Below are 144,179 nucleotides of genomic sequence, written 5' to 3'. Positions count from 1 at the left end.
TCAAGGAGCAGATCATGGCAGAAGCTCATGCGGCCCCTTATTCAGTTCATCCCGGCAGTACAAAGATGTACCGGGACTTGAAGAAAAATTACTGGTGGGATGGAATGAAGAGGGATATTGCCTTATATGTTGAGAAATGTCACACATGCCGTCAAGTGAAGGCCGAGCATCAAAGACCCGCTGGTATGCTCCAACCCCTCCCTATTCCTGAGTGGAAATGGAATGAAATCACGATGGATTTTGTAGTGGGTTTGCCGAGAACGCCTAGTGGGAAAAATTCTGTTTGGGTGATTGTTGACCGGTTAACGAAGAGTGCTCATTTTCTGCCTGTTAATAACACCGACTCCTTGGGTAAGTTGACACGCTTGTACGTGAAATAAATAGTGCGGCTGCACGGCATACCAAAGAGTATAGTATCGGATCGAGACCCAAGGTTCACGTCGCAGTTCTGGAAGAGTTTGTAGGCAGCTTTGGGTATTAAGTTGAAGTTCAGTACTGCTTACCACCCACAGACAGACGGCCAATCGGAACGCACCATTCAGACCCTTGAAGACATGTTGCGAGCGTGTGTCATGGAATTTCAAGGGAGTTAGGAAAACCATTTGCCACTCATAGAGTTTGCATATAATAACAGCTTCCATGCGACCATTCAGATGGCCCCCTATGAAGCTCTTTATGGGAGGAAGTGCAGATCGCCTTTGTGTTGGGATGAAGTCGGGGAGAGTGAGATTACTGGACCCGAAATAATTCAAGAGATGCAAAGCCAAGTCCGGATCATCAGAGATAAAATGGCGGCAGCTCAAAGTCGCCAGAAAAGCTACGCTAATACCAGGAGGAGAGAGTTATCTTTTGAAGTTGGTGATTGAGTTTATCTCAAAGTCTCTCCCATGAGAGGTGTTAAGCGTTTTGGTAAGAAGAGGAAACTGGATCCGAGGTATGTCGGCCCTTTTCAGATTCTGGAGAAGGTAGGGTCCGTCGCCTATAGAGTTGCTTTGCCAGAGTATTTTGGGGATATTCATGATGTCTTCCACGTATCGTCCTTGAAGAAAAGCTTTGGACAACAAGAGCCACGCTTTGTCGACCCAGAGGGTATTCAGTTGCAACTGGATCTCACTTATGAGGTTGTTCCGTCGCAGATCATAGATTGGAAGGAGCAACAGTTGAGGTCCAAAACGATACATTTGGTTAAGGTGGCATGGGGAGATCCGTTAGCTCAAGACTTCTCTTGGGAGCGAATAGCGGACATGAGGGAACAATACCCGTACTTGTTTGAGTAATGAAAATACGTATCTTAATCTTGGTCACAGATGGTTTATGTGATTTTATGTGGCTTGATTTAAGTTAGTAGTTGATCTTACAAATTTCGAGAACGAAATTTGTTTTAAGGGGGGGAGGATGTGATGACCCGCTTTTACGTGTATTTTCACTGAAGGGTTGTTTTTAATTTAATTAATATATTAGTTTATTTATTTTAAATTAATGTGTTTTAATTGGTTTTTAATTTATTTGAGGTGGTGTTTAAATTATTTTACTCGTTTTACGGTTTTTAATATCGTTTTCGGCGGATCTGTTTTTGGTTACCAGAGTGAGGATTGGACCTCATTTCTTTTCTTTTCTCTTTTTCTTTTCCCTTTTCTTTTCTTTCTTTTTCTTTCTTTTTCCTTCTTTTTCTTCCTTTTCTTTCTCTTTCTTCTTCCTCCTCTCCCGCGTACGCAGCAGCCCTTTTTTTTTTTCCTTCCGTCACCGCCTGTTTGTCAGCCCCGTTCTCCGCCGTCCGGCCACCTTTTAGTGCACCATCACCACCATTCTCTTTCCCTTCCACCAGAGATCATCTCCACCAATTCTCAGAGCCATCGGACCAGCCGTTAGCCTTCGAGAGCCGCCGGAAGTCGCTGCACCTGCTCTTTTTTGCCCCTTTCGCAGCCCAGAACCGCCGCTCGCCGGTGGCGTGGCCTACACCACCCACCCAGTTTTCTTCCCCTCTCACCGGTGAACATCTCCACCAAGTTTCACCTCCATCCGAGCCACCGTTAGCCGCCACGAGCTCCTCCAAGCCATACGGTTTTTCACTGTTTTCGGCGCCGTCGCACCACCTCCGGCCACCATCTTTTCACAGCTTCTTCCCCTACCTCTTGCCGACCTAAACCACCTATTTCCGGCCTCGATCCGTTGCCGGAGCAGCTCCCACGATCTCAACTCCGTTCAGCCCCTTTTTTGCCTTCGACCGCCATTTCCACCACCACCCACGGCCAAAACTCATTTTCCTTAACTTCATAAATATCTCAAGGCCATTCCCTATCAATCTCGAGCCTTGGTTTGTCCTCGTTCAAAAAGTGGGTATTTTACAACCCACAGCTACAGTGAATTTTCACTGTTACGTTGCTTTCCTTCCGCTGTTTGCAACGCCGCAAGCTTTCTAAAAATACCGTATAGCGCAGTAAGTATTTTTCAAACCCTACTTTTAGATTTAAATATATTTTACCCTTTCAATAAATTATTGTTGTTGGTTGGCTGATTCCAGACTGAGTCCGAGGAGTTCAGGGGTCGGATGGATTGAGGACGAAGTGCTTAGTTTTGGTTGTTTGTGATTGCTTGATTTTATTTGAGCCATGAGGCGTGAGTTGCATTTTGGGTATATGTGCATTTTGTTTATTTAAGAAAATCTTGTTTTATTGGCGTAAATGGTTTTTGGGTGCGTGTGTTACACGAGCCCAAGCTGGGATGGGTTATTATCTCGGTGGAGCTCCTCTGGTCACTCGGGAGTGGATAAAACTGAGTGACATCCCCTGGGTCGTCGCAGGGCGACGATCGGATCGCACGATACGGTAACGCTGTCGTGTCGACTCCGTGGTACCTAGAGTGGCGGGGACTAGAGGATGGCCTGGCCAGGTACGCGCGGGGCGCGAGTCTGGGCATCGCTCGTTTAGGTGTCACATGCGTAGTCGTTACCTACGGTGTGGCACAGAGCCAGGGTGTGCGGGTGATCCCTAGGGGAGATCATGGTGCATGCATAACCGGATTGTTTTTATGGTTTTCGGATGTGGGCCATTTTCTGAAAAAATGGCGATGTTGGTTTTCGAGGCTTTTGATCCATTTTCTAGGAAAATGGTGGTTTGGGCCATTATCTAGGATAATGGCGAGACTTAGTTTTAAGGATATGTTTTTGTGGGCCAAATGGGTTTTTGGCGTGCGTGTAAAAAAAAATCATATTTTATGGCGCATATGTATTGGGTTTTATTTCATGCATATTGTTTGAGTTTTATATGTTTTTATCTAGTGGTGTTTGGAGTTTACTTACCTGCGGCACCATTTTTGGTACTATAGATTTTGTTGCAGAGATCGAGAATGAGGAGGAGGAGGCTGAGCCCAAGGATGCGGCTCCGCCGGGGTGCTGATGTCATGTTTTGTATTTAGTTTAAAATTATATTTGGGTCTTGTAATATTTATTTATGTATGTTTTGAATAGCTTTGTATTAAACAAGAAAAATTCTGGTACTTAGTTATTGACTTGCTTTTCGCTGCGTATTTCTCGTGCACATTCGTCGCTTTTTCACACACTTGGCACACGTCGATAGGATGATGACCCGTGATGTCATCATCTGGACGTCTCGATTTTCCCGTGTTCATGCATGGAGATTTGGGGGCGTCACAGTTAGAATACAAAATATAGTTCCCTTAGAGACTGTAAAATGTAAAGAAATGTAAAAGAGATGCTTAGGAAGGAGAAAACCTAACAGAACAAAAGACGAAAATGTCTCAAGTCTTCTGGAAGAAGGAAAAATAAATCAAATTAAATTAATTGTCCATCTGTACAGTAGTTATTTATAATACATGAATAAAAACCTATACATATGACTATCACATGATATACAATAAAGAAAGGAAATGAAAGAAAAAAAATATTAAGTCCTGATAGAGACCAATCTTCTTTCAATTGTAGAAAAATCTACAAAAGATACCGAAGATTGAACTTCCCTCTCACAACAAGTTGAAATCTAAAACTTCTTTTCAACAAGATCAAGCACAGCTGCACAAACAAAGTCTTCAGCCCGTGACATACCAAAGTTGACCCAAGCAACAAATAAAGCTTTTAGGAAAATTGCGCTGATAAAAGGCAGAATTTGGATGGATGTTTGAAGAGGCTTGGAAGAGTTTGGAGAAGCTGCCAGGAGGCCACCTAGCTCGAGGTTTGAGAAGCTTGACATCTTGTATTCGGCGGGCCCAAGTTGAAGACCTTCTGATCGATGCTGCATGTAACTTTCAGAATCTTTGGAGGACATTGACTCGTTCTTGGCAAGGACGTGAAAAGTCCTGAATAAAGTGTGAGCGAACGGAGCATCTATCAGGGAGAACAGTGGGTTGGGTTTTGAAATTTGAATGAACGGATTAATTAGCCGCGGGTGGGTGGAAATAAAACTTACCATATCAAACAATCATCACGTATCATCAATTACATTCTTTTACATTTATTCTGAAACATCAAACATGTAATCATGTTCATATAGGCAAAAACAAGCAACATCGGTTTTGATACCAATATTAAATAATATTAATTTGAATTACTTCAAGAAGTGAAGTTCTCACAAGACCGAAAATTTACTTGTCTTACAATTTATGTTACTTTGTTATTTATACTTTTACGTCGCTTAGGTAGCTATTAGAGTCTTTTAGATAACCCAACGCTTTAAAATCAAGAAATCTAGATGATTTCTCTTAGAAATTGTAGAGAGAAAAAAAATTCTCTTTTTGATGTAGACTTTTTTAACACATAATTTAATGTACGTAAACCCTTATTTAAAAAATTTTCACATAGGAAGTTAATTAATTTTCCTAAAATTATGACAGTGGTGGAGAGTTAATTAATAACTTCTCAATCACCTAGACACAACATGCGTCATGAGGGGTCATATACCCACTGCCAACAGTATACTTGCAATCATAAATTTTATTGAACGCCCCAAATTGTTAATAGGTGCATGATTATTGGGAATGAAATCCAGACATCTACACAGGACCAAATCATTTTTGAGAACTCATGAAATTTAAAAATAAAAATAAAAAATGAAAGACTACAAATATAATTACTAGTAAGTTTTGTTATTTTCTTTGCAAAAGTAACCTTAAGGGTACTTCGTCTTAGGGGCGAGTCATATAAATGGAATCATCTTGTTACCATCATACTAGAAAATTTTTATTTGAATTATTCGAAATTTACTTACAAAAAGTCCTCATTAAGGATCTATACACTCCTTAATCGAAACTTTTTCCCGAACACTCAATGCCCTCGGCACCACACACTTCATTTCAGCTCATATCAGCATGACATCATGCTTAAATTTTCAGAACAAGTGAGGATTAGACAGGGACCTGAGGCTGAGAAATGCAAGTCACTTGCAAACTGTTACCAGACACATCATGATACCCGTCCCTTATCTAATGACTTCAAATCCGAAAGGAAATGTTTTTAGACGTAAGCCACAAAGTTTTTCAGAAAATTGCCATGATAAAAAGTAGAATTTGGATGAATGTTTGAAACTTTGAAGTGCTTTGGACTAGTTTGTAGAAGCTTCTGGGAGGCACCCTTGCTCGAGGTTTGAGAAGCTTGACATGTTAAATTCGACGGGCGCAAGTTGAAGACTTTCTGATCCATGCTGTACCTTTCAGAATCTTTTGAGGACATGATTCGTTCTTGGAAAGGAAGTGAAAGTCCTGAATTGAATATATCAAAAGGGTGAACGACCGGAACATCTATCACGGAGAACAGTGGGTTGGGATTTGAAATTTGAATGAACGGATTGATTAGTCGGTGGGTTGAAAGGAAATATACGATATGATACAATTCAACCTTTGAACAGTGATGGTGTACGTTAGTGGGATGTTATGTCAGCGACTAGGACATTTGACAAACACATGACACGCTAGATTCGAAACTAATTACTTCTGGAAAACGTCAAGAAAAAAGAAAAGTCAGAGAACAGATAGCAGAGTAGAATGTTCAGTGCTCACGCAAATGGAGAGAAAATTTCAGCGAAACGAGTACATTTATTGAATCTGGACCTGTACACGGTTCAAGTCGGTATACGCGCGCGTCTGTCTATATATATAGGAACAAACGTACCTCTGTGCCCCAAAGTAAGAAACAAAACTCCGGGAAAGTTCCGGCTGCATGGCAGAGCGAGATCATCAAGAAGAAGAAACGGAAACGTTGAGGAAGAGGAACGCGGAGCTGGAGAGGGAGCTCCGGAAGAGCATGGAGAGAGAGGAGGAGATGAGGAAGGAGTTACAGAAGGCGTGGAAGAGGCTGAGAGTGGCGGAGGAAGGGGAGGAGAGACTCTCCTCGCAGCTCGGCGAGCTCGAGGCCGAGGCCGTCTTGCAGGCTCGCGCCTACCACGCTCGCATCCTCTCCCTCACGGACCAACTCTCTCACTCCCACCACCATGGACCAACACCCACATAAATATATAGTTGGTTTTTTTTGTACAGATCTTTGTTGTTCATGGGTGTGATTATTAGGTATGTTTGATTGCTTCGATCCATACAAGGTTTGGAATTTCTGTTCCCATCATCTGTTTCTTCTTCTTTTTCCTTTCGTCTGTTGATTTGTTCTTCGTTTGTTTCAATTTTATGAAGAAAAAAAGTGCTCCTTTTTGTACACTTTGCTTTCCTTAAAATTCTTGCATGATTAAATGAATAATCAAAAGGGTCTGCAGTTTATGTTTTTAGCATAAGAAAGTCACTGGAGACTATAATTATTCATTATTAAATTAATAGAAGTGGATGTTAAATTCTTGTGGCAACTAGCTACTTACGTCAATATCGATGACTCATTGTTGAATATTTAATTAAATAAAATAGAATATAAAATAAGAAGAGAATTGCTACGTGCAACCGGCAAATAGAGTCTCCGTATAATCGGCATCTGACATGATGTTTTTTACAAGAAAAAATATAATTGTACACTAATCTGTACATTAATATGATGTAATTAGTCAAAAAGTAAATTTTATTAAAAATAATATTAATTTAAATTTTAAATATGAATAAATCAGTATTAATATACAGATTAATGTGTAACTGTATTTATATATAGTAAAACTTTTTTCTTAATTAGAAAGAAGAAAAAAGGGGTACTGTTTTACTAATTTTTTCATCGCAGAAGATTAAAATTTCAATTTTCGAGCAAATCTCCTCTCTCCCTCCTCAAATTCCTCTCTCTCCCTCCCTCAATATTCTCGATTTGCAAACCAAACAACAGTGATATTTCCTTTCTTCCTTTCTCAGTTTGCAAACCCACGCAGTTTAGAAGTTATGTCTTCAATATTTTTTCTTCACAAAACCGTTTGATTTTCATAGATTTTTTTTTAATTCTAAAATAGTGGCAGTCTCCTCTGTAAAATTTGTTGAAGATTCACTTCGCTAGCTTTTCAAGAGGCAAGTCTGCTAACTTGACTTGAATGTGAAAATAAAAATATTATTGTGACTTCATGGAAAAGACAAAAAGTTAAGACTCAGACATTCGGAGATGGAGAGAGATGGAGGGAGGGGGAGGGATGGAGAAGACGAAGACCAAGTTTTGGGATCTAAAGGGTGGGTACGGGTTTATTAACACACTGAAAAATGCTGGTTGCACACGTCGAAGGGGACACGGGGTCGTGTACCTTTGAGGGAATCGGCTGACGTGGCAACATATTAAAAAAATACAAAAAACACAAAATGAGGGGGAATTAAAATGAAATGAGAGGGAAAGGAAATGAAACTCACTGGTGCCGTCTACAAGCTCGACGACGAGCACTCCCCCACGCCGTCTCATTGTCCCTGCCCAGCAACCACAACTGCATTTTCCTCGCTCATTTGCCAACCTAACGACGAAGCCACTGCACCACCCTAGCGCTGGAAGCACCACCCTTGTGAAATAGCCAAACCGTGAGCCCAAAGCCCTGATGAAGATTGAATATGGACAGAATCTTTGTTGCTTACAAAACAAATGTATATTCACACTAATTGATATATATAGATAAATATACAGGTTTTATTCTAAGTACTGCCCAAGCTCCTCCTTGCCGTTACTACCCTGCACCAAGAACCACCAACCACCGCCTAGGGCCTCCACCTCACGCCGTTACTCGATGCTGCAGTCGACTGAAACATACTCTGTTTTTCTATTCCGAAATAGAGCATTCTGCCAACCACCACGGAAGCCCAATCCTCCACCACCCTCTCGGCTGCTCCATGTCGTGTTGTGCCGCCGCATATCCTCCATCCCGTAGTCTCTATCCCCGGAGGGACAGGTACGCGGGGGTTAAGAGACAGAAAGTGCTGTCTGGGAGAGAGAGAGAGAGAGCCGATGGTCGTCGTGGTGTAGCAACATTTTAATTTTTATGTGTCTCAGGGGCAGCATTTCCATTTGGGCTTTTATTGAGCTTTGAAGGAGAACACCCATCCCAATTTCTGTTTTTGGTGAAAACTTGGCTTTCTGCTGGTTTTGTTAAAAGGCTATAGCTTTCTTGCAAGTTCATGTCGGTTTCATGGTGAGCATGTGATCTGAAAGATTCTTTTCTTCTAAGTATCACAACCTTTTAGTTGGGGCAATTTCAAGAATATTAAGTTCTTTGAAAAGCTATAAATGCAAAGTATTTGGTTTATTTGGTTTGTGGGGAGCTGCATTGCGAAGGGAGGGTTGCTCTGTTCTGTGGGTTGATGAAGGGAATGGAGGTTGCTCTGTTCTGTGGGTAGATGAAGGGAAGGGAGGGAGAAAGCAAAGATGCGATCGTTAGATATATGAAACGCACCGTTTCATTTGTACACGTGGACGTCGGGTACGCAGAGATTCCCCCAGCCGTGTGCAAGTAGACTTTTTCTTTTTTTATTGACGAGTGGTGTGAAAAATGAAATCCCAGGACAAAGTTGAAGCAAACGGAGGTAGACTGCGAGTTCCTGAAGAGGTGCTGCGAGAATCTGACGGAAGAAAACAGACGTTTGCAGAAGGAAGTGCAGGAGCTGAGAGCTCTAAAACTCTCGCCTCAGTTCTACATGCAAATGACCCCACCCACAACCCTCACCATGTGCCCCTCATGTGAGTGTGTCGCCGTTCCGGTTTCCTCCTCATCATCCGCCGGCGACAGTACCCATGCTCGACCCCACCAGATGGGCCGTGAAGGTCGTCGAGTTCCCATCAACCCGTGGGCTACCCCGACAACACGTGGTCTCGCCGTCGCACACCGGCCGTTCGATACAGTACTCCAACCAAGATCGTGATTACAGCTCTCAGCGATTCCGCAACAGGTACCCAACGACGGGTACCTGCAGCAGTTCTGTTTTAAAATTTTCAATAAGAAAAAATTTATTTAATTATTTTTATTATATTCTGAAATCTTACTTATTATAAAAAAGAGTATCATTCTTACATTGATTACAAACATGCCTAAAAATTTCTTAACGCGCAACATGTGGAAACTACAAGAAAGATATATTATAAAATAATATTACATATAATTGTAAAATATGCAAACGTCTTTTAGTCTTTTTAAAAAATAGTGAGTCACTATTAAAAAATTAATTTTCTTTTCATCTCATATTTGTTTTTTCTTTTTAAATGATTGCATAGTATTTACTTATCTATAACTACAAATATCATTTAGAGTCACACATAAAACAATATCAATCTTCTCAACTATATTTTATTTATTTTACTTTGATAAAAAAAAAAAAAATCAACTCATCGTATTATATAATTAACAATCCTCTCTCGTGTTCCAAGCTACTATTTGTTAATTATATATATAGAGAGAGAGAGACACACACACGTCATAACTTGTATCACAATCTAATAGGTTTATAATATTTGCATCCATCCATTATATGGGAAATCCAACTCGTTCGTGTATATACTAACAAGTAGTGTTTTTCCTATTTTAAATTATGACATGATACAAATAAAATACAATAAAATAAAATGCATGAATATATCATCATGATCCTCAAGTTTGCTCAAATATTTGTGTTGACGGCAAAAACAATCATCTCTTTGAATTTTGGTCAATGCTAGTAGGGTTAAAATTATTAAATACTATATTGTTTATCTAATCCTAACTTGCAAATCTATTGTTAAGTTATAATACCATCAAATTGCAAGAAGTACTAGCGCCAATTGAAGAAGCAATCCTCTCCTAGTTGTAGGGTGAGGTTTTTTCTCTCTCTTGAAGAGTCTTGTATCTTAAGATAGCCTCCTAGTTTGAAGAGGAAATGGAAGAAGAATTAGCAATGCAATGGGAGGCACTCAGCCTCACTGAAAAGGAGCAAGGAGTGGTTGTCATCTCACAAAACTCAAAGGAAAGAATGGTGCAACAAGGACAACATTGTCTGCTGGCAATGATCATTGCCGAGAGGCCTGTCAACAAGGAGGCCTCCAAAAACACACTGTCAAAAGTTTGGAAGTGCACAAGCTGGATGCAATTTTCTGAGGTAGGGAGCAACCAATATCTAGTAGAATTTCATCTAGAACAGAATCTGGAATAGGTGTTACAAGGAAGGCCATGGTCTTTCGATAGATGGCTGGTGTGCTTACATACTTTTGATGGAAAGAAGTCAATCAAGGAGATCCCTTTCTCCATGGAGACTTTCTGGGTGCAGGCACACAATATACCCTTTGCAAGCATGAATACTAATGTTGGCCAACAAATACGTAACAGTATTGGAAAATGCTTAGAAGTGCAAGCAGATGCCAGAGAAATATTCTGAGGAGAATTCATACGTATGAAGGTGGAACTGGATATCACAAAGCCTATACAAAAAGGGTTGTTTCTTACGATTGAAGTGGGAAGAAGTCATGGATTGTTTTGAAATATGAAAGACTACCTAATCTATGTTTTAGGTGTGGTTGCATAAAGCACAATGCTCAAGGCTATTTTGTTACCAAAACAAGAAATGATAAGATACAATATGGAGCATGGTTATGAGCTCCAGCAACCAGGTCTGCAGATGGTGAGAAGAAAAAATATGGAACAAACAGCAGCAGCCATGACCATGGTGAACAGCCATGGAAGACAGATAAGGAGGTCAGGGATGACTCTCTTACCAAGGACTTTGACAACTCACCAACCATGCAGACAACTCAGCAACTTGAGGAGGAAACAAGAAGCCCCTTTTCACTCCATCACCTGCAAAAAGTACAATCTTTCTTGTTAAGGAAACAATGAGGCTACCAATGAATAATATCACTACTGAATATGTAAACCAAAATGAATCGTGCCTGATGAGAAAAAGCAACAAGCTAGACCACCCCAAAAATGACATGCAAACCTGACAACAAAACAAGCCTTAGACAGGCCCAATGGGCCAAGGCCACACCGATGGGCTTAAGGACCAAGTCTCATCCCTAACCCTTTTTGTCTTTGATCAGATGCAAGTATTGCAGGAACTTAAGAAGAAGACTACATGGAAGAGGAAGGCCCGTGACAAAAGCTTGGGCACCCCCACTACTGATGCAATCAGCAACAAAGAAAACATGAAGCAAGGCTCAAGGAAAAGGCAAAACTAGAATGACTCACATTCTGTCATGTTACACGGCAAGAAAATCAAACTAGAGAGGGTAGAACCAAAGCAGGAAAATGATGAAGAAATAGCGGTGGCTGGAACCCAGCCCCACTAGAAGTGATGAGTTGTTTAAGTTGGAATTGTCGAGAGCTTGAGAACCCTCGAACAGTGAATAACCTGCACTTCTTAGTGCAATCTAAGTCTCCCACTTTTGTTTTCTTAATGGAAACAAAAAGCAGAAGATCTAGAGTTGAAACTGTTAAAATATTTTTACAGTATGAAAACAGCTTCGTTGTTGATGCAATGGGTGCAAAAGGTGGCCTAGCCTTCCTATGGAAGCAAGACACAAAGGCAGAGGTGATCTCCTACACCAACTTACACATATCTTTACAAGTCTCAAATAGGCATGCACATGACAAATGGATTCTAACTGACTTTTATGGCAACCCTATCACAGAAGCCAGAAGGTGTAGCTGGGACATTTTGGAAATTCTGAATCCTAGTGCAAACTTAGGCTAGCTATGTGTTGGAGACTTTAATGAAATACTCCAATTTGATGAGAAGAAAAGAGGACCTACAAGACCACAAAAACAGATAGATAGATTCCAAGATGCAATTAACAAGTGTAGTCTCTTTGATATGGGATATATTGGCAACAAATTCACTTGGAACAATGGGAGACAAGGGCCAGCTTTCATTAAAGAAAGGTTGGACAGAGCCTTTTGCAATGGAAGATGGTCAGATCAAAATAATGATGCAAGGGTTCACATACTCCCAACTCTCAATTCTGACAATAGTCCATTATGGATCACCTATGACCAACTACCAAGACCAGGCCCCTCGGTCACAAAGCCCTTCAGGTTTGAAGCCAAGTGGCTTCTAAATGATGAGTGCTATTAGCAAGTGGAAACCTCATGGAAAACTCCCAGAATTACTAGAGGAAAGATGGAATACATGACAGCAGGACTTCGGTTTTGTAAGAAACAATTGACCCAGTGGAGTGGAAAAATGTTTGGAAACACAAGAAGAGAGATAAAAGGCAAAGTGGATGCATTGGCTCAGCTCCAAAACAGAAACTTAGGGGAACTAACTGAGCAAATAAGACACCTACAGAGAGAGATAGATACAGCCCTCGAAGTGAAAAACATAAAGTGGAAGTAAAGGGCCAAGAAAAAATGGTTGAAGGAGGGAGACAGAAATACAAAGTTCTTCCATCAAGCTGCCACACAGAGAAGGAAAACAAACCTCATTAGAAGAATACTTGACACCCAAGACCAAATGATAGACTCAACAGAAGGGATCAATGGACTCTTTCAAGACTATTACACTAAGCTATTCACCTCCTCAAGTCTCAATTTAGAAACTGAATGTGTGTTTTCTTTGGAAGCTAAAGTAACAAATTTACATAATGTGCAGTTAACCAAAGCTTACAATAGATAGGAAGAAGAAGAGGCAATTTTTCATATGGAAGGAATGAGCTCACCCGGACCAGATGGCTTCCCTGCCATTTTCTACCAAATACCAAAGAAGAAGGAATCTTTAAGGGTAACAGATTTTAGACCCATCTCTTTATGCAATGTAATCTATAAGATCATATCCAAGATGATTGCCAATAGATTAAAGAAAATCCTACCATGTATTATCTCACCATCTCAATTAGCTTTCATACCTTCTAGGCTAATTTCTAATAACATAGTGGTGGCTTTTGAGGCACTACATACTATGAAGTGTAAAATGATAGGAAAGAAGGTTGTATGGCATTTAAACTCGATATGAGCAAGACTTATGATCGAGTTGAGTGGAGTTTCCCCAGAGCACTCCTCTACAAGATGGGTTTCTGCAGGAAATGGGTAGAAATGGTGATGAAGTGTGTAGAGACCGTCAAGTACTCTCTTCTTGTGAATGGAACAGCTCAACCTCAATTCTCTCTAACTCGAGGTATAAGGCAGGGTGACCCTCTAACACCCTACCTTTTTATCATATGTGCAGAGGCCTTGAGTAATTTAATAACTAAAGCTAAGGAAAACAGGCAACTACATGGTATACCAATAGCCAGAGGCCAATTGAAAGTTTCCCACCTCTTTTTTGCGAATGATAGCCTGGTTTTTTACAAGGCCAAAGCTGAAGAATGGGCCAGGCTAATTAGACTGCTGAAATGCTATGAAATGGCCTCGGGACAAAGGCTGAACATTGAGAAAACATCAATAATTTTTAGCAAAAACACGGCAAAAGCTACTCGGGATTATATCACATCAATTGCAGGGGTGAGAACAGCAATGCCATATGAGAGATACTTGGGATTACCCTCAATGGTTGGTCGACACAAGATTAAAACTTTCAAGGCAATTCTCGACAACATTAAACAGAAGTTGAATAGCAAGTTTACCAAACCCCTCACTTTGGTAGGGAAAAAAATCTACCTAAAAGCAATTGTACAAGCACTGCCAACCTACACGATGAGTGTGTTCAAATTGCCTCTAAGCCTCCTACAAGCAATCAACAGTGCAATGGCAAACTACTGGTGGGGTCAACAAGAAAAAGGAAACAAAATCCACTGGCTATCATGGAAGAAGATGGGGCAATCGAAAAATGATGGAGGACTAGGATTTAGAGATCTAGAAATTTTCAACAAAGCTCTACTCTCAAAGCAATGTTGGAGAATTTTTCAGGATCCCAACTCACTGGCAGCACAGGTGATAAAAGCAAAGTATTTTCCTAAATCCTCCTTTCTACTAGCCAAGATTGGCTCAAAACCATCCTATGTGTGGAGGAGTCTACTAGCTACTAGACATGTAGTTGAAATAAAGTCCTACTGGAGAATTGGCACAAGAGAGAAGACTCAAGTGTGGACAGATAAATGGATCCTTGAGCCTACACCTACCAAGCCTACGAGCAACCAGAAACTCCTTGAAGCAAATGCAACTGTTTCTAAACTCATTGACCCTCACAACAAGTGCTGGAAATCTGAGCTAGTTAAGGAAATTTTTTACCAAGAGAAAGCTGCTCTAATTCTTAAAACACCAATAAGCACTCTCATAACAGAAGACAAGCTAATTTGGCATGGAACAAAAGGAGGTCTCTTCTCAGTTCGAAGTGCTTATCATCTGGAAAAAACAAAGGAGGTGGCTGCCAAGGGTCAAGCATTATCGAGCACTAATGCCAGCATAATATGGAATGGAATTTGGAACCTAAAAGTCACCCCTACTGAGAGAATGTTTCTCTAGCATGCATGCAAAGAAGCCCTCCCAACCCAATCCAATCTCTACAAAAAGAAAGTTGTACCAAATCCCTTGTGCCCTATATGCCAGAGCGAGGAAGAGAACTCAGCACATGCCTTATGGTCATGTAAAGCTGCCAGAGATGTGTGGGGCCAATGCTCGAAAAGATTACAAAAGTGCACACTATCTCACACCCCCATGTTATACCTCCTAGAAAGTCTTTTCCAGATTCTCAATGAAGAGGAACTCAAAGAATTCACAGTAGTGGCAAGGAAATTGTGGCTAAGAAGGAATGCATTCATCTTCAATCAAGAGTTCTGGCCGCCAAATATAATTCTCAAAGAAGTGAAAGACAGAGCTCAATTGGAGCAAGGGGAACAAGGAGTGGCAAATCAGCAAGACCACATGAAGGAAAAATAGTTTCTCTTAAAACTAAATGGAGGCCACCACCTCAGGATTGGTTTAAAGTAAACTGGGATGGGCTATAAACAAAGCACAAGGTATTGTTGGGATTGGGGTGGTCATAAGGGACTGTCAAGGCATGGTTACAACAACACTAAGGCAAAGGAAGTGTAACAGCCCGTTAGAAATTTAACGGTGAAATTTCTATTGGCTTTAAGAATCTCGTGAAAACCCGATAAGTTTTCACTAATCTATTAATCGTATAGTTGATGTTATTACTCACTGTGGTATCAGAAGTATGTTTTTGATTATTGGAGATAGTTAGAAAGTTTTAATAGGACACATGGAAAGATTTTAGCCACCTTACTCTTTCAAGTATACTCTCCACTTTTGGAAAATAGTCTAAGCTGATTTTGTGAATATTATTGAATAAAAAAATATATATATCTTGAGGTAATTTTCGTGAATATTATTGGGTAAAAATATCTTAAGTTGATTTTTATAGATATTATTAGATAAAAATATCTTAAGTTGATTTTTGTAGATATTATTGGATAAAAATATCTTGAGATGATCTTTTATAGATATTTTGAATAGGAAAAACCTACACTCAACTCTCAACTCCAGCTTTATCATCTTCCTTATCTCGTCCATAAGTATCTCCAGCCATCACCCACGAACTTATCTTCATTTACACGTTCCTTTAAAAGAATATCAAACACTTTCTCTCGGACAGCTTTTAGGAGTTCTTTTGCACGCCCATTTCGAAACTTTTGTAAGTATTTTTTCATAAAGTTTTCTTCATATAAGTTGTTTATTTTTTAGTCTAGTTTACATGGATATCTTATTTATCCCATTTGAAAATCATTTAGTCAGTCAAATATTATATAAACTATAAAAAGGTCATTCTGGGAGATAAACTGGAGAATATGTTATAGTTTGGAGTTTTTGACCAAGCTAATGGATAGATATTGGTCCAAAATTTTTATGGAGTATTGTTAACATGTATATATGACTATTGGTTGAGGATTTTTACATGATTAAAGGTTTTGATGAAAGATTTTCTTAGATTTAGAAACTTAGAAACTGGAAAAGGAAAAACAGTTTCTGTTTTGAGAAAGTTTAACTCTTTGGTAATCTAAACCTATTCCAATGATTTTGATAATTTTATTGGAGGATCCTAAACATCTTATATACATGTTATATTATTATTTTGAAGATATTTGATGTTATTTTCAAAAATATGAAATTTTATGCAAAGAAATATTCAGATAAGCCAAAGTGTGGATGCTTTTGGCTAAATTTATGTTTTGGTTAATTTCTAACCATATGATCTTGAATTAGAAGCTTATATATATTTTAGGACATCTTTTTAAACTATGTGATGGTTTGGTTTGAAGATCACATATTTATAAGTCATAGATCAAAAGGTTGATCAAAACAAGTTAGAAACAAAAATCAATGGAAATAGCATATGAGAATTTCGGCCTTATGGAGTTTTAATAGTTGTGATTAGTTTTAAATTTTTCTAAATTGATATTTGAATTGAGGATAAAATTTACATGAGGTATGTAAATTTTGGTGTAAATTTTGGTGACTTTTGGAGTTAGTATGCAAAATCCTTAAGTTATGGGTAAAACGGTCATTTTCCTATATGCAGAGAGTAAAATGAAAATTTTACTCTTTAAGTTAGTATTTTTCATATTTTAATTTATTAGTGATTTAATGCTAACTTTTGAAATCACTAATTACAGTTCCTCGTGATCGCGCTTAAGGTTTTATAAGAAACGCGGAGATCGAGGTAAGTTAGTTTTTAACTTACTAGCAGTCTACTATGTATGTGTGTTAAGTAAAGGAACTACAGTGTATATATATGTGTGTTATCATATATGTCATGTCATGCCAAGTTATAACATAATTGTCTGTTATATAGAATTTATTCTGTTATCGATTTTTATCTATTACATAATATATTCTGTCATGTATGTGAAAACTGTTACATAATATATTCTGTCATGTATTGTTATACATTACAAGTACGTCATGTTAAGTATGCCATCTATTACAAGTATGTCAAGTCATGTAATATTCACTGTTGCAAGTATCTCATATTAAATATGTTGTCTATTATATGCCATGTTACGAAATGTTTCTATCTCAAGTTGGTCATGTCTTTCAAGTTATGTTCAAGTCACATTATGTTATGTTAGGGTTTCAGTCTTTTCGTATTCCAGTCATGTTTCATCTTGAGTTACATGTAGTTTCGTGTGGTCCACAACAACTGTGGCACACGAAGTATGGGGTCACAACAATTGTAACGCATACACTACGTGAGACACAGAAATTGTGACACGTAAAATACATGGGGCCACAACAACTGTGGAGTATGTATTTAACTGTATTGTGACACGTAGAATACACGGGGCCACAACAACTGTGGAGTATGTATTTAACTGCATTATGACGTGTAAAATGCATGGGGCCACAACAACTGTGGAGTATGTATTTTTCATGTTAAGTCAAGTTTCAAATCAAGTTTATGTCAAGTCAAGTTCAGTTCACGTTTCAATTTAAGTTATGTCAATTATGCTATATTGTAGGTCAAGATATGTTTCAATTACTTATGAATTTGATTATGCATTCATGCTTTTACTGTCATCCATGCATCATTAGCCTGTGTGAAAGTTTGTTTTGTTAACTTACTGAGATTTGTAATCAAATCTCACTGTGGTAGTTCTAACTACCATTCTCCCAAATGGTAGATCTTGTTACAGGACCTGAAAGGAGGATCAGGAGCTGACCAACTAAATACAGTCGACTGAACGACGGTGCGTCGTTAATGTTAATATAGTAGTTAAATTACTACTTGTACGATGGAGTTGCATCTCCAGTACTTTTGAATCATAACTATTTTGGACTAGTGCTGTGATCTTAGTTATTTAATGGATCTTTACATATGAAGTATATTTTAAGTATTTGAGATATTTTCAGTTTGGTGCATAGTATTGCTAAAGAAAAAAAAAATTATCCGCTGCGAATATTGCATAATATTATATGCATGTTAGGAATATTGCATCTTATATGTCATGAACGGGGGCAGGTAACCTTGTATTGCATGTCTCGACGCTTCAAATGTCCGTTCGATCCCAAACGGAATTTGGGGGTGTCACAGGAAGTCTCTCTTCACAGATCCATTTCTGGCCAAATCCTATGGAGCTCTAACTGCTGTTCAATTTGCATGGGACCTGGGGTTATCAAAAGTAGTATTGGAAGGTGATTCACTCCAAGCCATACAAGTGTTGAAGAAAGACCAGGAGGCGTGGTGTAGTTCCAGCATGTTCCTCTTTGAAGCTAAATTAGGTCTTACTAAGTTTGCAAGGTGGGAAGTCTCTTATGTTAGGAGAGATGGTAATACTATAGCTCACCTACTTGCAAAAAATGCTCTATCCATTTCAGATTGTGTTATCACTATGAAGGAATACCTTTAATGTATTTTACGTTCATTGGAATGAAAGGTTCTAAAGGTTGTTGCCTTAAAAAAAAAAAAAAAAATACCATCAAATTGGTTCGACCTTTTAAATGAATCAATCAATATTTGGTTTTTTCAGATTAAAAAAACAAGGCTTTGAGGAATTTCTCTATTTAAAAGATACACGAGGGAAACAATCAACCCATTGATATTGAAAAAAAAAATTATATGGAAAATGGAAAAATATAACTAATAAAATAGACTGAAGATATAAAATGATCTAATAAAAATACACTTTACCCGTTTCTAATTACTTAGCACTTGACGATGAAATTTTCATAAGCTACACATTATAACTTTGTAATAAGTTGAGAATATAAAATACTATTCTCATACGTCACCAAACCAGGATTTGGGTGTTGAAAAGAGTTGTGAATAGTAGTAAAAAGTAGACAAAAATAATAATAAAGTAATAATAGTAGTAAGAAATGTTGAAAGTACCTAAAATATTCTTAATATTCAAACATAGAAAACTCGAGTAACGCGAAACAAACAACAAAATTATAGTGAGTAGCTAAACATTTGTCCTAATTGTTTGGTTTTTAATCCCCCAAGTTTGTTATATTTTCAAATCTCAAACCATTATATTCATATAACATGTGGAGGCTCACCTCTCTATGAAAACAAAAACCACAGGATCATATGCCTCTAATTAGAAGTGGTTCCTTTGGAATGTGAATGGTGGATGAAGGATCAGATTGCTTAATGCTTAAGCATGAAGGTAGGAGCTGTAAAGTCTAACCAGCTCTCAGATAAACGTGCACGCAATATCTTTAAAATTGTTGTCGACCGTAATTGCTCTGTTCAAACCATTTTGAGTACTTTTCTTTTTTTCTCAGCCTTTGACTTTTCTATGGGAATTCGAACAAAATACAGAATTTGATCTACACGAAATTCAACCGACCTAAACATTGTAACTGGAATCGAGACAATATTTGGAAGTTGGATGATGCTACAGCCACTGGTTGCTCTAGCTAGGTTTTATTAAAAGGAAAAAAAAAAAATTAATCATTTTTTAATATTTTTAAATATTTTTAAAAAATATTAAATAATTTTTTCACAAAAAAAAAAAGTTCAATAGTGGCCCCCAACAAGAGTCACCAGAGATGACCAAAGCATTTCCTTTTGAAAGTTCCTGAAATATAAGATCAAAAAATCTTGAATATTGAAATGAGAGTAATATTTTAAAATTAATTATATATATAATTTTAAAGTGTATAAATTTTACATAATATTTTATAGAAAATAGAAGTCTATTACAAAAAATTTAATTTTTTTTTTTTCATCTGGATCTGAAATTTCATCCTATTTTTTATATAAAGTAGTCTGCAAAGCTTACATGCTTTAAAATCATATAAAGTATGAAAATATGAGATTTATTTAGATTTAAATAATTCTAAGGGCACGTGTTATACGTGGAATGAATATTCAAGTTGAGAAAGAATTGCTATTATTATTATTATTCGTTAATTTAACACTGCAATAAAGCACGTATCATGCATTCCCTAGAAGCACTAGTGACTTTTCCACGCTTTTTTTTTTTAATTATTATTATTTTTTATTTTTATCAGCCCATGTGTACATCAAAGTTAACAGCTAAACAAGCCAATATAGTCAAAATATTAAATTTAAAATAATCAAAACAAATCGTACGTTTTTTAGGATTTAAGATGTCTAGCTTAATTACGAAGTTGAGTTGATATGATATGTTTTGTTGAAAGTTAAATAAAATATTATTATAATATAATTTTTTAATATTAATTTTATTTTGAGATTTAAAAAAGTTAGATTATTATTATATTTTGTGAAAAAATTTAAAAAAAATTATAATAATTTTATAAGATGAGATAATATGAGATGAGAAGTTATAGACAGAGAGCCTCTCTCATGCGAAAGCTCCCATTTGAAGGTGTGGAGGCGATCTTTTGTGCTTTCTTTCCAACACAACAACAAGAGGGTTAGCTCTCTAATCCCGCAAACCCTTTCTTGGGCAGTTTTTGTGTGGAGGAGGAATTCCATTTAGACTTTCTCTACGATGGGACACACACTTAAGAGGAGTGGAGATTGAGACCTCGTTTGGATGTTGAAATGAAATCAAATAAAATGTGATGAAAAATTTATACATAATAATAAAATGGTTTGAGTTAACATATTTTATAAGATTTTGAGAAAATAAAGAGATAAAATTGAATAAAAATATTATAAAGTTAAAATATTGTTATGATATTATTTTTTATTTTAGGATTTGAAAAGTTGAATTATTTTTTTATATTTTACTTGAAAACTGGGAAAAGTTGTAATGATTTGATAACAGTTAGATGAAAAAATTGAAATTTTAAAATTGAAAAATGTTTATGTTTATAATATTTAGATATTGAGATGAAACCACATTGTCATCCAGATGAAGCTAAATCTTTATTATCATGATAAGAGAGTTGATTGTCTATTTCATTCTTATCATTGTCTCTTATCATTGCCAGGTTGTCTTTTAAAATTAAAAAAAAAAAAAAACTTTAACAAATTATAAATATTATTTTATATATATATATATATTTTTTTTTGAAAGGAACAACTACTTGTATTAATTCAAAACTGTATCAATACAAAGTTTGTCATTCAAAACCAAAGAATTAATGCCCGCAGGCCCCTCTTCCATCCAAACTATCTCCTCCCTTACAAGTAAACCCATTTTTGCTAATGTATGAGCTACTCTATTGTTTTTCCTATTTGTATACTGTATTGACCATTGCCTTCTGTTGAATAAAATCTTTTGTATATCCTCCACTACCTGTCCATGCCATTCCCAGCACCCTGTATTCTTATTTACAGCTTGTATAATACCCAAGGCGTCTCCCTCAAAGATGACATTTAACCACTGCAAATCAGCACAAAGTTGTAGGGCTCTCCACAGCACCTGGATCTCAGCTGCAGCAGGGGTAAAAGTCCCTGCAATAGAGTTACACAAAGATAGTAACAGCTCCCCATTTTCATCCCTCACCACTATCTCCATACCCATCCTTTTCGATTCAGGATTGAGACTTGCATCCCAATTCACTTTTACCCAGCCCACTCTCGGTTTCCTCCACCTCCCCATATCCCTTTGCACATTACGCCCCTCTCTTCTATTTCTCAGCTCCATATTTGCCTCCCCCATCCTTGACAAACAATCATGAGCTTGTTTATACAAGGCAGAAGGCCCTTGAAACTTCCCTTCGAAAACAAACCTGTTTCTTCTGCTCCATATATTCCTCATGACAGTAGCTACTAAATCTAGCTCACCAGTTTCCAGTTTCTCAGACAAATTTATCCATGTTTCCATGAAATTCCCCTCCATTCTAGCCCATTTCTGAACTGGACTTTCACTGTCAGCCCAAACATCTGCTGCTGCCCCACAACTCCACAGAACATGGTTAACTGTTTCTACTTCCAGGCCACATATACCACAGAGAGGATCGTACAAAACTTTTCTTTTGCACAGGTTTTGTCTTGTAGGTAGACAATTCAAGATTGCCTTCCATATAAACATTTTAACAACTTCAGTTGTATTAAGCTTCCATATTTTTTGCCAACACACTTTCATAGAGTTCATATCAGATGGACCCCCTTCATTTCTGTACTTCCTACACCTTTCCAAATGATATCCACTCCTCACACTATATAGACCATCCTTGGTATAGGCCCATATTCTCTTATCAGGGGCATTGGAGTGACTGATTGGTAACCCACATATAATATCTGCTTCCTCTTGCATAAAGGTATCCCTAACCAGCTTTTCATCCCACCCCCCATTTTTAATCAATTCTTTTACTTTTGCCTCTGCCCCAAGACCTTTTCTTGATGACTGGATGCAGAATTGAGATGGCCTTGGTATCCATTTTTCTCCCCATATCTTAACCTCTTCACCATTTCCCACCCTCCAGACTAAGCCTTCTTTTAAAAGATCAAGAGACCCCCACAAGCTTCTCCATATTTTGGACGGCCCATATCCTAATTTTGCATTCAGCAAATTGTCATGCTTGAAATATTTATCTTTGAGCACTCGAGCAGCCACTGAATTAGGCATCATCAGGATCCTCCAGCACTGTTTTACTAACAGGGCAGTATTAAAACTATTCAGCTCTCTAAATCCCAGACCCCCTTCCCCTTTTGCCATACCCATCTTCGCCCAACTCCTCCAATGAATCCTCCTGTCATTCTGTTGAAAGCCCCACCAGAATTTAGCCATTAGGCCTGCAATCTCTTTACATAACCTCACTGGTAGTCTAAAGACATTCATATGATAGGTTGGCACAGCTTGGATGACAGCTTTCAGTAGCACTTCCTTCCCTGAAGGGGATAGAAAGTGATTCTTCCAGTTGTTTATTTTGTTCCACACCCTATCTTTTATACCTCTAAAGGTATTGTACTGTGATCTCCCCACCATAACTGGTAATCCCAAGTATTTTTCACAACTTGATTGAATTCCCACCCCCACATCCTCCCTTATCCTTCTTCTTATATCTTCTCTTGTGTTTGAGCTGAAGAATAGTGAGGTTTTCTGTCTGTTTAAACACTGCCCCGAGGCCCTCTCATAAAGCTGTAATAGATCCTTGATCTTCAGCCACTCCTGCCAAGAAGCTTGTCCAAAAACCAAACAATCATCAGCAAACAATAAATGAGTAACCCTTATACCCCCTTTAGCTACTGCTACTCCCTTCAGCTCCCCCCTACTTTCAGCCCTATTAATAAGGGTACTTAATCCCTCTGCACAAAGGAGGAAAAGGTATGGAGATAGGGGATCTCCTTGCCTTAAACCTCCCGATGGTACAAAGGAATTCCCAGGCTTCCCATTTACCACAATGGCATACTTAACAGTTTGAACACATTGCATAATCAGACCCACCCACCTTTCATCAAAACCCATTTTTATCATCACCTCCCTTAGAAACCCCCACTCAACTCTATCATAGGCTTTCGAAATATCCAGTTTTAAAGCCATACTCCCCTTATTTCCTCTTTGTTTTGTTTTCATTGAGTGGAGTATCTCATAGGCAGCAATAACGTTGTCTGTAATGAGTCTACCTGAAACAAAGGCACTCTGATTTGCTGAAATGATATGATCCATTACCCCCTTTAATCTATTTGCTATCACCTTTGCAATGATTTTGTAAGACACATTGCAAAGGCTAATAGGCCTGAAGTCTCCAACATGTTTTGGTTCTTTTACTTTCGGAATAAGTACCACATTGGTTTGATTGAGGGCATTAACCGTACCTTTCCCTTTTAAAACATTCATCACTGCCTCAGTCACTTCTTCCCCCACCACACTCCAAAATGCTTGATAAAAGGAAGCCCCAAATCCATCAGGGCCAAGCGCTTTCAAAGGCCCAATCTGTTTCATGGCAGCCTCCACCTCCTCTTTATTGAACTCTTTCAACAGCTGTGAATTCATCTCAGGGGTTACCCTTTTGTCCATCGAAGATAGACAGCATTCCATAGATTCCTTTGATGGGACAGAAGATTGGTATACCTTTTGGTAATGGTTGTAAAAAGCCTCTTCAATTTCCTCTTGTTTTTCCCATAAAAAACCCTCTCCATCATACACTTGATTTATCTGATTCCTTTTCCTTCTTTGAGTGGCACATGCATGAAAGAACTTAGTGTTTTTGTCACCAAGTTTATACCATTCTATTTTTGCCCTTTGTCTCCATTTCAAATCCTCTTGTGAGAGTAAGACCCCTACTTCTTTTTGAAGCCTTTTAATCCTATCCTCATTATCCTGCCCCTCACTGTCCTGCAACTCTCTTATCTCTTTTGAATATCTATCAATATCTTTTCCCCTCTCCTTCTCTTTCCTTTTTGCCCACTCTGTTAACCTCCCACTGCAGGAAATGAGTAACCCTTGTATCTTACTAATAGGATCAGAAACATTTTTTTCTAGAGTCCACCCCCTTTTCACAACCTCTTCACACTCTTCATTCTTCACCCATGACGCTTCAAAGTTAAATCTTCTACTTCTTTTAACAAAAGTATAGGAGGAATCCCATGCTGTCATCAGTATAGGTTTATGGTCTGAACATAGAGCAGTGAGCCCCACCACTTTCGTTTTTTTGAACATACTCCTCCATTCATGATTTCCTAAAAACATGTCTAACCTCTCCTTTGTAAAGGTATGGTCCTCATGTTTATTACTCCATGTGAAAGGGCATCCCATAATCCCTAGGTCAGTTAGCTGTTTTTCCTCCACTACTTCCCTAAACTGACCCATACTCTTCTCATCTCTCATTTTACCCCCCACTTTTTCAGATTGAACCAAAATTTCATTAAAATCCCCAGCCACACACCAAGCCTCTCCTTTTTGTGGAGCCAAAGAGGCAAGGAGCTCCCAAGACAGGTTTCTTTGTGTGAATATTATTCAATATGTTTTTCTCTAAAAATATGAATATTTATTCCTTATTTTAGGACTAATTATTCGCAACAATAATAAAGTAACCAAACATTAGCATTTGTAGTTTAGAATTTCATAATTTGTATTATCATTTTACTGTGCTTAGCATATTCAACTTGAATTTCAAAGTTCTAACTATTGGTGGGGTTAGAGTTCAAAAAAGTAATTCTAAATTCAGTCTTATTGTATAAGTTCCAGTCATTTCTCAAATTCTATTTAATTTAAAATCAATAATTGAGATTTATCGAAATCCACCTTGTAAATTACGTATAAATTTCAAAGGATTTTTGTTCATTCATCTTTTCCTTGTGTCAAGATGTTATTCACGCCTTTCGAAAAGTGATATTAAATATGAATTATCTTACGTACAATCAATTTTATATATTTTTTATATATTTTATTAATATAATTAATTAAAATAATTATTTCATATTAAAAAATTGACACAATTAATCATATTAGTGAAGTGTATAAAAAGTATATAAAAGTAATTATATATAGATTTTTTGATTAAATTATGTAGAATAAGGGATGATTGGGTTTGAGTTTGTTATCTTTCCCCATTTTATGAGGTGTGGATTTAATCGTATATGCTTAAAATTGTCTAACTCTCAAACAATTCCAATTTCGCAGTCAATCAGAAACAAAGAGGGTGACCTTTTAAATTATCATGGTTTAAGAATAGGACCTTAGATTTGGGCTGTATCTATTATTAGCTAATAAGTTGAAAAACAAACACATATCTAATTAGATGATTAGATATGAGAATTAATGCTAGTTTACGAAAATAAAATTTACATATTGTCGTGTCTATATATAATAAAGGATGGTGCTAGCGTGCCATCCAGCTTCAAACATTGAACATATCTATTAGTATAAATTTTACTTTTTATTTTTTACATTTAACATATTTAAATATTTTTTAAAAATAAAAAAATATTCTAATACATTAAAAGCCACTTCCTAAACTATTAAGCAAAGAAAATTTTTTTTAAAAATAAATAGATGAGCAATCAAAATAAGGAGACATATTAGTATTTTTCATATAATATTTTAGATCTTGCTTTATAATAAAAAGAGATTTTCATTTTATGTGCCACAATAAACTACATCAAAAAATTTATTATGTGAAATCTCTATGTGAATCAAACATTTTTCAACAAATATTGAGATAATGGGCGTTGAGTTTTGTAAAAATAAATAATAACTTGATAAAAAGTCAATTGAAAGTCACCATTAAAATTTATGAATTTCATGTAAAAAATTGTATAACTTATGTTTTAAAGAAAATTGGAATGTTACACGTAATTTTGAAAAAAGAGAGACAATACTCGATTATCTTATTGAAAGATTTTACAAAACTATACTAAACTCCTATTTTAATGTGGTATTATCGATTGAGGTTTGATTTTTTTCTTCAAAGGAATAAAAGATGATATGAGGGTGATTAAAAATGTCATATTTTATATAATTAAATTAAAATAAGATAAAAAATATAGCACATGTGAGATAATTATTAAATTCAATATTAGAAATGAGTTCAAGGATATTTAAGCATTTTAGGATTACAAATATGTATAAATGTGGTTTGAATTGTAAACCAAGGAGAAATGATATCGGCAGCCTTAGACTCCGTTTAAATGTTGAGTTAATTTTAATTTTTTATAAATAGTAGTGAATTAAGATGGTGAAGTGAGTTTTGTAGGCCTCACGACTCACCTAAGATGAGTTTAGATATATTTGGATGTTAATATTAGTTTAGATGCGTTAATGAGAAGTTGAAAAAAGTTGTAGATCTCATGTATAAATAAGTTTTGAATTAAAATGAGTTTAATGATTTGAGATTTAGATGCTTAAATGTTAAACTTAACTTAAAATTATACTAAACTTAATTATTTTAAAGTATTTAGATATCAAACTAAGTTTAAAATTATATTGAATTTAGTTAATCTCAATTTATTCTAAAATTGAAACAAGGCGAGTGTATAAATTTGTGTAGTTTCTTTTTCAAAAAATAAATTCAAGAAACATATAAAAAATTTATTTTTTTTAATAATTAACCATATTTTTATTGAAAAAAAATGCATAAAACTTACGCATATAGCATTATTCTTTAAGACTATAACCTATATCATCTTAAATGCTTCTCAAAATTCGAATTATTATTTATTGATTATGATTTTGTAATTGATAATTAATTATCAATTGTGTAGTTAAAAAAAAGGGGAAACGACGTTACGGGGTAGCGCAAAGTCAGCAACACTCGCCCGCAAACAATATTTAATAATTAATTATTTCTTAATAAAGTTTTTTTATAAGTAAAAATGGAGAAATATTTCAAGACAGCTGTGTCTCTGACTCTGACAAGTTCTCCGTCTCTCTCTTTCTTTCTTTGCATCCACACACCAGAGAGAGAGAGAGAGAGAGAGAGAGAGAAACTTGAGAAGGAAAACCGGAGGAGACGTAGCCACAGGTGAGAAAGTAAAGGTGAGAAAGTAAGGTAGAGATTCGATCTCAAACGAATCCCAATTTCGCATTTTTTGATATTTTCGGTGCCCCCATGAAGGTCATCTCATCTGCATGATCCTCTACTTTCCGTTCATTTTCGATTTCACTGTTTCTATTTCCCTGCCCTGAAGTCTCGTTGTTGCCTGAATCGTGGTTATGAATTTCTGGTAGTTTTCCTTTTGCTTAGACTTACATTTCTTGGTGTCTAAATTCTCTTCAAGCTTCTAAATTGACTCTTTTTATTGAAATTCATGTGAGTTTTCCGGGGTAGATTTAGGATTCAATTTTCCGTTATGCTCGTCAGGCATTCTTTATCTTCTGCATTAGAATCGTAACCCTTATTCTCCTTAGATCTGTATTTTCCAACCCCGTTTTACATGTATTTCAAAGTCTGTTTTTGTGTTGGATTTAATTCGCTTTGTGGATATTTGTTTGCAGGTTTTGGGTCTCCTTTAGGCGAGCAAAACAGTGCTCAGAGTGATTTTGAATCAGAGGAATAGAAGAAAGGGTGGTAGGAGCAATGGACTATGAAAGCAACAGTTGGATATGGGAAGGGGTATACTACTACCCACACCTCTTTGGCGGTCTGATGCTCACGGCGGCCTTGCTCGGCTTGTCCACCAGCTATTTTGCTGGGGTTGGCGTACCTTCGTTGCCCTTTTTCTGGTCTGATTTCGGGATTTTCTACAATAAGAAATGTGAAAAGAAGCGCATTCGGGTTTACATGGACGGGTGCTTTGATCTTATGCATTATGGCCACGCGAATGCGCTGCGGCAAGCCAAGGCTTTGGGGGATGAATTGGTGGTGGGTCTTGTGAGTGATGAGGAGATAATCGCCAATAAAGGCCCGCCTGTTTTATCCATGGTAGAAAGGTATGCAGGCGTATGCGTTTATTTTTTTCTTTCATTGTAGTTTAGCATTAAATTTATTGACCGACATCTACGTAAAGCGATGATCATTTTTCTTCTATTGTAGTTTAGCATTAAATTTATTGACCGGCAGCTACGTAAGCGATGATCATTTTGGCAAACAGTTTTTTTATGGCTCTATTGATAATTTGATGAGTCAATGATTCTCAGAATACAGTTAGAACTCCCCTACAGAAATCTCAACCCCGTTGTGATCTGTGACATAGGAGTGTGTCTCTGTGTTTTTTTTTTGTCTAGAAATTTGTTGGCTCTATTACACCCCTATTAGCCTCCTTGATCTGTGATATATATGTGCCTTCTGGGAACGACTTCCGACTGTTCTGGGCACTCAAAAGGATTTTCTGTGAGTATAGGTGTTAATGATCTCTAGGTCTATCATGCCTTTTAATCTGGCTTATGATAAGTAAGCATTGGGCTCACCATTCTTGGATCTTTACAAATGTTTTCCATGTTCTTCAGTATCCTATAAGACAGTTTCTGGAGATTTTATGAGTTGAGGGACTATTTAGATTCTATAGGCCGACTGGTTGTAAGTTAACTAAGGGCTTATTTTTCTATTTGGACTGTTTTCCATTTCCAGGCTGGCCCTTGTTAGTGGGTTGAAATGGGTGGATGAAGTTATATCAAATGCTCCCTATGAAATTACCGAGCAATTCATGAATAGTCTCTTTAATGAGCATAAGATTGACTACATTATTCATGGTGATGATCCTTGCCTGCTTCCGGATGGAACTGATGCTTATGCGTTGGCAAAGAAAGCTGGCCGCTACAAGCAGATCAAACGCACTGAAGGGGTCTCCAGCACAGACATTGTAGGTACTATGATTCTCTCGATTTTTCTCTTGAGTTATTTCAAGAAGTTAATTTTATTGGACAAAAAATGAGGCATTTTTTACTTTTTACTTCAACATGACTATTGTAAGTGGTTGGTCAAATGAGTTTGAACTTATGCAAGTATGAGGACATGTCTGGAGGAAGTTTCGTTAAAGAGACTCTTTTTTCTCTAACCACACTACTAACTGATTTAAAAGGTTTACTTCAGCACCAGCTTCACTAGTTTTGTGCCTGTATGATCATTACTTCACTTTTCTAGATTTTTCATATTAAACTAGTTATATTATTTTGTTCTAAGTCTGCATATATTATTTGAATGTAGGTAGAATACTCTCTTCCGTGAGTGATACAAAAGTTCATCAGGACTGTAACAGTACTTCTTTACATGGAGAGCCTCAAAAAGAAAGTGAATCTAAGGTTGCCCACATATCACAATTTCTGCCGACATCTCGAAGGATTGTACAATTCTCAAATGGCAAGGTATTTGTTAGTGGGGTTGGGCTCTCATTGATTGTCCTGCAAAGACTGTCTAGTATGACTGCCTCTTGCTCAACCAAAAATAAAAAGGAGAGAAAACATAAGCAGGAATGCTTTTGGAATGCAACAGTTTAATTATCCATATTTTGTAGCCTCTTTCTGACTCGAACGACAGTCAACCATATATCTAATTTCTTAGACTAAGATGTTCTTGGGATTAATAGTCTAATACATTGAGATATGATCTATTTGCTATGTGTTCTAACATAAATACCTTAACACTTCTACGGAGCTATCTGAGTTAGTTATAGAATAGAGAGTTCATTGAAGACGAGAGGCATCAATGACGCATTGATGTGTTTGTGTGCGTGTGAACTGAGGGCTGAGAGGTGGATCTTTTCTCCAATCATATAAACATGTTTTTTCTTTTCTCAGGGACCTGCCCCAAATGCTCGTATTGTGTACATTGATGGGGCATTTGATCTCTTTCATGCCGGTCACGTTGAGGTAAAATGCTCATGTACTCTTCTGGTATCTCTTTGTTTCAGTCTTCTGCTTCTGCCTTTTATTACTTGGTTGTGGCATCTTTGCAATTTGTCTATAAATCTGAGCGGAGATATTATTAATAAGAGGTGACAATTTGGTATCTTCTTTGGCAATGCTTAAGAGTTGTGGATAATTCTCACTTTGGTATTATCCTGTGATGGCCTTTCTACCTCATTATTGGGAATTGTCTTCAGACCCTAGCATGTCACGTAGCTAAGCTCTGTTTTGGCATAGCTCTGGTTTGCACCTGTAAGCATGCTATATAATGTCATCGAGTTTCTACCTGCCTTTGGCACCATCAAACTTGATATGGCTATAAATTAGTTAGAGATTTTGCAGTGCATTTAAATGTTGCGTGATTGAATATTGTGACATTTTCTCCCTGTTCTTTTTGAAAATATAATTAATTTGTTATGACAAGCTTCTTATCATTTTTCAGATCCTCAAGATTGCTAGGCAACTTGGAGATTTTCTACTTGTTGGTATTCACACAGATCAGACTGTGAGGTAGATCTATTGGTTCTTAATGCATGATTGGATTTAAGTTCAGAATCATTTCCCCATTTCCCCATGCTTTTGAAGTTTGGAAACTGTAAATTAGATTACTATCTACACCACCTTATGTTACTGGAAAAGTGTTAATAACTATGTTAAGTTGTTTCATGCAGTGAACACAGGGGGAATCAGTATCCAATTATGCATTTACACGAACGTAGTCTTAGTGTGCTGGCTTGCCGTTACGTTGATGAGGTTATCATTGGTGCGCCTTGGGAAGTTACAAATGATATGGTGTGTGATTCCTATCTGATTGATTTTTCTAAGTGGGTATCAGATCATCTTTGCTTTGCATATTATAATGAACTTCTCTGGGTGCATCCCTTGCATGCTGAATTGATGTTACTGGCAATAAGCATACTATTAAACAAGCCCTCACACATTTGTAGAACTTCACAACATTTAACCTGGACCATAATGTCTATAATCACAGAAATATGTGTGTATCTACGGTATCTATATCCATGCTCCACAGAAAACAGTGTATATGCATTTTATTGAAACTAGTCATTGAATGTTAAGTTCAGTGTCCAAGATGAGATAAAATGCTGGACATGGCTCCTTGAAGGAACGTTGAAGAGTAATGTGGATTTTGGTGCCTGAATTGTGCATGTATCATTGGCAAGAAAGATTTCCTCCTTGTATGGACCAGGAGTAAATTTAGTACTTGGCCATACCGGAGAATCAAAATTCATATGCTGCTGATTTCTATCATTAAATGATTATTGCAGCATTGAATACTGTTTCTTTTCCTCTCAGGAGTTATGGGCTCATTGCAATTTTTGAACTGTGTTATCTTTCTGATACATCACTCTTTATCATCATTATCATCTAAGATGCGTTTTCTTGGGATGAGCAGATTACAACTTTCAACATCTCTTTGGTTGTGCATGGGACAGTTGCTGAGAACTCCTTGTTGACTGTAAGTTGGTGGATGCCTTTTTGTTTTTCAGTAAAGTCAAATATGTTCAATTATTATTGCCCATTTTATATGTTTAGTGAGGTTGATGATTATCTTGTATTTTTCAGGCTGAAAGTGATCCTTATAAGGTTCCCAAGAGCATGGGAATTTTCCGGTTGCTTGAAAGTCCCAAAGATATAACCACGACTTCAGTAGCCCAAAGGATAGTTGCCAATCATGATGCTTACACGGTATGCTTATTCTCTTGCTTTGTTGCGTGTATGCACGAAAAGTTTCTTAGATTTTAGTTTCCCATCTGAAAATACAAATCAGTAAGTTATGCATGCAGTCGGGAACATGTTAATGAACTGATTTGACTAATCTTTCATCTAATATGGGACATAAATGAGACCTTTGTTCGTTCACATGCAGAATGGTAGGAAGGAGTGGGGGAGTCTTGGCATTTTTTTGTCCTTTTGTGTTGATATATATCTTGGCCAATCCTTACAAATAATTGATGATGGCCTTTTTCATAACACCGTTTTTCTCATTTTTTATTTTGTAACTAGTCTGTTAGTCTTCATAATGTTGCATTTTGCATGGGCCCTTTTTGTTCAATGCTAGGTGCACACAAAAGTTTTTGGTTGACTTTCCCGTGTCGTTTTGTGTTTTCAAGTTTCACTTATTAAAAGAAATGCTTTTTAATGGTGTTGTTATCTTATCTTCAATGCAGAAACGCAATGCAAAGAAGGCTGCTAGTGAGAAGAAATACTATGTAGAGAAAAAGTATGTATCAGGAGATTAGCTGCATGGCAGATTTGATCCTGCAGCCTAGTTCTATACAGTTCATCATCCACATTTATCCCCCTCATAGAGTTACCTATTGCTGTTCGATACATAGAGAAGTCCCATACATTTGCTTGAGGGACCGGAGAAGGAACGAGGGGAGAATACATGCACGAGAGACTTGGAAGAATTATTTTTCTTTTCTTTCTTCACATTTCTTGTGTTAGTCTGAATTTTTCTTTTCTTTTCTTCCCGAACTTTATTTTACTCTTAATTGAAATAGGGATTCAAATTCTAAATTGTATGCCAAACTGATCTAGTCTAGCTCCTTTTGTAAACATTGCTTTCACATAGCCCTTCCCTTTATTTATATAATTTTTTGGTCCATGGCATTTTTAGTTTTTGGTGGGTGTATTACTTTATTTATGCAAAAATAATGTGTTGGAATGTTCTACTTGTATCCAGATATGTAAAAACTTTGCCAAGAAGTTAAAAAAACTGTTAGGTGGGCTCCAAGCTGTGCTGATTGTGTATCAGCAATAAGCCAAGATGCCTGCGGTACAGGGACAATGTTTGGAGGGATTAACAATGTCCAAGTTCTTGTTTTCTCAGTCAGAATAAACAAGGAATTGAAAAGACTTGTGAATTGTATTCCATTTAGAGACACTTCAGGCCGGATGGGTGTGAACACACCGGCCAATAAAAAAATGCCACGTAGTCATTCTAAGAAGAGCACCCAAACCCTCTCCCTCTCCCTCCCCCATTTGCATTCAACAGATGCCATTTTGAAGCCCTCTCATTTCTCTCCCTCTCGAGTCCCCTTGATCTGTGAAAAAAAATGTCTTATCTCGGCGCTTATTTCTAACTTGACCCCCAATTATGCATGACTCAAACAAGCTAGCACTCATAATGCCCAGACAAAATCATCTCCTGTCTCCATATCGTTTATGTCACCATTTGCTTCTAGTTCATCAAAATTCATCTTGCCTCCAACAATATTCGCACCAACTTTGGGCCCAAACCTAGGTTCCTAGCCTTTTGAATTATTTAAAGTATTTCTTCAATATTTTGGGATGACTCACTTTTGCCATTATCATAATGCAAGCTGCCGCTTTCATTTTCATCTTGCATGAACTTTACTGGCAAGTCCTTCAAGAACCAGGGTGGATTCATAATTTATGGGATGGTTATTCTCTGCACAAAATAAAGGATTTTTCTGAAATTAACCTAAAGAGTTTTTCTAAAATTACTTGGATCTTGAGAATCTTCAAAGGGATAAGATCCAACCAGCATCACTTTTTTTCACATATCAAGGGACTCGAGAGGGAGAGAAAGGAGATGGCTCGAAATGGCATCTGTTGAACGCAAATTAGGGAGGGATCGAGAGAGAGGGCGAGGGTTTGGGTGCAAGGGTGCTCTTCTTAAAATGGCTACATGGCATTTTTTTTTTTTATTTAGCTAGTTTAAAAAAATCTTTTTACACCCATCCCGCCTCAAGTGTTTCTCTTCCATTTAAACACTCTTTAATTCTACACTACCAAAATGACGAACACTACTTTGAGTAATGAGATGGAAGAAATGTAGTAGGCATTTTTATTTGTAAGAAATGCTGTTTAATCAAGGGTAGGATCAGGAGTTGGATTGGAATCCTCGTGAACATGCCGACTGTAGAGATTTATTAAGTTAATGAGAAGGTTTCTGGTTCAAGCTATGATATTTCCTGTCTCATCGATTGTAAGTAGGCCCTGGCCAAGCGTCGGTTCCATGACTATGAGCAATGTTTCCCTTTTTGACAGAAAATAGCAAAAAAAGAAAAAAAACATGCGAGTTTTCTATACGTCGGCATTAGCATCCAAGAGAAACTCACTGACACTCCCACTTGAGTAGGCTGTGTTGTTTTTCAAGAAAGTTGTGCCATACGAAATGGAAAATGATGGAAAATGTACTTCTATACGATGACCAAAACTTGTTGACCAATCAATGCTCACCAGTACGCCAAAACTCAGGGCTTTTCCTTGTAGACTTCACTCAATGTGACAATAACCTCCTTTGGATGCTGATTTCCTACAAATTTCTGTCCTAATCAAGATCGACAGAGCATATAAACCCTGAACTGATCTGAGCATGAACTGTTTGAGCCGCATGAATCAGAGATCCTGCTGCCATTTACAACAGATTTATCAATCTTACTATATGTTATGGCCACGAGCAACCAGGCAATCCTTTACTAGTATCTTATAAGTAAAGATGTTCTATGTCTGTCAGGTTAACAAATTAATCTGCTCAGAACCACATTAATTTCAAGGTTAATTCAAAGAGAATGCAAAGTGCAACCCAAGTATGAGGAAAAAACGCAAGAATTTACATATAGGTTGCACATTATAGCACTATTTTTCTACAACACTAATTTCTTACAGCGTGTTCCCCCCAAATCCAAAATGCCTTCAGTTGAAGGGAAAAAGCCAACCAAGAGCGTTTCCACCAAGCAAAACTATCAAAGAAGGGGGCTCCATTCTCGGTCCCCAAATCCCATCTACTACACATATCTTTAATTCAGCTCTTTCCTCCATTACAACCATGAAATAAAATACCAATATGGAGGTCCATCTCTAACTATATACTTCATTACCGGAACCATGTAATGGGCGTGGATGTGTTTTGAGGAAGCTGTGGTATCAAGCAGTGCTGTTGCTGCCACTGATTTAAGCCCTCGCTTCCAGCTATTCCACCATAAACGTCTTGTACACTTGGGTGGCCTTGCTCTACGATTGCATTTTGGCTGTTGTTATTGTTGTCTTCTTCGATATCCATCGCCACTGCCATTCCTTCAGCCTCCGCCGTTAATGGGGGAACGGCGGTGGCCGGCGCAAGAGGATGTTGAGAGGGAACCCAAGGAACAACGGCCAAACACCCATTATTTTTTTCTTTCATAGACTGTTCCTCGACCGATTTTATGTTACCGTACTGGCTCGACCCAAATAATTGATCTGCCAAACGTGCAAAAACTCTTAAGAGACATTTTCACGAGCATAACAACTAAAAGAAACTCTTGTCCTAGTCTGGAAAAGGGAACATTTTGATATATCAGCATTTACGACCTATTTTTAGCAATAAGCCAAGTGTTTTGACTTCTGAAACAAACCACAATTAATATCCTGTACTGAATAATCAAAACCCAATTGAAACGAGACGCGCCCTTAGAATTTGTAAGTTGTAACCAATCTCCAATATCCTTCATTAATTTTTTGCTGGATCAGTGAATTTTCATTATTTTGTGAAGAATCAGTGTAAAAACTCGGTAGATATAATAATAGAAGGTAAATGAATGATGGGTGCTTACTCTTAAAGCCAGACATGATGTGAGAATCAACAGAGAAAGAAAGATTCGAAGACGATGAATGTAAAAGAGGAGTATTCACAGGCTTGAAGAGAACAATAGCCTTCTCATCATTGGACGGAAATTCCAATTCCAAACCGTCACGAAGTCGTCCAACTACATCCTGGGCCTGAGGAATCTCCGCCTCCTCTTCCTCCATAATCGGCGGCAACTCCGCATCCTAAACGTGAATCGAACTTTGGTATATAGCAAGCGAGAGAGAGAGAAACGAATAAGTAGAAAAACGAAGAAAATGTACCAGGCGGCGAATCTTTCGAGCGGGGGAAGAGAGAGAAAAGTCGGAGAATTCGTCGTTGAATTCGTCGAGCTCAAGGTCCTTCCTCTTCAGGTTCATCTTCATCTTCGATGTTTTCATGTATGCAGCCATTTTGTTTGGAAGAAACAGAAGGCTACAAAACAAGAGCACGCGGAGGCAGAGAGAGAGAGAGAGAGGGAGCTTAGAATGCTGTGTGTGGGTTTGTCTATACGCCTGACTCCATAGTCTAGACTCTAGACCCCTCCAGAACCTTTAAATTTATTTATTGAATAATATATCATTACCTCTCCAATTTAGTAAGCTTTTTACTAAAAGATTAAAAATATCATAATTACATATCCTTCTTGTGTAATTTAAAAAATTAAAAATAAAAAATAAATCCAATCAATCAATATATTTGTATAATTAAATTTATTTTATTTTAAATTATACAAAAAGTCTATATTATAATATTTTTAATTTAAATTCAAAAAATAAAAAATAATTAAATAGTAAAATAATAATAAATAAAGTGATATTTTTATCCTTATTTATTTATTTAGATCTCCAACTTTACTATTTTTTTGGTATCCTCAAACTGTCAAACAAGTGGGTGACCGACGTACACTTTTTTTTTTTTTTTGAAAGTGACGTACACTTAATAAGTCCACATCGATTGGTATGGACGCGACAAAAATAAATAATATTTTGCAAGACAATCGTTTTCAACTATACATATTTTTAGAGATGTTTTTATTTTTAAATATTATTAAAATATAAAATAATTTCTAATTTTTTAATTAATGATTACTTAATCATTTTAATTTTTTAAATTTTTAAATGAAATATAAAAAATAATATTAATTTTTTTAATTTTTAAATAAAAATTATATTTAAAAAATTATATTTAATTTTATAATTTTTTTATTTTTTATTTTTTTTTTAAAAAATTTTAATAAAATATTTTAATTCAAACTATTTTATTATTATTATTTTATTATTAGTTTTGTTATAATACAGCCAATAAATTGAAAGGTTATGATCTATTTTGTCATTTTAATTAGAGAGAAATGATATTTCCAGTCATAGACCAGATAAATATCGCATACTCATTTTAAAAAAAGTGAGTAAATAGAATTCACATTAAATTTTATAATTATAAACCTCACTAATTTTCAAAAAGAGTAAACATCATTTATACAATGTCAATCCATGATCGTATGTAGCGATACGATAAAAGTTCTCATTTCCTCTGTATTCATGTTTTTTAATTAGAGAAACCAAGAACATAACAAAATAATAGCATTAAGGTTTGGTTTGTGCCTATGTGTGGGCCCTACACAAATATGGTTTTTTTTTTGTGTTTTGTGTTTTTGGTGGGGGGGGGGGGGTGGAGACGAACTAGAAGATATGAGATCATAGAATCTGGTTGGCGTAATTTGTGATGGCATGGGGTTGTAACTTTGTGTTTGTGACGGGAGTTTTGCTTCTCATCATTTCTACACTACACCATTTATTTTTATCTTTTTTTTTTTAATTTTCTTTTGTTTGATTCTTTTTTTACGATGCATAGGAATGATAAGTAACAAAACTTTATTTTGCGTGATAAATCCTAATAATCAGATATTAATAAAGGTACACATTAGAATATGTTGTAATTAAGAATGCACTTCATAGAAACTTAAAAGTGCACATCACAGCGTGTGATAATTCAAGGTATACAACTTATTTAACTTCTAAAACAATCTTAAATAAATAAGTTCTATCCGAGAATGTATCTAGGATGATGAGACCAGTCACGTTGAGGGTTCAAAAAGTGAAACGTCTCTTTGTGAAAGTGGGCATGGTTTCACATCTTTTAAAGGAAAAATAAAGTCATGGTTTCAAGGTGCTAGCTCTGGAATTATGATTGCCAAGCTTCAGTAGTGGTAGTTTTAAGTGTTCATTTGTGTACTCCCACATTATCTAAGAAAGTGTGGTCTTTGTATTGTTGATCGGTGTTCTATGTGCAATAAAGATGGTGAATTAGTTAATCACTTGTTTAGTGTTCCTCCATTGTGAGGTGGCTAAAAGTTTGTGCAATGCCATTTTTGGAAGGATGGGTATTTCTTAGGTGATGCCAAAGCATGTGGTGAATTTACTAGCTTGTTGGAGGTATTCTGGGTGGAGTCAACCTTTTGCAGCCATTTGGAAAATGATTTCTTTGTGCTTGATGTGATGTCTATGGCTAGAAAGGAACGGAAGATGTTTTGAAGACAGAATGATCGTTAGATGAAATTAGGGAATTTTTCTTTAAAACACTATGTCTTTGGGCTAATGCTAATGTAATGAACAGTGATGATATGTTAAGAGTTTTTCTAGTTTTTTCTATCTTTTTAGTCTCTATATGTAGGTATTTCCTCTTGTATACTTCTTGTGTACTTGGGTTATGCCTATTTATGATAATAAAACTCTTACCTAGGAAACTGCTGCATTTTCTTCCCTGAACTCTATTTTTTTTTTTTTAAATATTTACACCCTAAATTTTTTACATACACCCTCCATTATGATATGAACTGTTCAAATCGATAAAAATAAGACCCGTAACAAAATCTTAACAGTCAGGACTTAGTCCAGAGTGCAGATTGCCAAAATTTAATAGTTTTAAGATGCAAAGTGGCAGTTTCAATGGTACAAGGTACAACTTGGAAAAATACAAAACTAATAATTCACAAGGTGCAAAATGTGAGTTCCCCTAAAATCATTACGTGGATGATGTTTCTGCCTAGCATCCAAAACTAACTAGATGATGCTTCAATCATTCACAACTGATTTAGCTTCATTTTTCACTTTGAGCTCTCTCTCTCTCTCTCTCTCTCTCTCTCTCTCTCTCTCTCTCTCTCTCTCTCTCTCTCTCTCATAATGGAGATGATTTCCAATAACATAAAATCCACACCTTTTTATACGAGGCCAAAATTACAATCTCACCTCGACTGCTATAATACAAATTCCCTTCTTCGATATTATTTCGATTATTCTTTTTTTAAAAGTTGTTTCCTCTCCTTTTTCTTCATTTAAATGCAATTTATATGACAATACCATATCTGTTTAGGTTCTACGATCTGCTAACAGATCCAAGACTATATGATACAAGGAATTGAATATATACTAGACTGACTTTGAGGCAATTTATTTTCATGGTAGTTGGGTTTTGAGCCACATATTTCCTTTGAGCTAAGCATTTTCTTCTGGAAAGAGCAAGAGAATGATGGAAGAATAGTTAAGCATGGGGTAAAGGTTTGCGTCAAGGAAGTGAGCGTACTGCTGAACTGCAACCTCTCTTTCGGGAACGTCACTGGAAAGGAAGTCATATGGTGCAGGCTTGCTAGTATCCACCAAGGGCTCCCATCTGAATCCAGGTCGCTCGGGCAATGTAATCATAACAGGTAGATGACTGGCATTGAAAGCAATGTAGATTTCTCCCTTCACTGAGTCAATCTGGGTTCAAGTTCATGCCTTATCAGGATACATTCTAGTTGAATAAAGTGTTGTCATTGGAAGTCAATAGGCAAGACACAATGACATGGCAAATTGGGGTCAAATTTCAGTTAAATCACACGAGATTGACGACATATGACCACCAAAGTCATTTCTCGGTGCCCCTATATCTCCAGCAATTCGAAAAAGTAACAAATAAAAATAAGAAACAAAACACTCTCTGTCTACATTTAGCCTATCTACTGAGGTATATAGTGTGTGGAAGTAGAAAGGCGAGATATCATCTAGCAATGAAAAGTGAAATAAGCCAGCACTTAGGCATACAAAATTCCCAATGGCATATGATTGGAAAGGCAAAGCTAAAGAACTACGGAAACAGAAAAGGAATTGTTTTACTAATCATCATCTAGATGAGCTTATGATATGACATAATATTAATACTTGGGGAAAATCTAATTTCTACCCTCAAACTCCAAGGCGTTTTATGCTTTGCACTCAAAACTACCAAAACTGACACACTACATCCTCAAACTATTAAAAGTTGTAATGTGCACGCTCTGCTAAGATTCAGTCCTCAAATTGAATCAAACACCTATTTTACAACCATCTCAATGGCCAAAATTGGAAAGGTGTATTATTTATCAGTTTTGGTAACTTGAGAGTGCGATGTGCCAATTTGATAGTTTGAGGTGAAAAATATAGAACACCATATAGAGGGCCACAGAGGACTCAACAGTTGCCATAGGCAATCGGCAGCATAGATTTAACAATAGGGGAGAGAGAGAGAGATGGGAAGAGTGAAACTAAAAGTGAGATAGGGAAGGAGGGGCAGCTGCAAAGACCAAGCAAAGAAAAAGATTACGACGCAAAGTAAAAGGCTAAGGCTAACAACGTGTTCTCGGGGATAAAACAGTAAAAATGTAAATCTAAAACCTATTCTTAAGTAGAATTTTAGAATTTACTTAAAAGTATGTGAAGGGACTGGTTTGGTTCAGTCTTGGTGAACCGGCCCCCTTAAACTGAGAAGCAACTTGAACCTGTCAAGTTTGAAAAAATATACACTGAGGACCTGAGACAAGAAGTAAAAAACTGGCCTGAAATGATCAGTTTCGATCAGTTTAATTCAGCCATTCGAACACCCCTAGCCATTTTAATTCAGAACAAGTAACAATGTGGTCATTTTGAACAGCCCTAACCATTTGTAACCTGGAGAAATTCAGCCACAGAAGCATCCTTGCAAGAACTTATACCATACGGTTCTGGGTAGTTTTCTTCAGGGCCTGATCTTCACCCCACACATCATGCCAAACCCTAATTTCAGACTTATCTCCCACCTCACATTTGACAGTCCTTGAAAATTCTATCCATCCTCAGTGAATGCTTTTCCACACCCCTACTCCAAAAGGTACATTTATATGAACCTGCAGGAATGAAATCCCTTGAACCCACAATCAATGAGTGTTGGGCTCTTGCTAGCTTCATCCCAAGTGAATTGCACCCATACTTGCATAGCTTCCTTGACCTTTTTAGCTCTTGATCTTGTGATTGCCCTATCTGGAACTCGCAAAGGATTTTTAAAACTTGGTCCACCTTGGTGCCCATCACACCTTGACTGCATTATAGCACCATCCGCCCCACATTTTCCCATACTTAAATTCCACCACCAACCTTCTCTCGCCTTTGCATCTTTTGGAAATTTTACTAATTCATGCTACCCTACCCTTACACTAGGTGCCCCCTTTGCATACCTCTGGTGCACTTGGGTTGTGACCCAACCTCTACTTTAATAAAATGAAATATCTTTGCTTATAGCAAAAATGAAGCCATCTTCTGATTTATATCCACTTTGGTATATTAAGCCCGGTTGTGGAAAATATGACTTTAGTTTTAATTCAATGGAGGTAGTCATGCGTGGTAATTGGATTTAAATTATGATCCGTTCAGTACACTCAATACCCCACAGGAGAAAGCACTATGATGACCAATATGACATGGATGCTGACTAGAAAACATACCAGTGTAAAGGCCACAAATCGGCTGGTTTCAGACCAATCTGGAACACCAGGAGCATGACCATGCCACTGCAGCCTCTTTGCTGTTGGAAAGTCATCCAAGCCAAGTGACTCACATTCACTGCAAGATCATTTCTCACATGGATTTAGCAAGATAAGAAAAAGATAATCAATGACAATAAAAGAAGTAATTCAAAGATCTAAAGCAGAAGTTACCGGCGGAATTTGGTCATATGGCAGCAAAATCTAAAAAAGTCTGTCAAAGACTCTTCCTTCTTGTCCCATCGCATGTAATTGACCTGCAACATGGGTGAAAATCAGTGAATGGCTTCAAAAGGATTTGATAAAAAAGCAGAGAAACGCGAGCTGTAGATCACATAGCTATCATGGCAGTATGTGTTGTTGTTTCCACCCTTCGTGTGACCATATTCATCACCCATAGAAATCATTGGAACTCCCTAAATAGATAAAAAGTTATGGTCAGAAAACGGCTTAAAAGCTAATGCAGAGAGCTAATGTATTAGAAATAGACATCATTTTCAGCATCATTTGTGGGGAGTTTTGGCGCAAAACTTACAACTAGCGAATGCAGAAGGCACATTTCTTTCTAATACAGTAAAAAAGATAATTGGGCGATATGTTAGAACTTTCCATGTTGTGCGAACCTGAATTTTATATCAAACAAACTCTTAGAAAGGTTTAAAGCATTGTTGCATTCCTATTCCATCATACTCTTACATGGGGAAATTTTAAGCACCTTTTTACAGACTTTCTTTTCTTTCTTTTTTTTTTTTCAATTTTTTATTATATTTATTTGTAATTATTATTTGATATTTTATTCAAACACCATATAATGAGTCTGATGCAACGCACAGAGGTCACCGGATTTGCAACACTAGAAGAAAGAGCAATTTGTGTTTGTACCCACAAGCTACCTGATGCAATAATTGAAATATTCAACCATGTTCTCCAGAGAGTTTTGCAGGATGTATTAAGCACAGTGCAGATTTCAAATATATATATATTCACACACACACAATTGTGCATGTACGTGTTAGGGTTCTTAGGGCTGTTGATCCAAATTTCGGTACGCCTGCTACTACCTAGCTCCCTGCAGACAGAATTAGCCTCGTATCCCTGAGGAGGATGCCTCTTATGCCTAAATCTGTTCTTCCCCGTAGCGTGTGTGTGGTGGGTGTGTTCTATTAAGGAAAATCCATGTTGCGGTTTACCTCCTTTTTCCTATATATATATATATATATAGCAGGGGATGATGGCATGGCTTTCCCTCTTCTTGGGCCTTTAACCTAGTGACCTGGTGGTGGCAATGTTTTGAATACCGTACCGGATGTCGTACCGGTCAAGGCACTGGAACGAAATATTTCGGTACCAGTACCGTTTTGTGTACCGTTTCGGGATAGTCGATATATAAATAAATTATATATATAAATTATATTTCAAAATAATAGTCTATATATAAATAAATTATACATATGTATATATAAATTATAAATAGTTTGGTACGAATTGGAGGTCAAAAGCTTAAAAAAATGAAAAAAAAAAAAAAAAAAAGATTATGGCCGAAATACCGGCCGGTACAGGCCGAAATACAGGCCAGTACCGGCCGGTATTTCAGCTGGTACGAAACAGGTACCATACATGTACCGGCCTAGTGACCGGTACGGAATGTACCAGCCGGTACGGTATGGTACCAAAAACTATGGGTGGGGGCCTGTGTCCCAAGGGGGTACTAGGAGTGCATTTAATGCAGTAACCTTGCCCTGAGCCTCTGACCCTTGTGGCCTAACATGGGCATGTCCCTTGAGAGGGCACTTCGGTGCATTTAATGCAGTAACCCTCTTCCTAAGCATTGGGTGACAGCTCAGGTCTGACTTGACTACCAATCGAGTCTGCAGGGCGTGCCCATCCCGACTGGGTTAGCTACCACGGATTGTGCCCTACTGGGATGTGGCCAAATGGTCACGTCCTTGGGTCACCCCTTGCTGGGCCAATTCTAACCATTGTAGGAATCCTTCAGGTCCATCTGACGGGCCTGGAAGATAAGCCCAAAGGTCCCTTCTTGATCTTGCAACTGTTTGAGCACATTTACTCCCAACAAGGGGCATACACATACTAAAAACTATCATAGTGAATGTTAAAGAGAAACTCAGGGTCAATAAAAAGGTTATGAGAAATAGATGGATCCACTTGAAAAGAAAGTTGAAATGCAATGGAATCAACTGTGTATGGGATACAACCAATAATATGTAACGTAATGTTTTCCAGCACAGGAAAATTGGTGAAGAATAGGCAGTAGTTAAGTGATCCAACAACCATATCATGAATTGTTTATCCAACCTTTTCCAAAGATGTAACACCCTAGTCCCACATTGGGAAAAAGAATAACTCAAATGGAATGGGAAAATTAGAAAGGTAGTCATGAGTCTTAAGTCCCACATTGACTAATCATTAAGTGAAATTGGGTTTTATAAGTATTTCTAGGGAAGCTTCAGATCGACTATTCTTTTTTTTTTTTTTTTTTTTGATAATTAAAAAGATTTTATTAAACCATGTGATTGATTAGGCAAGGTCCAAGTACACAAGAAGTATACAAGAGATGAACCTAATTACAAGCTAAGAGCTGCGAAAAACAACATAAAAGTCATTAAAACTTGTCCCATTCAATACAATAGATGAAGCCCAAAGCAACAATGTACGGAAGGAAAAGTCCCTAAACCCTTCTGGATAGCATTCCCTATTATCAAAACAATGAACATTCCTCTAATTCCAAGTACACCACATTAAACATAGAGGCACCATATTCCAAACAGCCACGACATGACGATTGCCCCAAATTCCTCTCCAACACGACAAAAAATCTATCAGCCTCCTAGGCATTACCCAAGCAATACCGAGCCTAGTGAAGATTTCATCCTAAAGCCACTTCACAATGAAGGAGGAGATGATCCGCTGATTCACCATTACTTTTGCACATGAAACACCAATCTATTATATAGAGGCCACGCTTTCTCAGCTTGTCAGTAGTCAATATTTTCCCATGGGATGCCAGCCAGCCAAAGAAAGCAACCTTGAGGGGAACATTACTCCTCCAAATGCACTTCCAAGGGAAGGCAATGGAAGAATGGGTCGACATAACCTTTTGTTTTTATAAGTAAATGGTTAAAATATATTAAAACAAATAGGCATAGCCCAAGTACACGGGGTATACAAGAGATAACACCTATTTAGGAGGAAACGTTGAGACGGGTTGACATAACCTTATAATAGGATCTGACTGAGAAGTTCTTATTCCCCGTATGTGTCCATAGCAACTTGTCCTCCCCTCTGGCCTTTAAATTCAACGTGTAAAATTCAGCAATATTCCCAATCCTGGACAGCTCTAATAAACCTCACAAACCATTGAAAAGAATCAGCAGAAATGTCCATGTTGTCAGCCACTGAGGCATCCTTATCCAACACAATCCTATAAAGAGAGGGGAAAGTGTGCTTCAAGGCAACATCACCACACCAAATATCATACCAGAATCAGATTCATGTTCCCATTCCCACCTCAAATCTGAAGTTACTGAAGAATCTTCCCAACCATTACGGATAAATTTCCAAACACACATGCCAAAAGCTCCTCTTATTTCATTAGAGCACTAACCTCCCCAAATACTCCCATAGTTAACATCAATAACGTTCCTCCAAAGAGCATCCCCTTCCCGATGATACCGCCATAACCATTTTCCTAATAGCGCATTATTGAAGGTTCTCAATTTTATAACCCCCAACCCATCACAAGGGGCACATAATTTATCCCACTTAATCAAATGGAATTTTTTCTCATCCTCAAAACCTCCCCACAAGAAATCATGAAAAATCTTCTCCAGTCTATTCGCTACCCCTGCAGGCAAAGGAAATAAAGATAGAAAGTATGTTGGGAGATTGGATAACATGCTCTTGATTAAGATGATTCTACTGCCTTTAGACAAGTAAATTCTCTTCCAACCCACCAATCTGCATTCAATCTTCTCAACAATCCCATCCCACATTGCCTTGGATTTATGAGGAGCCCCCAAAGGAAGACCAAGATGCTTCAAGGGCAAGAATGACACCTTGCAGCCCAAGATGGCAGCCAATTCGTTTAAATTATTAAACAAGCGAGCAGGAACCATTTCAGATTTTGATAGATTCACCTTAAGACCGGAGACAGCTTCAAAGCAAAGTAAGACAGCTTCAGATTGACTATTATATTTGGGGTTATAGTGGCTAGCGCTTTCCCTAGGTCGTTATGTATGTTATCAGAACCATCTACTAAGGTCAACCTTGTGATATTAGAGTACTGAGTGGCATGAAACTAATGAGGACGTCAGAAATTTAAGAGGGGGAGTGCATAACACCTCAGCCCCACATTGGAAAAAGGAGTAACTCACATAGATTGGGTAAGTTATAAAGGTAGTCATGGGTATTAAGTTCCACATTGGCTATATACTAGGTGAAATTAAGCTTTAGAAGTGGTTTTAGGATATTGATCAATCCTTTTGGGGCTATGGCACAAATGTGGCTAGCGCTTTCCTCAGCTTGCTTCAGTATGTCAAAACTTCAGCACATGATACTGAACTTCAAAACATTATGGCTTCATTAGTACCCCTATGTTTAAAAAATTTTATCATCATTACTATTATATTATATTATAGATATACATATATTAGTTTTTTTTTTTATAAGTAAGAAGATATTTTATTAATATATACATACATTAGTAAACCCCTTTCTCTTATATGGGGATTTGAATTTACATTAAAAACCTTCCAAGCACCAACTTTTCTCTTATATATGCAGATTTGCTCCATAGAGACCTAGATAAAATAAGTCTTTTTTTTTTTTTTTTATAAGTAATAAACTTTATTGATCGAATGCAACTAGGCAAAGCCCATGTGTACAGGAAGTATACAAAAGAGACACCTAATACACTCTAGCAAGCTGAAAGGAAATAAAAAATTCATGAACATCCCCTCCCTTTAGTACAATAGCAGAAAACCATTGGACCAAAGAAAATACAAAAAGTTCCAGATTTCCCCCACTGTTCTCTCCTTGTTGTTGTAGCATCTCTCATTTCTTTCCATCCAAAGGCACCACAGTAAACATAAAAGAATCATCCTCCACAACCATATTTTATTAACCGTGATTTGGTCTGTAACTACGGTTTTCCTCTCCCATAAAAGTAATCATGTAGTGACAGGTGAGCATTATTTACTTAGGATACACGTTGGAATCTGTACAAATAATAAGACAGAAAAAAATGTATAGAGAGAGCGATGTTCTAAGGACTAAACTTTAAGAAACTGTAGCAGACTAGCAGGCAACAAAAAGTAGGTCTCCCAGAGAAGCTTTTCAAGAAAATAGAATCAACTAACACATTCTGCTCAGGAATAGATATTTTAAAGTACAAAATAAATTAAGCCTTACTTGAGAAACCATGAGGCAGACGAAGAAATTACGCATTTGTCTTTTCCTCAATTTCTTCACAGAAATGCTCGCAAACTCCCCCTCCTAGATGATTGTTGCCAGTAACAGAATGAGAAATTAATTATAGTGAACCATCTCAGAAATCATTCAAAAGATATTGATACAAGTAAATGTACAAATGTTGATTATACATTAGCATATATATTCAGTCGCCTCAAGCTTTGGGCCTTCAAAAAATACCATAAGGGAAAGTTGGAAACCTTGTACGTCATATACAAATATCAGATAGATGGCATTCATGTACCAGAATATATCACTGAGTAACACTAAGCAGCAAGCAAACCCAAATGCAAGAATCAGAGCCTTGGTGTTTAGTAACATCTACCTGTCCACAATTCCAGCTATTATTATGATTCTCTCCATCGTTGTTATCTTCCCCATTAGACAAGTTATGTTTGTTGTTATATGTCACTAAATCAGCCAAAGTAAAACCATCATGTGCACATACAAAGTTGACACTGTTCCATGGCTTCCTTCCTCCTTCCTGGTTCAAGGAAATAGTAAGGGAGGTTGCTTAAGAAAAATATTCAGCAGAAGAACACATATTCCAGCATATGGTTTTACCACATTTCAGTTGAAGGAAAAAAACTGGAAATCACTCCAAAACAATGATTTATTAAGTCAAAATTCAAACAATAACATCAAGATGGGGCATTGTAATTTGTAGTTTTAAGAACAGAGAGGATTATTATAGCCGACACCATGACTTTTGCAACAATAGAATGAAAGAAAAGATAACAACAGCATTACCTGGTATAAATTAGGACTCCCACATAGGCATTGAGCAAAAGCCCCAGAAAAGGCATCGGTACCCTTGATAAACTGTCGCACTGTGTCACGATACTGAAATGGACAATAATGTATCAAAAACTCCTACTCTCACACAATATTGGAGAATAAAGGTAAATGGATGCAAACAATCAAGACTGACTGATATGCAATTACTAACTGCACCATGTATAATTGTCAACGGCCCGGCAGGAAAGGAGCCGCAGAAGGTTAAAAAGCTGGAAGATAAAAAGTAGAATTGAGATTATACAGTCAATACCCAGGTAGGCTTCAAGAACGATAGCCCAATTGTCCATCTTTAAGCTATCAATGGACCAAACTCAGATCTATTAATTTTGGAAAATTAGATTAATTTTAAAAAAGATTGAGGGGATGCTCGGGAAATGAGATGAGATAAAAATTTTGTGAATAGTAATAAGATAGTTTGTGAATAGTAGTAAGATAGTTTGTGAATAGTAGTGAGATAGCTTGAGTTAAGTATTTATTGGGTTTTGGGAAATGAGAGAAAAAATTGAATAAAAAATATTATAAAATTAAAATATTATTAGAATATAATTTTTTAATATAGTTTGTTTTGGAATTTGAAAAAGTTGAATTGTTAACCCCTAGGGGTTGGCTCAAGAGGTAAAGTCATTGGGCTTGAGGGTATGCTCTCCCCAGGTCTAAGATTCAAATACCGTTGGGTGCAAATAATCTCTCATCGGACTAAGAGATTTTTCCCTTGAATTAACCGAGATACACTTGCGGGCAAGTCCTAGTCAAGGGCCTGTGTACCCCCAAGATTAGTCGGGACATTGTTCCCGGATATCCAGTGCCAATAAAAAAAAAAATTTGAATTGCTTTTGTTTTTTTATTTGAAAGTTTGGAAAGTTGTAATTATTAGTTTGAAAAAATTGTAATGATTAGTTTAAAGGGGTTTATATTTGAATGATGTTTGGGAAAAAAATTAGATGGGATGAGATGATCCAAACATCCCTTGAGAAGCCAGGATGATTGAAAATCTGGCACAGATTATAAAGCCTTTGAGAAGATGAAGTGTTTGGAAGGTGTTGAAGGCAGCTATGTCTAATCTAAGCATTATTCTGGTCAGGATTCCAAATATGAACACTAAATGTGGAGATTTCACAAGCCCTACACCTAAAGATACGCCTGCAGAGGGGAAGGATTTGTGAGAAGCAATAAACTTATATAGATCTTCAAATAAATTCAAATAGATGCAGGATGAAATTCTCAGGTTCTTGTTCACATGCTCAATCCAACAAAAGTTATTTATTTTGTTGTAGCTAATGGAAGCGAGAGATTATTTTTGTACTAATTGACAACCAGAGAACAAGTTAGAAATCTTCATTTATTTATGTGGAGTGAATAAAACTGAAAAAAACAAAAAAAAAAATCTATTAGATGCAAGTTACCTTCCATCTAGGTATTCACAAGCATAGGATTATGGACCAGGTAGTTATTTATAATGAGAGGAAAACCAGATGGAGCAAAATGGGATGCTTAAATATCTAGTTTGTCATGGTAGACTGTGTTATTCTTTATCTTCCAGTCCTAACAAATGCACTGGGATGGTGAATACAGCAGTTCAATAATGTGCTCTGACCTTCCCATTCCATTCTGACCAAATACCCCAGTGAGGAAATGTGCCAACTTGGTACAGGCCACCGGTATCCCATGCTTCAGCAATAAGCTATTTGAAATAGGAAAAGAATTAAGTTTAGATGTAATCGGTTTTGAAAAAATATTGGCAAAATTACAGACGTATAACTTTTTTTACAGGTAATCAAGAAGTTTTATTCATAAGAGAAGGCAAAGCCCAGGTACAAAGGATGTATACATGAAAAATTACAGACAAGAATAACTGCCAATCAATACTTGAAAGAAAGTTAGATGCAGGTGCTACATACATTATATCCAAGCAAAAGTCCAGAAGTCAGAGAAACAACAAATGCTAGATACTGAAAACTAGGTTTAGTAATTTGTTTATTGATAGGTAACTAGGTTTAGTAATTATAACAAGAAAAAGAACACAGATCATTTTAAGATGATGCATGGAAGCAATGAAATTCCAGAAGAAATTGGTACATCTGATCATCTTAAATGATCAGGGAATGGTGGTGGTGGCAATGACCAGTGCTCTGTGTGTTTGTGTGAGCGCATTAATGTGCAAATTCGAGCATGTGCAACGAAATGAATAGATCACAGTTTCTGGAAAAATTTTCCGATTCAAGATAATTCTAACTAGTACAAAAGCTTTTCAAGCAAACAAAACATTACTTGACATGTGTTTTTTTATGAGTAATAAGTAAATTCTTGGACATTTTTAAGCATAACAGATATTGTAATGCTTGCAAACCCAACTTAATAAACAGAAAAATCTCTGCAATCAGAGCTTCTAACCTTATTTTTCCTCCCCCACAGTAGACCTTGACTAATATCGGTTAATTCGTTAAATAATCAGTGCTTGCATCTACAAAGGAATCTAAGCCAAGCCATACAGGCAGATTATTTAGAACTTCTCTATGCCTTTAAAGACCCAAAAGATATATGTGAATTCATTCCTCTTCATCGGGCATATGGAGGCTGAAGCAGTATTTGTCTTGTTAGTTGAGTTTAAACAGGTTAAATCATTTTCACGTAGATGTCTGCAGATCTTTTTTTTATATAAATAAATATGTACGTTGACTTTTATCAGAGAAAGCCTTGAAGAAAGAGATCAGATTTGCATGGGAGAATAAGAAGGAATCTACAGTAAAAACCTTTACTCCACGAAGTATTGGATCGTTACTTATCATGTCAAGCAATGGAGGGCTGCTGAGAGGAGAGCCAGTCGTCAGCAAGTCACCTTCTATTGGTTTACCATACACATTAAGTGCGTCCCAGAGACTGCCAACAAGAAGGAAAGGAGATAAAAGGTGAGAAAAGAATTAATCTCCACTATGAACTCAACTAGGTCAAAAAGAATTTGGACACTAGTTTTAATAGATAACCTGCTACCCCTGGTCATAATAGATGCGAGATCAAAGCGAAATCCATCAACATGCATTTCTGTAACCCAATATCTGTCACAGAAAACAGATAATTCCATGTACAGTAAAGATGATGGATCAAAATTCTAAAATAAATAAAAGCAAGAACTTTCAAAACTGTAGACTATGAGAAAACTACTGATGGAAGTTAAGAAGTGAAGTGTATTACCTGAGGAGATAGAAGAGAGGGAATCAAACCAATAAAATTAAGAAGACAAAGCATGAGACTTGAATATATAAAAAATAGCAAAAGAATCAATATGAAAATGTGGCTGACTCGTTGTAAAGGCTCTTCTTTGTAGTGATTCAAAAATCCTCTCTCGTGGACTTGTTTAGTGAGGAAAGATAGAATTAGAGAGTTCACCACAGAAAGGGTGACTGACTCCTCTATTTCTAATGTTAATTCTATCGTAGAAGTCCAATATTACTCACTAATCTTTCTTGATACTACCCCTCAACTGAATGAAAGTGTCTATCATGCCTAGATTGTTAGGATAAATATCAAAACAATTCTCTTTCTTAACCATGGCCAAAATATCTCCCAACTGATCACATGACTTAACAAAGGACGTAGAAATGTACATCCTTATTACCACCACATCTCGCTCAATATGAAACTCGAACTCAATGTGTCTGGTTTGCTGGAATACTTCATTATGGTGAGACTGCCACCAGGTTAGGACAAAATCACAGAGCATCTTCATGAACATTTTCTTAAAAAATCCCAACTCTTTCAAAGAGATCTCACCCAAACTTCTCAATGTATCACAAACTGAGATGTTTATCTTTTATTACAACCAATATAGTTTCACTCGCATGCATTTGTGAACAAAAAATAAGTATGTACATATGGATATATAACCAATAGAAGTTGCTATGGTATCATAAAAACTACCATCTACAACATTTCAAATAAGAATTTGCTGAGATATTTTCTGGCTAAAACAGGAAACTTGAGGAAATAACCTATGATTAGGTCTGTTACAAACCATTCTGAATGTACCTTAAGCAGTCCACTATAAATTGACGAACAACAGGATTGTTGCAATTGAATGTGTTACCACATCCAGAATAATTATAGAACTCGCCCTGTAAAACCATTAAAGAAAATATAGTTCATGGTGAGTAATTTGAAGGGATATTAAAAGAGAAAGGTAGGATTAGAGAAATGTAATAGAGCTTTCAAATAGTTTTAAGCCCACGCTAGGTTAAAACTTAATGGGCCTTCAAGGCCTACTGGCACCCTTTTTACATCAATACTGTATTGAGCATTAGATGTCCAAATACCAAACAACATAACTCATGTTGGTGGGTGCTTAAATTATTTTATTGGAACAAAATGGAACAGAAGTAAATAACTGGTTGTTTGCTTCAGATTAACTGCCAAGTAGCTAAGAGATTCATGCATAATTTCATATGCATGGCAATAAAAACAAAAAAAACAAAAAACAAAAGAAGAAAAATGTGTATAAGTGCTTAATGCATAGAAAATTAAAAAAAGGGAAGGGGGGGTGAGGAAGAAGATATTTTATAACTAATAAAAAAAAATAGTGATAAGAACGATAGGCATGGCCCAACTACACTGGACATATACAAGATAAAGTACTTAATTAAGAAATAGAAGAGGACATAAGGAAATCCCAGAAGCTTGTTCCATTAAAATATTTAGCAATTGCCCAAAGGAACAAAGTATTAAAGAAGGAAGAACAAAGAAGAATAAAGTAAGAGTTGGGATATTGATCAAAACAGAATGGTTAGAATAGACAGAATCAAACCAATATGGACAATATTTGATGGAAAAAAAAAAAAACTCCATGTCAACTTTAGACAATAGAAGGTACAAAATGGGAGCTTCATCTTCTAGTTTCACATCAAAATGGATCATACGTGAATATACTAATTTTCTTAAGGGAAAAAAAAAAAAAAAAGACTTTCAACTTACCAAACCGTCCAATTTAAGAAAACCAATAGGGTAAATTCCACTCGATAGGAAACATATCATCTTTCTTTTTTCTTTTCTATTTTTTTTGAACCACTTTTTTTTTTATCAGTATACAAATGTTTATTGATCAAAAGAGTAGAACACAACAACAGCAACAAGTTTTTATTGTTCAACCACTTTCTACCACACGTATCATAAATAGACACACAAGCATAAGATAAGCCCTGCGTTTCTATCTGAATTTCGCAAGCATAAGTCAGTTTTTTTTCTCCAATCAATGACGATAAAACCCGAGATAAATTGGCCTAGATCTCCACTTTTAGTCGTAAATAATCATAATGATTGTGACACATTAGATCATCAGAATTGCAGGGATTTGTAGTCTGTCATCAAATTATGATAAATGGTGTTGTGTATGTAAGAAGAATGAGGAAATAGTGGACCACTTGTTTATTAAATTGTGATGTACAGAGTGCCTTAGGGCAAGCTCGCTTCAGCCTTTTTGGGTTGGATTGGGTCATGCCTTGACAGGTGGTTGATCGTTTAGGTGTTGGAAATGTAGGTTTGGCTGCCAACATAGTGAAAATTTCTGGAAAACGATCCCTATCTGCTTATGTGCTCTTGGAGGAAATGGAATGATAAGAGTTTTTTAGGATTGTGAGGAGAATGTGGAGCCTGAGGATTTCCTTTTTAGGTCCCCCTATCAGTGGATGGCAACACATTCATGTATCTCCAGTTTTAGCTTTCAGGATTTCTTAGACCTATTTTCTCTTTCTACTCAATAATAAAACAAATATTAGATTTTCATGCTTTTTTCAAAAGAAAAGAACAAAAAAAAAAAAAAAAAAAAAAAAAGAGGAGGATAAAATAGAGCTGTGTGTACCATTGTCATTCTTCACGAGTTGTCATTTTTAGGAATAGAAGAAACAAATAATAACAATTTCAAGAGAAATACCTTAGGTGCAAGCATGTAATAGACACTGTTATCAACACCTCTGAAAGACAAAATGGGGCCATTTTCATTCCCTTCAGCTGTGTGATTGAAAACAACATCCATGAAGACCTGCTTAAGTAGCATTAGAATTTCAAATTTTCGTTTTTTTCTTAAAGGCTAAATGCTAAAATGTATTGCAAAAAGTTGCCACCTCGATTCCTCGTCTATGTGCTTCTCTAACAAGAAGCTTGAATTCATTTATAGCATCCCGCCCACAGTTATGCATACCAGCAGATGAATATCTTATCATTGGTGAAAAGTAATTGACAGTTGAATACCCCCAAAAGTTCACCCTGGACAGTAAATAATATTGCATTACGCATAATACAACTAAAATGTGCCAATATGTTGTTTCCCAAATCATTAAAGTTCATAATTTCCAAGAGACAAAAATCTTTTCTTTAGACCTCATTTTGATGGAAGGAAATTAAGATACTGCAAATCAGTAATTCTTTCCAATGCCACATTGACACTATTTTTTTTTAGGTTAACAGTTTCAGTTAAAAGCAAAAGCCTAGATTTCCAAGCCATCCAAAGTTAAGGTCCGGTCCTGTGGTGTAGCCACCAGTCTGAACAATGGTCAACAGAGCACCCTAGGACTTGTTTACACCCTCAGTCAGGCATTACAATATCATGGTGGATTTCAGATCCAACCCAAAGTACATAACAGAAGTTACACGGGGTCGACAAACCCAGGCATGTTGGGGGACAGGGGGGAAAGTCTCAAACCCCCCCACCTGCCCCAAAAAAAAAAATAAAAAATAAAAAAATAAAAGGCCACATGCCCACTTGTTCTAGACATCTTTCAGCAGCTAGCTACAAACACTAACAAATAAAATATTTCATACCCACCCCAAGAAAGAGTTTTTAGTAACAGATAGAAACATCATTTTCATAAATTAAAAAAAGAAAAGGGTAGAAACATCATACTTGTAATCTCCCAAGACAGAATTGTAGCCGAAATACTCCAATTCATTAAACTCTTGACATGGCATTAACTCTAGACAATTGACACCAAGTTCCTGCAAGATAAATAGCACCTCTGGACATCAGTAATTAATGATTTTTTTTTTTTAAATATCCATGGGTGTCCGGCTTGCGCGCACCTCGACTAATCCCATAGGAACCTGAAGTTAACGGCCAGGTAAACCTCCAGTGGCCCTGAGACGACTCGAACTAGTAATTAACAAGGTATGATTATACACTTCTTATAATGACTTCAGCAGAATCATTGCAGTGGTTACAGTTGGTATTCAACTTATACAAATTAGAGAAATGCTTGGTCTACAAAGAAATCCTACGCAAGCAAACTTACAAACTGACGTGGCCTGATATAGTATGTCAAATGGTAACTTATTGAGTAGATCTAACATCTCACATCGAGCCACATCAGTTTATTAGTTTGTTTCTGTAAAACCTCTTTGTAGATTATTCATCAAAAAAACCTATTTGTAGATGTAGCAAGTCTCATAAATTTAGTACATAAGATTACATATTTATTTACCTTTTAGTTGTCTGATTCCCATCCTCTTAGTAACCTAACGTTTCAAGGATTTTGGTGTTAGTGCATCCATTCATTGTTTCCCTTCATTTTATGCTTAATGACATAAGACCACCATTTTCTAATTGATGGGATGTGTTAAATCACAACTTGTCTGAAAAGATTAAACTGGTGGAAAGAAGTGACTTTAATTATTTAATTTATATTCTAATACCCTCCTTAATGTATGGGCCTGCCTCCCCTTTAATAAAGGCCCACCGTGTGGAATATTTAATTGAAATGGGGGATGACGTGTGAAGTCAAGGTTTGAACTCGTGATCTCTACTTTGATAGTATTTTAAATCACTACTTACCCCAAAAGCTTAAACTGATAGTATGAGGTGTAATTATCATTTAATTTATATTGTAACAACATGCTACATTTTCCTCCTGCTCAAAGCAGAGTCTGAAGCACCAGATAAGGTCTCACCATCAACAAGGACCACATTTTAAGCCTTACAAGACAAAAGAGCTCCTCCCTCCCAACAGAAAAGGGAAAGAAATCTCTGAAAAACAAAGATTATTACATTGGTTACGATCATATACCTAAGTTCCTTGTGGGGCATTGTCTGGTTTAGCATCTTACTCTCTATCCACCACAGGATTTGGATCTCAATGAAAACTTATCGGGCCAAAATCCTCATAAAGACTTCATTTACCAGTAGCTGGTAATTGATAAATATAATTTCCCTTTTTAGTTTGGTCTTTGTAGAAAGAACATGTAACAAGGTTGCAAAATAAGATTGTAATATATTTTGAACCTTTTAAGTACATATACTATTCACCTCATTTAATAAAGTTCCCTGATCTGCCTTCCATTTTCACTTTTAGTTTTCTGAATTATACCTTTAAGTGGTCAAGCTTCTCCACAACACCAAGATATGTACCAGGGAATTCAGTCCCACTGGATTCATGCCTTGAAAATCCTCGGACATGCAATTCATATATGATAAGATCCCTCTGTGGATATTTCAGAGGCAAATCTCCTTCCCAGTCAAACTGAAAGCAATAAATGGAAGAAAAATAATTAACTTCAGTGCAAAGAAATTAACGACATAAATTTAAAGAGGAAACAAATAAAGGAATTTTATATCAGGTGACTATTGCAGTATTCCAGTAAGTCTTTTACAGGAATGCTACTTTCCCTAAGAAAGTTCCTTACAGTACTAAGAAAGTTCTTTACAGTAAGAAGAACAAAAACACTATGGCTTTAATCGAAGGAAGAAAAATCCAGGTTTAAGGTTTCTTCCCATAATTAAATAAGGTAAGAACAGAAAATATTTATTTTATTTTTCAATTAGTAACTCATATTATATTAAAAGTGCAGAAGGGCACAACCAAAATATAAGGAAGTACACAAAAGGATACACCCAACAAGAATGGAGAGAGAGAGAGAGAGAGAGAGAGAGAGAGAGAGAGAGAGTGTGTGTGTGTGTGTAACACCCTGCTCCCCAGGTTTTAGAATAAAGTCACTTTTAAAAATTTTTAAGAGACGGAGTGCTACTACTGAACGCGTTTGGATGTTTAGTTGAGTTGAGTTGAGTTGAGATGAAAGTTGAAAGTTAAATAAAATCTTGTTAGAATATTATTTTTTAATATTATTATTATTTTGGGATTTGAAAAGGTTGAATTGTTTATTATATTTTGTGTTGGAATTTGAAAAAGTTGTAATGATTAGATGAGATGAGTTGGGATGAGTTTGGGATCCAAACTGGGTTGTTTTAAAAATATTTTCTTATATTCTAAAGGAAGCGTCAGGTACAAAGATTCCATAAATAAAATAATTCTTTATTAAAATACTGAGATCATAAAAAAGAATACGCGGAAGCATTTATTAAAATTTCTCAAAACCCATGCCATAAAAATCATAACTTAAAATGACTGCACATGATCTAGGCCACTTTCACGCCTTCCTCAAGGCTGGACTAAATCTCATCCTGCATCTCTAGCTTCATAAGTATTTTGACTTGGGGTGGTTTAAAAACATAAAAACAAACTAAAATGAGTCAATGACTCAATAAGAAATCCATCATAATGTAAACATACTTAAAATAAGATTTTTCATAAAATATTTCATGCCGAGAACTTAAGATCATGACTAATCATACTGATGCTTATGCTATGCATGACTGGTTTATCTGAATTAACTGACTAATCTTATTTATTTGACTGATCTAATTGGCCAATACTTAACCCTGTGTGCGAGATTGTGCACTAACTTCCCTTGCTGCAGTAGAGGAAGTCAATTGCGCAGTACTCTGGCATACTACGGTGGACCACACTTGAGTTCATGGCTTGCACACCCACCCTAAAACTGCATTGGTACCATGCATCTAAATGGTCATCTGATTAACTCTTCTGAACTTATCCTACACTTGATCTTATGAAAGCTTACGTATCTTATGTAATGTGAGATGCATGAAATGCATAATCATACGTAACAATAATGACATATTTGCAAATATCATGACATCCATGGTCCATAAACACTGGTTTCGAAAGAACTGGCTTTAATAATAATATATATAACGAGCTAAAGTTTAAAATCAAGCTACTTACCTTATAATGTTGTTTTCTAAAATTTCCGACACAAAAGCGATCATGGTGCTAAACTGGGAGGTTTATAGTTTTTTCCAAATAACACGCGGAATGGAGATATTTATAGAGAGATTTGAGAGAAGGTGACGACCAGTTTGAGTTAGACTCAGTTAAAGAGTTTTAAAGTGAAGATGATTTGTAGAGTTGTATTCTTGTTGGAATAGGATGCCGACGAGTTAGAGTTCGAGTTTGACTCGGTTACGATCATTCAAGAATAAAGTTTAAATTTAAAAACATGATCCAGTAGTTCATTCAATGTAGGATTGACAGTGACTGAGACTGCGTAGGAGACTTCAATCAGTGATTCAGTGATGATTTTAAATTGAAATACATTTCTAATGGCCAATCTTTAAATTCTAAAATGAGTCTAACTTGTTCAATAAATAATAAATGAGATTTAACCTAGTTATTAAGCCTTATTAAAACTCCTAATCAACTTCAATAATTTATCACTCGTAAGCTTATCCAATATGGCCCATTAATTACAATTTAGGCCAATAAGAATTTTCAATTTTCCGACCTTAGAATTATTGGGCCAGGTTGTTACAGAGACACACACACAGAGAGCAAAAAACCTTGAATTCTAATAGGTTGGAGAATCTCGAGCTATCATGAGCAACCACACAAATGTAGAGATTGTTGAAGACTACGTCCTTTACCCTGATACTATGCTCTCACAGTCTTTAGAAAAATAGGCATTGCCTTCTTGTCAAATACACCAAATTAAGCACATTGGGACCATCCTTCGAGCGTCTGAATTTCTGTGACTTCCACAAGGATTCCACCAACAAGCCAACACCACCCACCCCCCCCCCCCCCAAAAAAAAAAACCTTCTAGGGCATGACCCACTCAATCCTAAAAGTGCTGAATTTGTTGTCCATAAATCCGGAGAAAAAATTTTAATATAATTAGCACACGCCTCATTAGTGTCTAGTTTGTAGTCTCTGACACCCCCCCCCCCTTTCCTTTCCTTTTCTCCTCTCCCCCACACCCCCTTCCCCAACTCCAACACCGCAAAACCGTTCCCAATATCCCCGATGTAAGATATATATGGTGAGACAGGTTTCCCATAAAAATTTAAGCAGTTGGTAAATAATCAAAACAATGTATATCTACCCTAGACTAAAGCAAGACTCAGATATAGTCCCTGTGAAGTCGAACAAGCTGTTTCCAATATGTGGAACTTCAAAAGAATATTACCAAAAAGAAAATTCCCTGAGACTTGACTATAAGACGTTTTGCAGGGACCCACCCTGTGCCAAACTGATTTAAAGGATTTCAAACATTAGCTTGGTCAAGATGAAAGGTGTGTGTGTGTGTGTGTGTGTGTGTGTGTGTGTGTGTGTGTGTGAGAGAGAGAGAGAGAGAGAGAGAGAGAGAGAGAGAGAGAGAGAGAGAGAGAGAATTAAGTCTTCTCACATGCTCATCAATCAAAGATTTGGACCTTTCCGATGCATAAACTCTAACTTAACTTGCATCAATCCCATCTAATTAGAGTTGGTTGCAAAGAGAGTAAAATCTACCAAAAAATTTGAAAATAATAATAAAAGACCACCACAGTTATGAAGTAAATGTAGCTGTAGTACCTCATCATCAAAAGAAGGTATCATGCAGGCCATTTGTGGCCAGCAATTACCATCAGTTCCCAAAGCACCAAACTCCCCTCTGCTTAGAATTGCCTAAACAAATAACAAAGAAATCAGAGTCTATTGCATTTTAGAGGCAAAACCTGGGTTTGATTTACTTTTTAACAGAAGGCCTGAATAAATTAAATTATTTAGTCATAGAAAGCAAAGAACAAGCTTAACTTCGAGTCAAAGGATTTGAATATTCTATCCATAGCCAAAAGCAGGAAAAAACACACACACACACACACAAAGCCTAACAATCTAAGTAACTAGTGCAGGCCATTACTTTTGCATAAGGGTCCAACAGTATCCGAGACGAATCATAGTAATTCCCGTCTTTTGGGGAGAACTCTCCGTCAAATTTGTAGCCATAAAGCATATCGATAAAATCTCCTTTTAAAAATACATGCCAAACATCGCCAGTCTTATTAGTCTGTGGATCAAGAGGGATCTGCTCAGTCAATTTACTCTGCATTAAGTAAACAACAATAATTAGTTATACATGCTCCACAAACTACAAGGCTTAAAAATAATATCAATCATGTCTTTAAAAGTATGGTACATCCTTTTATAAGAAAACTGCTCAAGCAAACCTCAAAACTCAAGATAGAAATCTGCTAACCACAACATGCAACACTCTCCTTTACGGCTATTAGTTTTTCAAGATCACCACAATCCAGAATTTTTATAAGTAAGACGGACATCCATAACTACTTTTGTTCCTTAATGATAATGTCTCTAGGAAATATTGTAATTCATATGTGGGAAGAGTACAGATGAAGCCTATTTTTCTCCTCATAAATACCAGTGAGTCCTGAACTTCATTTATCTGTTTTTTTCTTTTTTTAATAAGCGATTCCTAAAATGTTTTTGAGAACTAGCACGTAATATTTTCAAAGTGTCATTCCAAATAATTTCAACCAAGGAAATTAATTTTTAAAGTCCTATTTTTTTAGGGGAAAGTAGCTTATAGTTTTTTATATTCTTGGAGTTTCAAAAAGAGTCTAGAAAGTTTGGGAAATTTAGTTTCATTAATATAATTGATATTTAATGTCTTCCTGGTGCACCCATAACTCCGATATAATGGAGATTTATGTAGTTGCATATCCAACTCTATGAAGTACCTTTCAGCAGAGTGTCAAAATATTAGCATCTCACTTCTCTTAAAATGATCACGATAGAGTTCTATTTAACACACAAGAACACATGCACCCACCCAGGGAGGAAAAAAGCCACAAGAGTCCCGTTGCTTAGAACACCATGACATATTTTCGGGCCCATTACTTACAAGACCATAAAATATTTTCGGCAGTACATACTATGCAAAATCAGCATTTCGTCCTTATCGATCAGCGCTTTCCGATTTGTCGTAAATAAAGTAGCAAAGACAGCCGAATGCTAGTTTTCCTCACAATAATAAATTTCCCTCGAGAGAATTATGGTTTGTAATTTTTCATATTATTGGGAGTGTCTTGATAAGTATCAAAAATATAGAGCCTATACATTGAAAATCTTTTATATGATTGGAAGGTATGTACTAGATATGTTCATTTCGGAAAAAAATAGTCAGACAACCACCTTGGAAACTACCGCTTGTCCACCATTAAAAATTGCTAATCTGAGCCTTATAGTGGAGCATCAAAATACTTTCGCAGTAGGAGTACTATAAATTCAGTACAATTATAATACGATTCAATCACAGAATAAATTACTCCAATTGCAGGTCCAGATTTCTTTATCTGGTACATTGCAATGTGGAAGGTTTTCACCAACAAAACAGCATCACCAACTGAGTGAGGAAGCCAGATAATAAAAAATAAGAAAAAGAAAGATGAAACTTACGTCCTGTAAATCGGAGAGACTGATCAGGCAGAGAGTGGCGCAGACGGCATTGGCAGAATAGATGGCGAAGTTGACCCCGCCATCACGAGCCGTAGCCCCAAACGGCGCCGGATAGCCTTGGGACACTCGGAAACGCCCGAGCATGGGCTTCTCGGTCACCACGGCAGTAGCAGTCCCAGCCTCGGGCCCACCACCTTCTCTAGCACTCACAACCAACGAAGATTTGCTCCTTCTCGAATGACGGCCACGTGTATCCAAATTGAGAGCGCTTTTCTTCAGCTTTGGAAATGTTCTCTTGGGATTGGTTAACAGTTGAGGCTCTCGAGGACGAAGCTTAGTGGCGCATGGGAAGCGTGAAGTATATGGAGCTAACTCCATTTGCTCGTTCACCGAGAGAGAAAGAAACACTCAGAGATTCATGAAGAAATATCGAGAGAGAGGTAGGATCAGTGGCGTGGCTCTGATCTGAAGTCTATGTAGTTGGTTTCGAGAGAGGTGTTTTGTATATTTTTTTGCAATCTGTATCCTCCTTGGCGCTATATAGAGGCGGGCTGGGACACTTCTTGGTTCTTCCTCATATCCCTATCCTATTTCGGGCCATGCTTGTGACCGGCTTTTACTCCCAGGTTGGTGCTAGTCCACAGAGAGACGTCACCGAGAGAGTCACCCGAATATGTAATTTTTTTTAATTTTTTAATTTTAAATACTTTTTTAAACTTATTAAAAATTTTGAAAAAATAAATAAAAATCCTAAATTCATTCCAAAATATTGTAAAAAAAAAAAAAAAGACTGAATAGGTGGCCACATCACCACCATACGTGGAATAGGCATTTCCCTTATTCAAATCCAACGCGTCCAAAAATTTATATTTGTAAAGTTTTACTATGTATAAGTAAAGTCGTATATTAATCTGTATATTAATACTAATTTCTTTATATTTAAAATTTAAATTAATATTATTTTTAATAAAATTTACTTTTTGATCAATCATATTAGATTGGTTTCATATTAAATTGGTATACATATTAATAAATAGTTGTGCTTGTAATTAAATTTTTTCATATTTGTATGCCGATGCAGTGCAGAAGATACAGTCTTGTAGCACGTCACGTGTGCGAAATAGTTCTATGTTGGTTAATATTATAAAATTTTGTTTATAAAAAAGCTTTTTTAAAATAAAATAAAAAAATCAAAGCATAGGAAACCTTTATTAAGAAAAATCAAAACAATCCATCATTACAATATTTCTCATTCAAAATCTGCATGAGTACCTTCCTCTGTCCACATCATCTCTTCTGAATGAGAAAGAGCTAGAAGCTTTGCGAATTTATGAGGTACACTAGTAGATTCTCTATCACTCTATGTATGAAAGTAACACTCCAACTTGGTCTTCTAGAGGGTATACTTCTTGCATCATCAATCACAGTACCATATCCTGTGCAAATTTACTCGTTAGAGTTTGTTGCCTTAACTACCATATATGGGAATTAACTTCCAAAACCACTCCTGCTCAAACCATTGTCATTCGCAATGCAAGAGCTTCAGCTATGATTGGTTTCATGAGGTGATTAATGTTTGAGCATAAAGAGGCCAAGATGATCCCTGTTGCATCTCTGATTATAACTTCAATTCCCACTTTCTTTGACTAGATATCCTCAGCAGCATCCCAGTTTGCTTTTAATACCATATCGTTTGGCTTTTTCCAGTCGATCATGTGTCTCTCAGTACTACTCGAAATTTTGTTCTCTTGTTGATGACTCAGAGCTGAGATAAATTCATCCAATCCTTGTTTTGCAGCTTGAAATACCCTTCTCGATACCTTAAACTTGTTTTAAAAAATTAGAGAATTTTTTCTTATCCATATCATTCTCATTGTATATGCCACCAACTTTACCTCATTAGCCTTCATACACACATTCAATTTCTTCCATAAATCCAAGAGATTTACCTTTGTTGGACCACTTTTGAACTGGACTATCAGGTTCAACCCAAACATCAATTGCTGCAGGACAACTCCACAGTGCAAGGACAATAGATTCTATTTCTCTTTCACATACTAGACACATGTTATTATCAGTGATGTTCTTCCTAAAAGAATTATATATAGTTGGAAGTAAGTCATGCCCAACCTTCTATCTGAAATGCTTCACCATACCTTATACCCTTAAATCCGAGATCAACTACCATCTACCTTCTATTTCAAAAAATTTGAGAGCTTCCCTTTCAGCAGTCTCACTCGTGTGCTCTAGGTGATAAGCACTCTTGACAGAGAACTTCCCATTATTAAAAGGGACCCATATCAATTTGTCCTCAGCAACCAGTCTACTAAGATAAATGTTATGTATGATTTCAGCCTGTTCTTTACTAAAAGTATTATTAATCAAAATTTCATTCCATCGATCAGTCCTTTACTTAATAAGCTCATTCACATTTATATCTCTGTCTAGATTTTCAACAAGGAATTGAACTCAATAGAAAGTGGGTATGGGCAACCATTTATCCTTCCAAATTTTAATGTTGTTACCATTCTCAACCCTAAAAAACAATCCTTCTATAACCAGGTTTCGAGATGAACACAAACTCCTCCAAATCAATGATGGTCCATTACCCAGATTTGCATTTAACAACTTCCCATGCTTAAAATATTTCTCCTTCATTATTTTGCAACCAGCGAGAGACAATTGTTCAACATCCTTCAATACTATATTGCAAGTGCTTTGTTGAAACTTTCAATGTCACTAAATCCTAAGCGCTCATCTTTTTCGATTCCCTCATCTTAGAGCAACTCCTCCACTAAACTCTATTCTCATTATGCTTATGGCCCCACCAGAATCTCAACATCATGGAGCTAATCTCTTTTCACAACCATCTTGGTAACTTGGAAGCATTCATAGGGAATGTTGGTATTGCCTGTGTCATAGCATTTATCAAGATTTTTTTTCCTACATGAGATAGAAACTTGTTCTTCCAGCTACTAAGTTTTATTCAAATCCTCTCATTTAGATGCCTAAAAGTGTTATACTTGGATCTATCCATCATAGATGGTAAGCTCAAGTACCTTTCATAACTACCACAAGTTGACACACCAGCTACTTGGAGCTAAAAAAATTGTGGTTTTCAACTTGTTTAAATATTGACCCGAGACTTTCTTATACTTATTTAAGAGCCCTTGAATCGTCGACCATTCAATAAGATTAGCCCTTCCAAAAATGGCATGATCATCTACAAATAGTAAATGATTAACCCTTATGCCACCTTTTGAAACTGCTACCCCTTGTGTCTCCACATCTTTCGGATGAGCCACCTCTATGAAAAGTAGTGTTATACCTATGAATGAATGCACAATGTTACGTATTGAGTGGCAATTCTATTTTATTTATATTTTTTAATTTAAATTTCAAATTTAGAAATTTTCAACATTTTCTATAGTTGACATATCAACATGTATGATTATGTAAGTAAAATTGTGAATACAGATATCATTTTCCTTTATGGGATTAGGACATGGATGGAATATAATGAACTATAGTTCAATTTTGAGCACGAGCTCGGTCTCGAGAAAGAACAAAAAAAAAATTTCATTCATTTTTCTATATTCTTAAATTTTTTTTTAAAAAAATTCACAACATTACTAAAAAACACTTCCTTAATCACTAAATAAAAATAGATAAATAAATTTGTTGGGGCCCAACTCTGGGGAGAGATAACACTTCTTTTTAATTTTATTTACATTTTAAAATTTGAATATTATTATGCCAATATATTTATGTGCGCTTTCTACTGACTTATAAATAAAGATAAGAAAAATGATAATATAACTCTCAAATATACCTATCAAATATATAAACTCATATATTTAAATATTTTTTAAATGATTAAAAAAGTGACTATCAGTAAAATTATATTATATTTTTTATTTTTTTATAATTAAATATGTTTAAAAAATACTTTAAAAAAAAAAAGAAGCCATTTACATTGATATGCATATTTAGGGTGCACATTGCAACGTACCCTAACATTGTCCTACTACCCGTGCTATTAAAAACAATATCATCTGGACATACTTAAATTAAAAATTAACCACATGAGTAACAAAACAACAAAATTTTAAAAATAAATACAATCGTAAAGTGTATAAATACTGTATAATTGTTTTGAAAAAAATTAATTTTATTATTAAAAAATTAATTTCTTTTTATATATATCTCATATTTTCTCACTTTTTAAAATATGATTGCACTATATTTCCATACTGAACAGAAAGTTTGAATACAATAGAGATTAAATTGAGTTAGTTTTCATCTAAATGAATAATTTAAGAAATAAAAAATAAAAAATGTAACTTATTGACCAATATAATTAAAAATGATAAAATTTAAGACCGATCATAGCATTAATCATCATGGAATAAATAATATTTTTTTATTTAAAAATAGGTAAAATATCATCGGATTTTATCTCAAGATTATTTCTTTGATATTATCTTAAAATTAGTGATTGTCTCAAAAATTAAATTGATGTGTGTAATCAAATTTGTTGATTTTCTTAAATTGATAATTTTTAATTGAAAATCTCAAAACCTTTAAACACTTAAAATAATTAAAAGTAAAAAAAAAAAAAAAAAAAAAAAAAAAAAAAAAAAAAAACTCACTCTGGTCATCAGTATGATTAGGGAATCCCACCTTAGTTTGACACTTTGCCAAACAATTGCATTTCGAGATCTTTTTTTTTTTATTTTTTTATTTTATTTTTATTTTTATGTTATTTGTGGGAAGTGAAAGAGATTTCAACAATACTTATTGTTATTAATCACGTTAGACACAGTCATCGGTGTAAACTCTACGCATTTTTTTAAAAATAATTTTTTCATGCAATTTTTAAATTTATCTATTATTTTCAATTAGAATGCACAATATTTACAGAATTTATACACATCATTTCACATCTTAATTTGCACCCATGGAACAAAAACTAAGTGTCAAAGCTAAAAGACAGCATCAAAAGAGCCTCAAAGAAAAACAAAGAGAAAAGTGCAAAGGACTAGTACTTCCAATCAATTAATAAGGTTACACGTAATATTTAAAATATCCAGTATAGTTAATAGAATATGTAAGTGCAATACTGTTACAGGTACTCGGCGATGTGTATCCGTTGCAGAATCGGTTGACGTGGCATACAGCCGATATATTAATAAAAAAAAAAAAAAAAAGCAGAATTTGTTTTTGTTTTAGGAGATTTGAAACCCATTTCTTTTTTCAAAAATCCAGAACCTCTGATATACTCCACGAGCGCCAAAACTTATTTTGAGACCACACTAACGTCGCCGTTGCCGTCGATTCTAGAAAGGCACTACATTGTTCAGGTATTCTGTTTTCTGTTTAATCTTCTTCCTGCAAGCAAGATTATTAACTTGGTTTAACTATTTTTTTGCATAACTTCCGGAAATCGTTAAGTATATAGTCCTGGTGGTGCTGTTCATGTGAGCAAGAACAATGTAGTGGGTCTGTTGCAGTTCTGAAAATCTTTAAGTAAAGTTTAGATATCGATTTTCGTGTGGGCAAAAACAATATAGTGGGTCTGTTACAAGTTTGTTTGTTTGCAAGAACAATGTAGGTACCGATTTTCTGTTTTGCCACCGAAAATCCCTCTTCAATAAATCCAATTTTTGAATTTTAATTCCAAATTGAGCAATAGTGACAGGTTTGGAAGTAAGATGAGATACAAAATCATCTCATCATTAATATTTTTTTCAAATTTTCATACAAAATATAATAAATAATTTAATTTTTATAAATTTTAATTCAACTTTTTTAAGTTTAAAATAATAATAATATTAAAAAATAATATTTTAAACTTTTATCTCAAATTCAAAATTCTTATCGTACTTCCAAACCTATCTACTACTCTTCATACTCAACGACACTTAGAATAATTTAGACTATCTATAAAATATGATAGTAAAATGATTTGTAAATTGAAGTGAAATGTTTAAGTTAAGATCTTTTTATTGAATTTCAGAAAAAAGAGAAATAAAAAGTTAAATAAAACTATTATAAAGTTAAAAATTGTTTAAATATTATTTTTAATATTATTTTTATTTTGAAATTTTTGAAAAAATGGTATTGTTTTTATGTTTTATTTGAGAGTTTGAAAAAATTATAGTGTTTAGATAATAATTAGATTAAAAAAATTCAAAATTAAAAATTAAAAAATATTTTTTGTTTAAGCAATATTTGAGGAAGAAATTTCTAAGAATATGTTAAATATTTGTGTTAAAAAGATGACCTTATCTCTTTACTCAATGCCTTACATATTAAAAAATGAGTTTTTGTTTGCCCAAAACTGATCACATTGATTCCTAATCAATATTCTAAAACCTAATCGATTCAGCCGTTAGATGTCATAAAGAATTTGCTCCTTTCGATTCGGGAACGCGGTTTGAACACCAAATCATGTGAAGAACCGATTTACAACCTTACGTCGATCATCACAACGAACTACAGTTCTATTTTTTTTTTCTTTTTTTCTGGGTTACATAATTCATGTTGTTCTAACTTTCTGTGGATGACAAAAAACAAAAAATTACAAATTTTCACATCAATTAGAATAAAAAAAATATTTATAATTGTAATAAATCTCATTTTTATGCCCCCATTACAAATGAATTTTCAAAGATGGGGGGAAGATCAAACCTTTAACCAATTAAGGAGAGGGGAAGAATTTCCATTGCAGAAACTTTATCATATAACAAAGCAAAAGTTTTCATAATATCAACGTAATATTGTTTTGATGCCACAAAAGCATTGAAAAGAACATCAAAAACACCGAGGAAAAGTTCCAACATTCATCTCATTGAAACCCATCAAAATCGACATTAAAACTAAATGATGGGCTCAAGGATGGCTCCAACCAACAACCTCCACAAGTAATAGGAGAGCATCAAATTCTCTACCATCATATACAGTTCAATAACAAGAGAAAAAGAAGGAAAAACGTACGAAATAAAGCATTAATCGGGAAACAAGCGTTGTCAGACCCTCGCTTTCTGTAGCAGGGGAGTGGCCATGCGGAATGAACTTGACGTTGCTTCGTTGTAAGATTCAGAACCTATTTCTGAGATCAGCTTCAAGAAATCATCCAAACCAAGCCCGCGGAATCCACTCTCATCGGTCTCCAAAAGTTTCAGCATTTCTCCGAAAAACCCAACCTCGCAGGGCAGAACCAAACCGCCGGTTCTCTGAAACCCGAACTCTTCCTCGGCTTTCTTCAGCAGACCTACGAACACTGGTAGGTTCAGGAACCGAGTGGGAATCACGAACCGTTCGCGTTCCGGGCCTACATAAAGCACCATAAGACCGGGTGGGATGCGCTGACCGGAATCGGAGTAGGAAGAGGGACGCGAATCGGTCCGGCGCCGGAGGTTCATGTGCTTCCACCGCAGCATGGCTTGTTTGAGCCGCACGATTTGGCGGATTTTCGCTACCCGTTTCGTGGAGATCGCCATGAGACTCGCACCGAGAGCGAGAGAGCCTCTACCAACTTGTACGATAAATTTAAAGAGAAATTTTAAAACTGAGGGTAGGAGGGCACGTATACGAGGAGCTCATTATTCTACGTAGACTAAATTACCCCCTACAAGTTTCTATGTTTCTAAATAATTGTACGGTGCCGTTTGCACGTTGAAATGAAAAGAAAATTAAATAAAATATTATTAAAATATTTATTATTATTATTATTTTATGATTTAAAAAAATTAAATTATTTATTATATTTTATATAAAAATTTAAAAAAATTATAATAATAATATAAGATAAAATATTTTCATCATCGAAATTGAACCTTACATGAAACTTTTACACCGTAAATTATTTATGTGTGTTACATTTTTTATTTATGTAAAAATTTAAAAAATTTATAATAATAAAATAAGGTGAGATAAAACCGTTTCTGTAGCTTAGCATATATTTATTTGATTGGCATCTAACTCTTAACAACTTGCCACGTGGTATTATGTACTTTTTATGAAAATAATAAAGTTTTTTGTGGATAATTTTATATTAATTTATAGAAAATATTATTTTTTTAATCTTAAATTTAGTATATATGCCGTTTTCAATTTTCATCCCTAAAATTTAAGAAAGTATAATTTTGTTTCTAACTTTTTAAGCTATTTTTAAACTGTGGAAATGTCATTCTTGCTTATATTACACATAAATTAAAAGTATACCTTACCAACAAAAAATTGACGTGATATGATTATAATGTAGAGTGACATTTACACATAATTAATAAAAGAACTGATATTGTTACTTGTTATGTTTTAATTTCCCAATTGAGGCCCTATGGATTACAGCATTTTGACAATAACTCAATGTCTTTTAGAGTAATTTTAGATACAATACGAGACATATAAACTCTATGCAAATATTTAGAAAATAATTTAAGTCATATGAAAAAATATAATTTTTTTTTATGTTTTCAAATGACTTGCACAAATTATTTTCTAGCTTTTTAAGAAAGAAAATATATATTCGTAATTCATTCTCTCATCATTTTATAATATAAATAAATATTACATTATAAAATAATGAGTAGTATTATTCTATCTCGGATCTTTATTATAAATCTAATTATTTAAATTCTCATCGTGAATTTCTCGAACATCATTAAATATTAAATTAATATTATAAAATCAATTTTATAGAATTTAGGAAAAAAGTCTAGAATCTGAATCCTGAAAATATAAGGTTGAACAACAAATAAATATAAATTACCCAAAAATGAACGAACTTTAACAGCTAACTTTTTGAATTAAATATAGTCGACTTGTCGTTTTAATTGTTTTTTTCACCTTCCAGTTGTTGAATGCGTCTATTTTGGTCAACAATTCCTCCGTGAAACTTCATCATTAGCCACCGTTCCAAATTCAAATTTCCATAAATTAAGAGGATGATGATGATGACGAGGATGAGGATGACGGGTCAAATGACATTTTAACCGCTTTTGGCGCTGCTGCACCAACCACCCAATCGTTTTTACCACATTTTCTCTCTGTCATTCTCTGTTTTACTTGAATTATAATATATCTGTGTCTCTCCCCAACCTGTTTCGCTCTCTCTCTCTCTCTCTCTCTCTCTCTCTCTCTCTCTCGCAGCCATAAGAAAGAAGATCTATCTTTTACATTATAACAAGTTCGGTTTCGGAAAACTCGATCTGATTGGCAATTACAGGATTGCATTCCGGAAAATGGGTGCGTTGTCTTGGCCATCTGAAGAAGAGGTAGCTCTTGATCTATAAGCTTCATATTCGCCACCATTTTGGTTTCTCTCTTATTGGGTTGTCGCAATAATATGCTGGTTTTGCTTTATTCTGCTTTCTTCATTTTCGTGCTGATATCACAATTTCATTGCTGTTTGGAAGATGTTGCACTTCTCTGATACAATTTACTAGCTTGAATATCAATGCAGATAGTGTTGTTAACATTTTTAAAGCCATTAGAGATTCGGTCTTGGAAGTGTGAAAACTACTATAAAACTGTTAACTAAACAAGACCGTTGAAACTTTAAATGTGGGTTCTATATCGATGATATTAGTATGGCTTTCGTTGGCAGTGGGTGCATCTCATCTCCCGGCATGACCCACATTCCTGCGAGCACATATAAATACACATTTGCATTTGGTCACTGGTTATTGATTTTGTGATGTTGTTTGGATTTATCATGAATATCTTATAGGCTAAGGATATGTTTTTACATGCTGCAGTTAAATGGAATTAGAAAGATTGTTTCAGAAATGGCCGGGAGAGGTGTTGAGGAAGTTCGAGTTGCGATCTCTCCTTATCGGATTTGTCCATTGGGAGCTCACATTGATCATCAGGTTAGCTTTGATGTTTTATGCATGTGAAATTAATATTGATCTCAACGGCTTTAGGAATTTCTATCACAGATAACAAACTACATTTTGAGCTGTTTTTCATTTTGTCGACTTCAATTTTTATAGCTTCTTTCAGTTCCAATATTTATTTTGGCCTCCGTTTACAGGGTGGGACCGTTACAGCTATGACAATTGATAAGGGAATACTTTTGGGGTTTGTTCCTTCTGGTGACACTCGGGTAAGGATATACTCTTTTTATGGCTAACATCAACAATAAGGTGAGGGATGTTTGGAAATTTCTGCAGTGCATTTGTATTTACATGAAATTTAGCCATGTAGTATGGGTCGTCCTTATTGCAACAAGCGAAAATAGCCAATGTCAATTGCAACTAGCCACATGTTGGGAATCTAGGCCACTGATTGTAAGAGTGAGAGGGTAACAAGCCAGGGCCTTGTAAGTATTGAAGGATCTGAAACAGTTGCTAAAAGAGGAGAGGTTTGTGAAAAGAGTACAAGAATAGCTCAAGGCCTTTCCAGCTATGTGTCAGCCAGAAGTAGATCACTTTGATCAAAAACCTAAAAACTTGGAGAAAGGAGGCTTATGGTGCTTTAGGTTTTAGCAAGAGCAAGTTTCTGACTGTTTTTTGTAATTAGTCAAGGAATAGGACAATCCATATTTGAGCTTAGAGGAGTGCTACAGCCACAAAGGGATTAGATAAAAGTAATCCACATTTAAGGGTGGAGATTATTTTTGTGTAATTCCTTTGTAGCTAGGGTATTTTCCCTTGAGCTTATACTCCAAAAGGAATAGTCAATGTTACAATTGGTGCCTACTAGAATCATTATAAAGCGCAAGAACTTCATCCCAAGTAATAGGGTATCTCATTATTACACTCTTATACTTAATCTGAATGTATAACAACCTCCCCCCTTAAATCCTATAATCTTTATGTCACTTTATCGTATGTAGCATGACTTATGTATTACAATGTAACAATCCAAGGAAAAGCTCAAAGCTTATCTGAGCTTATAGTTTAAAAAGACTAGTCAATATTACAATGGGAGCCCTTTAGAACTGTTATAAACCCAATAACTTCTCCACCCAGGTAATGTGGGGTCCCATTTACCACATTCTTATACTAAATTCGGGGTATTAATCTTTATAACTGGATATGAAGAAAATGTCGTCTTGAGAGGAGCGATTTAGTAGGGAAGAGCTTAAATCAAAATTAGAATGGCTGTCCAAGATGGAAGATACTTCTTGGTGACAATAATCAAAGGAAGTGTGGCTTAAGAAGGGAGTTAGGCATGTTCGTTGTATACTACCGGTGCCCTTAGGCGATGCCTTTTTATCAATAAAATTTTACTTTTACTTGTAAAAAAAAAAAAAAAAAAAAAAAAAAAAACGAAGAAGAAGAAGAAGGGAATGATGGTGCTAAACTCTTCGACCGGAAAACTTGCATAAAAGAGTTAATTTTGTAGGATCAGAGGTTGATGACATTTTTTCTCTGAAGGCAGAAGTAAAAGACGAGAGTGTTGGGTTCTATTGTAATCTGTGTAAAGGGTTAGTTGATTGGAGGGCCAGGGTTGATGGCTTGTGCCTCTACACTATTGGTCAAGAGTATAGAGGGTGGCTGGAGACAGTTTTTAAGAATTGATATTAGGGGCTTTTAAGGATATAATGGGGGAGAACATACCTGGACCAGATGGTTTTACTTTGGTGTTCTTTCACCATTGTTGGCCAGTGCTAAAGCAAGACATAATGGGCTTCTTTCAAGAAGTCCATGACACGTTTAGGTTTGAAAATTATTTTAACATACCATTTGTCACTCTTGTACCTATTAACATAGAAACACGGACTTTTGGTCAATCATATTGGTTGGTAGTGTGTATAAACTTCTGGCCATTGGCCAATGTTCGTGAAGTTGGTTTCAGACTACCAGAATGCTTTGAGGAGGGGAGACCGATGTTGACTCAATAACTATTGCTAATGAATATTTGGAAAGAATGACTAGATGTTGCAAGTTCCATTGAAGAATTTGATATTGAGAGGTCCTACAATAATGTGAATTGGTATTGTTTAATTAATATGCTAGATAGATCTGGTTGGTGAGAAATGAAAAAAAGTAGACATTCTCTTACATTTTCTACTGTGTAAGTTTTCAGTTTGGATTACTAGATGCCCCTTTGGCTTCTTTAGAACGTTTAAAGGATTAAGGTAGGGGGATCTGCTTTCTTCTTTACATTCATCTTACTTGCGGAGATCCTTGATAAAATATTGAATGGAGCCGCCAAACGTAGGCATCTATCTGGATTTCAAGTTGGACGTTTTCTGGAGAGGAGATGACCTTTGGAGGGGTAATATTGGGATTAGAGTTGGGGTTCTGGGCCAGTGGTTTACAACTTGGTGATAGGCTTCATGGATGCAGTATTTGGAAAAGTAATAGGGTAGATGTTTGTGGTACTTTTTTTTTTATAGGTAATAAGAAAGCTTTATTAATAAAAGATGGGCATAGTCCTGGTACACAGGAGGTATACATGAACATACACCTAATTAAGTACTAGAAACAGAAATAAGAAAATCATGGAAGCTTAGGCCATTAAAATCTAGAGCAATAGCCCACAGAAATAAGGTCTTCCAGAAGAAACTCCTAAACTCTTCCGAGGATCGTTCATGATCCTAGAAAATTCTCTCGTTCCTCTCTCTCCAAATACACCAACAAATACAGATTGGAGCCATCCTCCATAAGGCAGCAATTTGCTGAGTCCCAGTAATTCCTTTCCAACTTGCTATTACGTCCTCCACCCTACCTGGCATTACCCATGCTAATCCCATTTTGTTGAAGAAGTAGTTCCATATCTCGCTTGCGAACTTGCAATGTAGAAGAAGGTGGTCAACTGTCTCACTATTATTTCTACACAAACAACACCATTCCACAATTGTGAGGCCACTTCTTCTAAGATTATCAGTGGTCAAAATCTTCCCTAGTGCTACTGTCCACACAAAAAAAGCAGCCTTGGTGGGAGCTTTACTTCTCCAGATATTCTTCCACGGAAACTTGGGCCTTTGTTGTATGGTATTGGCTGCGTAGAAGGACCGTACTGAGAATTTCCCCTTTTTATTAGGACACCATACCATCTCGTCTTCATTTCTGGCAGCAATGGGCACACTATACAGTAGATTCATAAATTCCATCAAGTCGTTTACTTCCCAATCATTTGCATCCCTGATAAGGCTAATATTCCACTCCTGTGTGTCTTGATTAATCACCCTCAAATCAGCCACTCTAGCTACTTTTTCCCTTGCAATAGCAAAGATTGTGGGATAGGCATCTTTTAGAGTCATATCTCCCACCCACCTATCCATCCAAAATCTGATCCTACTACCATCCCCCAAGCACAACCGGGTATTACATTGGAAAGAGCCCCATCCCTTCCTAATATACTTCCAAAGCCCCACTCCATAAGTCCCCCTTCCCTCTTTTGAACACCAACCCCCATATTCGCTGCCAAACTTTATGTCAATCACTCCTTTCCATAAAGCTTCTCTCTCAAAATTATACCGCCACAACCATTTGCCCAAAAGAGCCAAATTAAAAGCCCTTAAATCCCGAACCCCCAACCCACCATCTCTCAATGGAGTACATATCTTATCCCATCCCACCAAATGAAACTTAAACTCATCTCCTATCCCCTCCCATAAGAATTCTCGCTGAAGTTTCTCCAGTCTTTTTGCAATGCTAGCTGGGAGTGGAAATAAGGATAGGTAGTATGTAGGAAGGTTAGATAGAGTGCTTTTAATCAAAGTAATCCACCCCCCGTTTGAAAGATAGACCTTCTTCCACTCCCAGCCAAAAAAAGTTTTAGCCAAAAAATGGTAGGAAGGATTCATTTAGCCAAAAAAAGTTGGACCCTTAATGTTGTCGAGCTTTCTATACTCGTATGTGTGGGTGTTGGGTTTTAGTGGTGAGCATGTCTCTTCTTTTGTAGATTGAAGTTTTCTTTTATAAGTTTTGGTGACTTTTTAAATCCTTTATTGAAGGACATGGATGAACAGAGTGCATCTACAACCCTCATATTTCATACATAATTTGTGGTGTTTTGTATGGATTTGATCCATTTCACATCAAAATTTCATCATTTTGGATTACAAGTTTATACGTGTGGAGAACCTATAAATCGGTGCCTTTGAAAGATAAAGCAGTTAAGCCTCATTTATTGCTAACTATGAAAGATAGAAACTGAAACTTGTTCAAATTTCTTATGAAATAGAAGGCCTCTTTCCGTATCTGAGTATAATCTAAATTTTCCAATTGGTTCACCTTGTTACAGTCTGTTTTTAAGATCTCTTTATTGAATGAAATTCTTGGGAGATGACTTATATTTTTGGAAATTTAAAAGTCCAATAAACTTTCACATGTATCTGCTTTGACTGTTGTAGGTTGTACTACGTTCAGGACAGTTTAAACGAGAAGTTAGGTTCAGGTGTGGGAATTATTTTTATAATCACCTTGTTATTGTTTCTATTGCTTTTTCTAATACATTAGTCCACTGTTCCTGATAAATATATTAATATCATCTTTTCGGTGCACATTTCCATTGTAAATTTTGATTTTGAACATATTAAGCCTATGTAAATGGCAACATTCACTACTACAAGAAATGTAGATCCATATTGAGGACGAAATTAATGGTTGACACATTAATGTTTGCTTCTTCTTATGTGATGTAGGATCACTTTTTAACAACACCCACGTACAATAACTTTGATTTTTCTTTTGAAGTTTCTTGCGATAATTGATAGTGGGCTATGTGAAGGTATATATTGGACTTCTACAATGAATTTAAGCTTTAAGGGATTGGTAGGGGTCTGGTTGTGGGTCTAAATTTAAAGAGAAATAGGAGGAGAAAGAAGAGAAGAGCTTTGGAATCTCAAGAAGGCCTTCAAGGAGTCTTATCCAGGAGTCAAACACATAATATGCTTTAATTAAGCAGAGTTCTCCCTGTAGTTGCATTTAAATTCTTGCATGTAGAAATGGAAGAGAGTCCTAGAATTTACATCCCAATACAATCTGGAAAACTAAGAACTCCTGATTAGAAATGGAAAAGACTTTAATTTTACAAGACTTGAAGTACAAGAGTAAACAACCTAATATGTAAAATTACTTGATACCGCTAAAACTGGAATTCCCATATTTTGAAAGAAAAACCCAAAACACTAAAACTAGATTAATTGAATATTCACTAACATATCTACAATAGATTGTGATCCTTTTTATTTTTTGTTTGACATATTTTATATAATGTGGCTAATAATTAATTTGGTTCGTTTTTTGTTCTGCACTCTATAGAGTTGATGAAACTCAAAACCCAAGACAAATCATTCAGCAGAATGGTGCGGTACATTCAAATGATTCTTCATCATTACAAGAAGAATGTGGATGGGGAAATTATGCTAGGGGAGCCGTATACTCACTAAAGAGTAGAGGAAATGAGCTTCCCCAGGTTAGAATTGTTTCATTTGGCTTATTTGAACTTATTATTCGTTGTTCTACCACAAGCTTGAGCTTTACAGTACTTTTACTTTCAAAACTTTTATGATAATGAGAATAGGTGGAATGAAATAGGATACCAGTGCACATTACGGCCTTTACATTTGCTTAGGGATATGTGTAATTATTCTACTAGAAGGCATGGAGAAACTAATTGACAAGTAAGCCTCTTGTTCAGGGTTATTTATTGATATGGAATTGAGCGAAAGTGCAATTCGGAGATAAATTACCATTTAGTTCCTTCTGTATGAAAAATTTTCATGTTAAACTCAGTAAGTATTGGGTAATTAGAGTCAAGTTAGGGTAGAGATTCTTCTGTGAAGGCTATGGATTATATAGTCCAACTGCATACAGAATTGGAATATACGTACAGAAATGATTTTGGTTTTTTCAACAGTTGCAATGATATTAACTTATTTTCAACCGGGAGATGAAGGGTAATAATATATTTCGCTAGTTCAAAAGAGATACCATGTCTAAAAGGCAAATTTAAGCATTAAAGAAAAGTGACTCCACCTCCTATAGAATTCTCCAGTTTGGATCCATCCAAATGGATACGTCTGTCAAATTATAAACTGTGACTTTAGGAGGATACCTATATTGGTCCCAATCTTCCAAAAGATATTTGAGGGAAGAAGGCATAGCATAGGAACTCTTGCACAGAAAGGAAGATAGAAAATATTTTTGGGCTTCAAAAAACTTAGAAATGTTAAGGAACCTACTGAAATTGACTCAATTAAGCTCAAATAAGTCGTAACCTCAGCTAATTTGGGTCAGTAATCAAACGCTTTTATGCCCCTCACCCATTTCTAGGGCCATATCTTTAGGTACTTAACTGATGATCATGTCTCTTTTCTTATAGATCTTAGCCATGTTATTATTATTTTTGTAATTTTTGGCATTCTCTGTTCTTCCTGCTCTTTCACATTAAGATGATCACCCTTTCTTACTGGTGCCTACACAGGCCTTGGTTGGTCATGTCCAAACCATTCAAACATTCCTCCTTTTTTTTATGGATAAATTCGTTCTTTATGGATATGTTTATCTCTGCTGTACTGAACCATCATACTGCTATACCCATTTTATGGAGATGTTTATTGATTTTCCAATATTATGAAACGTAAGCTTAGCTAGCCCTTTTTGCATTCTATTAGTTCAACTATTAATTTTATAGGCATCCTACAATCACAATGTAAGCCAATATACCTCTCTTTTTAATGAAATACTCTCCTCAATTTCTCTAGCAAAATGTAAACAGACCCATGACACCAAAAATTCTCACTCTTTGGTATCTCTACGGCATAGTCTCACCATCCCTTCATTGCAACTCTTGGTTTACGAAATCCCTATTCCATCTGTTTGGAATGGTCAACCATATAGAAACAAGATTATCAAGCAGACAAGACTGAGAAAGCAACTCTACGTGGGCTCCAATTTTATCCTGACCCTTACCCTTGTCCCATCCAAGTGACACAAACAGATTTGGCTTTGGAAAAACCTCTCCCATATCATCTTTTCAGGCCCTAGCCAAAAGCTATATGAACTTGTATCTGAAACTCTAATGAAACCACCACCAGAACTTGAAAGATTTTTGAGAGACAAAGGTGACTACACTATTTGTTGGTCAGGTTCCTTGAAAAACTTTTTCAGTCCAACTGTCCAAGTAACATGCTGTTTCATATCTCCTAAGGTTGTGCTGTTTATGGAGTTCATATCTCATATAGTTTGTTGCTATTGTTGCAGGGTATCATAGGGTACATATGTGGAACTGAGGGTCTTGACAGTTCAGGTGTCAGCTCTTCTGCTGCAGTAAGTTTGTATTACTTTTTAATTTCCTTTGTTCTAGTTGCCTTATCTTTTCTGGATTTCTTAGGTGGTGGGGGGAGGGAATTAGGGCTTATGATTTAGGAAATCAAGTTTGGGGGAGGGAATTAGGGCTTATGATTTAGGAAATCAAGTTTAGATTTGATTTTTATCACGTTAATCAGGATACTGTAGCTGATTATGCTAGAACTTTGTTTACCTTGGTGTGCTTCTGTGGTGTATGAGTTCCTTAGTTGAATGGGATAACCTCTGCCTTCGTGTTTGCATTGGAAGTTGATGAAGATGACTTGCAGCCAAAAGCTAAAGGCAGAAGGGGTTGTTGAGGTCTCTATTCTAACATTGTTGATTTAACCCAGGAGCTTAAGCTGATAGAAGGTGGCTACAGTAGATTTCAAACCAATGTATGTGGCACCTTTCTTCATACATGGCCTTACCTTAAACAAAATGCAGGTGTTGTGCATGCAATGATGATGTAGAACAAGTGACTGGCGCAGCTAGTGATTATATAGGAATTATGAGCAAATCACCTGGTCATTGCTGCCATAATCTTTAGTTTTGTGTCCTGTTTCCATTCCTAGTTGAAGGGGTGTTTTTTTTTTTTTTTAATCCTGGAATGAACACTAGACCTTGGAGATTAAAGATAGAATTTGTCCCTCACAGAAGGTTGTAGGCCCCTTTATATTTGATCAACTCTTGAATAATAAAAGCTACAGATCTCTCAATAATACATAACTCCCTTGAAAAAACGTATGATCAACAAGTCGATATTTCAAAGTATCCACTAAATGTGCTGGATGAATTTTTTCATGGGAGCCTGGGTACACATGTCCAAGGGAATAATAAGGGTGAGACTTGATGCATTTAGGCGTTGAAGTGAAACTACATGGTATGATTTACTTAATATGTGATTTTCTTTACTGAAAACTTTACTTAAAAAAGAAAAGAAACTGTTCAACGAAAGCTTTACTTTTTTTTTCGCTAGTATGCATAAGAGCTTGCTGTTGTATATAGCTATTTTAAGGCTTTATTGTCTTTGAGGAGCACCTTTTCTTTTTGCTCTCATATGTTAATATATATATAGTTACGTGTTTGACAGGTTGGCATAGCTTACCTGTTGGCGTTTGAAAGTGCAAATAATATAACAGTCTCTCCTACAGAAAATATTGAATACGATCGGTAGGTTCTTAAACATCTGAATATGGTTTCAATTGTACATTTCCTAGTCCTTGAATTACAACCAAAGATCACATATGCTATTCCTATGAATGCAATTGATTGGACTTTGAGGTTAATTTTTGGAGGAGCGGGGGCAGAAAGAGAGACCTGTTGCAGACTCTCTGATTATTAGTTCCCCCTTTTATCTGAAGCCAACTGCTCATCTAAAACGAGGTTTTGGAAAGACTGCTGACAATGAACTTTTTATCAGGGAAAATATAAGTTTAAAAAAATAGAAGGCAATTCCTATTTAGGATAAACATATAAATTCTATTGCCCTTGGGCTTTTGCTTTGAGGTTTATATAGGGGGTTGCAGTTATGGTAGGTCATGCAAAAATCTTATGAGTAAAAGATTTACCAATAAATCAATAACTTTCGTCCATCTCCACTACAGTCTAGGAGCTCATGGCATTAAACAAGCCCCAGGAAAGATATGACTAGAATTCTTGTTGGGAAAAAACTAATTTAAGAGAAAAATGTCCAACAATTAAACGAATTTTAAACCTTTTTTGGGTGATAATGGGAGATGAAAAGTACTTTTATCTATTTTTTTCATTCATATACGAAATTCAATCCTCACTTTCTGCACTTACATAATATCTTGACAACTCTCTAAATGATGTGAAGTTCCTATGCTTTCAGTCAAAAGTCCTTTTAACAGATATAAATTAAACTAAGAGAATCAAATATTGTTCCAATAAAATATCGATGATCTTAAAATTGCTTTAAATTACAATTGGGTCTGTAAGGTACTTTAAATATGAAATTGGCTAATTAAAAATGCATTACTTCTCTTGGAAGGATAGGAATGAAGAAGCTGCACATATTTTCTCTTAGGGATTGAGAAATGAGAAGTTATCGTATTGCTTTGAGGAAAAAAAAAAAAAAATTGTTGAGGAACAGTGTCATGCATCTCCTGGTATTTAGATGCCACCATTAGAATAAGATCCCATTTGTTTAATCGTACTAGACCTTTCTAAAGTCTGATTTTGTACAAATGCAGGCTTATCGAAAATGGATATTTGGGTCTGAGAAATGGCATATTGGATCAATCAGCCATATTGCTATCGCACCATGGTTGTCTAACATGCATGGACTGCAAGGTATAATGCAAATATGTTCTAAAAAGCCCTTGATTATCTCATAAACGACAGATGGATGTTTTAGGTGCTGAGTTTAATTCTATATCTGATTTTGACCTCCTCCTGGTTTGTCTTACATGCCATGACGTGTATTATGAATTCTTTTTGGGTGCACTTTGCCTTATGTGTTTGTTTTGTTTCTCTTGAATGCAATTATTTTTATTTTTTCTCTAAGTTTTCTTAAATGTGATTCATTCTTTATCTTTTTTGCATAACTCTGGAAGCCATTATCATATTCATGTATTGATCCCATGAAGCCTACATATTGTTATCTCCGAAGCGTAATTGCTAGTTCACTCGGAGGGCTATTGATGAAATTCAACTGCTTTATTGAGGCGTATAAGTGGATTGTGGGGGAGGGTATGGGGACATGTTGTATGAGCATCAGACCGAGATGCTTAAGTTAGTTGGTGGATAGGCTGAACTGGAACATCGAACTGTAATTACTAATTACTCCCATATGCATCCCACTGTCAATTGACCCTAGAAACATCCAATGCTACTGTTCTACTTAGTTAAATATCACATTATTATGCCTCTCCACATTGCTTGAGCTTTTAATTACCGGTTTTGTTAGACTTGTTCTAATTTTGTTGGGGAAGTACAATCTTCTTGCAATACCTTTCTAGAACCCCAAATCTTGGGGTTCTATTGTGGGAAATATTGTGATAAAGATACTTGGACAATGGAAGCTGTCCAATGAGAGTGGGAAGGTTATAGAAGCTTCCATCCTAGTGTTGCAAGAAGGGCCCTATTTACACTTGCCTGCAGCAAAGACCCTGCCACAGTGCTTAGGAGTACAAGGGTATCCCATGATTGGAGTTATATAACATTTTGTTCATAGATGAATACACCTATTCTTATTAAGGGTTAAGAGTCCATGGGTTCGAGCTACTAAGCCCATCTTCTTAAACGAAAATGTAAAGCCTAACAACATGTGAAATGCATAACAAGACCCACGGACCACAAGAACAGAGCATATCTAAAATCTCTGAAATTACAGCAATTTAAATTAATTTAAGTTAAAATAAAACCATCTCCTTGTTTCTTGCATAACCCAATCAGTACACAGATTTATGACTAAGCTCGTGGTCAACCGAAGGGGGTCATTTTCTTTGCCAAATGCCATTTCTTATTAATTCTTCTCCATCCCTTCTTTTATATTTTTAATTTTATCCTAACTCTGTATTTCTTGTTAAAAAAAAACTAATTTTATTATACAAGATATTCTTTATTTAAGTTTTGACATTCTCAGTTAGGGCTAATTGTGTGTGTGGGTGTGTTTCTGGGCGAATATAATATCCTAACCATCTCCAATTTATACTTTAAGATTCATTGATGAATGTTTCCATTAATGCGTTGTGTGTCCCATAACTCATTTCACACACACATACACGCACTCTCACATGGTTGTTTAGTGACTTGTCTGCATCTCAAAGCATGATATCGTTTCCATAATGGTGAAATACTTTTGTTCTCAATTTGACATGGGTTCAGATTTATCTGAGCTATTTCTTTTAAAAGTTGACCTTCAGCTCTTGGATTCTGATTCGGTTCTGAAATATAAGAGATATTCTCTTAGTCATATATTTGTTAGCATTATGCTGTCTGGTGAATCTTTCCTGGCATTTGTAGAGCAAAGAATATAAGCTAGTACACCCACCGAAGCTGCAGAAGACATACAAATTATTGCTGGCATTTTCAGGCTTGAAGCATGCTTTGACTAACAACCCTGGCTATAATTGCCGAGTTGCAGAGTGTCAAGAGGCCGCAAGAATTCTTCTGCAGTAAGTTCCATTTTCTTCATTTTTTTTTTTTTTTTGACAGGCTACTTTGAGTATTCTTTATTTGTTTTAGATCTGCTTAAGATGCGTGGTCATCTTACGGTTATAACACCTTTGTGCTTAGGTTCTGAAACTGGATTTCATGACTGCCAGTTGAGTTACTTTGATTGAAATTTTAACCATAAACAGACATTTAGAGGGAATTTTCATGAAAGGGAGCAGCCCATGGTAATGTTTGGTGCAGGACATAAAAAGTAACTGTTATCGAAGAAGCTGAAAATGTAGAAGTAAGGCAAGGGTAAAGTAAAATGAGCACGATAAGGACTGTTAGTGCTTGGTATAGAAAGGAGATAAGAATACCCATGCTATTCAACCATTACATCTAGAAAAAACAAAAATCTGTTTTTAAGTATACAAGACCCAGACTACAATGTATTTTCTATAAGGTCCTTATAACCTCATAATATCACTCCTTCCCTTGGAGGTATTTGGCATGTTAAGGAGCTTTCAAGAGCAGCTTTTTTTCCTTGGCAACCTCCTTAGGGAAGATCCTCACCATGATAACTTAAGGGAAGATTGTTTTACTGTGACAGATTGATGTTGTATGTGCAGAAAGAGTGGGAAATCTGTAGCCACCTTTTGCCCCCTTTGAGATTGAAGTGCCCTATGCACAAAAGGATAGTAGACCCTTGCCAATTGGAGCAAGTTATATGGCAGTCCAAAAATTGCATCGGTTTGGAAGATGGTTCCTTCTGTCTTGTGGTATATTTGAATGAATGAATGATAAAAATTTTGAAGATCCCAAGCAGACAACAGAGGAGCTTAAAACTCTCTTTTTCAATACTCTTCCTTTGGGCAGCTTCCATGGATTTCATAGGGCCTACTTTTCGTGATTTTCTTGTCTCTATTTCTATTTCTAATTCCCTGTTCTTGTATTTTACTTATTGTGTAGCTATGCATTTTTGTTTTTTGATTAAATCTTGGATGACATAAAAAATGTTTTCTTCATTCCACAGTGCCTCTGGGAACCAGGGAAAAGAGCCTCTCCTGTCAAATGGTAAGTATTTGAATCACATCCTTCTCAAGTTTTGAAATTAATTTCTTAGCTGCTTTGTGGAAGGAATGATCTTTTGTTCATTTTTTTTCTTAATGTAAACAGTTAAACCCGAAGCTTATGAAGCTCACAAGGTAACCACATCTATATCAGAAGTTTGGTTTTTAACAGATATACAAAATACAGCTATGATTATGAGTAACCTTCATTCTTTTTTATTTTTCTTTCTTTAGGGGAATTAACCTAAAGAACATTAGCCCCTCACATTTGTATTGTGAAGTAAATATAACTCATGTATCTGTGCTATGAGGTTGAACCTATGATCTCATCCCTCCACTCTTGATGCAAAGACAATTGGCAACCAATGCTGGAGTTTGTTACAAAGATGTTGATTGTTGTTTAGAAAGGAAGAGAACTTTTGCACTGTCTTTGTTAGATCTACTTGCATCTAAGAGAGCTCAAAGTAGTTTAAAATGGACAAAAAGAAATTAGACGCATTTGATGTGTTCGTGTATTGGACCTGAAGCAAGATTTAAGACTTCACAACAGAAAATAATGATCAATATCCACATATGTTACCCTTTGCCAACAGGTTAATGCAGAGGTTCTCTGCTGTCCAGTTAAGGTTGTGCATGTGAGGTCAAATATTCCTACATTTTGACAGTTGCAAGATAGCCAATAAAGGTTGTGCAGTTGACTGTTGTCACATGTGAAAATCTTGAAGGGTCAACAATTTCATTAGGGAAGTTCATTTGTAGGGGGACTTCTTCAGCCTGCTCCATTCGTTCTCTTTCATTCCATCATCACAGTCTTTGCAAAGTTCTCAGAAGTGGAAACAGGAGTCTGAACTTAACATTAAAAACTCACCTATTTAGTTTTTTTGGGGTTTTTTTATTTTGTTTTGTTTTAAAAATGTTCTCCTACATGATATTGACTCCCTGTTTTATCATAATGTAACTGACGAGTCTGGTTTACTTCACCTTATCATAGTTTTTATACACTAAGCTTGTAATTTGTTTCTAATCTCTTTCTCATTCACTAGTGCCAATTAGAATCCAATCTAGCTAAAAGAGCAGAGCATTATTTCTCAGAGAATATGCGGGTAGCTAAAGGTATAATCCATTAAATGTGACCCCAATTTTTTTAAGTGACAGTCCTTTGTTCCATCGATTTGTGATGTCTTTGAGTTTTCAAGTAAGTTAATTGAGAGAATGATTATGTCAGGACTTGAAGCTTGGGCTTCGGGCAATCTGGAAGATTTTGGAAAGCTCATTGCAGCGTCGGGTTTGAGTTCTATAAAAAACTATGAATGTGGTATAATCTAATATCCTTTCTTCATAGCTGCTGTTCGTAATTGTCTTTCCCACCACACCCCCTTTCTCTTCTGCCACTGTTGTGAGAGAAGTTAAAATGTATAGACACGCATATGATGATGGGAATTATCAGAATAATCAATGACTATAAACTTTTGTGATTGTTAAGGTTCTGAACCACTGATTCAACTGTATGAGATCCTGTTGAGGGCTCCCGGCGTATATGGAGCACGGTTTAGTGGGGCTGGATTTAGGGGTTGCTGTCTTGCAATTGTAGATGCTGATCGTGCAGATGAAGCTGCCTCATTTGTCAGGGAGGAGTATTTCAAGCTCCAACCAAAGTTGGCTTGCCAAAGAAAACCCCACAAAGGGGTTTTGATTTGTGATGCAGGAGATTGTGCACGTGTAATCTGACAAGCAACCACTCGTCCGTCTGTTCTTTGTTGAGTTTGCAATGTATTTTACTGACATGTGTAATGTGGTGCATATGGCTGGAAAGGAATGGAAGATGTTTTGAAGATAAAAGAGTATTCTTTCGAAGATCTTCGTTATTTTTTCTTTTCTAGTTTGAGTTTGTGGGCTAGGATCTTTGTAAGAAATGATGATAATGTATTGAATCCGTTTCTGTCGTAGTTTCCTACTTTCTAGTGTACAGTAAATATTTCTTTTGTATACTTTCTACGTACTTGAGCTATGCCTATGCTTGGTAATAAAATTCTTATTATCTTATTATCTATCAAAAATATTTTTTTACTGACGCTGTTTTCTTTATTGAATCTGTTGTATTGCATCTCCCATTGTTTCATTCACTAAAGAAAATAAAAGAACACTTTGTGTTGGAAATATTGTTTATCACTTTGCTCCCTACCCCAATCTCTTTATCACTTTTGTACCCGAGTCATCAGGGATCACCTACCTTGATAGGCCAGATCCGGCTCGGTTATTGATAGAATGAATATATCCGCCATTTCTTATTGATGCTCCTTTATAAGTCCCACTCCACTTCAAGCATGCCCAGATGACCATTCTTTTCACTCCGCAAAAATGAAGAATTTTGCTTATGTTTGAGGGAAATAACAAGCTTCCTGGTTTTGGCAAGAAATTACAGCACTTATGCATGTATTCATGCAACGAGAACTAGCTAATTTCTTCCTGCTAGAGTACTCCAGTTCGGTTTCTTTATTCATTTTTCTCGTCTTCCCCTGTGTCCACCCTCTTTGGTCCGTCTCAGTTACTCCATGATTCTCTCTCTGATCGGTTATTGGGCTTTGAAAGTCTCAAAGCAGAGAAGTACTACCTCATTTAAGCCCAAGAACTTTGGTATAAATGTCAAGGGTATGGCTATAAACTAATCAGTGAATGGAATTTGACATTTTATCTGAATACAAGGTCTGATATTGACCTCTTTTATCTCCACTACACATCAAGACAAAAGAAGAGTGAAACGTAATCATCCATCTGACCTTGCATTTTTTTATCCTTCCATATAAATTAGTTTAAAAGCGAAAAAAGAAATACCTACACGTTGTATTTCACAAGAGATATTATATACAATCACTTTTACGTATTCTTTACATTTTAATGGTGTAATTGAATAAAATAATTATTTTAAATTAAAAAAATGAAGCAACCAATCAGATTAATAGAATGCATAAAAAATATAAAAAAATAACTATACATAAATTTTTTATTATTTTTAAAAATCGTTTAGAAAAATGGAAACTCTCCATTTTGTCAATAGTTTAAATAGCATGATGAATCTCTCACTAGTTCTACTTTCTATATACCTATATCTTGCATCTATATAATTCCTTCGATATATCTATTTCCTTTAAGATTTCCAACAGATTTTATTTTAGGACCCTTTTTTTTTAAAGAAAAAAAAATTAGTTCTTGCATGTAATGGAAAATAGGAAAATGAACAGAACAAATGGTAATCCATTTTGGTTGTCAGGGAAAGAAACTTCTTCAAAAACACATTTTTTGGGAAAAGAAAATATCGGATGACTAGTAAACTACATTTTCAATGCTTGTTTTTCGTCTGCACATTCCCAATACAAGAACCGTCCATCTAAAAAGGCAAAGGATGATTGGTGGGAATGGACATATCCACATCTCAAACCTACGACTCAAGATAGTAGCGTATCCGTCTTGCCAATAGTCTTATCTTGTTTACTTCTGGGAGGTGGCAACTTCGGTAGCACCCAGCCCGGCGAACCACTGAGCCATAAACCTTCACCAGTTTCTTTGTGCTTAAAGTCGGGAGATTTTGCATTCCTCTATGAATACCAGTCCAGAGGCATGAGACAAAATAGTGGGAAATTGAAACAATAAGAGGATAATCTGAATCTAGAGGGGTTACCTTATTCGATCTATTGTCCCACCATTTATCTGGGTTTTCCACTAGGTCCTTCCATGAATTATCACCTAAATCAAGCAGGAGGAGATATGATGTCATATACAAGACCCATAAATAAGAAATGTGAAAAAATAATTCACTTCAAATACCCAAGTTGAGAACCTTGAAGTTCTAGAATTCATACAAAACATGACAGTTTAATAAACTGAAGGCTGTAGAATTTTGAAGTTTCAGAACTCATACAAGATCATAGATTAGACACAAAACAACAGTGTCAGAGAATCAATTCAGTCACCACAGTCTAACATGGAAGCTATTTTATTTCCTGCCGCATTGGGCAGGTAGTCGAGGCGAAACCCACCACGTCCAATTGTGTTTTCTATGCACAATAGAGGTATAGTAAACAATAAACCTTTTCCATGCGAGCCTTTTTGCTGTTTCAATTTTAGATTTTTAACGTCAAACTCCACACCCTCAAGTTCTGACAAAACCCATGCCGGCGCTCCGTTAAGCCAGAGTGCACGATCACCAACCTTACACTTAAAATCTGGAAATTTTGGATTCACCTGTTAAAAAGAAACAAGTAAGCAATACATTCACCATTACAATAAGTTAGACAGAGAAGACACCCAAAGAGAGGGGTTATTACCGAACCAGTGAGCTTACTATTACGGAAATCCCACCATTGCTTTGGATTATCAAGAAGTTCTCTCCAAGGATTCAATTCAGAATCCACCCTTTTCTTCAAACCAGCTGAAAATGCATTTATGCCCACTTTTTTTTATTAAAATCTAGAATAAATCAGTAAAACACTAAATATTAGAAACAATCAAGTCATCCAAGTACTATAATGAAATGTTTCAACTCATATGGTAAGTACTTTTCCAGCTTTTCAACGGAGCTTTGCATTCAAATGTTATCGTCTCAAGCTGCTTTTGGACCCATTCAGGAATTGAGTCGTCAATCTGGAGTAACTCGCCATTGCTCTTTCGTTCAAATGCTGCACCTTCTGGATTCTCCTATAAACAAATTACAAGTAAATCAGTACACAAAGCAAGAGATCATCAATAGCAACTAATAGAGGGAAAACTATAAGCCACATAAAAACAAATATATATATATATAGAGAGAGAGAGAGAGAGAGAGAGAGAGAGAGAGAGATGACAAGAGCAACTCCTCTAACCTCTTTCAACCTGATGTCCCACCATTCATGTGGCTTAGCAAGGAGATCCTTCCATGATTGGTTAATATCATCTTCATCTTCATCTTCGTCTTCATCTTTCACACTTGCTACAGTGAAAAGGAGATCTCACTAAACTCTTGAGGTTATAAAAGGCAAGCAGTGAATTTTTATGTTTTGATGATGTTGGCATCATTAAAATGAAGGAAAATCAACCAGAGTAAGGGGGTCACACACACACACACACAGATCAATTAAGAAATAAATGTCACAGGGTCCCATTATCTAAGAAACATGTCACAACTGCACTGAACAAACCCTTGCCCACTTCTCACTGCACGCAAGCTTCAACATCGCACATCACTCTTGTGGAATGCCCCTTTCCCAGTTTGAACAACACTTAGGGACTCGCGTGCAGTGTGTGGCTTAAGCAGAAGTGGCCTCAAGTATCTCAAGGTCCATTTACTAATATGTGACTAAGTTACCTAACGTGCAAAAGGACTTATGACAATAAGAAATACGAAGTGAGTTCAATTCAACACGTTGCAGGCATCCAAGTTATTATTAACGTGAGAAGCATGCATCATGGGGCTAAGAACCACACATATGAACTTACCAGAATCTTGTAAGGATCTCTTTTGTTCTTGAGGTGCCAAGCTTCTTTTCATTTGAGAATATCCTTGGATAAAGTTAAGGCTATGTACCATAACCTGATACAGTCAAGCATTATATATCAGATCCAAATCAAACAGATAATGCAAACAGTAAAAACAACGCTAAGCTTCCAGAGGATAAACCAGATCAAAAATAGCTTCTCTCTAGTACATGTGCTGAAATTAATAGCATCACTCTAACAAAGATCTATCAGAGGAGAATTGCCCAAAAATGGTAGAAGGTTTGAGATTGAAGTTAAGAGGAAAAAAAAAAAATAAAGTTTGGGTGGCTGTCAGGCGGTGAACAGGACCTGTGAATTATACATGTAACCTAACATTTAGTTACTTAGGTTTAAACTCGGAATTGACATGTTTAACTCAATAAGAATGTTTAACTCGATCCAATCATAAGATTTGCATGCAATCTAAGATGATTTTGAGGGAACATACGATTTGTTTCGGTGACAAATGAATTATGAGTCAAATTTGTAACCAGTAACATAAAAGTTCACTAAAACTAAAAATAACACGAATCTCAAAGAAGGCCGCATTTCTTAGCTGAGAAGTGTGCAAGTTCTCCGCAAAGGTCCAACTAGATCATACCTGTATGCTGGATTGACCCGAATTTTCAATCAAATGAGGTGGATCTGCACTCAGTTGTCCAGCTACATGAACACAATCTTTTTCTTTCAAATGGCAAGCAGCAATATGAGCTAAATCACCCTCAAAAATTATTGGTATCCTGATTTACAAGAAAAAAAATGAAGGAGACATTCTTGCCTAAGTCAGCAAAATAATAGCATAAAAAAACTTAAAACACAATCTATAAAATAAAGTGATTAAATAAATAAGTAATATCAACCCTAAAAAAATGAGAATAAGACATCGCCACGACTACATAGCATAGTTCCAGAAAAAACCTTTTGAGGCATTTTGGATTATTAACAAGTAACTATACTAATAAGTAGCTTTGTTACAAACTCAAAGAGGGCTAACTTTGTTATAAACATAAACAAAGCATTGTAACTTAACGAAATTTCCTGCCAGTATCTATTCCCTAAAAGCACTACAAAATACATTCCAAAAAGCATGCAAAATAATTTAAAAATTCAGGGCATGAAAACTGAGAAAGATCTCAAATAGTGGGTACCAAAGAGGAGGGGAGTTAGAAGCTTGATTCTGGGTGATAACGGTACCAGCCCAATACTTTCCATCACGAGAAGCTTCGAACTGAACAGGTATATGGACGTAACCGATCAGGTTGACTGAGTTGGCAACTTTGGCCTGGAACGGGATCTCGCTTGGCCTAGCCCATTCCGAGTCCGCAACGACCTCATGAGGCGGCGGTTTTCCCCTGGGTTTGGGTTTTCCGGAGGCGGTGCTGCGCCCAAGAAAATTGTCCTTTTGAAGCTTATACTTAGTTTTAGGGCTGGTTGTAGTAGTATCGGCGGCGGCGGCGGCGTAAGATTGCACAAAGAGCGTAGAAGGATAAAGAAAACGGAGGCCTTTCGTTGTAGAAAGTGAAGAAGCTGACTTTGAGAAAGCTCGGCTGAATCTGATTAGAGAATTCATGACCATTTTTGCACTCTCACTCTCAATGCATGGCAAGGCGTAGAACCCTCTCCCCCTAAAACCCTAACAATAGAAATCTTAACCCTCCCTGCCACTTACGGTCGTCCTCCGGTTCCCAGTCCACTCACTACTCTCACTGCTCTTCGGTTACGGGCACGGGTATAAATGAAACCGAGGGGTTTAGGGTCGGATTGATATACCGCGGAGCCCAAAACCGGGCCTACTTGATTCTGTTGGCTTTATTCTATTGAAATTTGGAATGGGCGACAAATGTTCGTATTTGTGTCGTAGTTATAAATATTTTATTATATAATTTAATTTAAATTCAATTAGTTGAGCTAAACATATCAACTTCTAAACTCTAACCCAATTCATTTATATAATGGGTCGTATCGTATCACTCATTTTGATCTATATAATAATAAATTTAAAATAAATCAAGACAACACATTTTTTATTCACAAAAATAAATGGAGTCGAAAAGACTGTATAAAAGTTGGACAACTCATTTAAACTAGTTTCATATAAATTTATTGAACTAACACATGTAACTTATTTGATCTGATTAATATAATTTCACATAAAATTTAAAATCTATACTTATTATTAACCACAATATATTAAAAAAATAAATAAGACTACCAACTAACATATGATGTCAATATTTTTTTAATTTTAACATATAATAAAAATAATATTACAAATTATACAATAACAAATATGAACATAGATCCAAAAATAAAATTTTGAATAATAAAAATATAAGTATATTAAAAAATATCAATATTACAGCTCAATAATAATAAAATTATAATTTTAAAATAAAATCTAAACGAGTAAAAATTAGTTAATTTTAGATTACGCAAGTTGATCCGTTATTAACCCATTTATAAATCATGCATTAAAGGGTTAATTTATTTTGATCCAAATCCATTAATATAAAATCTAAACATACTAATTTCATGGCATACTCATGTTGGGTTCATTGAACTTGTCCCATATTGCCAACTTTAGAATTTGGCCCCTTCTTTTTAGGTGTAATTATTTATTTTTATGTACTATTACTTTTGTTTTGTCGAGAGAATTGGCTAAGCTTAGGGAATGTTATGTATACTGATTTACAGTCTTGAAATGTTCTATCATCACGTATTTTTTTTGACAAAAATAAAAATTATTATTAAATTTCTTTTTATATAAATCTCATATTTAAAAAAAAAAATACGTGAAGTTACATATTTAAGACGATAAATATCTTTTATCTTTTAAAGTAGATTTAATTTCTTATGCAAATCTACGTCAATTTTTTGGTTTGTTTTTTATTTAATCCGTATGTTTATGTGTGTGAGTCTTGAGAATTTTTTTTAAATAAAAGGTAAGTCCTACTAGAAAAAAATAATAATAATTTTTTTATGGCGAGTTTTGCTATCTTAAGATCTCTACTCCCCTATTGCTTACGTGGCCGCCAACATGGTTTTATTATTATTTTTTTAAGACCTCCACAAAGCAAGACAAACTCGAAACGATGGTTGACAATGAAAAACCTCTCCTTAAGGTTGTATTTTGTTGTTGAATCAAATTTAACTCATATTAACTCATTCTAAATTAATTATTAATGAGATCCACTATTTTTTTAATTTTTTTATAAAAAAGTTAAACTGGTCTCAATTTACTTCATATATTTTAACTTAAAAAGTTAATGACTTACTCCTTTTTTGGAGGATGAATGTGGGTGTTAGTCCTACTCCTCCATTGGAGGAAGGTAGGTGTTTTGTACTCTTCCTCTTTGGGAGGAGAGAGTGTGGTAGTACTCCTCCTCCTTGGGAGGATGGAGCGTGAGTGTACCTCTCTTCTTTGGAAGAAAGGTTGTTAGCTCTGTTTTGATAGAGCGCTTTCTCTTTTGACCGTTGTCAGAAGAGAAGGTGTAGAAGTTTAGATAATATCCGTCACAAAGAAATTTGTTGACGGGGAAGCTCCTGAGCAGTTGCGTTAGTTGACTTATAGTCTAGTTTTTCCTGTATTGATAAGTCACAGTTGTAACTTCGTTTATGAATGAATGCAGTAGCATATTCCCATCAAAAAAAAGTTAATGACTTTACTATTCATTATCCCCACACACTATACACTATACTTATTTTTATTTTTTTAAATTTTAGAAAAAAATTGCTTTATTCTTCATAGATTAATTGAGTTATTCTACTCATTATTCATACATCACACATTTGATAAGAGAAAAAAATATGTAGTATGTGATATGTGGTGTAAAGATAATTAGTATAATTTTTCTTAAAATCCATTTCAACCTAAAAAGCTAACTTTATTCTAATGGCATCCAGAAAATATTACTATTTACAATTTAACTCCTCTTAACGTCCAAACGTAACTACTTAATATATGTCTGAATAATGAAATGAGATGAGATAATTTTAACTTTTTTAGAGTGGATAAAGCAGTGAGTCTTACTAATAATTAGAAATTTATTTAATAATTATTGAGTAATATTTATGAGTAATTAAAAAAACTATCATACATAAATTTAAAATTTTAATCCTAAAATATATTTTGAAATTGTTGGCCGAAATTATTCTATAATTTCATAAAACAAAATTTCTCTTTTAAAATATATTATTCTAAGTATGATTTATTTGTTTATATATATATAGAAAATTATAATTTTTTATTATTGTAATAGATAATTATATGTATTAAAATCGGTGGGGATGGTATTCGTTTTGCCTCAGATTCGAGAAGTGGTGTTAAAAAAAAAAAAAAAAAAAAAGACAATGCTTTTCATTGTCAAAAATTACTTTTCACTGTTCATGTGTCAGATATAACACAAGGATGATGTCAGGCGTTTTCATTTCGACTACACCCACCAACTATCCAAACACTTAAGCTGATGGAAAAATATAGATTTGATTATTTGTATTATATTCTTAACATTTTTAATGTACTTTTTAAAAATATCTAACGAAATTATTTTTGAGATATTGAGAGATTTGGAGAGGGAGATCGAACCTAAGACCTCATTTATAGAGTGGAAGCTGGATCTCATGCCATTTGAGTCACTTGCTCTTGGCAGTCTACTATTAGTAAATTTGTATATTTAATTTTTTTAACATTAAGACAATTTAAAAAAGAAAATCAAAATGACAATTTTGGGATACATCCTAACATCCTTTTTTGAAAGCCTAAAATTAATTTCTAATGGAATAAAATTATTATATTCATATCATTATTCGATTTATTTATGTTAACTTAAAATTATTATAATGAATAATTTTATGTATAGTCATAAAATATACGAGCGTCGTATAGTTATTTAAAAAAAACGTAAAATTTATTATTAAAAAAATTAATTTTTTATATATATTCTATATTTATTTATTTTTTTTAAATAATTATAAAATATTTACTTATTGACAATTATAATTATTATTTATCTATTATAAATCACAAACACGTGGAAAAAATAAAAAGCAAAAAGTTAAAAGGTTGTACTCGGTGACAGAATCATTCGTCGCCAGACTCCAACAGCTTAATCGGTAAGTCGAGTTTCCGTTGCTAACTGGGGGAGGCTCTTCTGCCACGCCCATTCATAAATAAGCAATCTCTCTTGCTTATGTTCTCTGCTTAAGCGAGAGATCTCTACCGTGTCAAATTTTCAATGCCTCTTCCGGGTACCTGCAGCAAGAAGTCAATCTCCTTCTTTCCGTCTATATCTTTTTGGGTGCTTATGATTGAATATATCTTCATTTTCTGAATGCAGAGGAGGCCGGCGAGTACCTGCTGGTGGTGGACGCAGAAGATGCCGGAAAAGGAGAAGAAGACGGGACGAAATTCCGGATACGCAGCCTGACGAAGGAATCGGAGGCGGGAGTTCCGATACTGAATGGGATAGACGTGGATATACCAAAGGGACAGATCGTGGGGATCATAGGACCCAGTGGGAGCGGGAAGTCGACGATGCTGAGGGCGCTGAACCGGCTGTGGGAGCCACCTCTCGGTACTGTTTTTTTGGACGGTCGTGATATTCGCGATCTCGATGTCCTTACTCTTCGCCGGAAGGTCGGCATGCTCTTCCAGCTTCCCGCTATCTTCGAAGGTACGGTGTCGTTTGTCCATCTTTTCCTCTTTTGAATTCCTTTTTCTTCTTCTTTAAGTTTACTTTACATTAATTCGCCCTTTTTTTTTTTTGCCAGTAATGTGAGTATCGAAATTCTGTATATGCTAAAGTCAAAATAAAGGCCAGATTTTTTTTGAAAAAATAAAAAGATCAACGAGGTCTTGAAAATGTTTGACATGAATCATTAATAGTTTCAATGTGCACACCAAAATTCCATTAATAATTTAGAATGACTGTTGCAACTTTTCGTGATTACAAAGTCTGCATGGTAGGAATGGTAATAGTTCGAGATGTCGAATGAGTTTATGTTTGTGGAACATGGAACAAGAATACAAGATGCAGGTTACATCCCACCTAATCTGGATAATAATTATGGTAGGAACCATTTCCAGAAGGCAGTTCCCTGTCTCATTCCCGTGATCGGGTAATGATACACTTACCATCCTTTTATTACTATTTTATTATTTATAGTGTATTTATTTTTTTATCATTTTCTTTTAAGTATTTTTTTAACATCCTTAACCATTAAGAAAAAATTTTAAAAATATATAATTTTAGTGATAGTCACTTGCTTAATCATTAAATAAAAAAATAAAAAAATTTAAAAAATAAAAAATTAAAAAAAATGGTAAAAGAATGATAAAAGAGTGATAAGGCTATCATTATTCTTTTTGTTAAATCACCGCTTGTCCCAAAACTCAGGCACAGTTGCGGAGAACATAAGATATGGACCACAATTGGGAGGGAAGAAGCTGAATGATGAGGAGGTGAACAAGTTGCTGATGCTTGCAGACCTTGATCCCGCTTTTTTAAGCAAGACTGGTGGTGAACTCTCTGTGGGTCAAGCCCAAAGAGTGGCTCTTGCTAGGACTCTAGCTAATAAACCAGAGGTAATTTTCAAAATTTCCTGCTACTCAAATCTTCTGCAATGGACACAGTGCCTATACTGCTAGGAATCTAATATTGTGTCTGCCCTCTCAAAAAGGTTCTTTTGCTGGACGAGCCAACAAGTGCCTTGGATCCAATATCCACGGAAAACATAGAGGGTGTCCTACTGAATCTAAAGAAGAAACAGGGAATGACAATTATTATTGTTTCTCACAGCATCAAACAAATTCAGAGAATTGCCGATATTGTCTGTCTCCTTGTGAAAGGTGAAATTGTTGAAGTTTTAAAACCTGACCAACTCTCAGAAGCCAAGCATCCTATGGCACAAAGGTTTCTTCAACTCAGCTAAATTAGGGGTTTTTTTCTGTCTTTGGTTGTGTTTATGTTTTTTTTTTCTTATTTATTTATTTGTTTTTAATTTGAAGGGAGCGAATAAAAAAGTTAGTTATTGGATGTTGTTCCTTGTTAATGAATTTATGTGGTCCTTATGGCATGTTGGTGTAGACCACGTATTCCTTTGTGCTCATCCGATAAGTTGTCTTGATAGCACTACCGTGGATAAAAGCTTTGAATAATGATATTCCTATTCAGCCCATTTTACAAATGGATCTCTCCTTCTTTCATTTCTTTTGAAAGCTCGAGTTTTCTTCGTATGCCTTTTCCTTCTTATTTTCCCCTCATTTGAGGATGTGAGAGATTTGGAATTTAAATTGCCATGGATGTAAACGAGATTTAACTAACCTTGTGGGGGTAAAAAAGTTAAAAGCAAATTCAACATTCAAACTAATTTACAAACATGGCATCCTGTGTCAGTGGCATTCTTGCAACTTTAAAAAAAGCTTCCTGGAATTGGGTTCAGTCTGAAATCTACCCAAAAGAGCCAGCCGGGCCAAAAAATTGCTGCTCATATTCTTTTCGAGTGGGGTTTCTACCTTCAGCTGTGTGACGTGCGACGATAGAAACCCAACAATTCAATGTAGTGTGTGGCCTTTGCATACATTGATCGAGCTGAATTAGTCACATAAATGTGACCGAGTCCACGGCAAGGGAATAAATTCTTCCCTAAAGAAAGAGCAATTAGATTTTGTGCACTGCAAACTGGTTAAAGGGAAATCATAGAACATACAGTAGATAAACCGTTCGAGCAGTGAATTGGGTTGGGAGAAAGGAAAATAAAGCAGTAGCAAAAGAATAAGTTAAGCACCAATTCCGAAAAGCAGGCAAGCAAATCAAGAGATTTTGAAACCAAAAATAACTTGGCACCTCAAATTATGTCTAGAGGAAACCATAAAAAACACCTAACTTTATTATAAACTCTAAAAATCTAAACACCAGATACCGAGGGGAAGGGAACACGTGCCCACTGAAACAATAGTCAGACAGCTGAATACAATTATAAAGTTCATGGTAAACAAATTTGAATAACTTGATAGCCCTACGATTCCCCATGTCGATGGATAAACTAGGCATAAAGACGACTAAACCGGCAATATGAAAACTCCTCGTGAGAAATCTGCTTTCATCAGTGAAAAAAGGGAGTAATGAGGAACGCATCATCCTATATTCAAGAATGCTTTGTGTGGATAGGTTGATGAGCTTTCCACTGCAACAGCATCCATATTATCGACGTGCCTGATTATCAATAGCCGTTAATTAATTGGAGATCATGGTTATAAATTTCATCAGATGTAGAATGCTCCAAATTTTGGGGCAAGACAGCTCTCATGCAAACCTAATAATCAGAGAGTTGAAAGAAAAAACCACGACCATATATAATTTCAACCAGAAGTTCTTATGTCCCAGTCCTTCAGCCCATTTTTTCTGTTTTTTTTTTAAGGGTGTGGGGGAGGAGGAGGTTGGCTTAAGCCCATTCCACTCCAGCTTTTGACCAAGCAAATTACAGTGCAAATAAAAAAAGAGGCCGCAAGTCAGCAGAACAAAGGCCAAGCTTCACTTAGGTTTTAAGTGGTACATAAGACGATCTCTTCTTGCATGGCTCATTGCCTTAATGGTTTTCCAGGAAGACCAGAAAAGATCGACTATTAATCACATTGCCAATCCAAAAAATAAAACCGAACAGTAATCATCACAATCTTATGTCATAATTCTGGAAATAACCAGGCAACTTCAACGTGACTCCAGAGTAAAAATGAACATATAAAGAAATATAAAGGCAAATCTGTGTATTAACATTTGTACCTGCAAAGAAGCTAACAGTTGTCAGATTCGCAATCGCCATTGTCTGATAAATTAGGTATTCGGTCAAGAAATGACCGAAGGCATAGATGAATGATAAGAAGGTAGCCAAATAAAGAGGCTTATTTTCGAGGTTAAATGCACAAAGAAAGCAAAGGGTGCAAGTTAGAAGCGTCCAAACTCCAAAAGTCCTTCCATGAACTTCAGTCACTACAAATAAGGGAGAAATGGAAGGAAAAACCATCAGGACCCAGTAAAAACTTAGTCATACACAAGAGCATGGAAGAGAGAGAGAGAGAGAGAGAGAGAGAGATGAAACTGTTGACATAGCGAAGAGCAAAAACTAGTTCATTACGAGCGAAAATAGAACTTACATAATTTAACGGGAAGAGTTTAGTTCTTCTTTACATCTGTCTTAGACGTACAGATTCATGTTATAACACTGACGAATGAAATTAACTTCTGTGATTCCTGATATTTTCATCACTCAATATCCTTTAGCAGGCAATGAAAATGTAATTAAACTTAATCCCTGAAGTATTAAAAAAGACCATACCAAAAACAGTAAAATAAAAATAAATCAAGTACAGAACTTTGTAGGGCAGGATACTGTCCAATTGATATCTCATTAATATTTGGATTTTCATAGGCAGGTAATTCCTCTTAGTCATTTCTGGCAGGGTTATTGCACTTTTCTTGTGGCATAAATTTCCTGAAAACTAAGAAATACATGCGTGAGGCTAGAGAAGAGATTCTAGCCTTTCAAAAGAAGATTTAAGTTCTATTATTTTTTTTTATAAGTAAGATTTAAGTTCTATTATTAATGGCCAATAAGAGATAAAAGACTAATAAATAGACGAAATAGAGCAGTAGCATTTCAGCTTCTTCTAGCAAACATATAAGTGAGAACAAACACATTTTCGGACACCTGGTGCCAATCAAAAATTTAAAAAAAAAAAAAAAGTGCTATCTCTTCCATCTTGTTAAATTATTGAAACAGATTCATTACATCATTTATAAGGAAATAAACTTTAATATGCCTCTCTTCATGGTAAAAAGGGGGCATGGTAATACCAAAGTTCTTAACAATTTTATATTTTTTGTATTTCTTTTGAATTGGGATGGGTGAGTGAGCGGTGGCAATTCCTAGCAGATCTTCATAATACACTGTCAAGATCAGCTAAAATTCCATATTTTTTCATGGTTTGTCCTGGACTCAATTCACCATCTTTTAACAAATTGATTCCCCTCAATGTAGTTTTTTATAATACCTTTTGTGCTTGGATTTTCAGCTTTAAGTTAAAAACAAGAGTTTATTTGATGATTAGATATTGAGATTTAAATCCATCATTGTGAATCTTTCTTGGTTTTGCCACTGCAAATCAAGATTAGATTGAGATCTCACCCACAATGCATCCTCTCTACCAAGATAATATCAAAAGGAAACTGCATTCCAACTCCAAACTTTAAGCGAGACATTTCATTGAGATCAGAGTTACTTCGCATGTCTCGGGCTCAGAAAAGAGAGATCGTAGACTAATCACCTAAAAGTTATCAGAGTCATCTGCCATGTTTGATACACCATCTTTCATCGTTTCTCACCAAACATACAAATAAATCTTCATTTACAAACAGCAATTATATAAGTATCCCCTCTCATCTAGATTTTAGTGTATATATAAATATAAGGATATAAGAGAGTTTTCAGATTACTTTTCTTTTTTTGGAAGACAAAAGGTACGAAAAGGCACTTCTAGAAACAATCAACCCAATTCATCGATGAAAGCGCAAGTATATGAAAGATCCAAAATTTTGGGATCTACCCCAGATAGTCATTTCCTCTTTCTCTCCCCTTTTTTAAGTCAAACACAGATCTCTTGCTTGAAATTCACAACTCCACATGCACGCATAAATGCAGCCCGTTGTCCCCAGATTCACCAGAACATATCAACCATTGGCTTACATCCTCCATGATTTTTGGTTGTAAAATTTTTTTTACAAGAAGAGTGAGCATTCTTATTGAAAGTCGTGTAGCGAATTTTTAGCTAGAAGAAGAACAAGTTTAATTCTTTTTCATCTTGGGTCAAAGAAGACAATGTTGGTTTCGATTCTAGACTAACAATAGAAACAAAAATTGAAAAAGAAAAACATACCCGGAGAAACACATAACAAACAAAAAGTAAGATTTACACAGAGAGAGAGAGAGAGAGAGAGAGAGAGAGAGAGAGAGAGAGAGAGAGAGAGAGAGCTAACTGGTAGCATTTGAGAAGACGGCAAGTCTAAGAGCCCAGATGTCGAAGAAGCCGAACCAAACTGAGGCTAAGCGAAGTGAACCCACTAGCATCAGCCACCATCCCAAAGCCTTCATTTTTTTAATTTTTTTTTGGCCTTTTTCCTCTCCTCTTGAGTCCTCTCCCCTTTCGTTTCTGTTTTCACTGCGACCTCTTTGTTTTGATAAAGCTAAAGCTAAAGCATAATCGGGGAAGACTGGCAGTCAACGAAACTCAGTCTAAACCGGAACAGAACTACGTCGTTCTATTTCATCTCTCCCCACCCAAGGTAGTGGTATGCCGTTTGGTTTTAAATATATAATATCATACAAAATTTAATAATTAATATCATACAAATTTACTTAATTCTATTTTTTTCCATAGCCCCTACCTTTTAATATTCCTAAATAAATACAATTTTTATTTTCTTCAATCATACATATTAATGTGTCATATTTTAAAATATTTTTTATTTAATTAATAAACTAATTAGAATTGATACAATGATGGAGCAACGGTACAAGGACACACCTACAACTATTTTACTTCTGCACACTGAAATAATATTTTTTTTTAAAACTCAAATATATTAAAGTAAAATTAAAAAAAAAATCAAAAAGTAAAAAAAAATTAAAATTTTATTAATAAGTTGTATAGAAGTTTTTATTAAACAACCTAAGTCTCACTTTATGAATTGTTTGGCACTTTACAACCATGCTCATAATACACCTTAAATTAAGATGCATGTATGCCCGGTTTGGATACAAAAGTTTTTCTAATTTATCTCATGTAATTATTATAATTTTTTTAAATTTTTATACAAAATATAATAAAAATTTTAACTTTTTCAAATCTTAAAATAATAATAATATTAAGAAATAATATTCTAATAATAGTTTATTCAACTTTCAACATTCATCATAACTCATCTCATCTCGACTCATTATATAAATCTCTCCTCTTAGTCTAACAATTACTAGAAAGAGTAAAGCTACCCAGCTACCTCCTATTTCTACATTGCACACCTGTTGAGGCGTTTTGCATATCTTAAAGACTAAACTCACCAACTTAGGTATGATACACATCGGTCAATTGGATATGCCATTGCATCTGATATTTCCATCTACTTAATATATTGTTTATTTGTGTATTATAGGAATATTATAGTCATAAATATCTACACAACTCATCATTTATGAAGCCTCCAAATACGTATCGAAATCTATATCTGTGCCATTGGGATAGCCAGGTATGTTTTTTGATTCTTTTAAAAAGTCTACTTGTAAGTGCATTTGATTTGAGTATTTCTAACACTCTTGCCTAATTGCAGCATGCACCAACTATGCCATCTTTTGAACCAAAAATGCCCTACACTCCATTGAGTAATCTGAAGGAGTTGAGACAATTTCAATAGCCTATCAAGTAGATGTCTTTTATTTTTTTAAATCTTTTTTCATACGTCTATTTGAGTGTTTCTAACACCATGACTAATTGTTGAACCCACCAATCATGCCACTTTTTGAATTAACTATGCCTTACCCTCCGTCAAGTAATTCAAAATGGTAGAAACGATTTCAAGAACCTCTCTAGGTAGATGCTTTTATTTTTATTTTAAAAAAAATTGAAAGATGATTTTCTTTATTTAATTGCAAACTGATCAATTATTCATAAATTACTCTATGCAATTATTGACTGTTGATCTGCTTGTGTTGTTTTCAAATATGTGTCGGTAATGATTCTATATAACTTAAGACGTGAATGCAAGTTTGTTGCGTGTCATTCCATTAAGAATGCGAGTCTACTGCTTATGAAGTACTTCGTAGCTTGGTGAAGCACTTAGTTTGTACCATTGTTGTTTGGTTTTGAGACCATGTATTTTGTACTTTGTAGACCATTGATGTGTAGTACTTTGTAGCTTGTAATGATTGTTGTGAATGTTTTGCCTGTTTTGTAGCATGTTGTGAATGTTTGGCCCTATTGTGAGATGAAACAGTGGAGAACCTGTTGTAGAGATGATTGTTTGTTGTGAATTTATGGGATGAAATGGTGTAACCTGTTGATTTCTGTAAAAGATCATGTAAAATATTATATGAATGCTATTTTTCCTTGTTTTCAATACGTATATTATTATCCCAGAATGATCTAGTACCATTATCAACCATCTCACAAACCAGAAAATTTAACATCCATTACCATACACATTCATAATGATATTCATAGAAAACATAGCATTACAATTACAATCTGAACCATCCATTTACAATAAACAGTTTCACCATACATTTATAATTCGAACCAACAAAAAACTATTATAATAGATAACAATCAGTACAAATACAATAATATGCGTGCACATCTATTATCTATGATCCACTTTCGAATTTCGTCCTCTTGCTTGTGAAGACCATTCTCTCTCTCTCTCTCTCTCTCTCTCTCTCTCTCTCTCTCTCTCTCTCTCTCTCTCTCTCTCTCTCTCTCTCTCTCTCAATTTATCTTTTTCTTTTTGAGCTTTATACTTGCACAACAATACATCATTCTTCCTCTTTCGAAGTGCATTCTCTCTTATCCAAACTTTTTCCTATACCAATTCAAATACATCTACCCATATGAAGAATTGACATATTTGTTCTCATTGCATACAATTCAAGAACTTCAAACATTAAATATGACAAATTCAAAAGCAATACAAAAATATTATAAATTAAAATTTTCTTTACCGTGTTATATTTCAAACATGCATAAAATGTCTATCCCAGATTTTTGTTAGTTTGAGAGGTCTTTAATGATGCTTTCAAACCATACCAACAAATTGGTAATTCTATCAAAAACACATCAAGTACACATGATGATGATTGACTCAATGCATTAGGTAATCTAAATGAGAACAAAACTAAATGACAATGAAAACAAGCAAAATGCCCATGTTGGGGAAAAAAAAAAGTCATCTCTATAATCCTTCAATTGCCCCTACAAAACTAAAAAAAGTTAGTCATCAAAAATTCAAAAGCTTAACTTCCAAAACATCCAAACTCCTCAAATCAGAAACTTTTTTCAACATGGGTATTGCACACCGCACTAAGCATGGAACATATGGTTTCATAACATTTTATATGTCACTGCTACTGTGGTTAGATATTGAACTTTCAATCTCACACTACCAAAGAACAATCTCAACAACAACAACAATCGCACAGACATAAATTTCAAAATGTAAAGATGTCACGTAACTTCAATACTGCACATCATATTCAAATATTTGGACATAAAAGTTTATTATTAAATTTTGAAATTAGAAGAGGACCTCAAGCTACGAGTGCTGCTAACCAAACTTAAATTCTTTCACTAGGTAGGAGTCATCTTTAACTATTCGACAACAACACGTCAACAACAACAACAAAAATAGATTTCAAAATTTTAGTTTTGGAGTTGCACTGCCCATTCTCAAAATTTTATTCTTGCTACTATGTTTGGGGAACAAGGACATACATCTCACCTTTAGGAATATTTCTATGTCCGTGTGAGACTGAAAAATTTGGACACACATAATGTCCTGTTAGCTTAGTAATTCCATCAAACAGCTTATGGGCACAAAAAACATGTTCAAACATTCATAAAAAAATTAATGCAAAACGTCCTCTATACAAAAAAATTACACACAACATTAGTTAACAATCACGCCTAACCAATCAAAATCAGTGTAAATATATACAAGAAAAACTAGCTTACATCACAGAGGAGCACAGGAGGGAGAGGAGCACGGCAGGAAAATCAGAAATTCCTGATTGATTTTTTCATCAAGAACCATGATTTGACCCGAGACCGGGTTCGTCACGTCAGTTGTGTGGTGTAAGAAAATAAAACTGGCAGCGGAATAGATTTTTCCTCCTATGAAATCCCAACATGGTTTCTGTGTATTACTTTTAGAAAAATTCTATTTATAAGTCGATGCAAATAACACTTTTAGTAAAGTATTTACATGATATAATTTGAATTAGAATATGAATTTTAAAATTTTAATATTACAAATCAAATCTTACTATTTAAATTATATGAATGGTATGGTTACTCTTCACATGGGTTTGAGAATAATTCTTATTTTTAATGTGAATTGATGTGATGGAAGATGATGAGTTAAAAATATATATATTTTTTTTCATATCAAATTATATATTAAAAATATCAGATTGTTATAATTAATAACTATAATGGAGCCTTTACATGGAAGTCTCAAAACCTTGCTTTATATCCAATACAAGTTTGTCTGTGTCCAACTTATTGGTACGGGAGCATCTTAGAACAAAAACAAAAAAAAAAAAACAATGGAAAAATAAATAAATGGTTGTTAGAACTTAGGGTTATGATTCCCACAATATACTCACAAATATGCCACTTAAATACGACAACTAGACTCATCGGTAGCTTCTTTGCATCCATCTAGCTGTTAAACTCCAATCCATCCTAGACATTTGATAGCTAAATCATAAAGTAATGAGAGCTATATACAAGTCTAGCATTAACATTTTATACGAGTGAATCTTATTCTTTTTCAAAAAATTTATACGAAGTTATATGCTTTGAGCTTACACAAATCATTTTCATAAATTTAAAAATAAACTACAGAGACAAATAAAGAGACGCGTCAAACCAACAAAGGCTGTTATAAAAAAAATAAAAGAAAAATTATATTTACAATATTAAAATGTGTCAATTTCGCATATTCATTTTTTAAAAGAATGCGTGAGACTTGGCTAAAATTGTATCTATGTCATGGACAAGCACATCAGAAGTTAACAGAAGAGAGACAGACTGTGTCCCAATACCAGCCTGTATTAGTCCCCAATGCAAGTTTATGTTCCCTCCCCTTTTTATTGCACTTTGGTCTTTTCTACTCTCTGCTCTTTGTACTTATACAAAATTGCAGGCCACCACCCCCACTGATGACTAACTTTTCATCCACTTTCCACTTCCCCAAATTTGCTTATTCCTCTCTGGGTTTGGGATCACAAGGCATTTGGTCCCCTCCCAGCCAACTGCCCAACAACAAGTGAACTGGACCCAACCACACCCCCCGCGCCACCAACCCTATGCCCTACCCCTACCAATCTTTCTTACCTCAACCTCTTCCTCCTCGACGTTATGCAAGTGTTACGTGAGCAATGTAATAAGTAGCATTATTCGTATTTTTATATAAATTTAAATAATATAAGATATAATTATAAATTGTACAAAAGTTGCACACTTAATTTTTAAAAAAATAGATCTAATATTTAAAAATTAATTTTTTTATATAAATCTCATATTTATTTATTTTTTTAAAAAACTTTTACATTGTCGCTATGCTTACGCAATCTATTGTCGGTGCTAAAAGTAGCATCACTTAGCATCAATTACATTCAAAGATAATTTCGTAAGAATTATCATTTTAATAAAATTTAAAATCTTTGATATATATTATACCACAAGAATGGTTTTGGATGTTATGACCATACCACACGAAAGTTTGGAAGTATTCTAAATCAGCTATCTTAAATTTATTGATGTTTTCATTTTATTTTAAAAATTATAACGAATTTCATAATAAATAATATATTAACATGCCAACTTATGCTCGATTTGAGATTGTAGTAGGATTCTTAAAAAGTATTTAAATAAGCTTAAAAACACTTTAATAAAAAAAATTAAGTTGTTTAGGTGTTACATATTAAAATATTTTTAATCTTAAATAAGTTAAGAAGTATGTTTGAGAAAAAATATTATTTTGATAATTTTCCTCAAACGTGTTTTTTTCGAATAATGCATAACGTAATTCAAATTTTAAAAAAAATTATTAATGGATGAAAATATCCATACAATTTTATGATAATTATAGTTTTTAAACTGCCAAGACTATAAACATAATCTTTAAAAATCTAAATAATCGTTATTTTTACCTCATAAAATATTTTTTTTAATTTTTTTCCAAACAAACGTAATATATTTGAAAATATTTTAAACATATGATTATCTAATAGTAAATAATTATTTAATAATAAAATTTATTACTTAAATTTTAAACTATAAATCTGAACGTTATAAGTTATAATTTTTATTATAATTCTAAACATGCACTTATATATAGAGCAAAAACTCTTATTCATGACATGAGCAGCGTATACACTAAGAAAATATGATAAAATATTTTGCTCTTAATTTCAAAGTCTACAAAACGTAGACAAATAAATTAATGGGAAAAGCTGCCTAAGTAGGAGGTCACGGAAACAAACAGCTCAATGAATATTCTAGGTTTAATTTAAGAAGGTGGGAAAATGTGTGTGAGGATACCTAAGCCACATTGTTAAAAGCGGTTTACAGCTATCATCCACCTTTTTTTATTTATTTATTTTTATTTTTTTCAATCTCTCTTTCGGCATATTCATTCAAATTAATTACTCTTCGTACCCCAACCATACGTGCACCCACAGTAAGTACACCTTTTGATTTTGACCTACTAGCCTCTACGTACAATATTTCTAATATTTTCTTTTTTTTTTTAGTAAAGCATCTAAAACCCTTGGTCCCTTCGTTGAATAATTATTACTCTGATCATTTTATTCTCTCTTTTGAAATAACTATTCATCGAAGAAATAATAGTTACCCCTTTAAAATATGGGACGAGTTGTATTTTTTTTTTTAATAAAAATAACTATTAATTTACTTAGATAAATATGTTAGTAGGGCTGGTGGCAAGGCAGCACACCTGGCCACCCAACACCCTATCTAGCCCCATCTTATGTCCACCTGGTTGAGGTAGGGCCCACATCCGTGAATCGGAGTGTGCAAGTAATGGCCACATGCAACTAGGAGTCGGCGGTGGGTGGGCCCAAGCTCACCTTGAATTTATCATGGTCGTCAGGCTCATATATGTATATATATTAAAAAATATATTTTTTTTTAATAAAATGATGTCATTTTCTTATAAGTTTTTGTTTAAAAATCTCCCCACCCCCTCCACATCACTCCCTCTCTTTCCTCTCTTACATAGTTGTTGTTGTCAATCTCTCGCATAGTTGCAAGTTTCTCGAACTATCTCCCTTTCGCCATTGCAACTTGCCTCCACTTGGCACAAGTCTCTCTCTCTCTCTCTCTCTCTCTCTCTCTCTCTCTCTCTCTCTCTCTCAGAGTACGTTGGTGCTAGTAGGCCATTGAGTATGGTGCCGTGGGTGGATGCCCTAGGAGCCAATCGTCCCTCCATTAGCTGAATGAGAGCGCTTGACCCATTTCGAGTAGGGTTGGTTGATCAAGGGGTGCGTGTAGCATCTCTAGATATTTAATAAAATCTATTTCTTTATAATATTGTTCTCATATTGGAACCAAATTTCTAAAAAATCTTTTAGACGAGTCATCTAGTCAATAACATCTCTAAAACGATGATAATCTAGCCACAATTCTGGGTAGAGATGCAATTTCTATTGGTCATAACTATTACACCCAAATTTGTTTTATGTTAATGGCTTTTGAGTGCCAAGAACAAGCAAAGGTTCATTAATAAGCCTATCGATCACATTTTTTGTTTGGATACCTTGCTCCATTTTTGGAAGTGTTGTAATTAGGATATAATTCTTGGAAGCATAGTTACAAAATGAAAAATCTAGTTATAAGTATAATTACGCATTAATATGTACAATCTAATGTGATTGATTAAAAAATAAATTTTATTAAAAATAATACTAATTTAAATTTTAAATATGAAAGAGTCAATATTAACACGTAAATTAATACACGACTTTATTTGTATCAAAACTCTCCCGCGCTTAAAGCCACAATCCACCGTGTTAAAGAGGCCATGCATTGAGCTTTCCACTCATAGGACCGGATCCTACACCCTAACACGATTATCCATACTCTCTGCGTGGATTTCACCTGGGAGCAACCCCTGTCCACTCACATGGTGGCCCTGATATCTCCATTCAAATGAATGGAAGGTCCCCACCAGTGTAACTTTCCTCAAGGATAATGCAGCTAAGTTTTTGCCTTTTCTTACCTCTTTTAGACATTCTTTGCTTTTAAATTTCTACTAATTTACTTTAAATTTTGAAATTGTTGCGTGACATGTCATCATGTTGGGCATTCGAGAGGCATATGAATTTAAAAATATACTTTTTGTGAGAAAATCATAATAATTAAAAAAAATTATTATATTATGTTACTTTTAATACGTATTATTTTATATTATGTAAATCGTACGCATAAGCTGCTCATAAAATTTTTGAAAAGAATGAGAGAAAATTGCTAAATGAGTTGCCAACAAACCATTGACTTAATATAGAAGATACTCCATACATAAAATTAAAAATACAAAAAGAAAAAAGATTTAAGGAGTCAGCCACTGACACATCATCTAAAGTAAAGAAACACAACCCATATTTTCGAAGAAAAAAAGGGTAAAGAAAAAAAAAAAACAAGCCACACAAGTAAAAACAAAGCGTGCCCTGTCTACACTGTCTCTACTGTCCCTCACACTGTACAACAGTTCTTGTACATTGGTCTGTTAGTTGAAAAAAAAAAACATCTCACCGATGAAATTAAAATTAAAAAAAACCAATCAAAAAGAGTATTTTTTGAAAATTGGTCGAAGAATCAAATCAGCCCTTAAAGCGAATCCTGCGGCTGGCATAGCTCTTTCCTTAGGCGCTGAGAGAAAAGCCTGCAGGCGTCGATGCTGAGATCAACGGCTGCCGCTAAAGCCACGAACACCGCAGCGTCCTCCGTGCAGCTCACGTGCTGCACGCTCACCTCCACGCTCGGCTTGCTGCTTCGCTTCCCCTCCCCATCCACGCTTGCCGACATCACGAATCCTCTGTACATGCTGTACGGCCACAATCCGTACCCATAGTCTCCGCTGCTTCTTGGGCTGCACGCCGGTGACGCCGCACTTCCCGGTGTTGCTCTCCCGTTCGTACCCGACCCCAACTCGATGACGAACTTCCCGCCCTTGTGGGAGCTTAGCGTCGAGTCGGCTAACACAATGCCGGCCGCGCCCATGCCGCCGCTGGTGTCTGGGAGCAGCTGGAACCGGTAGCCGAGGCCGTCGGATCCGCCGCACTCGCGCCAGGCCTCGAGCCTGCCCCATGGCTTCCAGGTGCCGTCACCGGGGCGGAGTATGAGCCACGACCCAGGGTTGGACCGGCTAACCCTGTCCGAACCGGGGGACGCAACGAAGGGTGTTACCATTGACGCGGCGGCTACTGGCGAACCGGAAAGATCGTGGACCGTGATCGACCATCCCTTTCGTTCCTTTCCCGGTCGCTCTCGCTCACTCCCAAACGAGCTTAACCAGCTTCTTGCAGTGCATGCCTCTGATTGTAACGATCTGGACAGTGACAAAAAGAAGAAATAATTAATTCGCAAGCAAAGATTTCAGAATGGAATATTTACAAACTTTTCTCATAGCTCATACAAAAAAAACAGCAACTCTCTGTTCGAGCAAAGAAGGTAATTAAAGCTGCTGGAGAATCTTTAATGGGGATTGGAGCTGTGTGAGATTGAAGCATTCACGTAAAGTATGAGACAGTTTTAAATGGGAATGTACACCACAATCTTCAACTTTAGCTTTGAAGAGATTCACTAGTAGTCATTTGAAGTTTCGAACCAGACCGAAAGAATAAACATGAAATCGTTGTTTTCTCTCTTTTTAAATGAAGAAACAAGAATCAAACGTAGAATATCATCTAACATCTAAAAACCCTAACCAAAAGCCAAAAGCAACGTCGGAAGAAAAAAGTTCAAAAAGGGAAAATTGGAGACCGTAAATGGAAAGCGAGAAACTAAATGTACACAAACCTGGATCTCTGAGTCCGGTCACCGGTGTTCCTGAAACTGAATTTGCAAGTAAAAACAGGTTGCCTAATGTTGCCTTGGATCTGAAACACTTGCGGGCTGCATTCGGGCTCGCCGTCGAACTGGAACACGAATCTGGGGTCAGGCTCAGCCTTCACATTCAAGTGAAACTGCGCAGACGAGCCTTTGGCTTCTTTACCAACGGAAATCCAACCGTTATGGAAAACGGTACAGGTCCGGGACTCCGTACCCGCCAGATCCAACGGCACGGAGACTTTTCCCAGAAGCCTCCCGGAGCTGACGCCGCAGGTGGTGCCTCTTCGCCCTGTGTAGATCGAGATAGTCAAGCATAGTTTCGCGGCGAAAAATGATTTCCCGGCAAGTTTGTCGAGATCGGACTTGCCCAAATGAAACGTTGCCGCTACAGTGTGAAAATGACCATCAGGGAACTGATTCTCCGGAGGGATAAACGGAACGACGGCGGTTTGTAGCGGGAAATTGTTGAGTCTCACTTTACAGAAACACGGAGAAGACGAGGGGTGAACAACGGAACGAGCGGGCTTAGAAGCCACAGGAATCTTCAAAGCCAGATTACCTACAGTCAAGCGGACGAAAGGGCACGGATCCATAGCTCAGGGCCTATTTTAGTGCTCGCTCGGAATCGAGCAAACACTGTGAAAAGCTTTACTCAACTTGGGCGACGGTTTTAGGAAAGGTGGGAATGAAGAAGATCAACAGAGTGCGGAAAGGAAGTAGAGCCAAAGAATGCCTAGGTCGTCTTCTGCCATGTTCATCGTCCTGGTGTAGGATTTGTTGGTGAATATAGGAGGGAGGCAGGGTTTAGAGTTAAGAATTTGGAGGGGGGAAGAGACAGGCTGGGAGTCTTTGGAAGACAGCTGTGTACAGGCTGGCAAAGGGTTTCTACTTAGTGCAACTCGGACCCAACTTAACGTTATCTGAGGCCTCTCTCTTTCTATCTGCACCTCAACCTGACCCGACTGATCAGCCGTTGTTTATACTCTATCCCCCCGCCCCCAGCTTCCTACTTCCGGGGCCCCCCATTTCCACTTTAGCTGTTTATATCCTCTAAAAATATATTATTAAATTTTATTTTTTTATTTTATTAACTTTTATAATATATTATATATCAACTTTTTTTTAATATCATTTAAATAATATATTCTTTTAAAAAAATATTTTGTTTCTATCAATAAATTTTATTATATTCTTTTATATTTACAATATATTATTATATATAATGTAATATAATTCATTCCTATATATACAAAATAAATTATATAAATTAAATAAAAATAAAACCAAATATGAAAAAATTGGATAAATAATATTTTCAAGATTTTTTTTAGTAAAAATAAAATAGAGCTGTTTTAAATGACAAATAATAAAAAAAAGTTATATTAAAATGTTAAAAAAGTAAAATGAAATGAAAAAATAAATAAAATATAAATAATATAAAATTATTTGAAGAATAAACAGTACCCGCTTCATGTAATAATTTATGTAGCGGATTACTTTAGTATTTTTTTTTTTTAATTCGTAGTTTACAAATTCTTTCACATAATCCAATGGAGCTCATTTTATGAATAATTTTGTAAATATTTTACACTTTTTGTGTTACACATGAGTCATTGACAGTGCTCTCAGCCTCTTACACTGAATAGGAAATGAATTTCTATTGTAACTTTTTTGTATTTTTTAATTATTTTATTAATGTGATAGATTAAAATAATTATTTCATATTAAAAAATTATACAATTAATTATATTAATAAAATATATAAAAAATACATAAAAGTGACTGTATATAAAATTTTTATTATATTAATAATATTATATTCAGTCATAAATTATATAAGTACTGTTTATTTTTTTTAATTGTACAAGTGTTGTATTATTAAAAAATTATTTTTTTAGATTATGATACTCATCATTTCACATTACTCATCATATATATTTAAATTGTTTTTATTTTATTCTTGTTAAATTAGTTGAGTTGTTCTATTTATTATTCATATACTATATATTTATTATGAAAAAATGAAAAATAAATAAAAACATTATGGTGTATGGCATGTACAACGTTAAGTAGAATTATTCTAAGTTTTTAATATAAATATTTTATTTAGTTATTTTAAAAAAAATAGGTGACACTTACACTTATAGTTAGAACAAAAACACTCTATTTATCCAAAAATTGTCCCGAATTTGTGTCCCAATTTCACTTTTTTTTTCCTTAATGATTAAGAAATTTTTTTAAATAATATTGTATTTTTTAAAATGTTTATGTTGATTAAAAAATGTATAAAAAATAAAAATAAATAAAATGCATTTTTCGGGAGCTTTATTGGGATGACTTTCGATGAGTGTACAAGTAATCTAATTAGAAATACCATTCTTTTATTTACATACTATATTTATTCTGAAATTTATTATAATTTTTAAAAAATAAAATATTAAATGCAAGTACCACATATTCATCTAAAATAATATATAAATATAAAATTGATATAAAAATTAATTTTTTAATAATAAACTTTTTTAAAAAAAAAAATTAAATGCCAGCTTTTACACTGCTATCTATCCTTATCTTTCCATTGGCTACAAAATAAACTGTCCGCTGAAAGGGAATCTAGGGCTCTATGCAACTTGAAAAGCGACACGTGGGTCCCTCTCATGCGTTCCCATGATGTGATTCTCGTGGGTAGCTCTGATATTGACACGTGGCCAGATGAAAAATATTTTTGATACCCGTGAAGTAATACTTCAGCAGGACTTTGAGCTGTCGATAGTTTGACCTCTCTACTTTGTCACGCTGACATCACGTACTTGTAATGTATGAAAGATGAGAAACTACCCCACTTCTTACTATTCATGTCTCTACGCATCATATTTTTTTAATTTTTATTATTTTTATCTTTTATCAAATATTTAATATATAAATAATGAATAAAACAATTCAATTAATTTAAAAAAATCAACTCAAAATTTTTTTAAAAAAATTAAAAATTAAAAAAATATTATATAAAAATTAGAGAGACTAAAAAATTCAAGTTGAGTTGAACTCAGTCAAGTAACCAAACGCTCATTTAATCTATTTGAAAATATAATTTCTTCTTTACTCTTAAAATTGGGTTAGCAATGAAAAATAAAGATTACATTTCATCTAAAAATTAACCATTTTTAATCACATCATTTCTATGGATATCATCAAGAAAGTAGATGTTTAATTTGCACAAAAAATATCAAAATGATCCATTTATATTTCAAATTATTAATTAAAACAATTTATCACATTACTTAGGGGACATACACAATAACATAAATATCAATATATTAGAGCACTGGCAGCTAATACCAATGCATTTTTAAAATTTGAAAGAATATAGATAAAATGAATTGCACTGGAGTAATCAAATAGTTAGAACTTCAAATATGAGTTGCAGTATTTTTAAAGCTTTTTTCATATTTAGAGATGCCCAATTATTCCAGAACATTTCCCATATTTTTCATTTTCTAAAGTAATATATTCAAAACTCATATTTATTGCAAAAATATCATTCTCATGTTTTCCACAATAATTTAAGTAAAAATTAAATGATTAATTAATAAATAGTTAGTGTAGTTGTAAAATATGAAAAATATAATTTAAAATATAATTATTAAAAAAATATTATATTTTTATTTTGACTAATCTAATGTGAGATTATAGCCTAAATGATTTTGGATTTATGAAAATTATATACTTTTAGCTAAATTTTAGAGACGACTTGAAAGAAACCAATATCAATATTCTTAAATCTTATTAAAAACTATAATCTGTTACTGTATAAGGTGATTATTATGATTGTGGAGGTTAAAAGTTTGAAAAATACTTCTTCCATTGAGAGAAACTACCGATTCTCTATTATTTTTATTTAATAATTAAAGAAGTATTTTTTTAATATATTTATAAATTTTCTTTTTACAAAATGTTTAAAGGGGTTAAAACAATGTTTAAAAAAGAAGTACAATTTGCAGTATCAGTACGGTGTAAGGGTCATTTTTTTTTTTTTTGTGGCTCTAGCATTGTCTTAAAAGTTTAATTAAATTGGTATCCAATATTGGATGGTGCTACATCCACCGCTCTCCTGTTGGGAGTTACCGTTAGTTATAATTGTAATTTTTTTTTCTTATATATATTTTTAATAATTTTAAATATATTTTAAAAAATTTTTAAAAATACAATATTATTAAAATATATTTCATTAATTATTAAATAAAAAAATTTTAAAAATAAAAGAAAATATTCTAAATATAACAACGAACTATAAGAATGAGCGGTAAGAATATCATTTTTCATCCGATATTCTAATTGTCTTAAAATTTTTAAATCAATAATTGAAATTTTAACATTCGTATAGTAGACAAATTCCACGTCACTATATTTAAAATGGGCTTTGCTACACGCAGTCGGGAAACGCAGTCGGCGTGCAGTCGGCTGTACGGAATGAATAAAAAAAAATTATAAAAAAATTATTTTATATTCAGGGAGACCTGCATGAATTATAAAAAGCTATAAAAATAATTTTTTTTTCATATAGGTCCTGTATTAATTTTTTTTTTACAGCCGACTGCACGCCGACTGCATTTCCCGACTGCACAAATCATTTCTGATTTAAAATTAGGATTGGTTGGAACTTGGAAGATTGGGTTGAAGTTGGGGAAATGTGGATAATAGCTGTACTATGAAGGGAATGGATTTGAACGAATTTGGCTTTGCTACACGCAGTCGGGAAACGCAGTCGGCGTGCAGTCGACTGTACGGAATGAATAAAAAAAAATTATAAAAAAATTATTTTATATTCAGGAGGACCTGCATGAATTATAAAAAGTTATAAAAATAATATTTTTTTTCATGTAGGTCCTGTATTAATTTTTTTTTTACAGCCGACTGCACGCCGACTGCATTTCCCAACTGCACAAATCATTTCTGTTTTGATAAACAAACGGGATATTTCGACGATAAGAATCAGGAGCAGTTGCGTGATCATGTGCTGAAGATATTGACATTTTATTTTATTTTATTTTTTTGTTGTTGAAATCGCCTCTGCCTTATCTCATTGAAATTATTATATAATATTTATGGCGATTTCAATATTTTGTATTATGTGTTGTGGATTTTTTACGATTCTTTTGTTGCAAATGTGTTTTACAATTTGGTTAAAAAAATAATTTTGTAACATGCTGTTACTTTGTGTATTTTTTATATATTTTATTAATATAATTGATAAAAATAATTATTTTATTTTAAAAAAATAAAACAGTTAATCATGTTAATATAATATATAATTAATATACAAAAATAACTGTATATAGAATTTTTTTTTTTATATTTATCTCTCTAAAATATACAAATATATATTTTCAAAAAAGAAATTTTTGAAAATCCTAATTTATATTTATGCAAGTAAAGTTTGTGGGCATGAAAGATTTATAATATTTATTGAACATTTAATATTATATAAAATAATTTACCAAAATAGTTATAAATACTGTAGAGTTCGTATTTTATTTTATGTTTTGAGTCTAATAAGTGAGTAATGTTATATATATTCTTCATTTAAAAACTGCAATACAGACATAAATATTTTTATATTTAAAATTTTTTAAATTATTAAAATATTTTTTTTAAAATTATATCTTTTTTTATTTAATAAAAAATCTATCTATACAATCTTCAAATAAGACTGCAAATGGAATTTGTTTAAAAACTCTAAATTATAAAATATTAATTATATACATTCATCATTCATTACATAGCCCGAACCCCAAGGTTGATGTTACTTTTTTTGAAAGAATGATGCTATCAGAATGCTTAGGGACCCCCCAAAAGTCTACAGAAATATATCTATTTTTTTAATCTTTTTATTTCGTGATTAAATAAATTTTTTTAAGTTATGTTGTGAATTTTTATTTATTTAAAAATGTAAAAAAATGAAAGAAAAAAAATCAAAAATCAGGAAAAAAAAATACACTGCTTCGGTGGAAATTCGGTAATATCTTTCGGGTTGTAGCAGTACTCTAATGCTATTAAGTCTTCCTAATTTGTCCACTTGGTGTACTTTTTAATAAAAATTATATATTTTTTTACTTTTTATTTCAAACTTTTTTTAAATATATTTAAACATTTAAAAAAACATACACTAATAATTAATTTCTTAACTATTAAATAAAAAATATTAAAAAATAAAATAAAATATATGAACAGTCAAATTTATAGGACAAACTCAAGAGACGTATCATTTTCCTATTTAAGAAGGCAAAATAGTAATAGTTTTATTAAATCTAAAATTAGGACTTAAAAATACTTTTAGTGTATTTACTTATTTATAATTAATTTTATATTATGATAAATATTTTAATCTTGATTATTATTATTAATTCATTAAAGAGATAAATCTCCAATTTAGAATTCTCCTCATTTTAAATTACTGGTTTAGATTTTACTAAATTTTGAAGCAAAATCAATTCATCGAGTTCCCATTGGAATGTACTACCAACTTTACCGTTTCATCAGATTTTTATTTTTATTTAATAATTAAGAAATTAATTTTTAATACATTAATATATATTTTTTTAAATATAAAATAAAAAAAATAAAAATTTCAAAATGACCAAATTGTCAAGTTCATAAATTTTACATGTTTAATTCAATCCCAAATTCCCAATACCAAATTCCACCGCCACCTTATATGTCAAAGCCAATTACACACACAATCATTATCAATCACAATCTCGTCAAGTCGCTCACTTCCCTTTGTGCAGATTAAACATCAAACTCTCCGTCACCCTCTCTCTATGTCAAACATAAATCATGTCAGACTTTTTAAGAGACCTTAGTTTTTAGAAAATACAGGTTGTCTAGGAATTTTGAATTTTCTTTAATTACAAAATATGTATTTAATTAAAGATTTATACAAATTAGGTGCCTATTTTATAAGTGATCGATTAGGTGTCAAAAATATTGAATTAATGCTAAGAAGTGAGTAGCTTGATTATAAAATTAAGAGTAACAAATGTTAGTTAGTTAGATATATTTTTATTAAAGCCAATTTTTTAGAAGACATTGTTTATGTTATCATACATGTCATAACATCTGGAAGCACGTCATTCATGAAATTCATGATCATGTTTCATTCTGTATATCATATTATTGTATGTATCATGCATCTCATGTTCATAAGACATGTCAACTTATATAAGATCAAGCTTAAAATAAATATCAAATTAATCAAATGATCATTCGGATGTATGGTACTAATGTAGTCATGCTGGGTGTGCAAGCCACGGACTCAAGCATGGTCCACCATAATATTATTATCAGATCAATAATTCCCCTTATGATCATAAGATGTGGGGTTGGTGCACAGTCTTGCACACATAGTTAAGGGTGTTAGTCAACAAATCAGTCAGATAAGTCAGATCATTCTAATAAATTAGATAATTCAATACAAGTCACACATATCATAAGCATACGCATAAATAGTCATGATTTTAATTCTCAGTATAAAATATTTTATGACAAAATCTTATGTTTAGCATGTCTACGTTATAATATATTTCTTACTGAGTTTTCAACTCATTTTAATTTGTTTTATGTTTTAAACTAGCCCAAGTAAAAATATTTATAAAGGTGGAGCCACAGGATGAAACTTGGCCTAAAGAGATGTAACATAGGCTTAGATCATATACACAATTACATTATAATTTTTATGGTACAAGTTTGATAAATTTTAATAAAATTTTCCACATATTCTCTTTATGATTTCAATATGTTAGTGAACTATCTTTTATTATATAAAATCTTCTTTTTTACCTGATGCTTTATTTAGAATAAAAATTAATAATTTTTAAGTTAAGGTCAGTAGTAACACATCGATTCTTAATATATTTAAAAATGACATTATTTTTAACTATAGGAGTGCGAGGTGTAACACCTATGGTGGCTTTTTGATATGTTTTTGGGTCATTTTTATTAAATAACAAAACACATCAAAAAGCCACCATCAATCACAATTGTCGATACAAAATTTCGAAGAACATAACATTATTCTTTTGAAATTAGGAGAATGAATTAATGATCTCTATCGTCACTTATTATATTGTTATATGAATTCCAGCTTCATTGATGGATTGATTTAATCATCTCACAAGAACAAGTATTTAAGACAAAAATGAAAAAACTTGTGAGGGGACGAGACATTTTCTACATTACCATCATCACCTACATGATTTGTCTATTTATATAAACATGCGTGCCAACCCATATAAGCACCAACGTTGGAAATTCATAACGTTTGACAAACCAAGAGTACTCCAAATGAAGTCATTGTCAAAAATAAAATAACAAGAGGGAAAATAGAAAAACATACGAAATCATTGCTAGTACTCGTCAACGGGTGTAATCACTAGACTTTTGGCTCACGGGCCTGGATTATTCAATGAATTACAAAAGATTCTTAAATTGGTAAATTCCAACTAAAAGAAAATATACAATCTTCCCCGAAGTTACTATCTAATTTGTATTTAGGCTGCATTTTGGAGGTATTCTCAACACTTATTATTATTATTATTATTATTTTTTTATTTATTATTTTCTATCTACTTTTTATTACTATTCATTACTTTATTATTACATTTTGTCTACTTTTTATTACTATTTACAACTCTTCTCAATATTTCTCAACACCAAAATCCACTATAGTCTCCTCAAAACTTCTCTTGAATTTGACGTGTAATGTGTCCTTTCAAACAGAAAATAGGGTTCATTACAATTTTGGTAGTTTAGGGGTGATTGTAGATTAGGAGATGTTTGCAAATTGGATGAGAGTATGCCTTTATCGAACACAACTATCGAGTTATTCGTTCTTTGTCACATTTAGTAATCCAACATGTATAGTTACATACTTTGCCCATCTTAAAGACAGAGACATGCTTGATACTAGTTTTGGACATGCAAGTTCACGACAACCCTCTTTTTAGATATATATATATATATATATATATATTTTTTTTTCTAATAGTCTTTTTGGTAGATCTCACAATCTTTCAAAGGACTTGCACGTCCGAGCTTGAACAAAAGTAATTCGTCAGCCAAAATTAATCAAATTTGATTAAGAGTAATGTTTGATACAGTTATAAAGTGCAAGCGTCATGTAATCGTTTTGAAAAAAAAGTGGAGTCTATTATTAAAAAATTAAATTTTTTTCATGTGGATTTTATATTTATTTATTTTTTTCAAAAAGATTGCACGACACTTATACACTCACAATCACAAATATCATTTCTCTTTGATTAAATAGTCCATAAAAGATTCTTAAGACTATCATTATGATTAAGATTTTGAAAAGTAAGTTTACAAACTAATATTTCTTGATGTGATACATTAAATTTACTTTATAATCTAGCGTACTATATCAAGAAATATTAATTTGTGAATTTATTTTTATAAAATCTCTTTAAAACTATAACACTTTTCTTTTAAACTCCCAATAAATTTACAAAGATTAGTATAGTTTCACCTTTAACAAGTTAAATACATGAGATTCCCAACCTATTTATATCTTATACACAATAACACTTCACTTTATTGCTTAGAAAATGATAGTATAACTACTAAATATGCATATTCATATATTTTTATTTTTTCTTAATAGTTTAGGAAGTGAATATTAGTGAATTTATATATATATATATATTTATATTTAATGGTTAAATATGTTTAAGAAATACTTAAAAGAAAAAAAATTAAAAAAATTATTTATACTAATATATATATATACTTAATAGACACGTTTGATAGCTAGCCTATCACTGTCGTTATTGCTTATTGGACTCATGAACCATTCCGATAGACAGTGAAATGCTCAGCAATGGAGAGGTACATTCATATTGGGCCGAAATCAAATATCAAGAAAAGTGAGGCCCAAAGAGGAATGGAGTTCCTTCTATGTGAAGCACACTGACACTTCTGCGTAGATAATAATGTAATCTCGAATTCTCATCCACAATCGAGAGGTCCACACAAACCCATTTTTATCGGTCCTCTCGCGCGTTCGGAGAGACTGTTTCAGAGCCTGAAACGAAGAAGAAAAACAACCATGTCAATTTCGGCTGCGTTCGGATCGAGTGTCTTGGTGTTGCCCATTTCCTCTGGTTTTACATCGTTTAAGCGCGGTGGGGCGAAGATAGGCTCATTGGGTGGCGGCAGTGGTGGGTTGGTGATAGAGTGTTCGTCGAGGCCGCAGAAGAAGGCGACTGCGCACCACATGAAGACGAGGCCGCGCAAATCGCAGGGATGGGACAGAAGGCGCAAACCCACAGTGTACGCTCCTCTGCCGCCGTTGCCTCCTGACTGGACTCTGGAGGTCTCTGGCGATGCTTCTTCTCAAGTGGACGTTGCCCCTCCCCCTCCACCAGCGCCACCCATAACTGAGTAGTGCTCTTGTACTGTTCCGAGTTACTGTGTTTACGGTCTCGGGTGTTTCACATGTTAATGCTTCCAGGTTTGATTTATCTAATGTACTGCTTTTTGTCTAACACTTGATGGGCCTTTTTTAAGTATGCGTGGGAGAAACACGGAGTCCATTCTACCCGTTTGATATTAATCCTCTTAGACATTCAAATGTTTTGCATGAAGTGCTGCTACCAACAACCCAGCCGTTGCAACTTTATTCTGGTGTTATTGTTCCATGATTCATTCAACAATGTTAATCACATGGTAACACTGCATAGCACGAGTAGGTCGAGTCCGTCGGCTGTATCGAGTTCAGGCAAGTGAAAAGTCACTGAAAATTGTCTGACCCCGGTTTGAATATCTCAAAATTGACTCGAGTTCGGCTAGTATCAAACTCGGGAGTCTAAAATTCAACTCGAGCTCGGTCGAGTGCTCAAATCTCAAGTCTTCAAATCAAGTTTTCAATCGAGTTCGACTCAAAAAAACTTTAGTTTCTTGTTTCTCATTTTGAAAAGGATAATAAATAAATATATAAAAATAAATGTGATAATAAATATAAACTAAATTAATCAAAATTGCAATGTATTTTTAATTTATTAGTTAAAATCAAAATTATACTTATAAAATATTAAAATTTGTAATCATAATTATATATATATATATTTTTTTTGATGTCGGAAATCTCTTCAAGGCAGGGCCCTTCGAATCCATCCCTACAGTAAACCCAAGTCTCGTATACTGCATTCTTGAAAATTTCCATATAAGAAACTAGTTAAATTATATTCATACACACAAATTAATGTATATGTTTTTAATATATATCGTTACTTCATACCTAACAGAGTTTTATCATTATATATAAGCATTATATTACATTCGAGCAGGCTACCTAGTTAAATCAATCTTTGCTGTACTTTTGTTTGAGTGTTAATAGATTTATATTTACAATCATAGAATGTGTCTATTCCTTTTTGAAAAAAAAAAAAATTTAAAAATAGAATTCACATAAAAAAAATTTAATTTTTTACTAATACATCTCATATATATTTTTTAAATGAGTACACAATATTTGCATAATTTCTAACTGTATCTAACATTACTCAAATAATGTCAAGTAGCTTATTCGATTACACGCCGGAGAAAACGCCTTCCATTTAGGCACCCAAAATTTGAAAGAAAACACTCCAAAATATTATACAGCTACAATTCTCATACATCGACTTGGCCTGTTTTTGCCTCATTATTAGATTGGACAAAAAACATAGGGTTGATTGAATCTAGAACTGCTTTGATACAGGTGAGATGGATGCCACACTCCAAAATATGTCATTGAACATCTCCAATTGTGCGTATTCCCCAACTGCTTGTATCACCAAATTAGAACATGAAATATTGGGTTGACACAAAAAACAATCAAGAACAAAAGCTTAGTTAGACCCATGGGAACCGTGGACAAGGTGGATAGTTGAACTTTGTACAGGCTGGGATGCTAAATGTCAACATATCCTTCTTCCCAGTAGGTAATTACAGAAGTCGAAGGTCTGGACCATTTACACTTCGCATGGCGCCCCCTCCTCCGGCCAGCACATGATACTGTACATGGCATCACCCTAAGCAGAAAAGCTTTTCCTTCAGCTACTTGTTGAGGTGATATGGTATTTCTACTTCAGAGTATCGGTCTCTTCTGCAGATACTTTTATTGAGGTGTGGTGATTTTTCATTCCGATTGCCACTCGTTTCATTCACAAAGGCCATAAACGGTTCTTAGCAGGATCTTTTTTTGTACTTGCCTGGCACCAGGCTCAAAAGGAAATCTGTGAATATGTGCTCATATTCTGGCATCTTTCCATACCCTGTTCCAATGTAGCGGGGGAAAAAACACACTTTAAGAACCACATGGCACATCGGCACAAGAGAACTAGGAATTTAAACTAAAAGCGATGACATAAACAGGTGCGTAACAGTATTTGAGAACCAAGAATTTGAAGAAAAGAAATGCAAATTGCAGTTCAAGAGGTAAGCCTCCCTGAGTTTACTACGATACAGGTGTTTAAAACAACATTCATCAATGTTAGAACAAAAATTAGTAATAGCCCATCACAGAAGACTTCGAATGAGAATCCTTTCACGTAAAACTTCGGGGGAGTAGTTAATATCATCATCGAGAAGGGTTAACTAGGAAGAGATACCACGTTCATATGAAGAAGAAAGGTTGGCTTACCAGGGAAATAATTAATGTCAATGACATAAAAATGATTACAGCTACCATGCTCTCGGATAATATCCAAGTTGAAGAGCCGTAGACCCTACAAAGAAATAGTAACGAAAACATTACGATTAATGCATAAGCACATGTGCTGCTGAAGAATTGAGAGAAATAATGAAAAAATTACCAGCTGACGACGAAGTTCCTTTGCAAGTTTCTCAAGTAAAGGTAATGGAGGGAGCTCTGCAGAGGAAACCATGATCAAGTATGTTAGAGAGGCTCTGCCAAAGTCTTCATGCCCATAGCCTAAAACTGAGATTTCGAGACCTGGACACTGACTGTTGATGCCTTGAGCTCAAACTCTTTTACATCACCAAGATTGCACTAAGGATAAAAATCTGATATGAGGTTAAGAGTGGCTCCAAGGCACAACCAATCCAATCATCCCCACCAGCCATTAAGCTGAAACTTCTTTGCCCATAAGTTTAACAATGTAAACCAAGCCCATAATGAAACACACAAAAACTAAAAAGAAAACTCAAACCAATGTATAAAGGTAACAGTTCTCAGATATTATAGCTCACCAGCAATACCGGGGTCCAGATCCGCATCATCTGCTGAAGCAGCAGCACAAGAAACCCTTGGAACGCGATAGACACCAGCATTTTTTGAGAGCTCCCTTTTACTGACATCAGGTAGAGAGAAACGTCTGACCACCTTTATAGCTTCACCAACGATATATACCTTGAATAGAACACCTCCTACAAACCATAAAAGGAACGAAAATTTTGAAACTATGAGGCATTTATGGCAACAGTAAAGGTAACAAGACACATGGATAGAAATCTCATACCATGGTTAACAAACTCCTGTAGAACAAGTGGAGGTTCAAGTTTTAGAAGGGAGTTCTGATCATAAGCGAGTGATAATTCATGTGACTTTGCACTTCCATCAGCCACCAATGGCTTCGCAACTGAAACAGATACACAAACGCAAATCATCACCTGATCATTAACTACTTCTTTCATACAATCAACTGAGGAAGTAATTTATCCCATTAAAATAATTTTCTTTTGACATAAATCCCATAACATCGATTACCCTATAATTCTATGATAACTTGCTACAAGTAGCTGCAAATGCAAGACAAATATGTACCAAGTGGTAGTGTCAGCCCAGCTTTAGTAACTGCATCAGGGATGGATGATGCATCTCTCTTGATTACCAATTGCCTGGGAACACCAACTTTGCCTGCATGGTAGTTAATCATTAGCATCATGACAGTTGGCATCACGAAGCAAAAAGTTCAGTTTCCATACATATCTTCTTCTTCTTTTTTAATAAGTTTGTTTCCATACATCATTTCACCCTTTACATTACGTGCCAAACCTGCCAGCAGAATGTCAAGCCAAAAAACCTAGGAACTAGACACACAAATTACCATAGGAGTCGGATAAGTTCAGATCAGCAACAGCCTGGAGCATGAATTGGCGATTCCGTAAATGTTGTATGGCATCTGGAGGATCAAGAACTGTTACTTCTGGATGTGTTTGCCTGTAGTCCTGCAAACATAGAAGGAAAGAGGGTAAGAATGTGCATACCTTTCAAAATGATATTTGATAAACCATGCCTGATCAAATCTGTAACATATTGTGCTCCAAAAACTAAAACCTTGTCCTATTATATGAAACGACCGATACCAAAATTTGTTTGAGAAAGCATCAAGAAGACATCAGTATTGTCCAAATTGGGGGAAAATGCTTCAAGACACTTTCCTTTCTTATCCTTGAGAAGATTCAAGGACATAATGCCAGCTGTCTTTGCACACACAATGCAAAAAGACGGAAAAAATGCTGATTATCAGAAGCAACATACACCTAAATTGTTAATCACCAAAATCACATGTATTTTTAAAATATTTACAGCTATTAAGAAATCAAAGTACTTCACAGAATTGTCCCCAAACATCATGTTTAGTATGTCAAGGAACACTGAAGAAGGGAAGAAGGATGCTTAAAACGAATAATAAGATATGTCACAAAGCACACTGTTAAGGACTCAAATCAGTAATGGAATGAACTTCAACAGAAGCAAGAAAGTCCTACTGCATTGGGAATGGCCTGTCCAGATCCAAGTCTAGAAGCCATTGATAGCAACAAAAGGGTTACTATCACGACTTATATTTATATTCATCATAAGTGCCTGCTTTTGTATGAAAACAAGTCCACCACTCATTTATACCAGGAATTAAATCCTCATCAAAGTCATTAACCTAGAACCAATGTTAATGAGGACCATTCCACTCATGCCCCCTTGGGTGTCCAAGATTTCAGATGAGAGGAGACTTATGGAATTATGAAATATGAATTATCAAATCTAGCTAGGAAAAAATGAAAAAAAAAATACTTATTGGCAGATGGATCCTGCAGATTCTGCATGACTCAGATAGAATTCAACCAGTAACAGAGTCTTCAACAAATGCCAATAAAAAACTTCAGGATTCTACGTTGGAATTGGGGGTTATTTTGCTTTTACAAAATTTCCTTGACCAGCCTTAAAAAAATGTGTGGTGAAAGAAAGAGCATATTTTTTTTTTTTTTTTATAAGTAAAAGATAAATATTATTGATCAGAATATACTAGGCATGGCCCGTGTATACAGGAAGTATACATAAGGTACCTAAATACATTCTATGAGCGAGGAATTAAAGATAAATCGTATGGTGAAAAAAAAAGAGCATCACATCAGTACTCCAAATGGGCACTAGTAATCTGCCAATTGTATAGAACCAATTTTGTTGAGCTGTAGTAAATAATACGATCAAGGCCTTGCTTAAAATAATTGCCTTTAGATTGAATCTGAGCGTTGAGATTTGATTGTGATACACACAAAATATCGATAAAAAACCAACAACTTCATCAAATCTAGCAGGTAAAGCAGATTTCATTGCTCACAATCCATTAAAACGCATCTTTAATGCCAGTAATACATACAATGGCATGAATACTTTCTCCAATTTGTTTATTGTAAATATCATACAACTTTAGGACCAAGTAGCCAAATACTAATGATTATCCATAAACTCTTATGCACTTCATCATAAACACAGAAATCCTTACAGTGGGGTCATAAAAGATAGAGCCAGAATTGCAGTCTGTCTGACTCTCAAGCATGGCAGGTAATGGATGTAATTAGTACAGTTAGTAGGTTTGGAATAATAGTGAAGAAAAAATTGTGAAAAAGGTTTATTTAGTTCATTTGCTACCTAAACATCCCAAAAACATAAGCAACCAGAAACCAGAACATAATAGCTTGAACCTAGCCGGAAGTCAGAAAGTTCTCCTGGTGTAACCTAGAAGTATGAATAATCCAAAAGAATTGTTGGAGAAACTTTGATTTACAGAACCTATTCCTAGATTTTGAATTGTAGCAAGACTGAAAATCATATGTAGAAGATCTTGAATAAGTAGCACTTTATGAGCCATCTCCCATTCAGCTGACAAAATCGGTAACTGTTAACCCTCGAAAATGATCTCATTCCAGATAAATCCATTTTTTTTCTTGGAAACAAGGGCTTTCAGAAAACCTGAACAAATCAGCATGATGACCATGGGAGAAGAAACATCCTCATCTGGAACCTTGAGGCCTGGACCTAATATCGGGTAATGATTCAAGATGGAGGAAAGAGCAAGCACTCTGCACATTATGTCAGACCGGAGTAAGTCTTAAGCAAGAAAAGATCTGATTACTGATTACTTATCAGCCACTTATCAGCCACTGTTGGTGATAATCTTTAATCCGTTGTTTAAAAATAGTAACTTATAAAATGATGTAAAGTATGTGATATGTGAAACACGAAGTTGTTTAAAAATAGTAACTTATAAACTATGCAAAGTAAGTGATATGTGAAACACGGTTTCAGAAGCAATCAATCTCAAGTGTCAAAAATGATTTTAGACAACATATATAGCATCTAAATAGACCAACCTCAATGATCCGGCGCCATTCCTTTCCTGATAACTGCAATTAAGAGGAAAAAATTAAAAATTAAAAAATTTCCAGATGAGCTGCATGAGCATCTACAAAATCAAGTCTTGTGCAAATGGAGAAAGTGCGAATAATTTATGTCACAAAAGAAAGTAATCTACAAGCCTTCATCTGATCATTTTAGAACAGCACAGTAGGAAAAGTAGATTCCCAAAGAATTAAAATAAAAAAAAAGGTTTGCAGACCTTGTGCAACACGATGTCAAAAGGGCCTTGATCCGAGAGCGGCTTGCTTTGATCAATAGCGACAAATAATATCCCCTTGTTCCTGGACAAGAATATATACTTCCGTAAACAACTAAACGATGGTTAATCAGCAAGAAAAAATACGTGATCATCACAGATATCCTAAGATTTAAAGTGATCCAAAAAACTTAATTACTATCACACACCCCAATATATAGTACTTATAGTGGATAACAATTAAATTTGGAAGCCAATCAACTCTTTGTACAGCCACACATTCACACTCACTATCTCGTTCACATATGACTAACAGTGGGCATACAAAGGTGTACCCAAGTACACAACAAGAATACAAGAAAACTACCGAATCAAAAGGGAAGAGGACGTGAACAAACTACCAAAAATCAAAACATAGTCTAGTTATTACATACAAAACAAAGAGTTTTGCTACGTACAAGCAAAGTCGCGTACTAATCTGTGTACCAATACTGATTCATTCATATTCAAAATTTAAATTGATATTGTTTTCAATAAAATCTATTTTTTGACCAATCACATTAGATTGATACACATATTCGTATGCAATTTTCCTTGCAACTAGATTTTTTCTAAAACGAATTACATAGGTAATTAGCGTCACCTTTTGTCGAGATAATTTAAAACGAATTTAAGCATAGACAGTCCCTCGAGAACAATTCTTACTATTAACTTGCACTTCGTTGAAGCGTTCAACACAAGTAATCAACCGCTCTCACTAAAGAAGACGAAAATTAAAATAATAAAAACAAAAAAGGAAAGAGAGAGAGAGAGAGAGAGAGAGAGAGAGAGAGAGAGAGAGAGAGAGAGAGAGAGAGAGAGAGAGAGAGAGAGAGAGAGTTGTTTGGAGTTGGAAGAGGCAGCTTGAAGTTTCCAGAAATTTCCCATCATTTTCTAGCCAACCAAACGGAAGGTACAGAGAATAGTTTGGAATTGGTAAAGGCAGCTCGAAGTTTCCAGAAATCTCCTATCATTTTCTAGATCGGAAGGGACAAACAAAATGATAAAATAATCCGACGATAGCAAGCAAGAGACTCAAAATTCATACAAACGCATTCATCAAATCAAGCCCTGTTCAGCCTTCACCAAAGATCAAGCTCGTTTCATTAAAAAACACGAATATTCTCGCAAAACGAACAAACAAAGGAAAAAATCGAATCCCAAAATTTCCCGAGCAGACAAATCAAGAGAGGGGGAGCGAAAGATTAAAAATTTACAACCAATCATTGGTTCATTGTAGCTTTCTGAATTAAAGCGAATCCGGAAATATCCCAGCATGTAAAATCTGAGCTACACAAAAAATATATATTTTTCATAAAAGAAGAATCAGTCGGTACGACTTTGTTAATAAGGAGGCAATTACCTAGCCAAACCTTCAAGCTTAGGCTGCAAGAAGCTCTTGGTCTTCTTAGACGTAAGAGCGTAGCCAACTACAAGTTTCCTCGGCTGCAGAGGAGACCCAGTCACACCTACCGCAAACCATTGCAATTGTTTCTGCTGCTGCTGTTGGGCCTGAGCCATGGCCAGACCCAGCTCTTCGTCCTCCTTCCTCTCATCATCATTTCTACACGCAACAATTTCCTCCTCCTTCAACCCCATATTCACTAGTACCTCAAAACTGTTTGATTTGATTTCAAAGAAACAAAGCCTTCAAGAAAAAGGAGAGAGAGAGAATGCGGAAAACCACGGGTGAACAGCTGTAACGAGACGATTCCGATGGCTGTGGGCTTTGGAATAGCAGAAGAGTGGGTGTACCTATATATATACACGGGCGAGAGAGAGAGAGAGAGAGAGAAGCTTACGGCGGTCGGGGTTTGGGGCGTTTGTTCAAAATTAGAAGTAGCGTATTTGTGGTCACAATTTAGGGTTATTATTTTGTATATCTCATCTTTTTATTATAATATTTTTAAATTTAATATAAAATATAATAAATAATTTAATTTTCTTAATTTAAAATAATAATAATATTAAAAAATAATATTTTATTAAATTTTTATTTAAAATCATTTCATCTAATTTCAATATACAAAACGATATGCATCCCAAAAATACATATACGGTTAATTCTACCTCTACATAAGACAAAGTATACAATGACAGTCTGACATATCACTATGTCACCACAGATTAATTAATTGCGTAATATTATATATAATTTTAAAATATATAAGTATCATATAAAATAAATTAACTTATTATTAAAAATTAATTTTTTAATATAAATTTTATATTTATTTATTTTTTAAAATTACGTGAAACTTACGTATTCAAAATTTTTTGACTCATCTTATTTATAAAAATAGCGACATCTCTGACTTAAGGGAAGGGAATGTTACAATCCGTAGTTGGCATTTTTGAGGAAGTGCGTTGGGCATTTCCGAGTAACTCGAGTTGCTGCGGAAAAGAGTTCCACAGTGATGTAGCACTTATTTATGCCACGTTTGGAGTTCGGGCTCGGGAAGAGTTAGGTTCGGTTTGATAGTATGATGAAAATTTTAAATTTTAAAATAAAATATTAATTATTATTATTTTGAGATTTAAAAAGATTAAAAAAAATTATTTATTATATTTTATATAAAAATTTAGAAAAATTATAATAATGAGATAACAATTTTAAATTTGAAATGAGAATTTGAGTAGTTAAATCGAACCTTACTCGACGTAGACAGAACATTTTTTTATATATCTAGAAAATTGTTATTATAGTATTTATATATATATTAAAAATAATGTTGGCATGCCTCTTATTTAAATGTTTTATTTTGATCGCTTATGTATTATATTTTTTTAAAAAAATTACTTATTTATTAAAGTAATGACTATTAGTGTATTGATATATTTTTTTAAAAAAATATTTAAACATGTTTGAAATTAAAAAAAAAGTGCAATTTTTACTAGTGGCACACCAAGTAAACAAATTGAGAGGACATAGTAGTGCTACCCATATTTTAAACTTTATTTATCTTAGGTCATTATTTTAAGATTAGGAAAATTTTAAAATATTAATACTTGATTTCTTAGAAATCTTTAAAATTTAAATCTTGTAAATTAAGTCCATATCAAAATGTGATGAGCTATTAATTAGCATTGTGACAACCTAAGAGTACTGACAACCAGTCAGATTTTGGCTAACTTTTATTAAAATTGTCTATATTAGAGCAGTTAAAACTCTAATACTTCACTTTTGAATTACAGTAAAGTTAAATAATTCTCCAAATTTGGCTAACTATTGTTCATCTTTAAAACAATATTTTATTCTAAACATATTCTACTGTTGGATGTGAGAATGGTTGACAAAATGTGTTTCTTAGATAATTAAATTGAGAAAAAAATAGTTGGAAAATAATAATTTTTAGTTAATATTAAATTATTAATTAATATATAGAATGTATTTATAAAATAAAAAAATAAAAAATTATTATTAAAATATCTAATATTATATAATTATTCTAATTTTGGGATGGTTCATCCAATGTGGATTAAGATGTAATGGTTTTGAACATTAACTTTTAGTCAAATTTTGAACTTGACAACGGCTAAATCATTGCCAATGCTCTATCATATTAAAGTTATTCATACTTTGAAGTCTTTTTTAAAAAAATATACATTTTCTTAAACAAATTTGGTGATAGAATAACTAAAAATATTTTGGTAATAAAATAACTAAAAAAATTCTTCACCAAGTTTTGGGACTAAAAGAATATACCACCAAAGATTCAAATATTAAAAGTTCAAATGAACCTTTTCTTTCGGTATTATAATTTATTGCGAATTTGTGATTGCCGATTTTTATTTTATTTTATTTATAGAAAAAACGTAGATTATGCGAATCGAGTGCAAATATTTTGAAAAACGTCAAATTCATATGAAAAGAATACAGTTAATGCACGAGCTTTAATACTTAACGTGAATAAAATCTAAGGAACTGTTTGGTTGTCAAGATTTCTTATCTTAAATATAAAGTTATCATCTTATTATTATAATTTTTTAAAATTTCTATACAAAATATAATAAATAATTTAACTTTTTCTTAATTTTTTAAAATTCTAAAATAATAATAATATTAAAATATAATTTTTTAATATTAAAACTGAAAATTCTTATATAAAAAATCTCAATAACCAAACAAAACTTAAAAAACAAAGAGTCGAAGAGATATACTACGAAGAAAAATACATGTAGCTTCGTGAAATAAAAAATTCTATATATAAGTCGATAAAATATTTGAATGGTATATTTAGTAAAATATTTTTTTATATATATTTGAGAGAGGGAGGTTTCGAGCTCCATACCTCCTTTTTGGAGATTGAAGTTAATGTCAATCACACCACATATAAATCATTAGCATATTTAATAAAGTATTTGTATAATATAATATAATTTAAAAGATATTATAAAATTAAAATCTTATCAATTAAATATTATTATTTAAATAATATAAATAATATACTTTACAGATCAACTTGATAATAAAATAATTATTAAGAAATTGTATATCTATTATAGAGAGGGTAACCCTTCAAAATACCGTAGGTGGTTAATGTTTCTATCAAAGCCAACTAGACAATTGGGATTATGTGTGTCGTTGTTGATGCAAACAATGACGTTTAACCAAAAAAAAAAAGTATTAAATTTATTTTCATTTTCGTAGATATTTTGACAAGAATAATATTATACGTGATACTCTTATTTTATTTTTATTTTATTATATAAAATGTGTACATCATATTTATTATTATTAAATAATAAAAAATTATTTAATAATAATAAATATACCATAATACATAATACGATAAAAATGAATTGATAGTACGGTAAATAAAATTTTCCTGCATTCCACGATTTTATCAAAATTTATAAAAATTAATCTTTTTCTTGTACTTGGTAGATGGTACGTGGTAAAGACAACAGACTCCGCACAGAAATGGATTTTTGCGATCAAAACGGATTTTTGGTCGGCAAGATAAGCACCGACAGTTTTTCTTATGGTGCCGGCAAGATAAGCACCGACAGTTTTTAGGATTGAAACCAGAGTTTTTCGACGAGATGGACGGCGAGTAGTACTTGAGATGGAGGCCGAGACGAATTATTAGCTCGGAGCATGTTCGATCGGTGAAAAGTACTACACTGGGGATATGTATAGGAAGTTTTTGTGAGGAAATCGGTTAGATCATCATCAGCTCAACCGGCCGGTAAATATCTATGTTTTCCGGCGAGTCCTTCGGTTGGAAACTGCGGGGAAGGGGGTCCGTGGCATTAGCGTGCATGTGATAAATAAGTGGTGGAGAGGGTGGTGTGTCTGTGTCAACCAAGAAAATCTTATTTTATTATATATTTTTTAATTAATCAGTTAATATTTTATTTATAAAAAGGACTTATCTTGACTTGCACCAAATCATGCATGTGTGACATATCAATTCTATAAATTGAGGACAAATTTATTTATAATAATAATTATGTATTAATATGTGCATCAATCTAATATGATTAGTCAAAAAATATATTTTATTAAAAATAATATTAATTTACATTTTGAATATTAAAAAATTAATATTCATATATAAATTAGTATACGACTTTGCTTGTACGAAATAAAATTCTTAATTTAATTCAATCATGTCCTTAAAATCGCAGTATGCTAGCGCTACATACACTAGTTTACTTATTAAAAAGTAAACAAGTAAAATATCACATATATTATATCATTTAAAGAGTAATACTAGATATATTTTTCTAATGTGAATATGTAGACTTTGTATACTTTATTTAAAAAAATTGAAATCCACTAAAGGAAAAGTTAGTTTTTTCATATAGGCACTATATTTTCTCTAATAACCCATTTAAGTTTTATTTAAAAATGACAATTTTATTATTATTAGATTGTAATAATAGTATTTCTCAATATATTTATATTTTTATTATAAAAATTATAATTTTAAATCTATGCTCATATTTATTATTATTAGATTTGATATAAATGCTATTTAGAATGACAAATCACATGATTATTAAGTAGAGATATGTGCATTATGTAGTATAAGGTTTCGTTGTAACATTTCTCTTTATAAAAAGAGTTAACTTATTCTAAGGTGAGTCACTTGTTGTGTTCTAAGTACAACAGGCATATACAACCTCTGAGTGATAAAATAGAATTATTCTGTTTTTGAGTTGATATAATATACTATTCATATTAGTTAAAGGATAAGATTTAATTTATAAAATTTAAAACTTAAAATTTATATTCTTAACACTCACTAATTATAAGTAGAATATTTTATTAAAAAATATGCAATCTACAAAAAATAAAATGTAGGTAATTGCAATGGATTTATTTGCTATTTTCTTTTTTAGAGTAGTGTTATTTGAGAACCTTTACACCACTCACTATCTATATGGCAGAATTTGATTGATAAGATTCAAATTTTAAAACATACATTTCAAATAAAATTATGCAACATAGATTATTTTTTTTTTATGAAAATAGACTTCATTTCATTTAATAAAATCAAAGTTATAACTGTGACTAATCTACAGGAAAAATTCAAATTACTAGCTAAACTACTCATCTATTAGGGGCTCCCCTGTCCATAAATTTCTTGGTGGTGGACATTGTTTTAATTTCTATAAACTCTCTCATGACACAGAGAAATCATTCTGTAAAAATAGAACTAAATGACCTATCTTTCAAAAGAAGAGAGGTACTATCACACTCCATCCTTTCAATGAGGAGGAGTACTATCACCCACTATCTTCCAAATGAAGAAAGAGACTTTTCTGTTATGGACACCAAGTTCAATAAACTATTTTTTTTTTTTTTTTTACCAAAAACAAAACACAAGATTGCAAATACATTAAAGATATTGAAAACTAGATCTACAAACAAAAGAAACACTTGGACTGAAAAAAATAGTGGAAAAGGGGTTGTAGTTGCCCGACGGTCGATCTTGAAAGTTCTGGAGTCGCTAGCCCCAGAAAACACCACGGGTGGCATCGGCATAAAGCTTCTCACAGAGCCACACGCCCACCTTCTACCCGTGCATGCGTGTTACGCGCAACTTCGTTTGGCACTGCATTCGATAGTATTGAAGATCGGTAGTTGGGGAACACCAAGGTGGGATGCATATAGGCTTTTGGTTTTTGGAAAATTCCAGATGGACGTTTCTTCCTTATTTGACTTGAAAAAACATAAAATAAAACAAACATAGAAAAAATAATCACTGGGCAAGAAGAAAGGGAGGGAGGGAGAGAGGAGGGAACCGAAGCTTTCACCACCCTCAAATTAGCTTCGTTTTTGGGTGAGGTTTTAGAGAGAGAGAGAGAGGTGAGGTTTAGGGAGGGAATGATCAATCAAAGCTTGAAAATCGAAGTACTCCCGAAGTGGACCGCTAATTATTAAATATAAATTAAAATCGTCGTTTTCCTTATGCAACATAGATTATAGTGATATAAAGACATTTAAATAAAATTATTATTTTTTTAAAGGTAGATCATGCAGTCTATGTGCTCACATCTATTGGATAAACATCGATTTTTCTTTACAATATTTTATATTAAAATATAAAGAAATATAAAGTAGTGGTGCTATTGACTATATATATATATTATTGTTATGTCTGAATATTGAAAAGATTTAAATGTGGATAAACAGAGAACTTTTGTTCGTATTCGTGCATGTTGGTTCGGGGCGGATGCATGTAATTTAAACCTTATCCTCGTATATATATTTAATTTAGGAGGATTCACCACTAACTTTCTGCAGCCAACTTGACCGACCGATTATTTAAATGAAAGAAATTCTTCGTAAGGATAAATATACAGTGCTACCATTACTGCAGAATCAAGCTTTTGTAGGTATATATATTATAGAAAAATTTTATACATTATACTAACATCTTACTTTTATAATCTTACTATATAAAATATGACATATTTGTTACAATTGAATAATTCTTTACTGGATGATTCTTTATTATCTAATTTAATAAATGTGTCCTATCTTATATAGTAATCGGATGAAAGTAAGATGAGAGCGTAATGTTATATAACATTACTTCTTATTTTATATCTAAGATCCTGATCTATTAATATACAGTATAGTACCATGCATGGAAAATATGATACAAAATTATAAGCTGCATAATTAATTAATTAACATGTATATATGTATCATCATAATTTGAGATCATAAACATGCATGTATATATCGACCATATGGTGTGTGTATATATATATGTGCTGTACATGTAACCTATAACAGGCCATTATGTTCGAGATATAAAATGATTTATACAGTTCTAGGATGTACATGTAAGTGATCTCGTATATGTTTTTTTAAAAAAAATAAGTAAATCTAAAACTCACGTAAAATAACTACTTTTTAATGGCATGCTTAACAATGTTTTAAAAGAAATGTGTGAAACTTACATCCTCTTTGACTATATATAATATTATTCTTCGTGGAATAATTGCATGAATGTAGCATGTATCTAGAGATTAGAGAAAAATATTCCATGATCATGATTCCATTGAAAGAGTCTTGATAATTTGGCCAGTTCACAGATCGATACAACCAACGTCACACACACAAATTACACATGTATATATAGTCCAGAAAATCTATATAGCAGCCTCATACTTTTTCACATTATTGAAAAATATAAATTTATTATTTTATTATTTATTATTTTACACTAGTATGTTGAGTGTGAGACTGCTGTGTAACAGTGCCCTATATAGTCACTGTCCTACTTAAAAACAGTATAACATTCTGCATGATAAAATGTCAACTCCTGTGCAAATTTTACTGGAAAAGTTATACATTCACATGCAAAGTGTGTTTATATATATAATATTATATATATACGCTCTTTTTGATGGATCACTACGAATTGTTCTTGTTACTTTCTGGGGCTCGATCTCTCTCTTTCTACGTCAGTACTTTCCATAAATTTTATCTGGGGAAGCTTTAGCGATAGGATGCAGCCAGTAAAGCAATCTATCTAGCAACAATATTCAGCTCTACTTTCTTGTGATTATACGTATAATATATATATATATATATATATATATAATGCATATTCGTGTACAGCCTGGTGTGGTGCACGTGCTTGCATCATGTACATTGTTTGGAAGCATACCTTCACCATTATTTGGCAAGTCATATTCACTAGCTAGGTTCCGATTCTTCTGAAATTAGCATATGTCGCATTATAGAAAAAAGGAGGGGAAAAAGAAGCTGGTGAAAAGAATAAGACAACAAACTTAAAATAAAAGGATAAGCTAGCTAGGTAGCCCCTATATCTGCAACAATAAAGCCAACTTTTCCACCTGAATGCATGCATTAACATGGATCTCTGCATATATGCATGCATTCATGGCACAGCTGATGTGGCCCCCTTGTTTTTTTTAATGTTTTGTTTTGCTTTCATTTGTTTTACACTACAGAAACATATGCCTTAACAAAATTCATGAAGATCTTACCAATAAAGAAGCACACACTTTCTGGATAAGTTTGGTATTCTTTTAATTTGGTGGATTAGCTAGCTAGGGTTGGAAATAATTAAACTATTCGGGATATGGGTGGAGACATATATATATATATATATATGTAGCTTCTTGAGCATGTTATATTCCAATTTCCAACAGATATGATCTGAGATCTGCACTGCCAAAGCCATTTACTTAATTAATCTATTTGTCATTCAAGTGGAGCATATATATATATGCATGACTCAAACGTGTGTTCTTTATTCTACTCGATACTCAAGTACTGGATAAGGCCACATAAAGATGGCAAACTTTTCCATTGGTGTCTATCATTCTTCGAATCTCTGAAATTTTCTTTTGATAAAAGGGAAAATTATACAGAACGTTTGAGAGTAGCAAGCTAGCTGTGCTTCTTTTGGAAGTCTTGGTTGTAATAGTGCCCTATCTACCTTCATCTTTGCTTTACTACTTTTTCTTTTGGATTGAAAAGTGAAGAAAAATGGTAAAAAAAAAGTTAGATGAGTGGAGCACAAAGAAAAAACTTTCATGTTTTTCTCTTGGGCATTCCTCTTTATGATCTATGGCTCTTGCAGCAGGGTGCGGTGGTGTACAGTACTTTCTACTAATGAGTATGACTCAAGTGAAAACCCACTACTCCTCCACAATGGCATACAGTTGGGATCCAAAAGAAGGAGAGCTTCCCACAGGACTAGAAATGGACAACTTTCCAACCTTTTGGAGTAATTGGTAATGACGAATATGCAATGATGGTGATTGAGGGGCCTGCATCCATCGGCCATGGATTTTGGTTCTAATTAGTGCACATGACTGTTCTCAGGTCATAAAGCATAATGATATCATGATTCTTATTTTTCATGAAACTTGGAAACATAATAAACCAAAACCTCTGAGAGAGTCAAAACCTACCAACTAATTAAATACATGTATGGACGACACGTTGGCAAACTCACAAGGTTTGTTCTTCGTTTTTTCTGTTCCTTTTGTGAACCCGGATGTTGTTTTTGCAGAACCCTGCACCAAAGTAAGCGCTTGTATTGCTGGATTTCCACTATCATACATAAAAAAATCTCATGCATGCATAGTTTCTGTATAAAGCTCATGAAAAGATAGCTAAACAACAAGGCCGTCCTGTGCTGTTAGCCTGCCAGCTACCTCTTAACTCGGCTTTTCCAAGAAGTAATGCCGGCAATTTGTACTTAGGAGGACAAGCCGATGCAAATACAGTACTCCATGTTTTTTATTAAACACTGTGATCACAAACTTCCACAGCAATATGTTTGGTGAGTCATACTCTCTCCTTCATTAGTTCTCAACATCCATGTTATCAAATACATTGATATATCCAAGGATCCAAGAATTGCCACGTCAATGATCTAAGTCCAGACATGCACGAGCACTCATATCTGAATTACCCAACACATGTATTATTTAAAGAGTAATACTATATACAATCGTAGAGTGTGCAAATATTACGTAATTACTTTGTAAAAAGGTGAGATCCATAATTAAAAAGTTAGTTTTTTTTTTCATGTGAGTCTCTTATTAATTTATTTTTTTTAAAAAGACTGTACGGTACTTGCACAGTCACGATTGCAAATATTATTTCTCCTTCTCCAAATTGATTTACTGTTTGAATTGATGGAACATCATTTGAACTAATATAAAGTTCTATTCAAACGTGTAGTTGTAGTTCAAATGGACATTTTGGCCGGAGAATTGTATATCGTTAGGACGTGAAGTATTGGACGCTATTGTAACTGAAAATTTTTACATTTGAAAGTAGGCAATGTTGGTCGAACGAAAACATCTTGTTTGAACTCATAGTTCCGTTCAAACTTTCAACATTTTAGTTTCATTATATATAAAAACAAATCATGTATAAACATTTTTACATAATGCCCATTGTTTAAAGTCATTAACTAGATCAAAAAAAAAAAAAACTATCTTAAAATATATAACATGTCACAAAACAAGAGTTAATGTCTAGTAATTAATTTAGTCTATGCATAGAGCCCTAACAATCAACTCTATCTCATTTAGGGTTCGCTTTCTAAAGAAAGTTTTCGCATTGAATAGACAAGTTAGGGTTTGAACGCTTAAATCATATATCTGGACCTTCCATCCTCCTTGCCGTCTCCATTTTCAGAACATAAATACTCGAGAGAGAGAGAGACACAAACACACACACACACCAAGAAGGAGATTTTACAAATTTTTGTTGAGAATTCTCCAAAGAATCATCGTGTATAAACTAATTATTATATATCTTACAACTTTACAAGACAGCTAATAATAAGTCTATACCGGCTTCCTGTCTAGCAGACTTTCAAATGGAAAATTATTTTGAAGAAATATTGTGGCTTTCGTTGTTATTTTACTACATAGTTTCTCGGACCTCGACAAATAGAATAACAATGAGTGGATGGTATCTAAAATTCGAGAAGTGATGGCATGACAATTTTGGCATATGAATGTTTAGATCGGCTTTTTAAATTACTTGGGTTGAAATAGAAACATCTTTTAAGAATAAATGATATCCTATCGTATGTAACACAATTTTTTTTTTTCGTAATACTGAGGAGTCAATATACCAAATAATGCATTATTTCATTATATTAATTCTATTTATATTTCTTATTTGTTATATTGTCGATCTAATTTAGCTTCTTATTATAGGAGTCTTTTCAACAAAATAATAAATAAAATTTGAAGATCCACCATGGAGATGCGATTACAAATTCAGCACGAATAGATGCTTCAAGAGATGCAGATGATGATGTTCTAACATTTTATGCATCTAGTTCCATTTCACACATTTTGTGTTTTTTTTTTTTTAATAAATATTTTGTACAATGACCCTAAACTAAGGTTTGATTCTAGTTTCATAATATTTTCATGAACAAATGTTGAGTTATATATCATGTTTGAATTTCAAATTTATTGCCTATTGTTCGAACGAAACTTCATTTGTATGAATGCGTATGATATTTTATATTCAGAATGGTCTAATTGCTATTTGAATGGTATAGCTTTAACATAGGATGTTCGAATGGTTACAATATTAGTTCGAACTACAAGTTGTCATCCCATTTGAATGCATACCTTTTTTATTCTAATGAATCCACTTCTATTCGAATATAAATATTTTGCTCAAAACAAAGTTCAAACCTTAGTATAAATTGTTCGAATCACATAGGGCTCAATATTCGAACATATCAAATCCATCTTCAAACAGGTATTACGAAGCATTCAAATGTTAATCACTCCTATTTGAATAGTAATAATGTTATCCGATTATGTTTGAACAAAAAGACAATACGTCTAAACCATTTACGGTCATGTCATTCGAACGATTATAACTTTTATTTGAATATTATTCGAATGAGGAACTTTCTTATTAGAATAATTCGAGTTATTGTTTGAACTGTAAATGTACACCTTTAAACCATATATGGTATCGATATTCAAAAGAAAGTAAATCTTATTCAAACATGCATGTCTTCAATATTCAAACGACTTCGCATCCCCTTTGAACATTTCACAACCCATTTGAACGTGACTAAGTGTTCGAATACTAGCCTCATATATATCATAACAATTCAAACAATATTTTATGTTCGAATGAAAATTGGCCATTCGAATGCTTTTTAAAAATGAAATGCCTTTGCCTTGAAATGTTTTACCATTTGAACCAACTTTGAACAGGTTGGAAAAATCTTGTCCAAAAAGATATTCTGTGGGATGAAATTTTTTTCTCTTCCCATAATGTCTTTCGCAACAGACCTTTTGGAATGAATTAGAGACAAAAAAAAAAAAGAAAAAAAAAAAAGAAAAAAAATTCCATCCCCAATTGTCTTTGGGGCAAAATCCTACTTTTTTGGAATAAAATTTTTCATCCCAAATTAAAGAGGGTTTTTGTTGCAGTGTGTAGAGTTAAGTTTAAACTAGGACATCTTATCTGATATGAAGTGATACCACTTGTTCTAAAATCCACCCAACTTTAAAATTACTCCCAACATCCACGCATATCCAAATGGCCGGTCTGTTGATGATGAGAACCCAATATCCCCAAATGGACCAAATAATAATGCAAACGTCATAGAGCAGTTACTCACAAACGTGTGATGGAGAAATCTGACCAATGGGTCAGATTGAGACGAGTAAGCAGAAGATCATTATTGAAGATTGACATAGATCCACTTAGAAATATTGAACATCGTCGCATCGAGGGACCTCCTTTTTCTTTTTTCCAAGGACTTCGAATTAATGCATCGTATATGGAATTAAATGGAGGTAGTACCTAGCATGCAGCTAGTGTGTGTGTGGTCCATTCTTACGTACACCTCTCCATCGACATTGATGTATATGTTAATCTGATCTCAGCTGCTTGCTTCCTCCTCCGCCTCTCATTGTCTCCAAGATTTTTTTTTCTTGAAAATTATGTACGTTCTTCCAATGGCTGTGAGTTGTGCTTGGTATGCAAGAAAGAGACCTATGCAGCACACATCCATATCAGATATATATATTCCACAACTCGGCCCACCATCATGTGATTTAGTTCAATTATTTCTGCCCTAAATATACATATATGTTACATGTGCTTATTTTGTTCGTGTTGTGAAGAGGGGCCAGTCTCCAAAGGCCGGGTTACATCCAGTAGTACATGACTGCACACACCTTCCATTCATTCCCCAGTTAAAATGATTTTTATTTTGACTTTTAGATTCCACCATTGCTTTTGAGCCATATATATATTTTTCTAATAAGACAGACGGGATTTTTAATTTTATTGATAACTCTCTCTTATGACAGATGAATACTTTCAATTATAAGGAGAAGAGCTTTGGGATTATATAAATTCAGAAACCAGAACCCCTCAAAAACTATATGTTCTAAAAAATTAATCTATATATACAATAATTGTTTCAAATTATCTATCATAACATGATAAAAGTATAATAGCAATGCTAGGGATCCCGTTGGGAGATCTCGTTGGAGCATCCCAACTCTATTAAAAAAAAACAATTTTAAATATTTTTTTCACATCATTTTTTAACATTAAATATTTTTTTCACATCATTCTTTAACACTTTAAAATATTATACAAAAATAAAACAATTTACAATATTATTAACTAACATTTTCTTAATCACTATGTTAAAAAAAAACTAAAAATAAAAAAAATGGAGCGGAATACTCCAACTGCATCCTAGCGGGATCCCTATCATTTTCCAAAGTATAAAACTAGTGTTCTCTCCATTTATTTTTTAAAAAATCTGAAGAAATATATGGCTTATATATTTCTTCATATTTTTATTGATTTGATTCCCTAAACCCAAAATAAATTAGATTCTCTTTGTTTATTTTTTGAGTCATCCAATTCAATTTATATGATTTTTAATTTGTATTGCTTGAATGAGTATTTGAAAAAAAGTCATGTTTTGTAGCCTTTATTCCGACGGTTTGTTTCACTTTTAAATCTATCACAAGAATATATTAATTAAAAAGGGAACATTAAGCCCAGTTTGGTTTCATATATGATCTCAATCTATTTTATCTATCTCAACATTCAGACCCCATTCAAATATATATATTTTTTAAAATTTTAAATTTTCAACTTTTTCCTTTAATTATTACCTAATCATTATGATTTTTTCAAACAAAACATAAAAACAATTCAACTTTTTCAAATCTTAAAAAAATTATATTCTAAAAATATTTTAACTCTATAATATTTTAACTCTATAATATTTTCATTCAACTTTTTCTCTCATTTTTTAAAACCCCATAAAACATTTTAACCCAAATCATTTCAATACTATTCACAAACTATCTAATTACTATTTATATATTTCTTATTTCATTTCATTTATATAACTAGACAAAGCCTAAGTAACTAACAAGTTTTAGCACTTGAGAGTTTTTTTTTTCTTTTTTTAAATTTCCGTGAATTTCTTACTCCTTTTTTTAATGATTGACAATGAATAGAAGAAGAAACTGCAACTAGAGTCTCATTTGATTATACAAATTATCTCATCTGATCTAATTATTACAACTATTTCAAACTTTTATATAAAATATAATAAATAATTAAACATTTTCAAATTTTAAAATAAAAATTATATTTTAATAATATTTTATTTAATTTAAAATTTTTATCAAATCTCACCTTACTGCATAACCAAACAAGATCATATGTTCTTGGTTGGCTTCTCCTGCAATTTATGTTTTATTATAGTTCATTTTTGGTCAGTGAAAGAAAGTAAAATGGCTATCATGCGAATACGTGTATGGATTAATATAGACCAGACCCCAAAGGCAGAGCTCATGAATTCAATCCTTTGAAATTAAAGCCCGGCCCGTCTAGCTTAACCTTGCCCAGATCAACTTTCACCTCTTTCTCGGTAACCCTAGCCATATAAGTAGTGTTTGCAGAGCAATATCCATAGTGTTGCCCAAAAACAAGCTGCCATGAAGGGTGGCTCTCAGGGCCGCCACCCTGCCATTGCAGCGTCACCTCTGTAGTCCGTGGCGGCTAGTTTCTAAGGACCATAAAAACATCTAAAACCTAGCAAGAACTTTGAAACAAAAGTTTAAGTTTCCTCGGAGGAATATATATGTTCCAACTTACTTAGCAAAATAACGTTTTCTTGGTTGGCGAGTAAAAAATAAATAATATTTACAGTCTTACAGTATATAAGTCTCGTAATTTTTTTTTAAAAAAATTGTTAAATGTGAAATTTATATGAGACTGCACTGTATACTTAAAACTATATATGACATTAATCTAAATTTAATGGTGTAGCCATGCAAGCTTTGGTTTAAATTTAATTAAATTAATAGGCAAATAATACAATGCAATCCATCGTTCTTTTAATCTTCAAAATTTTAACATGAACTGTAACATTGAATAATTAAAAATTATTTATTAATTTATGCTAATTTTCTAATAATGTGATATTATATTAAAAAAAAGGAAAAATAAGAATAAAAAGATAATAAATAGTCATATTTATAAGGAGATTAACATTAAAATTATATGAAAAGAGTGTTTGGATCAAGAATGATAGTTATGTAAAATTATTTTTATTTTTAATAGTGTCATATTGATATAAAAAATTTAATATACAGTCATTTCTATAAATTTTGTATACACTTCAATAATATGATTGATTGTGTCATTTTTTTTAATATAAAATAACTGT

The 144,179-nt window shown here is 34.4% G+C and overlaps 12 protein-coding genes across 21 annotated transcripts; 5 read left to right on the top strand and 7 right to left on the bottom strand.

Annotated features, from left to right (window-relative positions):
* Positions 1–5,506: 5,506 nt before the first annotated feature.
* Positions 5,507–6,654, top strand: LOC122295740 (protein RESPONSE TO LOW SULFUR 3-like). The gene has a single exon (XM_043104845.1). The coding sequence runs from the start codon at positions 6,167–6,169 to the stop codon at positions 6,455–6,457; it is 291 nt and encodes a 96-aa protein (XP_042960779.1). The 5' UTR covers positions 5,507–6,166; the 3' UTR covers positions 6,458–6,654.
* A 20,789-nt stretch (positions 6,655–27,443) lies between these two features.
* LOC122297167 (ethanolamine-phosphate cytidylyltransferase-like) lies at positions 27,444–33,035 on the top strand. Of its 7 annotated transcripts, none has more exons than XM_043107108.1 (10): positions 27,444–27,592; positions 28,053–28,489; positions 29,127–29,362; positions 29,703–29,860; positions 30,293–30,364; positions 30,843–30,910; positions 31,072–31,192; positions 31,818–31,880; positions 31,988–32,110; positions 32,593–33,035. In XM_043107108.1, exons 2-10 carry the CDS (start codon positions 28,137–28,139, stop codon positions 32,662–32,664), a joined length of 1,266 nt encoding a protein of 421 aa, XP_042963042.1. In that variant the 5' UTR covers positions 27,444–27,592; positions 28,053–28,136; the 3' UTR covers positions 32,665–33,035. The 7 variants fall into 7 exon arrangements, with proteins under 7 accessions (XP_042963042.1, XP_042963043.1, XP_042963047.1 ...); XM_043107109.1 differs by having other exon boundaries at positions 27,444–27,595; positions 28,055–28,489; XM_043107113.1 differs by having other exon boundaries at positions 27,452–27,581; positions 28,055–28,489.
* Positions 33,036–34,986: 1,951 nt separating this feature from the next.
* On the bottom strand, positions 34,987–36,520 carry LOC122295498. The gene is made up of 3 exons (XM_043104533.1): positions 36,281–36,520; positions 35,986–36,202; positions 34,987–35,632 (listed from the first exon to the last, which is right to left on the bottom strand). The coding sequence occupies exons 1-3, from the start codon at positions 36,407–36,409 to the stop codon at positions 35,271–35,273; spliced, it is 708 nt and encodes a 235-aa protein (XP_042960467.1). The 5' UTR covers positions 36,410–36,520; the 3' UTR covers positions 34,987–35,270.
* Positions 36,521–39,250: 2,730 nt separating this feature from the next.
* LOC122296320 (isoamylase 1, chloroplastic) lies at positions 39,251–62,213 on the bottom strand. The gene is made up of 18 exons (XM_043105913.1): positions 61,662–62,213; positions 60,106–60,288; positions 59,778–59,870; positions 56,439–56,591; positions 54,983–55,074; positions 54,204–54,345; positions 54,014–54,121; positions 52,120–52,205; positions 51,078–51,149; positions 50,847–50,973; positions 49,691–49,777; positions 48,049–48,141; positions 47,624–47,782; positions 47,239–47,322; positions 42,144–42,224; positions 41,983–42,065; positions 41,770–41,887; positions 39,251–39,754 (listed from the first exon to the last, which is right to left on the bottom strand). The coding sequence occupies exons 1-18, from the start codon at positions 62,037–62,039 to the stop codon at positions 39,491–39,493; spliced, it is 2,403 nt and encodes an 800-aa protein (XP_042961847.1). The 5' UTR covers positions 62,040–62,213; the 3' UTR covers positions 39,251–39,490.
* A 6,479-nt stretch (positions 62,214–68,692) lies between these two features.
* Positions 68,693–69,166, bottom strand: LOC122296922 (indole-3-acetic acid-induced protein ARG7-like). Its single transcript, XM_043106718.1, has one exon. It carries the CDS (start codon positions 69,164–69,166, stop codon positions 68,693–68,695), a length of 474 nt encoding a protein of 157 aa, XP_042962652.1.
* A 1,594-nt stretch (positions 69,167–70,760) lies between these two features.
* On the top strand, positions 70,761–86,151 carry LOC122296319 (galacturonokinase). Of its 2 annotated transcripts, XM_043105911.1 has the most exons (15): positions 70,761–70,942; positions 71,426–71,539; positions 71,704–71,775; positions 75,979–76,022; positions 76,889–77,042; positions 78,833–78,898; positions 79,270–79,314; positions 80,010–80,089; positions 81,133–81,232; positions 82,907–83,058; positions 84,072–84,112; positions 84,215–84,243; positions 85,152–85,221; positions 85,334–85,423; positions 85,592–86,151. In XM_043105911.1, exons 1-15 carry the CDS (start codon positions 70,910–70,912, stop codon positions 85,834–85,836), a joined length of 1,335 nt encoding a protein of 444 aa, XP_042961845.1. In that variant the 5' UTR covers positions 70,761–70,909; the 3' UTR covers positions 85,837–86,151. The 2 variants fall into 2 exon arrangements, with proteins under 2 accessions (XP_042961845.1, XP_042961846.1); XM_043105912.1 differs by lacking the exon at positions 79,270–79,314 and having other exon boundaries at positions 70,765–70,942.
* Positions 86,152–87,340: 1,189 nt separating this feature from the next.
* On the bottom strand, positions 87,341–91,343 carry LOC122297807 (protein OSB2, chloroplastic-like). Its single transcript, XM_043107997.1, has 9 exons — positions 90,765–91,343; positions 90,218–90,356; positions 89,578–89,671; positions 88,965–89,071; positions 88,662–88,800; positions 88,431–88,534; positions 88,194–88,347; positions 87,785–87,849; positions 87,341–87,701 (listed from the first exon to the last, which is right to left on the bottom strand). Exons 1-9 carry the CDS (start codon positions 91,190–91,192, stop codon positions 87,552–87,554), a joined length of 1,380 nt encoding a protein of 459 aa, XP_042963931.1. The 5' UTR covers positions 91,193–91,343; the 3' UTR covers positions 87,341–87,551.
* Positions 91,344–94,719: 3,376 nt separating this feature from the next.
* On the top strand, positions 94,720–96,801 carry LOC122297137 (ABC transporter I family member 17-like). Its single transcript, XM_043107041.1, has 4 exons — positions 94,720–94,863; positions 94,953–95,288; positions 96,012–96,199; positions 96,295–96,801. The coding sequence occupies exons 1-4, from the start codon at positions 94,851–94,853 to the stop codon at positions 96,544–96,546; spliced, it is 789 nt and encodes a 262-aa protein (XP_042962975.1). The 5' UTR covers positions 94,720–94,850; the 3' UTR covers positions 96,547–96,801.
* A 648-nt stretch (positions 96,802–97,449) lies between these two features.
* LOC122297138 (ergosterol biosynthetic protein 28) lies at positions 97,450–100,857 on the bottom strand. Its single transcript, XM_043107042.1, has 3 exons — positions 100,647–100,857; positions 98,397–98,603; positions 97,450–97,829 (listed from the first exon to the last, which is right to left on the bottom strand). The coding sequence occupies exons 1-3, from the start codon at positions 100,759–100,761 to the stop codon at positions 97,762–97,764; spliced, it is 390 nt and encodes a 129-aa protein (XP_042962976.1). The 5' UTR covers positions 100,762–100,857; the 3' UTR covers positions 97,450–97,761.
* An 8,083-nt stretch (positions 100,858–108,940) lies between these two features.
* On the bottom strand, positions 108,941–111,453 carry LOC122297182. Its single transcript, XM_043107143.1, has 2 exons — positions 110,483–111,453; positions 108,941–110,012 (listed from the first exon to the last, which is right to left on the bottom strand). The coding sequence occupies exons 1-2, from the start codon at positions 111,106–111,108 to the stop codon at positions 109,292–109,294; spliced, it is 1,347 nt and encodes a 448-aa protein (XP_042963077.1). The 5' UTR covers positions 111,109–111,453; the 3' UTR covers positions 108,941–109,291.
* Positions 111,454–120,638: 9,185 nt separating this feature from the next.
* Positions 120,639–120,977, top strand: LOC122296921 (50S ribosomal protein 6, chloroplastic). The gene has a single exon (XM_043106717.1). The coding sequence runs from the start codon at positions 120,639–120,641 to the stop codon at positions 120,975–120,977; it is 339 nt and encodes a 112-aa protein (XP_042962651.1).
* A 1,085-nt stretch (positions 120,978–122,062) lies between these two features.
* Positions 122,063–129,293, bottom strand: LOC122296007 (inositol-tetrakisphosphate 1-kinase 3-like). Of its 3 annotated transcripts, XM_043105366.1 has the most exons (11): positions 128,831–128,849; positions 127,432–127,513; positions 127,187–127,219; positions 126,786–126,895; positions 124,642–124,762; positions 124,359–124,451; positions 124,054–124,173; positions 123,785–123,961; positions 123,388–123,443; positions 123,216–123,300; positions 122,063–122,847 (listed from the first exon to the last, which is right to left on the bottom strand). In XM_043105366.1, the coding sequence occupies exons 5-11, from the start codon at positions 124,682–124,684 to the stop codon at positions 122,759–122,761; spliced, it is 663 nt and encodes a 220-aa protein (XP_042961300.1). In that variant the 5' UTR covers positions 124,685–124,762; positions 126,786–126,895; positions 127,187–127,219; positions 127,432–127,513; positions 128,831–128,849; the 3' UTR covers positions 122,063–122,758. The 3 variants fall into 3 exon arrangements, with proteins under 3 accessions (XP_042961300.1, XP_042961298.1, XP_042961299.1); XM_043105364.1 differs by lacking the exon at positions 126,786–126,895 and having other exon boundaries at positions 128,831–129,293; XM_043105365.1 differs by having other exon boundaries at positions 124,642–126,895.
* Between the last annotated feature and the right edge of the window lie 14,886 nt (positions 129,294–144,179).

Source organism: Carya illinoinensis, chromosome 15 (genome assembly GCF_018687715.1).
Source record: "Carya illinoinensis cultivar Pawnee chromosome 15, C.illinoinensisPawnee_v1, whole genome shotgun sequence".
Classification (NCBI taxonomy): domain Eukaryota; kingdom Viridiplantae; phylum Streptophyta; class Magnoliopsida; order Fagales; family Juglandaceae; genus Carya; species Carya illinoinensis.
The sequence above is the reverse complement of the archived record's forward strand: the minus strand, read 5'-3'. Positions and strand labels throughout refer to the sequence as shown.

What these genes read in the sequence shown, in the direction of transcription:
- LOC122295740 (XM_043104845.1), top strand. Translation starts at nt 6,167, where the DNA reads ATGGCAGAGCGAGATCATCAAGAAGAAGAAACGGAAACGTTGAGGAAG.
- LOC122297167 (XM_043107108.1), top strand. Translation starts at nt 28,137, where the DNA reads ATGGACTATGAAAGCAACAGTTGGATATGGGAAGGGGTATACTACTAC. An exon ending in GTTTTATCCATGGTAGAAAG is followed by an intron (nt 28,490 to 29,126) that starts GTATGCAGGCGT and finishes TTCCATTTCCAG; the next exon opens with GCTGGCCCTTGTTAGTGGGT. An exon ending in TTCATGCCGGTCACGTTGAG is followed by an intron (nt 30,365 to 30,842) that starts GTAAAATGCTCA and finishes ATCATTTTTCAG; the next exon opens with ATCCTCAAGATTGCTAGGCA.
- LOC122295498 (XM_043104533.1), bottom strand. Translation starts at nt 36,409, where the DNA reads ATGGCTGCATACATGAAAACATCGAAGATGAAGATGAACCTGAAGAGG. An exon ending in CTCGAAAGATTCGCCGCCTG is followed by an intron (nt 36,203 to 36,280) that starts GTACATTTTCTT and finishes ATTCACGTTTAG; the next exon opens with GATGCGGAGTTGCCGCCGAT. An exon ending in CATCATGTCTGGCTTTAAGA is followed by an intron (nt 35,633 to 35,985) that starts GTAAGCACCCAT and finishes CACGTTTGGCAG; the next exon opens with ATCAATTATTTGGGTCGAGC.
- LOC122296320 (XM_043105913.1), bottom strand. Translation starts at nt 62,039, where the DNA reads ATGGAGTTAGCTCCATATACTTCACGCTTCCCATGCGCCACTAAGCTT. An exon ending in TTTATAGTGGACTGCTTAAG is followed by an intron (nt 51,150 to 52,119) that starts GTACATTCAGAA and finishes TTTCTGTGACAG; the next exon opens with ATATTGGGTTACAGAAATGC. An exon ending in CATACTGCCATGATAGCTAT is followed by an intron (nt 42,066 to 42,143) that starts GTGATCTACAGC and finishes CCCATGTTGCAG; the next exon opens with GTCAATTACATGCGATGGGA.
- LOC122296922 (XM_043106718.1), bottom strand. Translation starts at nt 69,166, where the DNA reads ATGGCGATCTCCACGAAACGGGTAGCGAAAATCCGCCAAATCGTGCGG.
- LOC122296319 (XM_043105911.1), top strand. Translation starts at nt 70,910, where the DNA reads ATGGGTGCGTTGTCTTGGCCATCTGAAGAAGAG. An exon ending in GAGCTCACATTGATCATCAG is followed by an intron (nt 71,540 to 71,703) that starts GTTAGCTTTGAT and finishes CTCCGTTTACAG; the next exon opens with GGTGGGACCGTTACAGCTAT. An exon ending in AAACGAGAAGTTAGGTTCAG is followed by an intron (nt 76,023 to 76,888) that starts GTGTGGGAATTA and finishes TGCACTCTATAG; the next exon opens with AGTTGATGAAACTCAAAACC.
- LOC122297807 (XM_043107997.1), bottom strand. Translation starts at nt 91,192, where the DNA reads ATGGTCATGAATTCTCTAATCAGATTCAGCCGAGCTTTCTCAAAGTCA. An exon ending in TCCGTTGAAAAGCTGGAAAA is followed by an intron (nt 88,535 to 88,661) that starts GTACTTACCATA and finishes ATGCATTTTCAG; the next exon opens with CTGGTTTGAAGAAAAGGGTG. An exon ending in GGGACAATAGATCGAATAAG is followed by an intron (nt 87,702 to 87,784) that starts GTAACCCCTCTA and finishes TGGTATTCATAG; the next exon opens with AGGAATGCAAAATCTCCCGA.
- LOC122297137 (XM_043107041.1), top strand. An exon ending in GCTTCCCGCTATCTTCGAAG is followed by an intron (nt 95,289 to 96,011) that starts GTACGGTGTCGT and finishes CCCAAAACTCAG; the next exon opens with GCACAGTTGCGGAGAACATA. An exon ending in CTCTAGCTAATAAACCAGAG is followed by an intron (nt 96,200 to 96,294) that starts GTAATTTTCAAA and finishes CCTCTCAAAAAG; the next exon opens with GTTCTTTTGCTGGACGAGCC.
- LOC122297138 (XM_043107042.1), bottom strand. Translation starts at nt 100,761, where the DNA reads ATGAAGGCTTTGGGATGGTGGCTGATGCTAGTGGGTTCACTTCGCTTA. An exon ending in CGTCTTCTCAAATGCTACCA is followed by an intron (nt 98,604 to 100,646) that starts GTTAGCTCTCTC and finishes CCTTATTTGTAG; the next exon opens with TGACTGAAGTTCATGGAAGG. An exon ending in AACTGTTAGCTTCTTTGCAG is followed by an intron (nt 97,830 to 98,396) that starts GTACAAATGTTA and finishes ATTGATAATCAG; the next exon opens with GCACGTCGATAATATGGATG.
- LOC122297182 (XM_043107143.1), bottom strand. Translation starts at nt 111,108, where the DNA reads ATGGATCCGTGCCCTTTCGTCCGCTTGACTGTAGGTAATCTGGCTTTG. An exon ending in GACCGGACTCAGAGATCCAG is followed by an intron (nt 110,013 to 110,482) that starts GTTTGTGTACAT and finishes GTCACTGTCCAG; the next exon opens with ATCGTTACAATCAGAGGCAT.
- LOC122296921 (XM_043106717.1), top strand. Translation starts at nt 120,639, where the DNA reads ATGTCAATTTCGGCTGCGTTCGGATCGAGTGTCTTGGTGTTGCCCATT.
- LOC122296007 (XM_043105364.1), bottom strand. Translation starts at nt 129,066, where the DNA reads ATGGGGTTGAAGGAGGAGGAAATTGTTGCGTGTAGAAATGATGATGAG. An exon ending in ACAGGAGTTTGTTAACCATG is followed by an intron (nt 123,962 to 124,053) that starts GTATGAGATTTC and finishes TATGGTTTGTAG; the next exon opens with GAGGTGTTCTATTCAAGGTA. An exon ending in AGGAACTTCGTCGTCAGCTG is followed by an intron (nt 123,301 to 123,387) that starts GTAATTTTTTCA and finishes ATTTCTTTGTAG; the next exon opens with GGTCTACGGCTCTTCAACTT.